This window comes from Motacilla alba, chromosome 8, assembly GCF_015832195.1.
Source record: "Motacilla alba alba isolate MOTALB_02 chromosome 8, Motacilla_alba_V1.0_pri, whole genome shotgun sequence".
NCBI lineage: Eukaryota > Metazoa > Chordata > Aves > Passeriformes > Motacillidae > Motacilla > Motacilla alba.
This window is the reverse complement of record NC_052023.1, coordinates 784580-922938: the sequence shown is the minus strand read 5'-3', so window position 1 is coordinate 922938 and position 138359 is coordinate 784580. Positions and strand designations below refer to the sequence as shown.

Sequence of the window (138359 nt, the reverse complement as noted above, 5' to 3'; positions counted from 1 at the left end):
AAATGACACTATTTCCTGATGAGTTTGTTGCTTTATGTTAATGTGTCTCCCCCATAAATGTTCCTGAATGTGAATAAAACAAGCCTTATTTATTAAATTATACCACATCTGATTCATGAAGTAGGAGCCGCTCAGTGTCCTCCCTTAGCAGATATCACATTTACACTTATGAAATGTCACAGATGCCATGCCTTGTACTGAATTGCCAAAAGCTTACTTTAATTCCAGATTTGAATTTGTCAGCACTGTTCCACGTGGAACTTAGCTATCCAACAGCATTGAAACTGAATGAGATGAAAGTGACACAGTGTTTTTACCAGGGGCCCTGAGGCACAGAGCACTCACTCTCTGAAGTCCTTAAAACCCATTTATTAAGCACCACTGTTTTTTTTAAATAATCGGTTGAAATACCCAGTATTTTCTGTGTGTTTCTGACTCTGCTGAGAAAGGAGAAATAAAAAAGGGGGGGAAGATTATAGAACACTGGTAAAAAACCAATGAGGCCAATATCTTTAGTCAAGAGCAAGTGCCTGAAGTGTTTCCCGAATCACATACTTCACTAATGTACTTAAACCTTCACTAATTAATTTTCATTCCAATGGAACTACTGGTAGAAGCACTTTTCAAAGAGGGGAGAGTTTGAAACACAGACGTGCTGTTACAGAGTGAAGAGAGCTACAATCCAGCATGGGGCCACATTCCTTCATCAGCATTTTCCTCTCACTGGGAGCTGCTGGTGGGATCTGCAGGTCAGGGGCTGGTTCCATGGGCTGGTTTAGATGGGATACTGGGGAGAAATCCTTCCCCGGGAGGTTTGGGAAGTCCTGGCACAGAGCAGCAGTGGCTGCCCCTGGATCTCTGGAAGTGTCCAAGGCCAGGCTGGGCACTGGGGCTGGGAGCAGCCTGGGACAGTGGGAGGCGTGCAATATTTTGTGTATGATTATTCAGAACATCACTGTTTGCACCTTCCAAGCAATTGTGACTTGGAATATCATCTCTTTCCACGCCAGCCATGGGATCCCTCCCAACCCAAACCATCCTGAGATTCTGCTGAGGTTGGGACAGGCCCTGAAGATCATCGAGCCCAGCCCCTCAGGAGGCCGCAGTGTAGCTGCGCACAGGGCTAAGGGGGAAACCAAAACCAATAAACAGATGTGAAAGCGCCGTTTCGTTTGCTGCTCCTCGTGTGTCCGTGTACATCACCCCGAGCAGCCTCGCCGCGTTCCGGGGCTCCATTTCGGCGCGGCGGGGCGGGAAATGGCGGCGCCGGGGCTGGGCCGGGTCCGCCCGCGGGGCCCCGCCTGCGAGGCGGGCGGGCGGCTCCGGCTGCGGGCGGCACCGGCCCCGGCTCCGGCAGCGAGCGAGCGGCTCCCTCGCGGCTCCAGCTCGGCCCCGCTCGGGCTGTGTCGGCGATGGCGGCGGCTCGGCGGGGGCGGGCGGGCGGCGGCGGCGCGGGGCCGGGGTTCGGGCGGGCGGCCGAGGCGGCGCCGGCGGTGCCGCAGGGGCTGCTGCGGCTGGCGCGGCGCAGCGGGCAGCTCAACCTGGCGGGACGCGGCCTCACCCACGGTGCGTGAGCCCAGCCGGCCCGCGGGGCCCTCCTGGCCCGCAGATCGCCGGGGCTGCTGCCGGGGAGCCCCCGGGAGCCGCGGGGCTGCGGGAGGGGCGGGAGCGGCTCCCGGGGAGCGCCATCTGCTCGCCATCGGCTCGCTGTTGTCTGTTTCTGGCATGTTTCCATCGGCTTCTGTTGATACCTCTGCAAAAATGTCTGTAGAACACAGTGGACTGGAGAGTGACTGTAGGGATGTGTGTTTTATATATATGTGCGTGTATATGTATATACACACACACACACATATATATATGTATAGATGCATGTTTTTATATGTGTACACACATATGTATATGCCCTATGCATCCATATATATTTATCTGTCTCTGTATATGTCATCCCGCAAGGCACAAGGGTTGGAAGTAGATGATCGTCAAGGTCCCTTGCAGCCCAACCCACTCAATAATTTTACACGCAAAAAGCGCTCTGGCAGTGAAATGTTGGAGCAGACACCTGCAGGGTTCCGCTGACGGCTGTGTTTGCGCTGCAGTGCCCGAGCACGTGTGGAGGATCAACCTGGACACGCCGGAGGAAGCCCAGCAGAACCTGTCCTTCGGAGCTGCCGATCGCTGGTGGGAGCAGACGGACCTGACCAAGCTGATCCTGGCCTCCAACAAGCTGCAGAGCCTCTCGGAGGATGTGCAGCTGCTGCCTGCCCTCACCATGCTGGACGTGAGTACAGGGACCCCTTGGTGCTCTTGTACTTCCCTGTGGGACATGGGGGAACTTTGTCCTGGATCTTTGTTTTCCACTTCCCTGGTGTATTCATTTCACAGAGTGCCAGGACAAGAGGGAATGGCTTCCCACTGCCAGAGTGCAGATGGGAGATTGGGGAGGAATTCTTCCTGAAAAAAACCCTCCGAGGTACAGATTAGTAACTGTCCTAAAACCTCTCTTTTCCAGGTGCATGACAATCAACTGACATCACTTCCTTCTGCTTTAGGGCAACTTGAAAATCTCCAGAAACTCGATGTCAGGTAAGGCCATTTTGCAGAACAAACATGAAAAGTGCTGCAGTGACTTTTGGGTGTGAGTGAGAAATTGCAGGATAGCAAACTTTCTTTCAAAAAATTAACTCCAGATTACTCATTGTGGAATATTATTAAATATTATGTACGTTATATTATCCATTTTGGATCAAAACTGATGGCCTTGGATTTCTAGAAATTGTTTTCACTGAAATTCAAAGTCACAATTGCTTGGAAGGTGCACACAGTGGTATTCTGAATAATGATACACAAAATATTTATTTGCATTTATTTGCTTCAGTCTGGCAGTTCTGAGGATAAAACATTTCCAGTCATGAATAATGCACATTGTAAATAACTGTGTAGATCTTGTTTGTGCTGGAAGGTTCAGAATCTTCTGTTTACTGGGGTAGTTTTGTAAATTTGTGCACAAGGAGAGGTTATGCTAGCACTGCGTGTGTGAAGTACATTAACAAACCTGGGATCCATCTGGAATGTTGTAAATTCAGAGTAGGATTAAAAGTCTTCTTGAACAAATAAATAAAGATAATCAATTGTTCCCAGGAGCCAGGTTTTCCTTAGAGGTTTTCAGTGCCCTGACCAGCAGGCTGTGCCACACAAATGTTCTGTGTGCAGTTACATTCCTAAAATCTCCTGAGTGTTTTTTCCTTTCCCTTTGTGTTCCATGTTTCCACGCCAGCCACAACAAACTGAGGAGCCTTCCCGAGGAGCTGCTGCAGCTGCCCCGACTGAGGAGCCTCCTGGTGCAGCACAACGAGCTGAGCCAGCTGCCCGAGGGGCTGGGGCAGCTCCTCACCTTGGAGGAGCTGGTAAAGCACGGCTTCAGGCCTGTTCCTGTGCTTGGGGAGGGTTTATCTGCTAGTTAAAGATCCCTGGGATTGAGCAGCAGGATTTGGTGAATATTCCAGCGGCTGCTCTAGTGTCAGTTGCTGCATGCTGGGGTTTGTTTTTAGTGTGGGCTTGGTTTGACATGTTTTGGGAAAGCTGAACTCCCTGGTGATCTGTCAGTCCTGGGGGAGTCGTTCCTTCTCTCACACTTGTGCCAGTTGTCAGCAATCTAATTTTACTGTTCTGCCACTAATTAACTTTGCACTAGCAGCACTCCTGGGATGCTTCAGACACCTCTCATCTCTCTCTGTTTCCATGTGCAGGATGTGTCCAACAACCAGCTCACAGCCATCCCCACCAGTTTTGCTCTGCTGGTGAACTTGGTGCGGCTCAACCTGGCCTGTAACCAGCTCAAGGAGCTGCCTGCAGATCTCAGTGCCATGAAAAGTAAATCACTTTCCTCGGGTTATTAAATGGCAAACAGCCAGTGCTGTGTTTATGTTCAGCAATGCAGTGCAGGGTTTTAAAATAGATCCTTTAAGAGTTACTGTTTCCTCGAGAAAATCAGAGTTATTACTTCTAGAATCTGTTTGGCAAAATGTTGTGTTTATTTTAAGTTAAACCCTAGGGCAGTTAGGCTGCTGTAGAAAGGTATTTTTATCTTCTTCTCTGTTTGTCACTGGACATTGACTTCCACAGGCTTGAGGCAACTGGATTGTACCAAAAATTACCTGGAAACGGTACCTCCTAAATTAGCAAGCATGGCATCCCTGGAGCAGCTTTACCTGAGGAAAAACAAACTGCGCTCCTTGCCAGAGCTTCCCTCCTGCAAGTTACTGAAGGTGAGCTTGGAATGGCTGCTCTGCTGGAAATGCCTGTGCTGGAAACTTTGGAAGAATGACAGCTTTTGTGAGGTGCTGTGATCAAAACCAGATGACAGCTCTGTGTTTAGAACTCTGTTTAACGTGCAACTTCTCTTCCTGCCCTCATTGTTCAACCTTTTGAAAGATGAGCTTGCAGGACTTTCCAGATTTGGAAAATAAAAAGTGTTCAGGAGAGGAATGACTGAAAGCTGATCTAATATTGCCTGCAACAGTTATTTTTTATCTGTGGGAACTTTTTCTGGATAAATTCACTTTGTTCATTATCATTTTTTCTTTGTAACTACGGAGTAAATACACTGTTATTCCTTTTAACATAATCAGGTTATATCGAGGTATTTTGTAGGCAGATGAAAGGGAATGAAGATGTCCATGTTCTCCACATCATCATACTGCTGATGTCACGACTTAGGAGATAAGTTATAAAGTAATTTTACCACAGTTGTGGTGCTATTTGTTCCTGCAGGAATTACACGCTGGGGAGAATCAGATTGAAATCCTGAATGCAGAGAATCTGAAGCAGCTGAGCTCCCTGTGTGTGCTGGAGCTCAGGGACAACAAGATCAAGGCAGTGCCCGAGGAGATCACGGTGCTGCAGAAGCTGGAGAGGCTCGACCTGGCCAACAATGACATCAGTAGGTAATAGTGGCACCTGGGCTGGGGCTGGGAGGTGGCAGCTCCTTCCTGCCGTGGGGAGGGCACTTAAGGAGTGACTCAGTCAGGAAATGAAGGAGCCCTCTGTGTGTTGTGGGATTGCTGAGATCAAACAGGGACTTCTAAAATGTTCTGTGTTCTGCCTGTGACTTAGCTGTGACTTGGGAGTGCTGTGAGGAGCAGCTGAAGGAGCTGGGGAGGGTCTGGAGCCCCAGGAGAGGCTGAGGGAGCTGGGAAGGGGCTGCAGAATCCCTGAGGGAGCTGGGAAGGGGCTCAGCCTGGAGCAGAGGAGGCTCAGGGGGCCCTTGTGGCTCTGCACAGCTCCTGACAGGAGGGGACAGCCGAGAGGGTCGGGCTGTGCTCCAGGGAACAGGGACAGGAGCAGAGGGAACGGCCCTGAGTTGTGCCAGGGGAGATCAGGTTGGACATCACCAGGAATTTCCCCATGGAAAGGGTGCTCAGGTCTTGGCAGCAGCTGCCCAGGGAGGGTTGGAGTGCCCATCCCTGCAGGTGCCCAAGGAATTCCTGGAGGTGGCACTCAGTGACAAGGTGGGGATTGGGCAGAGCTTGGACTTGATGGTCTGGGTGAGCTTTTCCAACTTTAATTAATCTGGGATCCTGGATATTTTCCTTTGAACCTGAGCTTCAGGGTGCCCTCTGACCAGCCACTGCACATTCTTTAGCAGTGGTTTTGGAGCTGCTTTGGAATCAATCAGTTGTTTCCCTCTGCAGGTTGCCTTACACCCTGGGGAACCTCCCTCAGCTGAAATTCCTGGCCCTGGAGGGAAATCCTTTGAGGACCATTCGGAGAGACCTGCTGCAGGTGAGCACTGGGGTTTGCGTGTGTGTGCACATCTGCACAGGAGGGACCTGGAGCTGCTGGAGAACGTCCAGAGGAGGCACCAGGATGATCCCAGGGATGGAGCAGCTCTGCTGGGAGGAAAGGCTGGGAGAGCTGGGAATGTTCACCTGGAGAGGAGAGGCTTTGGGGTGACCTCAGTGTGGCCTTGCAGGGTCTGAAGGAGCTGTAGATGGAGAGGGACTTCGGACACGGATGGAGGGACAGGACAAGGGGCAGGGATGGATGGGATATTGGGAATTAGGAATTGTTCCCTGGCAGGGTGGGCAGGCCCTGGCACAGGTGCCCAGAGCAGCTGGATCCCTGGATCCCTGGCAGTGCCCCAGGCCAGGCTGGACACTGGGGCTGGAGCAGCCTGGGGCAGTATCAGGTCCCTGCCGTGGAAGGGCTGGAGTGGGATGAGCTTTAAGGTCTTGTCTTAAGGAAGGATCTAGGATTCAGTGCTCTGTTCTCTTGTAGGGAGGCAGCAAGGGGTGGGTGTGAGTTGTTCCCAGGAAAAGGAGTCCTTAGGGCAGCAGGAGGCTGGAGCGTGGGCACCGCTCCTGCTGCACAGTTCCCTGTGGTGTTTTCCCTGGCAGGCCCCTCTCCTCAGTGGTGCTGTACATTCCTGCTTCTGTGCCTTTGCCAGGGTTGTAAAATCAATGTTCCCAAAGCACTGGGATGCTCCCAAAATAAGCAGAACTGACAAGTCTGTGTTGCAATGAAATCTGTAACATCTGTCAGGAGAGGGAAGCCCTGGTGTGCCTGGTGAGGGAGCAGAGTGTGCCCTGAGTTAATGAGCCCTTGTCCCAAGTGTTCCTGGAAAGGAGTCTGAGTCAGGAATGCTGGAGTTCTGCTGTTCCTGGATTACTGAGGGTTTGCTGCTTCAGCTGCAGTTGTCACTGCTGGGCTGTGTTTCCTACCTGGGGCAAAGGCCAGGCACGAGGAGCCCGTCAGGCCACGCTCTGTTTGTGCTGCCTGGATCCATCACCAGCACTGTAAATTCATGTGGCTCCAATTTTCTCTGCCTGGCTGGATTTTTTTTCCACTTGGTTTAGAGGAGCAATTGGTGGAGGAGCTTTATGGCTCCTCAGGCACTGCTTGGAGCAGGTGGATACTGAGATAAGGGACTGGGGTGAGTGTAGAGGAGCAGCAGATTCTTCTCTTCCCTTCTCCAGCCCTGCCCAGCTCACCTTCTCTTCCTCAGGCCTCTCATTCCAGTCCCAACCCCATTCCTGTTCTTGATGAATTTCCAGTTGATTTCGGGTAAATCCTGGTCTATTTTTGTTAAGTCCCATGCCATTACTTGGCTTTGGAGCTTTACTCTGCTCTCTGCTTTCCTTCCCACACATCTGTTACTGAGATTTCAGTTTGACCTTCACCTTTCCCTCACAACTTCCCAGCTTGTTCCCTGCTGGCTTCCCTTGCCATGCTCAGCACAGTCCCCCTCTCCCTGCCTGTCTCCTCCTGGCAATTCCCTCCTTTCCAACACCCACATTCCCTTCACCCCTCTGTGTTCACCCGGTCTCCTAGGCTGTGCCAGCTGGAGTGAGCAATGTTCATTCACATCCAGCACTTGAGGTCAGTCCCTGGTTCTGAAACCTGTAAAATCACACCCCAAACCTGCCTTTCCCCTGGAACAAACAGCGCAGAGGAGATTGGCCTTCGCTGCCCACAGGCTTGTGCAGGTGGCAACTGTGACCACTGGGAGTGGCTGTGAGAGGACTGAGGGAAGTCTTTGGAACTGTTAAAAAATCCCTGCAAATGATGCAAACTGCCATGATTTTCCCAGAGTTTATCATTTGGGCCATAAAAAGGTAGCGGAGCAATGAGCAGCCAGCTTCACTGGCGCTGTAAATGTGTTCTCCACAGCAAAATGAGCTGGAGCTTTTTAAAGGGAAAATTAAGCTTGTTGGAACTTTTTTTACTTGCTCTTGGAAGTGGCAGAAATCTTCACATAAGGAGCTACAGAAATGCACCCTGAGGCTGTGATTCAGGATCAGAAATTCTCAGCTGGAATAAATAAAATGATAAATAAGCAAGTTCCCAAGCTGCTGTGGGATTTTCAGTGGGATTTTTCCTCAGGAGTGCTGTGGGCTCCACCTGTGTGCTGGCATTGTCCTCTGCATTGTCCCCCCAGCTGCACAATTACTGCTGACTGACTTGGGGTTTGTTTCTTTTTTAAAGAAGGGCACCCAGGAACTGCTGAAATATCTGAGAAGCAAAATCCAAGGTATGTTGCTTTCTTCCACTTCATTTTAAAGAGAATATTCTAAGAAATTAAAGTAGAGTTTAGGGAAGATGGTTGTTTAAATCCAGGTCCCCCCAGTTATCCTGCAGTAATAATTTCCTCTACTCAACAGTTTGCTGTGATATTTCAGTTTCTTGTCCTGTTAGCTAATACTGGATAATAAACATTCTGAATTGAGGATTATCCTTTACAAACACACACTCACCCTGCTCAGCTGGATGGGAATTCCCATTTCAGGCGTGCAGGAGCTTTTTCATGTGGATTGTGGGGAGTAACCAGAAGGAACTTCATAGAGGAGGGTTTGTAAATATTAATGCTATAACTGAAATTGTGGTCAGATGTGCCGGTGTGGGTAAAGCTGCTCTAGGTCATCATTTCCAGTCAGAATTCCCTGTTTCTTGTGGTTTGCAGCTCCCTACCCCATGGAGCAGAGCCTCACTGAGTCACATCTCCAGTGCCCCCTCCCCTGCTTGGCAAAGTCCAGGTCAGCCCTTCTCTCTCCCTCACCCTAAAAGACCCCCCAAATCCGAGATGGTAAAAAACTTGATTTGGAAATGATTGAAATAATCTGAATGTGATGATCTTGAGTTGAGCCAGTGTAGAGCAGGATTAGAGGGGGGTGGTGGCAGCTGCCTGGGGCCACTCAGAGCAGCTCAGCTGTGTCCCTGCACCCCTCTGGTGTCCCCAGATGATGGACCTGGCCCCAATGAAGAGCCTCCTGTGACAGCCATGACTCTTCCCAGCCAGTCCAAGGTCAACATCCACGCCATAACCACACTGAAATTATTGGAATACAGGTATTTGGGAATATTGCCCATTCCTGAAGCTGGAAGAACACTGTCCTATTTCATGCTTGTGGGTTTTTTCCCCACCTTCATTGCACACCAAGCTGTCCACAAACCCTGCTGCACGTGGGCATTTCCCCCTTTAATTCCTGTGTTTTGGAATGGGCAGATTTGGATGGTGGGGTTTGAATTATTTTTTTTTTTTATATTACCAGATATTCTGCAGTAACTCATTGAAGAGCTGAATCCCAGCAGGTGCTTTTAGTACCTTTGAAGCTCTTTATGATTGTCACTAAGTCCCAGAACACCTTGTGGCAGGGGAGTTCCTGCTCTGTTATTCCTTAAATGGACCTGGATGGGTTGGGAAATGGAAAAAATCCTGTTTGGTGACATTGTGGGCATGGAGCAGTGCTGGGAGCTTCCTGCAGCTGCTCCCTGTGTTCTGCTCTCTGTCTTCCCTAGAAGAAGGTGGAAGTGCCGTGTTAATTAGCGAGCAGTGGTTAATTGGTGTCACTCCTGTCCCAGTGACAAGCAGGCTGCTGAGATCCCCGAGGCCGTGTTCGATGCCGTGGGCGCCAGTCCTGTGGCCACCGTGAACTTCAGCAAGAACCAGCTGAGGGAGATCCCCCCCAGGTACTGCTGGCAAGGCCGTTCCCAGCTGGGCTTTGCTCTCCTGCCTTTGTTTGCAGCATGCTGTTCTCCCCCTGAGCTGCTCGTGCACACAGATCCCGCTGTGGGGAGGCACTCGTGTGCAGGTGGGGCTGTGCAGTCGCCGGGGCCAGCCACAGCCAAGGAAAAGCTTTCCCTGGCACTGCTGGGAACCAGGAATCCCTCTGTGTCAGGAGGAAGGCTGCTGTGTCTCTGGGAGCCCCCCAAAATCATCCACAGTGGTTTTTGAGGACAGTTCATTCCCAGGTGTGCTGAACACTGAACCTCTGGCACAGACAGCTTGGGCAGTGGCAATCCCAGAGGGACAAAAAGGCTCCTAGAGACTCAGTTTTGGGAGGTGCTGCTTGTGCATCCCATGCTGTGTCACGGTGTGAGGGGCTGATGAGTTCCCTGGGGTTGGTGTGGGGGAGTGTGCAGCTGCCTCAGAATTCCGTGCCAATCCAGACAGGAGGCAGGAGAGTTTTCTCATCTAATTGCCTTTTGTTTCAGGGCAAAGCCAGAGATTCTGTTTTAGGGGTTTAACAGGGAGCTTTTTGAGCTGTGAAAACCTTTACACCAAAGTGTGTTAGTACAATAGATAACCTGCAAGCTCCAGCAGGCACTCCCAGAGTTTGGAACAGCACAGCAGGGGAGCAGAAACAAAAGAAGTGGGAAAAAATAGGATTTTTTGGTCAGGTTTTTTGGCTGCAGAAGAAGGTTTGTAAAGTCCATATTAAAACATGTCCAGGGCAGGAGGTGGCAGTGATGTCACCTGGGCCATGGTCTCTGAAGCTGCTCCTGACTGCTTTTACTGAGGAGGCTTTGGTAGCAATGTTTGTGAGAGAAAATGCAATCTGGTAACTGTTGATAAATGATCTGAGCTTTGCCTTACCCCACGTGTAAAGCTGGAGGAGCAGCAGCTCTCACAGCTGACACTGCACGATCTCAAGATCCCTTCAGAAAAAAACCACAACTTGTCCTTGATTTTTAGAATAAACCAGGTTTTTTAATAACTTACAAAGCTTCCATAGTGAGAGCATCCTTCCTTTTGTGCTTCAGGCTTGTGGAGCTGAAAGACTCAGTTTGTGATGTCAGCCTGGGCTTCAACAAAATCTCCTCCATTTCCTCGGAGCTGTGCCTGCTCCAGAAGTTGACACATTTGGATCTCAGGTTGGTGATGTGTGTTGTTGCTCTTCCTTGCCTGGGAACTTCTTTGCCTGCCTCCCTAAAGCAGCCATCTGTTCCAGTGGGGTGGCAGCACTGAAATCATCTTCACTCCCAAAAAATCTCCGTGCCAGAGCCAGAATAGCACGTGGCCTAAATTTGGGCCTTGCTTGAAGAAGACACAAAAAGAAATGGACCAGTTCTGAGACTTGCTGGAGGAGAGATCCTGCCTCACTCAGTGAAGGGTTCTGAGATGTTGCTATTTCAAAACATTCCTGCCACTCCTCAGAAGAAAACCACACCAAAAAATCCTGGGAATCAGGACAAGGAAGGTGCAGATTATGTTGCACTGCTTGAAGGAGAGGGAAGAGATGTTCCTTGTTGTCACCTTTCCTCCTCTGATTCCTGAGAAATGCTCTTGGCCTTGTTTAGCTCAGGATTAGCTCAATCCGTTGGTTTTGGGGAGCTTTGGAGTGACCTGAGTGGTTCACTTTGGCTCCAGGGTCTGGGCACTTTGATAAGCTTTCCCCTGGGAGCAAGGAGCTGAATTTCCAGGCAGCTGTGTGCAGTTGGTGGCTGCTTGGGAATCTTTAGAGGACAGGCCTTGAGTGTCCTGCTGGCAGAAATGGGAATCCCTGGCATGCTCTTGCCCCTGTTGTGAGGCAGTGAACTGGCCCCAGACTGAGCCGGGAATTCTCAGCTAAACCCTGACTAAGTTTAGTGCTTGCTGTTTGTCTTTCTTCCATAACAGAAACAATGTTCTGACAGCCTTGCCTGAGGAGATGGAGGCACTGAAAAGACTGCACACAATAAATCTTGCTTTTAATAGGTGAGCAACTCTTCAGATTTTTTTTTTTTAATACAATAATAAGAAGAACTGGGCTGAGTTTGACACAATTTTCCTGTGATGTGAGAACAAGGAGCCACTTCAGTGAGCTGGGAACTCCCGTGAAGTGCTCCTCTTTTGAATGCCCTGTTTCTGACTATCCCTCCTTTCTCTTCCTGAAGGTTTAAGGTGTTTCCCAGTGTCCTGTATCACCTCCCAGCCCTGGAGAACATCCTGCTCAGCAACAACCAGGTGGGATCCATCGACCCCGTGCAGCTGAAGGGGCTGGACAAGCTGGGAACTCTGGACCTGCAGAACAACGACCTCCTCCAGGTGCCCCCAGAGCTGGGCAACTGTGAGAGCCTCAGGTGTGTGGGGTCAGGGGCCCTGCTTATAAATAACACATTGCTGAATTCTTCAGGGAGTGTTTGCCAGAGGAAAAAGCACCCGTTGGCAGGGTGTGGGCTTTGCCCAAAAAGCATCTCTGGCCATCTGTAGAACAGGGCAACTTCTTCAATAATCTCTTCCCTAATTTCTCAATATTGCAGAGGATTGTGGGAATTGTTTCATCATTTAGAACTGATGTTGAGGGTCTGAGGGTTGTGTGGAGCTCGTGGTGGAGCCTTGGGGGGTAACATTTCCTGTGCTCCCACTCACACTGCTGGTGCAGCACCCACTGAGCAGGGAGGTTGGACCAGCTGACCCCACTGCTGCCTTCCAGCCTGAGCCACTCTGGAATTCTGTTTCTATATTCCAGAAGTTCTCTTCTCACTCCTCCTAGCAGAGGCTGAAGGAGTGGGGTGTGTGTCACACCCCCACTGATTTATCAGCATAAATTATAACTCAGCTGTCTCAAAGCTCAGCTGCTGAGAACGGGGGAAGCAGCAACCCAGACTCCTTTGCAGCACAGAAGGGGAACACCCCAGGAATTTCAGAGGCCTCAGAAATCTGCATGCAGTGGCTGAGTGTGTGGACACAAGGAGATTTATCCCAGTAACTCACCCCTGTTTGCAGGAGCCTGCTGCTGGAAGGGAACCCGTTCCGCACGCCCCGCGCCGCCGTGCTGGCCAAGGGCACGGCTGCCGTGCTGGAGTACCTGCGGAGCCGCATCCCCTCCTGAGCCTGGCCATTCCTCCTGAGCCCTGGGCATTGCCACCTGAGCCTGGGCACTCCCACCTCAGCCCTGAGCCCTGGGCATTGCCACCTGAGCCTGGCCTGGCCAAGGGCACGGCTGCCGTGCTGGAGTACCTGCGGAGCCGCATCCCCTCCTGAGCCTGGCCATTCCTCCTGAGCCTGGGCATTCCACCTCAGCCCTGAGCCCTGGGCATTGCCACCTGAGCCCTGGGCATTCCTCCTGAGCCTGGGCATTCCTCCTCAGCCCTGGGCATTCCTCCTGAGCCCTGGGCATTGCCACCTGAGCCCTGGGCATTCCTCCTGAGCCTGGGCATTCCTCCTGAGCCTGAGCACTCCCACCTCAGCGCTGAGCCCTGGGCATTGCCACCTGAGCCTGGCCATTCCTCCTGTGCCTGGGCATTCCACCTCAGCCCTGAGCCCTGGGCATTGCCACCTGAGCCCTGGGCATTCCTCCTGAGCCTGGGCATTCCTCCTGAGCCTGGGCATTCCTCCTGAGCCCTGAGCCCTGGGCATTGCCACCTGAGCCCTGGGCATTCCTCCTGAGCCTGGGCATTCCTCCTGAGCCTGGGCATTCCTCCTGAGCCCTGAGCCCTGGGCATTGCCACCTGAGCCTGGGCATTCCTCCTGAGCCTGGGCATTCCTCCTGAGCCTGGGCATTCCTCCTCAGCCCTGGGCATTCCTCCTCAGCCCTGGGCATTCCTTCTGAGCCTGGGCACTCCCACCTCAGCCCTGAGCCCTGGCCATTCCCACCTGAGCCTGGGCATTCCCTCCAGACCCTGGCCTGGTCAAGGGCATGGCTGCACTGCTGGAATACCTTTGGAGCTGCATTCCCACTGAGTCCTGGCCATTCCCACCTGAGCCTGGGCATTCCCTCCAGACCCTGGCCTGGCCAAGGGCACGGCTGCACTGCTGGAATACCTGCAGAGCCACATTCCAGCAGCACAGGAGCAGCCAGGTACCCCCTATCCCACCAGCACCCCTGGGCTCTACTGCTTCCATCCTTTTCCTGCTCCTGGCTGGGAGTCTGCTCAGACCCCAGCTGTGAAACATTCCCTGCCCTCTGCATGTTCCAGCAGGGATTTCAGGATCCCACACCACTCTGTTTACACTGTTTGTAATGAAGGACAGCAAGGAAGGCTGCCTTCAGCACAGCCACGGTGCTTCCTGCAGCTGAGCTGGGCTCTGGAGAGAGCTGTCACCCCCAGAGACTGGGGCCAGAGGCAGGAGGGAACACTCTGGGGTTTGTATTCTGTTTTCTCCTGTTTCACTGCTGTCCCCTGAACTGCCCCCGGTGTGAGTGGAGTGCTTGAGCTGTGAGGTGGTGAGAGGTGGCCCAGGTGCGTGCAGGGCTCAGCTGAGTGAAGATGGGGCTGGTGCTGTGCTGAGACAATAAATGTTCCTTTTGGATGTCTGCCTTGGGTCCTTCGAGCTGTAACTGAGCTCCGGGGATGGGGACATTGCAGGGCTCAGGCCCAGCTGTTCCTCCCCGTGTCCCCACGGAGGGGAGCAGACCCTGGGTCTGCCTGCAGGGGAGCGGGAAAGGGAATGGGCTGGGAAAGGGTTTGGAGGAGTGGGGATGGGAAGGGCAGGATCTGTCCTCTGGGAAGCAGATGACAGGGCCTGTGTGTATGACAGCAGGGGATACCTGGAGCTCCAGGGCCACTTGTGCAGCTCCTCGGATGATGGAACTGCTGCTGCCTTCCCCCCCGCCCCCTTTTGTTTCCATACATTTTGTCCTGTGTGCATTTTGTCCTTTCATCCATTTCTTCCTGCATTTGTCCTTCCATGCATTTATCCTTCCATGCATTTTGTCCTTTCATCCATTTCTTCCTGCATTTATCCTTCCATGCATTTGCCCCCAAAGCTGCCAGACCTGAGTTTTCTTCCCCGTTTCTGTTGCTCCCTTTCCATATTTGATGTCTCCCAGTGGCTGCAGCTGGACCAGGGCAGTCCCAGTTGGGAGCTGCCCAATTTTCCAGGCTCGTATTTCCCCCTTCCCACCCTCTGAAACCTCCTTTCTGCTGGGGGAAAAAAACCAAAAAACCACCCAAAAGCCTTACAATAAGGTGACGTTTTTATTATTTATACAATAAAGAGACTTTTTAATGTTATTCAAAACACTTTTTTTTTTGGAAATACTGAAAAAGGTGGGTGCAGCAAAGCCGAAAATGGCTCTGCTGCACTGCACAGCATCGGTTCAGTCCCTGGGCTCCCTCTGCACAGAGCAGCTGCAAAATGCAGCAGCCCCACAGCACGGGCCAGGCCCTCCAGGGCACGGGGAGGGGACAACCTGCGTGTGCCAAGGGACAGGAGCTGATTGCACTCAATCAATAGGTTTAAAATAGAATTTTTGAAGTACCTTTTTGCACATAAAATGAAGCAGCTTTCAAGTTCAGTAAGTCTTTATACTGCAAAAAACATGAAGTACATTCACAATCTATGTTAATAAAGTAGTAAATATTTCCTCATTCAGCTTTATTTACATGGATACTGGAATTCAACTGAAAAGTACAGTCATCTGGAATATAGCAATCTTTGAACACATACAAAAATGACCATTTCTGTATATAATTTAAGCTCAAAATCACAATTATCTCAAAATATTAATTACAATACAGCCATCTCCATCATAATTAAACATGTCTTTTATAAAATGGTAAAATCTTTACTAAAGGAAGCTGTTGGTTCTGAACTGGATACAGTACTCACAGGTAGAAAACCGAAGTGATGAGCGAGTGCCCTGCCCGGGGAGGAGGGAGGGAGGGAGGGGACACAGCCACCGCCACCCAAGGGACACAGACAGGGCCCGGTGCCACCTCTTGTGCCACAGGGCAGTGCCAGGAGCGCCCAGCCTGGTGCCAGTCAGTCACTTCCACTAAATCAGCTGGAGTCTGCCAGGGGGAGGATTGGCAAGAAGCTTTTTTTGGGCATTTCGTTGTTTTTTGGTTTGAAATTCCATGACTCAAGAATGGCGCTCTTTGGGGCTGGCCGGTGGCACCGGCCCCGGGGGCACCACGGCTGTGCCCTCCCGTGGCTCCAGGGCCAGGCCAGCTCCCCGGGGATCCCTGGATCCGTGTCCTGCCCAAAGTGCTGCCCAGAGAGCTGTGTGGGCACGGACGGGCCTGCCCTGCCCGCCAGGGACAGCCCTGGAGCCGTGCGCTTCCCCAGGGATGGCGAGGGACGGGCGTGGGCAGGGAGCTCCAGCTGGCACAGCATCCCCAGTTGCCTTTGGGAATTCTAACTGTGACATCCCACCAGTTCACAGAATCACAGCAGGGACCTCTGGACGCCATCCAGCCCAGCCTGGAGCAGGGGACACGGGGACGTGTCCGGGTGGGGCTGGGATGTCCCCAGAGAGGGAAACCCCAGACCTGCTCTGAGCAGCTGCTCAGGGCCCTGCCACCCCAGGGAAAGAAATTCTTCCTCGAGCTGAGGTGGGACCTGCTGTGTTTATTTTTGCCCAAATCCTGCCAGGGTGGATGCTGACCCCGCAGCTCTGCCACCCCCTGAGCCATTTTGGGACCTGTCCCCAACCCTGCTGCTGTGGGACAGGCTCTGCCTGGCCAGGGGGTCCCAGCAGCACATCCCTCATGCACGGGCACTTCTGGGAATAAACACCCTGATCCCCCTGGGGCCGGGGCCTCCCCGGAGCCCTGATCAGCTGGGGGGGTCATTTCCCTGGTTTTGCACTCCCTGCCCTTGCCTGCCCCCGCAGAGCTCTGTGCACACTCTGTGCAGGGCAGCTCTGATTGCATCGGTCACTCAGAGCTGAGCTACAGCAGAGAGGGGTCCCAGCATCCCAAAGGGGTCCCAGCATCCCAAAGGGGTCCCAGCATCCCAGAATGGGCTGGGAAGAAGGGCCCTCAGAGCTCCCCCAGTGCCACCCCTGCCATGGCAGGGACACCTCCCACTGCCCCAGGCTGCTCCAGCCTGGCCTCGGGCACTGCCAGGGATCCAGGGGCAGCCCCAGCTGCTCTGGGAATTCAATTCCAGGGCCTCAGCACCCTCCCAGCCAAGAATTCCTTCCCAATCTCCCATCCAGCCCTGCCCTCTGGCAGTGGGAGCCATTCCCTGTGTCCTGTCCCTCCATTCCTTATCCCGTCCCTCTCCAGCTCTCCTGGAGCCCCTTCAGGCCCTGGAAAGGGCTTTAACCAAGGGTTTTAACATCTTTACACACCAAGTGCTCACTACCAACAGCAAACCAACCTCCTGGACATTTCCTACTCAGGTTTTTCCTGGATTTCCTTGGCTCTGCTCTCAGCTGCCCCAGTCACCCTCAGCCTTGTCCTGCCTGCTCCCTGTGTGGAGCTCCTGTCCCCTCCCAGGGCTGGCACTGCCACCAAACACAGATGCAGACGTGGATGTGTTAAAAAATACCTTGGAAAACATGAAACCAGATTTGAGGATGTTAAATGGTCGCTGTTGGGAACAACTGGCTGAGAACTTTCCTGGTTTGCCATCACCTGGGTAGGAACTGTGAGCTGGCACTGGGAAAATGGGAAATTATCAGGGGTGGAGGGTCCTGGAGGCTTCCCTGGGCCTGCAGCTCCCCAGGTCCCACAGCCAGAGAGAGAAGGTTTGGGAATTCTTGGAGAAGCGGAACATCCCCGTGGGCTGTGGGATTTTGGGTGGGAATGGTGCAGGTGATCCCAGAGCCAGCTGTCCCTCAGCCCCTGGCCATTGCTCGAAGGCACTGGGATCCCCTGAAAACCCCTGCAGGGCTTTCCTTCCCTGTGTTTTCCCATTTTGCTGTCAGGGATAACCAGGCTGGACCCTGGCACCCCTGAAGCAGCAGCAGCTGGGCGCAGTCTGGGCTTTGGGATTCTCCCTTGGGAACAGCCCCAGGACTTGGACACGAGGGGTTGTCCCTGGTCCTGTGCTGGGAATGCTCCTCCCAGGCTGGCTCGGGGTCACCTGCTGCTCCCTGGGATGTGTCTGTGCCCATCCCTTCCCAGGATCCAGTCCAGGATCCCAGACAGCCTCACCCACGGGAATATCCCGAGCAGGGCCCGCCAGGGCCTGGAGCAGGGGGGAAAATACACAACAATGTCAATGGGGAGTCTGAAATGAAAAATTAACGAGTTAAATTAGCAGCAACAAAAGGAGTTTTACTGCCACCATCACAACCTTCCTCCATCCGTGAGCCAAACCTGCCTGTCCTCGGTGTTCTCCTGTAGTGTGTGCACATGGAATCGAGGGAAGAGCCAGAGCAAAGGGAGCTAACCTCTTCTGAAGGGAGTCACCCCACTCCAGAGGGAGCCATCCCATTCCAGAGGGAGTCACCCCACTCCAGAGGAGCTGGAATCATAGAACCATGGAATGGGTTGGGCTGGGAGGGACCTTGAAACCCACCTTGCTTAACCCCTGCCACGGCAGGGACACCTTCCACTGTCCCAGGCTGCTCCAAGCCCTGTCCAACCCAACCCATTCCAGGGGGAGTTATCCCATTCCAGAAGGAGCTATCCCATTCCAGAGGGAGCTCACCCATTCCAGAAGGAGCTATCCTCTTCCAGAAGGAGCTATCCCATTCCAGAATCAGTTTACCCATTCCAGAATCAGTTTACCCATTCCAGAGGGAGCTCCCCCATTCCAGAAGGAGCTATCCCATTCCAGAGGGAGCTATCCCATTCCAGAGGGAGTTCACACATTCCAGAATCAGTTTACCCATTCCAGAAGGAGCTATCCCATTCCAGAGGGAGCTCACCCATTCCAGAAGGAGCTATCCCATTCCAGAAGGAGCTATCCCATTCCAGAATCAGTTTACCCATTCCAGAATCAGTTTACCCATTCCAGAGGGAGCTCCCCCATTCCAGAAGGAGCCATCCCATTCCAGAAGGAGCTCACCCATTCCAGAGGGAGCTATCCCATTCCAGAAGGAACTATCCCATTCCAGAGGGAGCTATCCCATTCCAGAAGGAGCTCACCCATTCCAGAAGGAGCCATCCCATTCCAGAAGGAGTTCACAAATTCCAGAATCAGTTTACCCATTCCAGAGGGAGCTATCCCATTCCAGAGGGAGTTCACACATTCCAGAATCAGTTTACCCATTCCAGAGGGAGCTATCCCATTCCAGAAGGAGCTCCCCCATTCCAGAGGGAGCCATCCCATTCCAGAGAGAGCTATCCCATTCCCACGAGGGCTCCTTGTCCCGAGGTCCCAGAGTTACAGCTGGAGAAGTCTCTCACCCTGTGTAGTGAATTGTTCCTGATCCCTACGGAGCCAGCTATACACACGGCATATGTACAGGTATTTTCATAAGGCATAGAATATCTTTGCATTGAAAATAAATGAACATTATTAAATTTAATTTAATATATACTTTCTTTGAGGTGTTTATGAAAATATTTTCTTCTCTATACTTTCGTATGCGACATGATAGAAATATTTCATGGGAAGTACAGGTTAATATATTTCATCTTTATAAAGGCATATACAACTTTGAGGCAGTGTTTCTGATGGACAGCAGAATTCCTAAAGGATTTGTATGTGCTTCTGTGTTTTGAAATCATATGAAATTGACTTTTAAGAAGGAACTTGGTTAAAAAAACGCACCAATGCACAGCCAGAGGCTGACAAGTAAAACTAATACGGAGCCACATGAACAATATATTTATAGAGTTAATTCTTATATTTTCTCCCGATGATTGGTACTAACATAGAGTATTATACATTTGGCACTACTGTTTGCCATTGGTCCAGCAATTGGCAAAAAATTGGTTTCCTATGTATAAATCCTTTTGAACATTAGATCTGGCTAGACATATTTACTATTTATAAAAAAATATTTAGACAGTAAGCTCACGTTGGATAACTAAGTCTACTGTGTTCTGGAAACTCTTCAGTAGGAGCACAGCCTTCTCGTGTTCCAGGTGCACAAAGCTGTGTCCGTTGGCCTGCAGCGGGGAAAACACAAGGGAAGAGGCTTTAGTGGCTTGTTTTGGGGGAAAAAGGGGCTATTTGGCAATTAGAAGCGAGGCTGAAATAAAGAATGAACGCATGGGGGTTTCTCATGAGCACGAGCACGCGTTTCTCTTGTCCACTGCGGGATGGGGGCTCCAAGGGGGGATTTCATTCCCGCTGGAATCATGCTGTGACTCTGGGACAGCTCTGGGGTCTGACCATGCTGAAAGCCTCAGTGCAATAAAATACCTTTCCTCTGGGAAAGGGGAATCCAAATTCCAGGCAGGGAGGATCCCAAATACACCGGCAGCTGTGCCAAAACGAGGCATTAAGGGAATCCCGGAATTCTGCACTGTGGGCTGGGAGGGATCTCAGGGATTTGGAAGATCCAGAGGGAGATCATGGGGCAGAGTGTGGGGACAGTGGGCCAGGGCTGGGGGGGACATGGATCCTCCCCCCGAGCCCCAAATGGTGGCACGGGCAGGGACAGACCCCGGAGGGAGGATCTGGCTGGAGAATCTGGAATGAGGTGCTGAGGGGGACAGAGGGGGAATGGCTGGGGCTGATCAGGGTCCTGACACAGCCTCGAGCTGCACCGAGGGAAATACAGGCTGGATATCAGGAAAAAGTTTATACAGAAAGAGTGAGAAAGCTCTGTGATTCTGTGATTCTGGGGTTCTGGGATTCTGGGATTCTGGTGTTCTCTGGGAATGACTGGGAGGGCACTGTCAGACCTCAGCAGGAAAAGCAGATTTGATACCCAGCAGGAAAAGCAGAAAAAATTGATACCCAAATAAACCACAGGGTTTTTCCCTTTGAGGGAAAAATTCCTCCACCCTGAGCTGCCCTGGCCCAGCCTGGGGCCGTTCCCTCTGCTCCTGTCCCTGTTCCCTGGAGCACAGCCCGACCCCCCGGCTGTGCCCTCCTGGCAGGAGCTGTGCAGAGCCACAAGGGCCCCCTGAGCCTCCTCTGCTCCAGGCTGAGCCCCTTCCCAGCTCCCTCAGGAACTCTGCAGCCCCTTCCCAGCTCCCTCGGGGATTCTCCAGCCCTGTGGACACAGGGTGGAGGTGGGCGCAGGGTGGAGGTGCCCCAGCACAAGGGACAGTCCCTGCCCTGGGGCTCTGCCCACGAGTTCTGATTCAAACCAGATGCCCGTGGCCACCAAGGCCAACAGTGCTTTGGGCAGCAGCTGTAAATCAGCATTGAATATTGAATATTGAATATTGAATATTGAATATTGAATATTGAATATTGAATATTGAATATTGAATATTGGATATTGGATATTGAATATTGATTATTGATATTGAATACTGAATACTGAATATTGACTATTGAATATTGAGTACTGAATATTGAATACTGAATATTGACATTGAATACTGAATACTGAATATTGATATTGAATATTGAATATTGAATACTGAATATTGAATACTGAATACTGAATATTGACTATTGAATATTGATATTGAATATTGATATTGAAGTCCCCCCAGATGCCACAGGCAGCTGAGCCCTGCTGCAAACAGCACCCTCTGTGCTCCCAGGCTGGCTCTGAGCCCAGCACTCCCCAGGATCCCTACCTGGAGGATTTTGTCTCCGGGCTGGAGCAGGCTGGAGGCAGGGCCGTCAGGCTGAACCCTAGTAACAAAGATACCCTATAAGTCAGAAGTAACACAGGTTAGGATGCTTTCTCCAAGAACTACATCCCAAAAACCACAGGGCTCCCTCCCTAGCTGGGGCCTGGGGGCTCTGCGTGCCCTGGGGATGGGCTAACACCATCTGGTTTATTCTGTTTGCTGTCGAACTCCAGCCTGGGCGTGGAGCAGCTCCCTGGGACCTTCACCTTATCAGTAACTGGGGGTCATCTCACACTACAATCCCACATCACTAGGAAAGTCCAGCGTGAGCAGGGCAGGAGTGGCAGGCTCAGGAGGGCAGTTAGAACGGAGCCAGTGTTAATTACTGGAATAATGTGGACCATAATCAGTACAGCAATCTTTGATTCCTCCAGGAAGCACAGCTTCAATTTCAGTATTTGAAATATCTGTGGAAGTTCCCACTGTCCCTGCAACGTGAATCCAGGACTATCCAAGAACATCAGCTCCAGGAATGCGTTCAAGGCCTCCTTTTCCAACAAACTCCACTCAGCTCCACGGCCCCAAACACAAATCCACAGGGATAGGATCCCACTTCCCAATCCTACAGGCAGCTGGGACTCAGCCATGCTGGAGTTTTCGCGGCCTCCTTCTACTGGAAATAGATTTATCTGAAATGTGTCATTCCCAAAATGAGCCCTGAGTGTCCCTGGCCACCACCAGGTGTCAGATTTAACTCCCGGTGCAGGAGGCATCTGCTGCCATGGGGTCTGTAAGGAGCCAGGGATTCCAGGCTGGTTTATTTGACACAGCAGCTACAAACCCTGGAATTTCAGCCTCCAGGGATGATGCTGTACTTTAGTGTAGTAAATATAATATAATATAATATAATATAATATAATATAATATAATATAATATAATATAATGTAATGTAATGTAATGTAATGTAATGTAATGTAATGTAATGTAATGTAATGTAATATAATGTAATATAATGTAATATAGTGTAATATAATATAATATAATATAATATAATATAATATAATATATAACAGAATATAGACAATATAAATAATGTATAATATATAAAAATATAAAATATATAATATATTAAAGCATATACTTTATATATACATATCTATAATATATATAACATAATATGCTCTAATTTATTTATTAAAAGTTTAATTGGTGTCTAAGGCAACTCTTAAAAAGTGAGAGAGACAATTCTCCAGAAAACAGCCCAAAAAATTATCTTATCCAGGGAATATGGGCCAGACACTCATGGGATTGATGCTTGATTCCCTCCTCTTCTTTAACTGGGAAAACAAGCAAACAACACTCTGCTAAAATAAACAAACAACAAAAAAACCCAAAACCCAAGAACAAAGCTAAGAATGGGAAAAAAAAAATCTTTCAATTACACCAAAAGATGGGCACAAACATCCCCCTCCTGTTCTCTGCCCCCGCTGTGTGACCTCTGGAACCAGGAGCAGGGAGAGAGGAATTCCAAGATTACCTTATCGGAAGGTTTGAATGGATTTCCTTGTCCACTTATTCCACCGCTGATGCTAAACCCAAGGCCAGGATTCTTCTCTATCCTCACACAAAACTGGGCAGGAAAAACAGGGATGTCAGCACTGGGCCTTGCCCTCACATCCCACTTCCCTGCAGGAGCTGAGCCCCTGCACTCCACAAAAAGGGGAAAAGCCACTGGAATATTGCTAAAATATAAAAATACTACAAAATTATATCATATACAAGCTGGGAGAGCTGGCAGCATTTTCCCACACTGCAGTGATACCAAAACGTTCCCTGTGGTTCACAGATTTTTGCATGGATTTCAATGTTCTCTTCTCAAGGAGGGAAAAACCCTTTAGAGTTGTGAAAGAGAAGTTCACCCCGGCCAAGCTTTTCACTTAAACATTGGGATAAGCCCATCCGTGAGGCTTTGGTGCAATTTTATTTTCCCAGGGGGAGCCAGACGTGCAGCACCCCTGGGACAAAGCCAAGGGATAAAATCCCGGGGATCTCTGGGGCACTGCCGGGGTCTGGGAGCCTGCACAGCCACAGGAATCGGAGCTGAGCCTCCTCTTCTGGCCAGGGTGGCTCCAAAGAGCCCTGGGGAGTTGGACATGCAATAGAAATGAGCTCAGAGAGCTTCGTGGCCGTGCCTGAGCTGGTGTGGGCATGGTGTGAGCACGTCCTCCCCCAGCGGGCTCTGAACACCAGGGATGTGGGGCAGGAGCTGCTCTGGGGGCTCCACGGACCCTCCCCACAGGAGAGAGGCTTAGGGGGGGTTCTGCACCTCGTTCTGCTCTCAGGGGCCTCTCCCAGCCCTGCTGAGGGACAAATGTGAGGGACAGGAGCAGGGGATGAAGCTCCCCAGTGCCTGAGCCAGGCTGGGCTGTGCTGGGCAGGTCTGAGCAGAGCAGGGTCCCACCAAAGCCCTGCCCTGCTGGCACTGAACGGGGTCACAGGGGAAAGGGCAGAAGCTGAAAATTAAATCAGTCTGAGCCAGGAATGCCAGCTCTGCCCAGGAACCTCAGTTCCAAACGGTGTCACTGGGTCAGTCTGGGAGAAAATGGGTATTGGTGGCTGGTGCTGGGGAAGGGATGGACCCAGCCTGTCCCCAGCCCAGCCAGAGCTCTCCTCCAGCCCAACCAGAGTTCTCCCAGTCCAGCCAGAGCTCCTCCAGTCCAACCAGAGCACTCCCAGCCCAACCAGAGCTCTCCCAGCCCAGCCAGAGCTCCTCCAGCCCAGCCAGAGCTCTCCCAGTCCAACCAGAGCACTCCCAGTCCAACCAGAGCTCCTTCAGTCACACCAGAGCTCTCCCAGTCCAGCCAGAGCTCTCCCAGCCCAGCCAGAGCTCTCCCAGTCCCATCTCCCCCGGGCTGCCCAGCTCAGCTCTCCCCACTCCTGTCCAAGGTTCCCTCTCCCGAGGGCACTTCAGAGCAGCCCCTTTGGTACTGTTGGTGCCCGGGAGCTGCCCCGTTCCCCCCGGAGCTGCCCCGGGAGCTGCCCCGTGTCCCGAGCCTCACCTGCTCCTGGTAGGCGTCGGTGCTGCGCTGGCCCTTGGTCTGGATGAGGCACCGCTGGGGCTGGGGGGCCCGGGAGCCCTGCGAGGACGGGATCTGGATGGGCAGGGGGGGCTGGTACTGCTGGATGGTCACCTTGTTCATGCCGCCCTCGTACTGCTGCTCCCGGCTGCGGTGCTGCAGGCTCTGCGAGCCCATCAGCGTCTGGATGTGGCTACCTGCCTGTGGGCGAGCAGCGCGTTACAACAGCCGGGCCCGCATCCCCCGCAGCCCCGCACGCTGCCCTGGCCCGGCACGGCCCCGCAGCCCCGCACACTGCCCGGCCCGGCACGGCCCCGCAGCCCCGCACGCTGCCCTGGCCCGGCACGGCCCCGCAGCCCCGCACGCTGCCCTGGCCCGGCACGGCCCCTGGAGCGGGAAACGCAGGGATCTGACCCTGGGAATGCAGGGATGTGGCACTGGGAATGCAGGGATCTGACCCGGGGAATGCAGGGATGTGGCACTGGGAATGCAGGGATCTGACCCGGGGAATGCAGGGATCTGACCCTGGGAATGCAGGGATCTGACACGGGGAGTGCAGGGATCTGACACTGGGAATGCAGGGATCTGACCCGGGGAATGCAGGGATGTGGCACTGGGAATGCAGGGATCTGACACGGGGAGTGCAGGGATCTGACACGGGGAATGCAGGGATCTGGCACTGGGAATGCAGGGATCTGACACGGGGAATGCAGGGATCTGACACTGGGAATGCAGGGATCTGACACGGGGAATGCAGGCTCCTGACACGGGGAATGCAGGGATCTGACACTGGGAATGCAGGGATCTGGCACTGGGAATGCAGGGATCTGACACGGGGAATGCAGGGATCTGACACGGGGAATGCAGGCTCCTGACACGGGGAATGCAGGGATCTGACACTGGGAATGCAGGGATCTGACACGGGGAATGCAGGGATCTGACCCTGGGAATGCAGGCTCCTGACACTGGGAATGCAGGGATCTGACACTGGGAATGCAGGGATCTGACACGGGGAATGCAGGCTCCTGACACTGGGAATGCAGGGATCTGACACGGGGAATGCAGGGATCTGACCCTGGGAATGCAGGCTCCTGCCATTGCTCATCCCCATTTCTCGCACATCAGAGCACAAACAACTCGGCTCTCAGGGCCAACTCCATCCTACACCATCAGCTTCCCTCTGAGACTTGAGCTTTAAGGAATTCAGAGATTTTAGAGGAGCTAAGATTTCAGTTAGAGATAAGCTTTGTTGGAGCTAATTAAAATAAGTAGGTAGGCCCTGATGAAGTTAAGAGTTAGCAGTTAACTAATAATTGATTGCTTGTCAACACAATGTTTGGTCAGCTGGGTTTATGATGAAGAATATAGGAAGAATATAGGAACTGACAAAAGCTTTGAGGAACATGAGACAATCGTGGGCCTCCTCTGCTCTGAAACCAACTGAAGACAGGGAATGGGAGTTCCACCAAGGGTTCATTTGTCATATTTGCACTGAAAAGGCAGAAAGGTCAGAACGAGGAAGACTACATTTACTTCCTCATTTTGGGACCCCTCCCCATGGAAGGGACCACCGAGCCATTTCAAGGCACACACTGCACATGCTTAATGGCTTTTGAACTAATTACCATACTGGGGAATGGGATGTGCCAAAGCTATGAATATATTTGTATTTTGGGTATTCAATACCTGCACAGATAAAAGCACTCTGTAATCACCTGTACATGTATTTGTATTTTGGGTATTCAATACCTGTACAGATAAAAGCACTCTGTAATCAGCTTTAAATTGTGGTGCATTTGGGAGCTATCCTGCAATAAACACACACTTTCTAACTTTAAACTGTGAGAGAGGTTTTGTCCCTCACAGTGGGATATCAGTACTAGATCAATATCCATATTTTTAATAAATCACCTCCTCCCCCTCCTGTGCCTGGAGGCATCTCTGGGGCAATGGCTTTCGTTTCCACCCCCAGCAATCCTCCTGCACTCAGGGATCCCTGGCTGCAGCTCCCTGTTAAGCCAAGGATAAGGCTTGGAGCAGCAGGAGCTCCTTGGGGTCCTCACACACACAGCAGGAGCCAGTGTGCACATCGTGGCATCACTCACTGCTGGGACTTCAGGGGCTGGGCAGGCTGGATCTCCTGACAGTGATCCCTGTGCTTGTCCTGGCTCATCCCTGCAGCTCCTCCTCCAACACGGTCCGTGAGGATTCTCCAGCTCTACGGGCAGAGCAGCTGGGGCTGGCAGGGGCAGCCAGCTCCAAGCACTGGAATTCCATGTCCACCACCACAGAAGCACCAGAAAGAGACCCTTTTCCAGGGAGTTTATCAGCAAAAGGGCTGTGCCTGTGCAGGGCTGGGCTGCAGCCATCCCACCCCTCGTGCTGTTTATGGAGTGAGCATCATCACTGGGGTGAAACCCCGGGGTGAGACCCTGCAGGAGCAGGGCAGGAACAGGGCAGGAGCAGCCCTGCCATCCCATTCCTCGTGCTGTTTATGGAGTGAACATCATCACTGGGGTGAAACCCCGGGATGAGACCCTGCAGGAGCAGCCCTGCCATCCCATCCCTCTGTGCCCACTGCCCACAGCAGAGCCAGAGCACACAAAGGGGTGATGCCTCAGGTTTGGCTTTTCTATTCTCAGGTTCTGAGCTGCTTCAGTGTGTGGGTCTGAGCTTCACATTGGGGATGGTGAGCTCTGCACAGAGCAGGGACACAAAACAATTCCTGCTCCAGCTGGGCACCAAGGACAAATGATCCAAAGCTCAGCCCAGGAGCACAAACAGTGTGGGCTGCAGAGAGGAAAACAAGCAGGGTGGGAGTGCCTGGGCTAAAGCTGGAACTGGACAATGAACTGCAAGGTGCAAATGGAGCAGAGCTGAGCCAAGGCAGAGACCCCGGGAGCGCTCGTGCATTTTGGGACCATTTGGGTTCATCTTGGGGGCAGCCCTGGCTGGGCTCTGGTGCTGCCCAAGGTGGATCCATGGAGGAGATGCTTTGAATAAATCCCTGCTTTATTCTGTTGTCACAGACATATTTTATGAAAAATCCTTTCCTTAGGATTTTTTTCTCCCGAGAAGCTGAGAGGTCTCAGGAACAAAGTGTAAACAATGACTGTCAGCTGCTGTGGAATGCAACAGGTGGATCTGGGATTGGTCCCATGTGGTTGTTCCTAATTAATGGCCAATCACAGTCCAACTGTCCAGACTCTCTGGTCAGTCACAAGACTTTGTTATTCACTCCATTCTATTCCTGTCCAGCCTTCTGATAATTCCTTTCTCCCTGTTCTTTTAGTATAATTTTAGTCTAGCATTTTTAATATAATATATATCATAACATAATAAATCAGCCTTCTGAAACACGGAGCCAAGTTTCTCATCCCTTCCCTCGTCCTGGCTGCCTGCAAAGGCCACATTCTGTAACTCTGCCCAGCCCCTGCTCTAGGGCAGCCTGCACAAGGGATGAGGTGCACCATGAGAACACCGCCCTCAATCACGGCGATTCCTGCTTTGCAGCAGCCCCAGCGCTGCCCAGAGCTGTCCCGTGTCCCCAGGGCGGGCTGGGGCCGTGCCTGCTGGCACCCCTTACCTTCTTGGTGACGGTGTCGGGGGGCACGTCCCGCCGGCCCAGCGGGTAGGGGTTCCAGGGGCTGCCCACGGCCACCTCGTCCTGCCCGTTGTCCAGGAGGCTGCTCTGCTGCGACGGGGTCTGTTCACAAAGGCAGGGCAGCCTTTAGTCACCTGCACAAGCCCTCCACACTCAGCCACAACAACCCAGCAACGCACACAGCGCCCGGGGCTCCACCAGCACGGCGTCACCGGGGGCTCTCTGCAAGCAGGAGGGCTCGAGAGGTTCAGGACAGAAACAATGAGAATAATGAATGGTGAGAGAGAAGAGAAAATTCACTGGACGGGACTCGGTACTTTCAGAGAAACGGATTTTGGAAAAAATTCCAATATTTAAGGAGCCTGGCGTTAATTCTGGAGTTGGGACTTCCTCACTGCTCATTCCAGCAGCAGGAGCTTTGTTAGGAGGGATTTGCCACCATGGAAAAGGAGCTGTTTGTGTTTTGTGCAGCAAACATCCCCCGCTGGCAGTGCCGAGGCTGTGCTGGCTCCGTGTGCAGCTCCCAGCACCTCCTGGCTTGTGCCAGGGACGTTTTTTGTACAATATTAACCTGGAATTCAATGTTTGCCTCGTCATGAGTGGTCACAACATACAGGCAAAGTTTCCCCAATGCTCATAATTCCCTTTTTCCTCCTGTTCCATGTTTCTTCCTTGTCACTTTCCCCCCTGGTTGTTTCATTCCTGTTTTCAGGACTTTGGAGGGGGTTTGGACTTTTCCTGCCCCACCCTGAGGTTCCATTATCTGTCCCTCTATTTCTTAATCATCACTGGGAGCTTTCCTAACACCTTTTGGGTGTCAGACTTCCCAAAATTCCAGCATTGTCCTGCCACTGACAGCACCTGGCACACTTCAGTGCTTATCGATTAATGGGAATCTGCAAAGGAACAAAAAATATCTATTCTTCCCCTCTGCCATTCCAGGCATTTCTTCTCCAGCTTCAAGTAAAAAAAACCCAAAAAAACAATCAGGATACACTTCTCCAGATGGATGAAGAATTAATCAAATTTGCTTTGGAATGTGAAAGGTGGGAATTTTTCCATTAAAAACTGCTTTAAAACAGAAGCTGAAGAGTACACAGAAGGAAATGATGATTTAAATCATATCTCTGAGGCGACGTGAAAAAAGTCCAACCCTGATTATGAAAGGAAACTTCCATTATAATTCTTTTATCATTCAAGAAATTGTCCAGAAAAATAATGGCATTTGAGATTTTTCTTCTATGAAAAACCACTAGAAAAAAACATTTCCCCTGTTCAAAGGCCAGGAGCTCCTTGCAGAGCTTTCTTTACCCCCATTAAAATGGAAAAATGAGCAATTCCCTCCAGAGCTGCCCTGGGGATCTGCTCACATCCCGAGGGATCCATTTATGGGCCCCTCTGGGTGCCCTCCCCAGGCCCAGCCTCCCTGCTATTCCCAAGGAAGGTGGGAATTCCCATACTGGGAGTGGGCTGCACCAAACCACGAACTTTTAAAACTTTTCACTGGCAGCCAGAGGTGGAAAGGACTCCTTTGGAGAGAGCTGGGCCTGACCTGCAGAGGGGAGTTTGCACTCCAGAGGGAAAAGGGAAAATGCAGAGAGTGCTCTCAGCTTCCTCCAGAAACAGGGAAACCCTGGGATTTCATTTGCTGCAGCAAAAGAAATTTGTCCCCAAAATTGTGGCCATTTTCTGAGCTGGGACAGGCTGCAACCCAGCTCCACTTCCAGGAAATCTGGGGGAAAGAGGAAAAGCAGCACTTCCCACGTTTTCTGCAGGGAGCAGATTGATGTCACGAGCATTTTCAAGGCAATTCATTGTTAAAGTTGACTTCCTGACAGCCAGAGCTCACTCATTACTCTCTTGAATCCAGGCCACGGGAAGGAGGGAGCAGAAGAGGGAAGGATTGAACTGCTGTGGCCTGGATTCTTTAGGAAATGCAAATTCTGTGGAAGGTGTGAAGCAATAAAATCAAACAACACTAAATAGACACGGCATTTTTCCAACAGTCATTTCCCCCTGCAGTGATCTTTCCCAACAATAATATTCCCAAACAGTACAGCGAGAGAACAACCCCCCAGTGCAGTTCAGCATCACAGTTTCTATGGATATGGAGCAGTGGAATGCTGGTGAGATAGAAAAGCAGAATAATCCACATCAGACCACACCCCAAAACAGATCACAGAGCAGATTCCTGGGTTTCCCCAGACATCCATCACCAATATCCACATCCACCTACAGCCTGAAACCCTGGCAGTGCCACAAACCACCTCCTTCCCAGCGTGTGGAGGGAACCAGCGCCACTCTTTGGGGTTGATGCCCAATGGATTTTTCCAGGGGCTCGTGACAAGTACCTGAGCAGACAGACAAGGTCTGGGGAAGCAAAGACAACACCGGGGTGTCCCTGCCCAGCACACACATCCAGGGGGGATCCCCTGGGAGCCTCCCGCCCCACCACGCCACAGAGCAGCACAGACCCAGAGCAGCGCGGGAGCCTGGGGGCACATGGCATGGAGGTGACAGGCTTGGGGACAGTGGGGAAGGCCTGGCACTGCTCCCTGGGCGCTGCCATCCTGCCCTGGATTGCCGGGAATTCCGGCTGGAGCAGGTGTGGGGTTGGCAAGAGGAGCAGGGCCCAGCTGCTGCTGCTGCTGCTGCATCATCCTGCTCTCCTCAAACCCTTGGATGTGAGCTCTGAACCCCTGGAAGCCTCCTTTGGGAATTGCTGGCCAGGCTGCTCCACAGGGGCCAGGCTGGCCTTTCCCAGCACAGATGGAACACTGGGATCTGGCTCCTGTGCCAGGGCAGGGAGAGGCTGAGCCGTGCCCGTCCCTCAGGATGCAGGGAAAGCTCTCAGCATCCCTCCCTGGCACTGAGAATCCTGCAGGAATGGCCCTGTCTGCCTTGTCCTGTGTGCCTCTCCCTTCAGATGCTCCTCGGGAATACATGGTTTTGTATGTCTGTACTAGTCAGCAATATGTTGATAATAAATATAAGATAAACAGTAAATAAATGAGGGAAATATTCTCTTTTTTAGGTGTTTCTCAAAGTTTAAAATGGGTTTGGGTGTTCAAAACCCATCAGGAATTACAGCACACCCGATTAATGCTCAGATATTAAATTCCCTGTCTCCTGGAGCCTGTCTAACATTTCCACACCCATTTTTCTAGGGTCAAAACAGTCCCAGAGCAAACCACGTTCCCCACTGAGCAAATGACAGCGCTGGCGTGTGTGAGGAGAGCAGGAGAGCAGGAATGACAGCCAGGGAGCCCCGGAATCCAAAAAGCAAGGCCACCAAGGGGCAGAGCTGCGTCCCTGCCAGCCTTGCTTTGTGGAGCGGGCATCCTAAAAGCAGGAGGAAGAGGCAGAAGCTAAACCGGGAGGAAGCAAGGATCATTAATTAACCGGGAATGCCGGGAATGCTGGCTAGCCCATACTTACTTTCGGTAGAGGTAGCTCTTGAAGCATTTGGTTTTCAAATTTAGATTTAGGCTGCAAGTTTAAAGTCATGCTTCGGCCGGCATGCATGGCTGAAACCCCTCCAGAGTGCAGCATGCCAAGGCTAACTGTGTGGTGTTTGTAAGCAGCGCTCTGAGTAGAGGAAACAACCACGGGACACATATGAACACACATGCTCAGAATTAAGTCTCACACATACATGGTTAAGTTCACAGAGTTTTAGTTTAAGCCAACAAACAGTACCGAGTATCGATAGCTCCTCCAGGCATGCACTGGTCACACACAGCGAGTACATTGCTCCTCGTACAGAAAAAGGGCACCAGAGAGGACTTCCACGCTGACAGCACAGGGGGGGTGGTGGGATCTGCACTTCACCTGCTACAAGTCTCGCTTTTGCAAAAAAAAACCGGCCAAATTCGGGGTGGGCTGTGCAGCCAGGGGTGTGCCTGGCGTGGAGGAACAAGTCCTGCTCCCCAAAAACCTGGCTGCCCACCTGGGACGAGCTGGGCAGGGCAGGGACACGGTGCTGTGCCCGCCCCAGGGACAGGGGCTGCTCCCGGGGCTCCCACCAGCACAGCCTCCAGCAGCAGGCAGCCCGGCCCAGCTCCTTGGAGCTCTGCACCCAGCAGGAACCACCTCGCAGGGGTCAGGGAAGCCACCAGTGCCAGCTTTCCAGGGTTAAAGCACCCGTCACACACGTTGTAAACCAAGTGTGAAGATGTTCCTTTAGCCAACAACACCTGGCAAGGGTTTGTTTGCTCCAGGAAGGGCCCTGCTCGGGGTGCACTGGTTTTAGGAGGCAGTTTCCAGTGGGTTTACACAGCACAAGGAAAAGAGCTGAGGGAGGAAAACGCTTCAGCCTTGGGGCCCCTTTTTGAAGTTTCCCCATTTGATCCTCACGGATAATTTAATATCATCACATCCCAGTGACTGGAAGGTAAGGAGAATATTAACACCAAGCTCAGGAGGCTCTAGCATGAAGCATATATGGACACATTTGGCAATGACCCCTTATGCACTTCACCACAGGAATTTGTCACAACCACTTCAGATCACGGAGTAAATCGGATTCATGGATTAGGTCATTAAATAGGTAATGACTGAATCATGCACTAAAGCACCCTTTGGATAGAAGGCAAATCAGCATAACTTCCTACAGCTAAAAGGAGTAACGATCACATTCCCATCAGAACCGTGGCAGTGGATGCCCAGGGACATTTCTCAGTTATAGACATTTTTAAGCCCCCTGCACTAACAGTGACACCAGAGCTAAAATACATTTTATTACTTATTCTCTTTTTCCTCAATTCCCTTTTACTGCCAAGACGTGCCCAGCACCTCTCCAAGCTCTCAGTCGTTACTGACCTGGTGGCTCCAGCAGCGCTTCCACGGGCAGGGGAGAACCTCAGGGTTCTTCCTAATTTTGGGCAGAGCTGCAGGAGTCACCACCCCAGTGACAGAGCCTCTGGATTTACCCAGGTTTCAGAATCACCACCCCAGTGACTGCCCCAAGGAACGTCACCGGCGTGAAGCCTCTGGATTTACCCAGGACCCCAAGCCACCGCCCCGGCGACTGTCCCGAGGGGCACCATCAGTGAGGAGCCTCTGGATTTTCTGGGATCCCTCACTCCAGCTGAGCACCCCCAGGGCCCTCGGCGGGCTGGTCCCTCTGACACCACGGCAGGAATTTCATCCCTGGGAATTCTGGTAGTCACCACTGCACGTGCAAATCGTTTGACAGAGCGAAACACACAACTAAAGGCATTAATTGCAGAGAAATGCCAAACATACCCTGTCTAACCTTCTAGCTTCTATATGTCTAAGTAGCTGTTGTCTCCAGTCAGCGGGCATTTTAGCACAGCTCTCATTTCCCTTCCCAGGGGGAGGCCTCGGCTTTATATCACTGCTATCGGAAGGCTTGTCGCCATAGTTACCCAAGTTATAGTCTGACGGAATCTTTTCCAGCAGAGCTGCCATGGTGGGCCTCGCTGAGACCGGCCGCGTTTGGGCCGTGCCGTAGCTCTCTGTGCTGTAGCTTCGTGCCGACAGGGGCCTCCTTTGCGTGAGGTTTTTAACTGGGAAGCTCCCAGTCTGGGCTTTCACTTCCTGGTAGGAAGGGTGCTCGTCTTCGTAGCGCCCGTTGCGCTTGAGGAACTGGGCCTCGGGCATGGCCATGCTGCCCTGGCGCTCCGGGGCGCCGCGGAACGGGGCCCGGCCGTACCTGTCCGCCGGGGGCAGCTCCTGGGGCTCGCCCACCCTGCGGAACACCGACATCTCCCCCGAGCTGGCCAGCGAATCCGCCCTGCGCAGGAAGCCGGGGCGCGCGGCCGGGCCGGGGAACGGGGCGGCCGCCGGCTCCTCGCCGACCGAGGGCTGCGAGAAGGAGAACATGGGCTCCACGGGCGCGTAGCCGCGGTAGCCCCGCGGGCTCACCAGCTCCTGGGGCAGGCTCTTGGCCGGCTGGGGCAGGTACTCGGCGTTGAGCTGGAAGGGCGGCAGGAGCCGCTTGTCGGCCGGGAGCTCCACGGCGCCCTGGGGGTTGAAGCTTTGGTCGAACTGATAAACCTTCTTGGTGACCGACGCCTTGTGCTGTGGCTGCACCTTGACGCTGCCGTAGGTCAGCAGCTCGTCGTCCAGCATGGGCACGGACTGGCTGCGGGACATGCTCAGCACGCCGTGCTCCGGGCCCAGCAGCTTGTCCACCCTCTCGTGGGGGCCCACGGTGTCGTTCCCGGATGCATAGTTTTCCAGGGGGATGTTGTACACCTTGTACGCACCGATGTCGATCTCGTCGATGCTCTGCGACTTCTTAAACTTGTTCGTTTTTAAATCCCTCATCATCGGGGAGAGCCGCTCCGTGCTCTTGCTGATGGAGATGACGTTTTTGGAAGGGTCTGGGCGACAGTGCACGTGGGAATAGACGTTTGTGAGGCTCCTGTTAGCGTTGGCGTCGTGATATTCCCACGGAATTCCTGGAGTGAAAGTGCTCGTCATTTCGGGAGACTCCTTGACGTGATCTTTCCGCTCGGGCAAAGGGCTGGTGTTGGGGGTGCTTTCCAGTTTGGAAGGAAAAGCTGTCCTGTCTTCAAAAGGACTGGGAGTTCTGGTCCAATTTTGCCAAGGATTGGGAGGAGGCACTTCAGAGTCGTGTGTGTTTCTGAGCGCGGGCTGCTCCAGCTCCAGGGGGATCCCCACGATCCTGTCCTGCCGGATCAGCGGCCGGCGCCCGTGGGCGGAGGAGCTCCTGGATTTGGTGCTCAGCAGGGGGTTGGTGCCGGCGTTCTCTGCCGCGCTCTCCTCGGCCACGAATCCCGTGTTGTCGTAGTGGGAGCCGTCGTTCCAGCTGTCGGCGAAGGCGTCGCTCAGCGGGCGCCGCTCCGGGCGCGCCGGGACGTTCCCGGCCGGAGCCGCCTCCCGCTGGCTCAGCAATGGCTTGGTCTCCAGGGGCTGTGGGAACGACTGGGCCAGCCTGCAAAGACAAGAGAGGGGAACAAGATAAAATGTCCTCTGTCCCGGCACGCCAGCACTCATCGTCCTTGGAAAGCAACTCGGCCTTCTCCCACCTACGCTCTGGCTTCGGGATTGCACCGGGAGACTTCGGGGGTTCTTAGCACGGAATATTCCCAGCTGGAAGGGCCCCACAAGGATCACTGAGTCCGGGAATCAAACCTGCCCCCTCGGTGTCTTTAGCACCGGCTGAGCTACTCTCAAGCTGTTGGGAGCTCCGTGGATGTCGTGCCACCGGCACGGGAACGGTGGCGGCAGGTTTCTGCCCCGGAGCGCAGGCTCCGTCAGGATACACATGGAGAAGCTAAGAAGTCACTCAAAGGCCTGGCTGGCTCCATGCTGTGTTCCCAGAAATCCCGCTGAACAGACTTTCCTGCTGTAAAAATAACGGATGAGTGCAGCAGAAGGTTTCCCCCACTTTTTAACCAGAGACACCAGAGGCAGTTTTTGCCTGTTCCCATCCAGCTCTCTAACGGGGCAGAGCTGTGGAGGGAACAACATGAGGGGATTTAGGGCAGGCACAGACAGGACAGGCTGGTCCTGGAATGTTTCCAGTGCAGGTTATGGCTTTCCAAGAACCTTTTTGGAGGTCCGGAGCAGAGGGAGCTGGGACAGCAATAATGGGACACCAACAGCTGCAGCTCCACCTCCAGGAGCTGTAGTGCCTGGAGATGGCACAGAGCTGAATCCCACCAGCTGTGGGATTATGGACAATGGAGGGTGGCCATCTCTGCACAGCCAACAAGGGATAAAATTGTGGATTTTTTTAAAACCCAAACGCCCTAACAGGGTCGCTCTGAGGGCCCAGAGAGGACAAAAGGGAAGCAGAAGCTGTGTCAGGAAAGATGTCACACCTGTTCCCCCACAAAGAGTTATTCACTGCTTCTTTAGCCGTGGTCTGCAGGGAGCCCATTTTTACGTGCGCGTTGGAGGACCCTGAGGAAGCCTGGGAAGGGGAATAGTCTGAGTAAGTGCCTGAGGAAACGCTGTTATTCAGACAATGGATCTTATCTGCTTCAGACTCATCTGTCGACTCTGAAACAAAACACAGCAAACGCTTTCAGGCGGCGGCACTCGGGAACGGAACACCAGAAAAACACATTTTAAAGTTAAATCTGTTACTGCATTGCATTGGGTTGTACTGATACGTGCACGAATGCCCACGAGCTACGGTTTACAAGCAGAGGTGGAACATCCCCACCACAAGGTTTCATCTCAAAGGCTGCAAATCCATCAGTACCTTTCTTGTCTTTACCCAGCAGGACGAGTTTGGGGGGGTAGAGCGGCGTCTCGGGCATGGAAGGACGGAGCTCCCCTATCCTCATCTCGCTGCCAGGATGTCCAAAGGCATCCTGAGGGACACAACGAGGCACAGTGAGCACAGGGAACAGCAACGCTTCAAACAGCAGCACACAAACAGTTCACAGCCTTCTCCTCGTGAGCGTTCAAACACCCCAAACCCACCACACGGGCAGTGCAGGAAGTTCTAATTCGTCAGCAGAAAGTTCTAATTAATCCTACACAAATCCTCCTCAAAATTAGGGTGATGTGCTCGTTATGGAAATGTGGACGAACCAGATGGAACTTGCAAGATACATCAAGGCCCTGTAAACATTTTGAGGAAGTCAAGGTCACCAAAAATGCTGCCAGCAGGAAGAAACAAACACTAATTGAGTGTAAACAATTGGTATTTCAGAGGGAGGATTCCTCGCTCAGTTATTTCTGGTGAGTCCTTCCAGAGATTCAGCTGTCCCCGGAGCTGTACTTAATTAAAATGGCTTTGTCTCTGAGGAGTTCGTGGCTAAATTAAAACTATTTGGATTTAATAAACTTCTGCCTGAGGGCTCAGCACACCTGACCTTCACACAGGCCCTGCAACAGGACGTGTGCTGAAAATAACCCCAGTTAAACCGGGGGAGGAAAGTGGGACTCATTCTTGGAAAGAGAAATTTCAAATTAGGACAGTTAGGCCCCTAGGGTGGCTAGGAGGAAGTGAAGGCGCCAGTGGGAATTTTGGGGCTTTTCTCATCCCTGCAGAAAGCTCAGAGATGAGGAGGGTGGGTGTCCTGGGGAGACAAGGGATGGGTGACACAGGAGGGTCTCTGTACCCCTGATGGGCTGTAAAGGTTCTCCAGTGAGTTTGGAGGGGGAAGGCCAAAGGGAGAGATGTAATAATTAGAGAAACAATTTAAACTGGAGTGCCCAAACCAAATCTGCATAGCTAGAATGTTTAATGCTACAAGGTTAAAAAAATTTCCTTGTTTTCACTTACAAGGAGGAAACTTTCAGGGGTTTACTGCCATTAGATACCTTTTGCAGTGACAGAGATTTGTAGAAGCATTTGCCACGTGATTTATCCTTGGAGAATTTAATTCTGGTTGCACCAGAGCTATTTCAAACCCTCTGTATCTGATGTTCTACTGGAGGCAGGACCTTGCCAGAAAGAGCCATCCTCAGTTTAATCAACGCCCTCAGGGCTAATATTTAAGGCAGTTCCATGGTGATTCCCACATGGAGTGACCCAGCCCTCCCTTCCCCATGCAGAGGATTCCCCTGGTGCTCCCCAGGTGCCCAGTGGTGGGACTGAGGGATCCCTTGCCACAGCCATCAATCCATTTGCTGTCTTTGTCTGCAGGATCCTGCTCGGTTCCCTGTGGACTCAAACACAAGGAATCCCACATGATTTCTGCATAAAAGAATTTCCTGCATTCACCAAAAAAACTTTGAAACTCTCATGTAAAATTTTAAGATTATTTTTAGCTTTATTTTACGTTTAGCTGTAGCATTTTCTCAATTAAAATAGACTGCAGAAGATTTACTGACCCATAGGGCACAGAATTACAGCGACAAGCCGCACCAAACAACACCTGCTTCCTCTCTGCTACGCTGGAATTTTTGTTGATAGAAGTTCAGGGTGAGAGCTGGCTCCATGAGCCCAGTGCCCTTTGCCAGTGCAGTGGGACCGAGTGCTGGGGCAGTGTGGGTGCAGAGCAGTGCAGAGGGTGAAGGTCTCCCCCTGAGCAGCCCAGGTGTGCCTGTACCTCTGAGCCTTGGGCTCTGTCCTCCCTGCCCGGGGCCTCCGGAGGTGATTTCGGGCCGAGCTCAGGGTCAGGCTGGGGGCTCTTGGGGGGTTCTTTGGTTTCTTTAGCTTGGACCTGGAATCCCAATATTGTGCCATGAAACTTCCAGGAGTTTTAAGCTTAAATTGCCCCCCCCTGCTGGAAGGGAGGAAGACCCAGCAGTTCTATTTTTGACAAGATGGTGAACTTCAGCTGCATGAAGTTCCTTATTTTATAGGATTTTCCTTTTCTTTTCATCCCCCAGCCCAGCTATCCAACAAAAAACAACGCACTTTTGAAAGAACCACTCTGGCATTTGTGAATCTGCCATGAATATGTGAAATATGCTGTAAAAACTCCAAATCGTATTCCATTTAATTCCTCACTCTTTCAGAGGACCTTTTTCTTACAAGCTGAAGAACTAAAAGGTCACTAATAGGAAGAAGATTGCAAGGAGAAAGGGAAGAGATAAATGCAATTCTGTTGAGTAGGTGCCTGGAGATTATTTCTCAGGATTTACTCCTCAGGATTAACTGAGAAAGGATGCAGGAAGAAGGCAAAGAACTGTGGTGAGGAGAAAACACCTGGTACAAACCATTAAAACAACTGGCAAGAGAAATACCACCAAATATTCAGGCTGAGGACACAAGAACATTAAATTATATTATAAACATTAAATTAAATTATAATCCAGAGGGACAGAATGTTTGGAATGACCAGACTCCTGGAACCTGCCTGGAGCAGCCCAGGGCTCTGGGAAGGGATGAGGCAGAGGAAGTGTGGGATATTCTCAATGCAAACCCATCAAGAACAGGAACTACAAAGACTCGGCTTGCTGATGTTGATATTCCTCATTGTTTCTCATGGAAAGGCAGCACAGCTTCCTGAATAATCCCAGACTCCTTTTTGGCCGAAACTCACATCTTCCAGAAAGAATTAGAATGATGAAGAGGTTTGTTTTAATTGATGATTAATCAAGACATTGTTTGCTTATTGTGAATGGAGGTGAAGGATGTACAGTGGGTTTGACATGCAGCTCCTCACTCCAGATGCTCCCTTTCATTACTTAGAAACAGTTTCTGAAGAGACACATGCAAATTAATTGCAGGAAAAGGCAAAAGAGATCAGAAACCAGCTTATCTGAGCATGAAAAGTGAGCAGAGCACCTGAAATTCAATTACCTGGGATCAGAAACTGCCTTCAGCCTTTAGCTACATCACAACACACCTGCAATTTCAAAGTGCACTTTAACTGGAGGCTTGAGTTTGTCTGCTAATTATCTGCAAAGCAAATTGAGCTTAATTATGTTTTATTTAATGGGTTACAACTGAAATCAGGCCAGTATTGTTCACAAATCCATTCACACTCTGCCCACACTTCCCGTGTGTTTTATCCTGGTGCAGGAAGCCAAGGCGAGGGAAAAGTATCTGCACCACCCTGATTAGAGCTAAAAAACCCTAATAGTGTCTGGGAAGGACAAGATCATCCCTTTCCTTTCCTTCAGCTGCTGGAATAGTTGTGGCACCACTCTTGACTTCATCCCAGGGAAATTAAAATCTGGAAAAGCTCCCAATTACAACTCAGGAGCTGGGATCTCATCTCTGCTGGCACGTGGGGACAGGGGGAGCTCCCAGCTCTGCAGGGAGGGAGCTGCACTCTGATTATTTAGTGGCACTTCAGGAGTCACCCCGGGCTCTGGCTGCAGCAGCTGAGCTCTTTCTGCAGAGTTCTGTGAGACCCCACACCCCCCCAGGGATGTCTCCCCAGCAGCACCCCGTGTTTGTGGTGTCACTGCCATTTCCTCCTCCCTGGGGATGCATTCCCTGGCTCTGCCTGCTCCCAGGACCCCGCTGGGGCTCAGCTCACTGGGATGTCTGTGTTCTCACTCAACAATTTGACATTATTTTTACAAATATTAACAAAGCACTGATTTCTGGAGGCCACGTCACCAGCCACAGCCACGAGACCAAACACCTAAAACCTCTGCCAGGCCACATGGATCAAATTCCAGGTGGAAGCACGTAGGGATAGTGAAAACCCACAGAAAGCTGTTGAGAATACTCAAGTTCAAATGATAGATAATACAAAATAAATTCTAAATATTCAGCAACAAGAGCAGAATGTCAAGACTCGTGGTCTGAGTCACCAGCTGGTTCAAGGACCAGATTTACACAGCGAGAATTTAATGAGTAAAAAGGAATAATGGTGGAATTGAAGATTTCAGATTTAGATGGAAACATGAGTGATTCAACTTAGCTATTTTAGTTGAAATTAAATATTTATCTTCAATATTTTAGTCCTAATTGAAATCGTGCCCAGAGTTGAAGTCTTCCGAGGCCAACTTGAAGAGAAAACTTTGAGGGGTTATTTTTTTAAGGAATGAAAACGTTTGACTGCAAATAAAACACAGCACTGAGAGTGCAGCTACAGCTGAATGTGTAATATTTGTGCCAACAACATGGAAATCTGAGGGAGAACAATTCCTGCCCCCAGGGCTGGCCACAGACAGGGATAGTTCAAGGACAAGGAGTTTATCACAAGGTCCAGATAACAAAGGAGTGAAAAAGAAGGAAAATGTTTTTCCTCATTTATTTCTTTTCAGCGCTAAAGCTTTGCAAAGACTTTCAGGAATGCTGGCATTCCTGCAGGCCTCTCCAAGCTTTTCAGCTCCCGTGGGAAGGGATTCCCCTCCTTTGGTGGGGTAAGAGAACCAAGCTCCAGCAGGACTGCAGGATTTAGGAATTCACCTTTTGGGGGTTAATCCCGGGGTAGAATTTGTCCCTGTGCTTGGCAAACACTCCAGGAAGACCTGGATTCTGCAGCTCACAGCATCCAGGGCTGCTCCCTGCACTGGAAGGAGCTCTCCTGCTGCCTTCATTAACTCTGGGCAGGGTTAATTGGCAGAATTAACTTCTTCATTAACTCTGGGCAGAATTCCCAAGGGCAGAACCTCCTGGCACACAGGGCCAGACAGGCCCAAGGGGTCTCTAACAGATCGAATGGGATGGGATGGAAATGGTGCACATCGCGTCCCATGCCCACCTCACATCCTTGAAACCGAACAGCGTGCTGGGAGAAATCCACAGCAAAATTCTCATCCGGGGAGATTTCAACCCAAAAATTCAGCAGCATTGGGAAAAAACAGCGACTCAGTCTAAAACTGGACGAAACTCAGCAGCTCAGTCTAAACCTGAATGCAACCCAGCAGCTCAACACGAAACTTTACAGGAGGAGCAAGGAACTCTCGGGTCTGGGGCTCCCAGCAGATCAAAACATCCTTTGGGGCTCCAAAACCCTAAAAAAAGAGTCCGGAATTCTGGAGAGGAGCAAGGGCCCTGGACATTACCTCCACAGAGATCTCCTTGGGGGTCAGGGGCCACTTGTGCTCGTACTTGTCCTTGCCCGTGGGGTCGGTGCTGGCGGCCGGGGCCGTGTTCTCGGGCCGCACTCCCAGGCTGGGTTTGCTCACCAGGTTCTGCACAGACTTCACCATGTTCTTCAGGTCCTCGGGGTAGGGCGTGGGGTAACGCTTGAGGTTGATCTCAACCTGAGCAGCAGGGAGGTGAGGAGGTAGAGTTAGCAGTGGCAGCAGGGGTACAGGGTGGAAACAGAGCGCAGAGGAAGGCCTGGTTGCAGTTCTGGGCCGAGGGCGCTTTCCTCGAGGTTTGGTTGATCTCTTTGGGGAGTTTGAGGAGCTCAGGACTGAAATTTGCTCCTTCCCTCTTTGTCAGCATCAAAAGCAATCCCAGTGCCATAAAATAAGGGGTAGGAGTGGTTCCCTGCAAGCCCATCTCCCCCCCTGGGAGGGTGTTGGTAGCTGTGCACTTGCTGACACATCCCATCACGCCTTCCCAAACAACCCTGCTGGAAATGCAGAATTAATTCAGCCACGCTCCGTGTACTCAATTAATGTGAATTATGGATGGCAGCTGAGAGCAGACCTGATCCCCTGGGAGCCACTGGCTCCTGGAGATGGATGATGCTCACACACAGCCGGGTGTCTGTGGCTCCTTTCTGGCACAGGAGCACAGACCCAGAGCTGTTAGAGCTCTAACTGACAGACAGACAGATTTCCTGGAAAACCCCACCAGTCTGAACTTCCCAACTTTCACAGAGTGTCTCAGGATGACGAGGCTGGGAAACTTCAAATTCCTGCTGGTGATAAAGGATCTGGGATTGAGCACACAGCAGCTTTTTCCTGGTGGTGTAGGCGAGCTGGTTTGAACAGCTCCCTGCCAGAGCTGCTGGATTTAAATTCCCAACAAGCAGGAAAAGCACAGTTTTGGGTCTAGCTGGAAATGGTCTGTTCATAGGAATATTTCAGAGGCAAAAACATGATTGATTTGGTAAATAAATCTGTGTCAAGCGCTGGCATCCAGATCCGAACCAGGAGAGAACAAATGTCACGGGGTGGAACAGAAAATGTTAAAATCTGTGAGTGGGATGTCACTTTTAATAAAGAATTCCAACAGAAAAAGGACAGATCAAGTCTGGAAAGCAGCACTAAAAGCTCTGCTTCAATTCTGGCTGAATGAAATCGTGTTCAGGGGGGGCCTAATGAGGCCCTTGGTGTCTCCCAGAGCTCAGACCATGGCCCGAGGGCAAGGCACAGAGCAAATCCCCAGGAACTCCAGCAGGGAGAAGGGACTGGAGGCTGGGACGACACAGACAACCCCAAAGTGGGATTTCAGCAGGAGTTTCACCTCCCTGGGAGTGTCAATATCAAACAGCCGGACTCCTGCAGCTGTGGTGGGGGACAGCAGTGGGATGCAGACCTTTCCCTCACGGATCCACATTCCCCATCCCAGAGGAAATCTGTATTCCCTGCCAATCCCTTTCCAGGGCTACATCAAAAGCAGCCTGACCCCGAGGAGAGAATTTTCAGAGTTCAAAATCCTTGATTGAAAAAAGGTACTGAACAACCACAATTATTAAATCTATTTTAACTATTTTATCTATTTTAATCTATTTAATCTGTCTGGCGGAAAGTTCATTTTGATGAGAGATGAGAAGTGAAAAACTTCTTCTGCTGTTATGAAATGCTGCAGTGTTGGTGGTTACTGCCTGTTGAGAATTTATCTTTATTTAAATTTATCCCTTAAAGCTCTGGTGGAACTGCAAAAAAATGTTCATGTTGAAACCTCCAGCCATGTCACCCCCAGGGGAAACTCTGATAAAAGTTGTGGAACAACAGAAAACTTTCCCAGATGCTGTTTTCCATGCGTGACCCATAAACCTGCAATTCATCCAGGGTAAAATTCCACTTTAATCTATTTATTGTGAGGTGAAGGCTGCTTTTGGCTTCATTTTCTGTTTCACTAAAGCAGAAGAGTCCATTAGCTCTGGGCACAGGAGCTGGAGAGAAATTCCCAACTGGGAAAAACATTGGAAAGAAAAATTAAGATTTCCCACCAAGTTTTCAATGGGGTGTTAAAATGCTATTGACGAGAGAGCTGTTAATTTGAGAAGTAAAATCTGATTTAAATCTCCTCAGATGATTTTATCTCTGACCCTACATTTTACCCTGGGTGTTCTAGCACAGTTAGAAACCTGCAGGGTTGAAGTGTGGGATAATTCCCTGATATTATTCAAGAAAGAGAGATTTCCATTCCATGTAAAGACTGACAGGTGTGAAAATATCCTCCTGACAATGCAGCTGATTGAGGGATTGATGGAGAACTCTGCAGTGACATTAATTTCTCAAAACTGGGGGAGGAAATTCATGCTTTGAACTTCATTTTTCAGAGGTGATGCCCTCTCCACTGCACGTTCCACGAGGCTGCAAAGCCCTCGTTGACTTCTGCTTTGAGAGGAACATGGGATTTTGTTATTTGTGGGATGCAAATATTCCTGGAAAAGCAGTGGTTGACAGTAATTCTGTAAATATATACATATAGTATAAAACATATATATATAATATATATATTTTATAAAAATAAATAATCTGTAAATCAAGCTGGACAGCAATTCTGTCTCAATTCCCTTTGGGACAGAGCAGGAATCTGACATTCAACCACACACCCAGCTCGATTCAGGACCTGCATATTGAACCCTGGCCACAACAAGTGAATCCCAGAATAAATCCAGCAGGACTCACCTTGACTTTCCCCGGATTCTCCTCCTCTTCCTTCTTGTCCTCGAACTCAAAGGCCACAGTCATCCTCTGCTGCCTCTGCTCCTCCCAGAGAGTGGGGTTAAAACTGTCGCTGTCTGACTGGAAATCTGCAGGGAATTGCAAGGGGAGGTGGGAATGAGCCAAAGGGATTTTCCTGCTTGGTCACCCGGGTGGTTGCTTGGACACTCGAGGGGGAGCTGAGAAACCACTCCAGGGTTGTGAATAAAAGTGGGATGAGAGTGGTGGGAAGCAGCACCAGGGCTCGGGGCAGCCCTGGAGCAGAGGGGCAGTGTGAAAATGGGAATTTAGTGGAGCAAAGCCTCGATCCAAGTGGCTTGGAAGATCAAGACAAGTTTGGGAGCCCCGAGCCCCCACCCCATGGAGCTGGACATTCCCAGCTCCTGCCTGGAGCCAGCAATTCCTGGGGTGTGCACGCCCAGGGCTGGGCTCAGACTGCTCCTGCAAACCTCTCTGAAAATAAAAGGGGTTCGGGAAATGTCAGCCTGAAATTGTAAGTCAGGAAATATCAGTCTGAAAGTGTAAATCTGAAAGTGTAAATCAGAGAATTTCAGTGTGAAAATGTCAGTCTGAAATTGTGGATCAGAAAATATCAGTCTGAAAATGTGAACCGGAAAATGTCAGTCTGAAATTGTAAGTCAGAAAATATCAGTCTGAAAGTGTAAATCTGAAATTGTGAACCAGAAAATGTCAGTCTGAAAGTGTAAATCAGAAAATATCAGTCTGAAAGTGTAAATCTGAAATTGTGAACCAGAAAATGTCAGTCTCTAAGTGTAAATCAGAAAATATCAGTCTGAAAGTGTGAATCTGAAATTGCAAATCACAAAATGTCAGTCTGAAAGTGTAAATCTGAAATTGTGAACCAGAAAATGTCAGTCTGAAAGTGTGAATCAGAAAATATCAGTCTGAAAGTGTGAATCTGAAATTGTGAACCAGAAATGTCAGTCTGAAAGTGTAAATCTGAAATTGTGAACCAGAAAATGTCAATCTCTAAGTGTGAATCAGAAAATATCAGTCTGAAAGTGTGAATGTGAAACTGCAAGTCAGAAATGTCAGCCTGGCAGCCGGGGAATCCCGGGGTTCATCCCCGCGGGCCAGCCCGGGGATGTGCCGGTGGCCCTGGGGTGCCAGCGGCGCAGGGCTGAGCCCTGCTGTCCCCCTGGGGCGGGAGCTGCTGGCTGTACCTTCGTCGCTGCGCGGCTGCTGGGGGAACATGTAGTTGGTGAGCACGCGCTGCTTGGTCTCGGGGTGCGCCTCGGTCTGCAGCGGGATCAGAGCCTTGGACTGCGGGCAGCGGGAGCGCACGGCGTGAGAAAAACAATAAAAATGAATTTAAAATATAATATAATATAATAATAATAACAATAATAATAACTATAACAATAACAACTGCCACCGTGGTATTTTATGAAAAATCCCTCCGCCAAGATTTTTCTCCTGCGAAGCGGAGAAGCCTCAGATAAGAAATGTAAACAAGAACTATCTGCTGCTTTGGAATGTGGCAGGTGCATCTTTGATTGGTCCCATGTGAATTGTTTTTACTTAATGGCCAATCCCAGTCCAGCTGTGTCAGACTCTCTGGTCTGTCACGGGTTTTTATTATTCATTATTATTATTATTATTATTATTATTATTATTATTATTATTATTATTATTATTATTATTCACTCTTCTTATTCTTCTTATTCTTTATTATTCGTTCTTCTATTTTGTTTAGTATAATTTTAGTATAGCATTTTTAATATAATATAATATAATATAATATAATATAATATAATATAATATAATATAATGTAATATAATGTAATATAATGTAATGTAATGTAATATAATGTAATATAATATAATATAATATAATATAATATAATATAATATAATGTAATATAATGTAATATAATGTAATATAATGTAATATAATAATGATATTATAATATAATATAATAATAAATCAGCCTTCTGAAACACTTTTCTTGGCCTGGGACCCCAAACACCACCACAAACAACAACAACAACAACAACAACAACAACAACAACAACAACAACAACAACAACAACAACAACAATAATAATAATAATAATAATAATAATAATAATAATAATAATAATAACCACCACCACCACCCCAACAGGATGGGAACACATCCATGAACTCCTGGAGCTGGGCAGCTCCAGCTCCCCTGCCCAAGGAGCACCAGGCTGGCTGCAGCTCTGCAGGAGCACAAACTCCCCGTGGGCTGGAGGAGAGCAGAGCCTCCCGTGCCTTCCCCGCAGCTCCTGGCATTCCCAGCAGAACGGGGCCTGGGGAACCCTGCCTGCTGCCCCAAGGGAAGAGGATCAGGGAGCAGAGCTGGCACTGCACACTCCAACACCCCTTGGGATGCGTTTTAAGCCAGGCCTAACGAGGAGTTAATTAATGGTGAGGAGTAAGTTCCTGGTGGCAGGCAGTTCACCTGGGAGTAAACCTGGTGCAGGGCACAGCAGAACTCCCAAGGAGCATTCCCTGGGAATTCCTGCTGGGTTTCACTGCAGCTGGGGTTGTTCGATCATGGCTTTGCTCTACCCAAAGTCACTCTGGTCCAGGAGTGACTGTCACAGCCCAGGGAGTGGAAATCAATCCTTGCTGTGCCATGGGAAAGTCAAAATGCTGGAAAATGTTGTATATTTCAAGGGGTGGGGGTGTTCTGTGCCTGGGCTGCACAGCCAGGCAATGTCATTTTTTAAAATGCAAATTTTTAAATGCAAAAGCCCCAAGAATCCTCACTTAACACATTAAAATTTCATCATAATTTTCTATTACCCCTTTCAGCTTTCACATTTTTGGCTCAGCTCTAAAACTAAACGTACATTTCAGACTTATTTTAGGGCTCAGCTGCTGCTGGAACCGTTGCATTTCTCAGGGTTCCTGTTGCATAATTCGGTTTAAAATAGAATCCCAAAGAATATCCGCTATAAACCGGGGTCCTGGAACAAAGAAGGGCCCCCTCGGATTTCAAAGGCACAGAAATGAGTGTTCTCCAAAGCAAGACCCAGACTCCCCGTGCAGCTTTGACTTGTTTGAACTCTCCCTGGCTGCAGTGGAGTTTAAAATGTGCAGGGATGGGAGAATGGGTGGGAAAAGGCAAGAGGAAGCCAAGGGTGGAGGAGCAGATGGAGCAAAGGGTGGGAACAGGATAATAACGAGTTTGGGAGGGAACATCTTGAATTTCTACTTCAAAAATACTCCCGTGCTACTTTTGCCCTTTATTTACTACTTTGGTAAGGAGGCAGAAGCTGATGCTGGTGAAATAAATCCTGCAAAAGTGATTTTTCCATGGTAAAAAATGACACCCAGCAGGATTTATGGCTGGATATGGAAATCTACAGCTGGGCTGGGAGCAAACCTTTCCAAAATTCTTCTAAATGTTGTATTGAATGACAGGGTTCATTGACAGCCCCTTTCCTAAGGAAAATGGGAATATTGAAAGGCATTACCTGGTTGTCAGAAAGCCACAAGGCTGCCAGTTCTTTCAGTTTGGTGAAAGTGAAGGGCAAATTCTTCAGCCTGTAAAGGAGAATATTGGGACAAGGTGAATCCTTCGTTTCCAAAATCATTTATTTAAAGATTTGTATGCAGCCTGTTTATCACACTGAAATAGCTAAAATTTCACTGCTTTCAAAATCAATGTTACTAAAATGCAATATTTCATCAATATTGCTGTTACTGTTATTCCTATTATTCTTTATTATTATTATTAATCTGATTAATAGTCCACATTGAGAGTTCTATTTGGAAAGTAGAACTGCTGGCACCACATCCTTTGGTACCGAGGAGAGACTGATATCTTCCTTTGGTTACAGTGTAATAAAATTACACATACAAGACAGAAAAAAGAAAAAATCTTGGTCCCAGGGAGCTTTAGAGGAGCCCCAGAGTCACTCACAGAGCTCCCTTTATTGGACACCGGAGGTTTGGAACAGAAATATTCCAAGATGATGGAAAATTCATTTTTGTCGGAACGTCAGACCAAAGATTAAGAGAATGTAAATATTCATGGTGAACCTAAATGAGAAAATTAAATGGAGCAGGGAAAAAAAAAAATCAGCATTTTAACGAGACATTTAAACACAATTTCCTAACAGGGATCTGGGAGTGGGAATGGGATATTTGTGGAATCTTCATTGAAGTTTTTGCCATAACTCCTACTGAACAGGCTGTTTTTATAGAATCATGGAATCCAGGGGGGTTTCGGTTGGGAGAGACCTCAAATCCCATCCCATCCCACCCCACTGTTCCATGGGCAGGGACACCTTCCACCATCCCAGGCTGCTCCAGCCTGGCCTTGGACACTCCCAGGGACGGAGCAGCCACGGCAAATCCGGGAATTCCATTCCAGGGCCTCCCCACCCCCACATCCAAGAATTCCTTCCCCGTTTCCCACCTAACCCTGCTCTTTCCCAGCACATGGCCTGGCCCAGCCGTGGACTGAGGCTCTCCCAGCTTTTGGGAGTTGAAGAAGTGTTGGAAAACCCAAATCCTAAATGAGATTTGGGAACAATCAGGAGGGAAAGCCCTTTTGTACTCTGACCCTGCATCCCAAAGAAGTGATTCCCGTGTTTCTGGGCACCTCAGAATGGAACACAAAAGCCAGGACTGGACTGAAAGGTGTCTCTGGGATGCTCCAGGGAACTCGGGTGGAGAGTTGGGAATCAGAGGGAGAAGAACTGGCCACAGCCCTTGGAACCACGTGGGACGAGACCTTTCCATGCTGATTTTCCAGTTCCGTTCCCAACCAACCAACGGAACTCTGCATTTTTCATTTGCTTTGCCAAGACCCCTGGGTACAACTTTTAAACGTCAAACAAGGCCTGATTTTAAGGTTTTTGAAAGAAAAAAACCTCAAATTCGAGCTCAAAGACGGGGAGCACCCAAAATCATTGCTGGGCTTTGAACATTTCCAGCCAAGCCGAGCCCCAGCCTCTTTTTCTAACACTTTTTTTTTTTAATTTTGCTTTTAAATTGTGCAGTGCAGGAAGAATTCTTCATGTGTAGCAACACACACGCAAACACCCTGACTAAATCCTAATTCCTGCCCAGGAGGAGGGAAGGACACAGGGAATGGGATCTGTGGGGATGGATGGTGAGGTCTGAGGAGCTCTTCTGACTTCGGTGGGAGCGACCCCAGAAGCACTGACTGAAAGGGGGGATTCTCTCAGCTCTTTTAGGACAGAAAAGGGGAATCCACTCAGCTCTTTAAGAATGGGAATGGGGAATCCACTCAGCTGTTTCAGAATGGGAACAGGGAATTCACTCAGCTGTTTTAGGAACGGCAAGGGGGCGTTCTCTCAGCCCTTTTAGGAACAGAAAGGGGGATTCTCTTGGCTCTTTTAGGAACAGGAAGGGGGAATTCTCTCAGCCCTTTAAGAACAGGAAGGGGGAATTCTCTAGGTCTTTTAGGAATAGGAAGGGGGGATTCTCTCAGCCCTTTTAAAGAATAGAAAGGGGAGATTATCTCAGCTCTTTTAGGACAGAAAGAGGGGGTTCTCTCAGCCCCTCTAGGAACAGAAATGGGGGATTCTCTCAGCCCCTTTAGGAACAGAAATGGGGGATTCTCTCAGTTCTTTAAGAATAGAAAGGGGGGTTTCTCTCAGCCTCCTTAGGACCAGAAAGAGGAGTTTCTCTCAGCCCCTTTAGGAACAGAAATGGGGGATCCTCTCAGCCCCTCTAGGAACAGAAAGGGAGGATTTTCTCAGTTCTTTAAGAATAGAAAGGGGAGTTTCTCTCAGCCTCTCTAGGAACAGAAATGGGGGATCCTCTCAGCCCCTTAAGAATAGAAATGGGGGTTTCTCTCAGCCCCTTTAGGAACAGAATGGGAGGATTTTCTCAGTTCTTTAAGAATAGAAAGGGGGGGTTTCTCTCAGCCCTTTAAGAATAGAAAGGGGGGTTTCTCTCAGCCTCTTTAGGACCAGAAAGGGGAGTTTCTCTCAGCCCCTTTAGGAACAGAATGGGAGGATTTTCTCAGTTCTTTAAGAATAGAAAGGGGAGTTTCTCTCAGCCCCTCTAGGAACAGAAATGGGGGTTCTCTCAGCCCCTCTAGGAACAGAAAGAGGGGTTTCTCTCCCTCCTTTCAAGAGTAGGAAGTGGGGGCTCTCTCAGCTCTTTAAGAACAATCTGGAACTAAAAGAAAGGCCACTTACCAGTAACCGAGGCTCTGTGGGAAGTGTAGCCCAAAGGGACTTTTCTAACAATTCTACCTCTCAATCACAGGGCTCAGACCTGGAAGGACTCTGAGGAGAGAGGAGAAGCAGATGGGAGACAAGGTGTTTGTGGCTACCCATGGGCAGGGACACCGGTTACTGGTAAGGAATTTGGGATTTCTGGACTCCCACAAGAGCCTGAGGCTGAGCAGCCACCCCTGGGAGAAATTCAGGATGAGCTGGAGCTCCCAGAGCTTCCACAGAGCTGCTCCTGCACAAACACCTCACCACGGGCACCTCCTGGATCCAGATCCAGCCCCTGCTGGCTCTGCTGGGCAGAGCCAAGAGAATCCTGCCTTCCCTTTGGAAAGGTTTGGAGCTGGGAAGAGAGAGAGGACTCCCAGGTGTGGAGATGAGAAGTCTGGACACAGCTTAGAGGGTGTGGCACGGGGAAGGAAAGCTGGAGGCATCGCCTCGGGTTGAGCGGAATTCCAACGTGGGAGCTTGAAGGAAATCCTGAAATTCAAAGATCAGCAAGTCCCAGCATCCAGGGATGAGGAGAAGACACGGAACAGAGTGAAGGTCTGTAGTGGCAAAGAGCAGAGATCCAAAACGCACCAGAGAGGGACTCAGACACTGATTCCCCTGAGCAGAACGGAGTCTGGGATTCCCATCAGCCCTGATCCAAAATTCACCACTGAGGGATTCAGACACTGATTCCCTGGAGCAGAATGGAGTCTGGGATTCCCATCAGCCTCTGATCCAAAAAGCTCCAGAGAGAGGCTCAAACACGGATTCCCCCTGAGCAGAATGTGTCCCTTCTTCCAAGGGCTCCAGGGAAAGAGCTCCTGGGATCTCCCTCCTCTGCCAGATCCAGGGAAGGGCAGAGGGCCAGAACTGCTGTGGGAACACAGGAATGTTCCAGCAGGAAGGGGAGCCCCAGCTCTCTTTGGTGTGAACGCGTGGGCCCGTCCAAAGGAACAACAGGGATTGCTGGAATGGTGATGAAAGTGAAGCTGGGACTACAGAAAGTAAAAAAATCACTAAAATTTCAACATTAAGAAGGTGTCTGGACTTAATCCAAACTCTTAGGTGCAGAATGTCATAACTTTTTAGTTTTCATTAGGGTAATTCAAAGAATTATCCCAACATCTCAGCAGGGCAATGTTCAAACTCAGCTGGAGCTGGGAGCAGTGGAGGAGGAAAGGTTTGGAAAGATTCACTTCCCAAACCACTCCAGAAAAGCAGAGATGATTCCAGCAGGTTTAAACACAATTCAGTCAGGTTCAAGGGTTGAAGGCTGGGGTCTGGGTCACCAGACACCTCTGAGGAAGGGCACAGCTGCCACATCCCACCCAGTGGAACAAACACCACATCCCACCCCATGGGATATCACATCCCACCCCAAAGAACACCACATCCCACCCCATGGAACAAACACCACATCCCACCCCATGGAATATCACATCCCACCCCATGGAACAAACACCATGTCCCACCCCATGGAACAAACACCACGTCCCACCCCAAGGAACACCACATCCCACCGCACACCACTGGGATGCTGGTCCCATAATCCCCTTCCTCCCCAGTGGAAATCCCAATCCTCTCCCAGAAGGGCAGGGAGCTGGAATTCTACTGCAGCCCAGCAAGGTGGGGAGCCCTGCCTGGCCCTGCCCCTGAGCTGCCTCCCCCTGTCCCACCTCAGCATCCCATCCCTGCACCCCAGTGGTGGCCCTGGAACCAGCAGGAAAATCACTGGGGGAAAAAATGGGAAAAAACCCCAAATACATCCCAACAGCTTCCCGTTTCCCCAGCTCAAACTCCCAGCAGGATTCTGGGTTGGAAAAGGGGGCAGTGACCCTGCTCAGGGTGGTTTAACGTGCCAGGGAAAGCCCCCTGCAGTCCTGACTCCCAAGAAATCTGGGATCAGCACTGCCCACTGCCCCGTGTCCCTTCCTTTGTGTCCCCACAGGGCAGAGGAGGGACCAGCCCTGGGGACATCCCCCTGGATTTGGGACAGGATGGAATTTGTGCCCCGGAATTGCAATGCAGGACAGAATGGAACTGAAGGAAGAACTTCAAACAGTACTCCAGGGGGTTCTCCATGGCTTTATGCAAGTTGTATTTTTATTTTCAACCTGAATCTCAGCAATGAAACCGGGCTGGGAAATCCTTCCCTAATTTCTGCTGAGTGTGGATGGCAAGTCCTGGAGAGGAAATGGAATTCACCCCCCACATCTTGCACTACCTGTGCTGCCACTGCACAGCACCACACTCCTGGCACATCCACACGGATAAATCCCAAGGAAATTCAGGTTCTCCATGTGCCTGTGGCAGCACAGGACAGGGATCAAGAGCAGCTCATCTGAAGCTTTTTGCTCCTCATCTAAGCACAGTTCTGTGCATAAGGACAAATGAATCTGGGGTTTGACAAAAAAACCCAAAACCAACCAATTCTGTTGGAGGAAATGAAAAATGTTCCTTGGATTTCAGTGGATGCATGATAACTAATTTTTGTTTCCTGGTTCCCTGAGTATCTGCTTTTTATCATTAAATATTACAAACCTATAGATAATATCTTTCTCTCTTTTTTTTCCTCTTTTTTTTCTTTTTTTTTCCCATGGAAACAGCAGGAGATAAAAGACAGAAATGGGTTTGAAGCTATTAAAACACACCAAGATCCAGATTTTGGCCTTATTCAGTTTTCTTGAAGTTTTCCTTTGGATGTCAAAGGAGCTGAGACCAAACCACAAAGATTAAGAAAAAACAACCAAGATTTTTTCCCTTATAGCTTAAATAAATTAAATGATAACGATACTAATTTTAAATTAGAATTCTAAAGATATTTTTAAATTTTAAAATATATTTTAGAGAAATGTATCTTTATAAAAGCCTCAAAGGGAAAGTTTAAATTTAAAAAAAAATTCTTAAATTGGCTAAAAAAAAGTGCTGTGAACTGTACCTGTTATCACTCAGATTTAACACCCTCAGCTTCTGCATCTGGCCGATCTCATCAGGCAGAAACTCCAGTTTGTTGGAGCGCAGGGACATCACAGTCACGTTCTTACAGCTCCCAATCTGTGGGAATGGAAAAGCCCAGATGGTGGGATCCCAAACTGGGGAATGTTTATTATCACCTTTCAGGTCGGGAGGTGGCTAAACTGGGTTTTGCTGAAAGCCACAAAAGGCAGGAAACATAAAATTCAACCAGAAAGCGACGTTGTCCTGCTGGCAGGAACCTCAGGGAGTGCCTGGGGTTCCTCACAGGGACATTCCCAACTTTCCATGGATTCACTGCTCAGTGTGAGCCCTGAGCACTGCGGCAATGTTCAATCCTGCACAGCCAGACAATTCCAGCAGCAGCTGCAACCTGCCTGGGGACAGGGGAGGGAGGCTGGATCCCAGGGGGCATCCCAGGAGTGGGGTGGGATGGGATGGGATGGGATGGGATGGGATGGGATGGGATGGGATGGGATGGGAGGCTGGATCCCAGGGGACATCCCAGGAGTGGGGTGGGATGGGATGGGATGGGATGGGATGGGATGGGATGGGATGGGATGGGATGGGATGGGATGGGATGGGATGGGATGGGAGGCTGGATCCCAGGGGGCATCCCAGGAGTGGGGTGGGACGGGATGGGATGGGATGCTGGATCCCAGGGGACATCCCAGGAGTGGGGTGGGACGAGATGGAATGCTGGATCCCAGGGGATGTCCCAGACATGGGATGAGATGCTAGATCCCAGGGGACATCCCAGGAGTGGGGTGGGATGGGATGGGATGGGAGGCTGGATCCCAGGGGACATCCCAGGAGTGGGGTGGGATGGGATGGGATGGGATGGGATGGGATGGGATGGGATGGGATGGGATGGGATGGGATGGGATGGGATGGGAGGCTGGATCCCAGGGGGCATCCCAGGAGTGGGGTGGGACGGGATGGGATGCTGGATCCCAGGGGATGTCCCAGGCATGGGATGGGATGGGATGGGACGGGAGGCTGGATCCCAGGGGGCATCCCAGGAGTGGGATGGGATGGGTTGCTGGATCCCAGGGGACATCCCAGGCATGGGATGCGATGCTGGATCCCAAGAACATCCCAGAGAGAGGATGCTGGATCCCAGCGGATGTCCCAGGCATGGGATGGGATGGGATGGTGGCTCCCATGGGACATCCCAGGAATGGGATGGGATGCTGGATTCCGTGGGACATCTCAGGGATGGGATGGGATAATGGGATGGGATAATGGGATGCTGGGTCCCACGGGACATCCCAGGGACAGGATGCTGGTTCCTGTGGGACATCCCAGGGATGGGATGGCATGGGATCCTGGCTCCCACAGGACATCCCAGGGATGGGATACTGGTTCCCATGAGACATCCTAGGGGTGGGATGCTGCCTCCCACGGGACATCCCAGGGATGGGATGCTGGCTCCCACGGGACATCCCAGCCTGGAAGGGGGCACGGAGCAGCTCTCACTTCTCTGGGCAGCTCCGGGAGGAAGTTCTCGTCCACGGCCAGGGTGCGCAGGTTGTGCAGGTACCCGATGGTGGAGGGCAGCGACTCCAGCTCGTTGCAGCTGCAGTCAAATTCCTCCAGCAGGGACAAGCTGGAATGGGAAAGCCCTCGTTAGTGGCCCTGCAGGGACTGCGTCACCAAATCCACAGCCCCAAACCTCTGGGAGCTTCACCAGCTCCAGGCTCCACCAGCCCTGAGAGGGAACAGCCAGGGGAGATCTGCTGGATCCCTGGAAGTGCCCCAGGCCAGGCTGGAGCAGCCTGTGACAGTGGAAGGTGTCCCTGGTGGCACTGGATGGCTTTGAGGTCCATCCCAACCCAAATCATTCCATGATTTCCCTGGCAGGAGTCCATGACAACGGGATTTTTGGAACCCACTTTAAGGCCGCTTGGTTTGCCCATGCCACTATTCAGATTTTCTGGGATGTTGAGGGTAGTGAAGAACAGGATTCCAAGGATTTCAGACAGAGATCAGGGCAACCAAGGTCACGGAACCAAGAATTGAATGTTTGTTAACCCAAGTGACAGGGTTAAGGGTGAAGGTCTGGGATCTGGGTCACCAGACACCCCTGAGGGGGACTGGGAATGTATTCCACTGGGAACACATGGATGTACTACACTACAGAGAGAGATATACAAATATACATATTAAACATACAGGTTATAGACATACTTTAAAATATTCTGAAGAAATATTTCCTAATTTTCCCCTAAAACAAGACTGTAAATTAAAATCCTTCAAGTGAAAGTTGTGAGCACCGCCCAGCTCCTCTGCCCCCTTTGCTCCTCACGTTCCACCTCTTACTCTCCAGGATTTTGATCAGAGCAAGGTTAAATAGCAGCCAATTATTTCTTCCTAAAGTTTCCCATCTCCCTGTCCACTGCCTTAGGGACTTGTCAGAGGATTCTCTGTTTTACTTCCCGAATATTTTGGAGGATCTGCTAAGAAGTTTAGCTCTGACCACACCTTCCTCAGACCTCGTTCTGTAGGATTCACAGGAGTCTCAGCTGCAGGATTGGGTCTTCACTCTGTATCTAATCACCTTTATTTCAGTTTCTTAATTGAAAAGACCTTTCAGCCTTCAAGCAGAGATTGCTGTTCCTCCCAGGGAATCCTCAGAACTTCCCTGTAATTGCTTCCCTGGGAAGCCTTGGACACTTCCAGGGATGGGGCAGCCGCAGCTTCAGCTGTGCCCTCCCTGTCCTCCTCCTAATCACTGATCTCAGCTCTCCAGCCCCATTCCCCCTGGCTCTTCCACTCCAGACCCTGCAAAAACCTGGGAATACAAATCTGCTCTGGCACAGACTGGACCCGTGCCCCAAACACTGCCCCAGGCCCAGCTGGGGGTCCCGAATTCCCCCTGGCCCCTTCCAACCCCCCCAGATCCCACAGGGAACATCTCCAGCCTTTGGCTGCATCAGGGAATCGAGGGCAATCCCTGGTTCAGTGTGGAATGTTCGGTTAAGCTGGGCCTAGTCTGTGCTCTGAGAGCCACCACGGGCCGGTGCTTTGAGGAGAAATCCCAGGAATGAGGGTGGAAGCGCCCAGCAGAGCACGGAGCCAGCACGGGGTGCTCTCGTGGAGCAATCCCAGAGGGAATGCTCCCTCCTCCCCACTGCCCGTCCCCGGGTGACAGGGACAGCCTCTGGCTGGGGTTCCACCCCTGGAATTTCAGGGAAAGAGACCTGGCAGGAATCCATCCGAAGGGATGAGTCGGAGAGCCGAGTTCCTGTGAGGGGGGACACTCTGCCCCCGTTGGAGGAGAGGGAATTCTTCCCTGGCCAAGCACAGCCAGGGGCTCCAGCACAAGGCAGAGACCCCAGGTGATCCCAGCTGCCCTGCAATTCCACCTCGGAGCAGTGGCTGTGCCTTTGGAAATGTAAACAAAGCTCTGTGGCAAACACTGAAGAGATACTGGGTTAAAAAAGGGCGTTTCCCTTCAACAATCAACAAAAAAAAGGTTGAAAAGGTTTTAGAACCTGACTCCCGAAATTGCTGAGGCTGGATTTAAATCCATCTTTTTGCAGCATCCAGGAGATCTTGGAGCCCTCTGAGCTTTCACTTGGATGAGAATTTGCTGCTGCACAGAGATTTGGGGAGCAAAGATTTGTCCTTCAGTGATTCCCATCACCAGCTTTTAATGCTCTCCATGAAAATCCCATAGACCCAAAACCCTCCAAGGATGAGCCAACCTGGGCTTTCAGTGGCTGCAGCTGGAATGGGTCACAAATAAGGATTATTTTTCCCAAAGGGAATCACAACAAGCTAAATTCTTCTTGAAACAGGCCAGGGCCAGGGCTTGGAGCAGCCAGGTGTCCCTGCCCTGGCAGGGGGTGGGGTGGGGTCATTCTGGAGGATTTTGGAAGCCACCAAGCTGCAGCCCCCCAGCAGAAGGAGGCAGAGCCATGAGAGACCCCACAGCAGAGAGCTTCCCATGATCCCAGCCCCTGGAATCCTCCTGGCTTTCCCACAGAGGTTTCTGTCATATTTTAGGAGCTCTCCATCCCTGTGAGGCCACGGCCAGATCCCTGTGAGCTCCAAGCCCTGGCTGCTGCCATGGCAACAGATGGATTTCCCCCAAATTCTTCTGCTTTCACTTCTCCGCTCATCCAGATCGATTCACACCCAAAACCTTTGGTTTTCCTCTTGGAAAATTGGATATATTTTACCTCCCTCCCCCTTGCACCGAAAAACCCCCAGGACTAAAAGTGGTGCTCCAAATTTAAATGTCACAACCTGGGGGTCGGAAATGATTTCACCATTCAAAGCATATTTGTCTTCTTTTCCGTTTGAAAGCCCACGCTCCTCGAGCAGAAGGGAAAAGGTATTTCAATTAAAAAGGATGAAGCCTGGACTCACTTTCCGATGGCATTGGGCAGGATGGTGAGCTGGTTGTCATCCACTTTCAGGGTTGTCAGTCTCTTCAACAATCCTGCAGGAAGAAATGATGGATAAACAGCTCCCACGGGGATCTCCTGGGATCCCATAAGCCATGGTTTGTAACCCTGAACGGCTCTGCTCTGGATTTTAGGGAGTCTCATTCCAAATGGATTTATTCCTGCTAAATGCCCCCTGAAAACCAATCTGGGCAGAAAACCACGGAACAAAAATCCTGGGGTTGATGGGGAGATGTAGAAGAACAAGATGGAAAACAGGAGGAGCAGACACCGAGTAAAAGTGTCAATAATTAGCAGCATTAATTAGCAACCCATGTTGGAATCGGAGTAAATTGATTTAAAATTGAGGAATTTTGCAGTTCCGTGTTCAAAGGGAAAGGGAAAAGGGAATTTTGCAGTTCCGTGTTCAAAGGGAAAGGGAAAAGGGCTCAGGATTGAAAGGAAACATCCCAATGGACAGAGGGAGGTGATCCTAAATAATCCAGGAATTCCATGCATGTAAAACAGTCAAAATAAAAAGAAAATTCATCGTTCGAATGACTTCCTTTTTATTTCCTTTTCCCACTGTGAGTGAGCAGCAATCCCATCCTCGCTCTCAGACTGATTTTTACATTTAAATGAAATTAATTCTGTCCTTCTTGGCTTCTTTTCCTTAAAACAGCAAACCAGGTGGACCAATTCTTTCCAGCCAGGGAATTCTGCTCCTGACTTTACAAAATGGGACTGCCCAGACACCATTTTCTGCCTCCTTTGGGATTTCATGGCAGGCCTTGCTCCATGATGGGAAAATCCCGTAATTCCAAAAATAAAAATAAAATTTAAAAAAACCCCAAAAATTATTAAAAAACCTATCAAACGGAGAGGAATCCCAGATCTTTCCTCACCTATGGAATCTGGCAGCTGCTGCAGCATGTTGGAGGAGAGGAGGAGATCCTCCAGCCCCTCACAGCCCGAGATGTCCAGGTCGACCGTCTCGATCCTGTTTTTGGACACATCCAGGTACACGAGCTGTTTTAACTTCCCTATAGACTTAATAGCACGTGAGACAGAGTTACTTGAGCAGACAGAGCTGTTAATTAGAGCGTTAATTAGAGACAAACACACAAATCCAGCTGATCTGGAGTTTTCTCAGCACCCTTCGGATCGCTGCTCTCCCCGCGGCAGGGCCGGGGTGGGCTCAGCCTCAAAGGAACAAAATTAACCCCCCCAGGTTAATTAATGTGCTCCAACTTCATTAAATCTGCTGGGATTTGGCATTCCTGGGCATGCAGCCGAGGTGCTTCTCCATCTGGACACGGATCCAAGGGATATTCCCAATTCCCACCTTCCACCAGGCAGGTGGAGCTTTTCTGTGTTGAACCACCCCAAAACTTTGATATTAATTAATTAATTAATTACTGGCTCTGCACCCACCCAAGGACATGCACAGGCAGCTGTTCCCTGCCAGGCAAACAGGGGAATCCCCAAATCAGTAATTCCCTAAAATAAATGTCCATACCCCAGGTAGCACTTGCAAGGAATTATTGTCCATCCACAACTCCTTCAGATTCTGGATTTGTTCAAGAACCTCAGGCTGAGGAAAAGGATAAACAATTATGGGCAGCTAAGTAAAGCAATGTGTCTTCAGTTAAATAAAAATAAACATTTTCTTAAAAAAAGGAAATCTTCCCTCTTCCCTTTGGTTTTTCACACCCCACCTCAGCCTTCCAGGCGTTCAAGGACAAGAAGAGAACATTCCCTTCGTGTGATTTAACCACTGCTGCTCTTTACCAAAACTTGTAAAATTTAAGAACATTGTGCAAAAGAAATGAGCCCAAAGGACACATCCTGGGGAGATTTAATATTTGCAGCTGGCACAGCCAGGGGTCAGAACGCACAGGAGGAACTGGGCACTGATAAAACCGGGAACTGCAGACTCAAACTTTCATCTGTTCCATTCTGTTCAGGGGATCAGCGAGAGGAGCCAAAAAAGGCAATTCCCCAAATCACTCCTCGCTCCTCACAGCTGTGAGATCCCAGAATTACAAATCCAGGCCACAGACATTCCCAGGTTTCCTCAGCAGTGCTTTCCTTTCCCACTAAACACTTTCCTCAGCAAACCAACACCTGGAATTTGCCTTTGCCCTCCCAGGTTGTAGAGATTTTTTTCTCCAAAGCCTGTTAGAACCTGGCATTAAATGTTCCATGAAATATTCCATGAAATATTCCATTCCAAATCTGCCTTTGGAAGCAGAACAATTGCCCTGGAATGATTCCAACACAGGCAGAAGCAAACGGAGCTCCAGACCCCAAGAGAGGCCTGGAGTTACCCAGCGTGGTCCGGTTTGGAATGCTGCCATTCCCAGAAGAAATCTGATTTTCCACTTGCCCAGGGAATGGTGGGAGAAGCTCCTGATGCCTCAGCAGATAAGAACAAAGCTGATGCACAGGAGAACTCACCCCTTGTTTTGCACATCCCCACCTAATGAGCTCCTATTAAAAACTAGTGGTGAGCGTTTTAAAGATGATTTATTTTGCCTCTGTTAATCCCATTGAAATTCTGCTGTCCTTCGATGATTAAAACCACTTCTCATTTCCAGGCTGAATTGATTAATGGGCATTTGATACTATTTGCTCCTGGGCTGATTAATGTTTCTTTATCCCTCTGGAGTGTTCACGGGCTGAGGTCATTATGGATAATCATAATTTCCCCTCTCAACTTTAATTTGCTTTCCAATCCCTCTCATTAACACAGACCTTTCTTCAAGGCCTGTTCCTGGGCTGTGCAGAGCACCCTTTGATGGGGAATTCCTTGGATTGTAATTTCCCAGGATGATGGAATTTCCCATTATTGTGGAGCACCACGGAACGTTCCACATTATGGCACACCTTGATCCAGCCAGGATCTCGTGGATGGGTTGGTATTAAAGTGCCATTAAAAACTTATTTGTCTCTGTTAGAAATGCTTTGGTTTGGGGCTGTTTGGGGAATATCCTCATTTTCCACACAGGTTGCTACAACTGGAATAGAGTAGAATGGGAATAGGAACAGTAATAGGACAGAAAAGGAATAGGAAGAGAACAGAAAAGGAATAGGAATAGGAATAAAATATAATTGAACAGAATGGAATAGCAACAGGAATAGAATAGGGATAGGAGCAGGAATAGGAACAGGACAGAAGGGCAGCAGCTGGAAGGGTTTTACATTGACCACCCAGTTCAGCTCCCTGACCAACTCAGTCTGACCAAACCTTAAAGGAATTATTCAGGGAATTGCCCAAATGTCCCTTCCCAGGTGCCTGTCCCAGGGTCTGGCCACCCTCTCCACACAGAAAAGCTTCCCGGGATCGAGTCTGAATGGCAGACTCACAGGAATTTTTGGGAAAGTCACATCTTATTCTCTCCTCTTTCCTTTTCCTTTCCTCCCTATTCCCCTCCTGAATTTCTCCCAAAGCCTTGCAGCTCCTGCAGCCTCCTGGACCTCCGGAGCCAAACCTGGCAGAGCTGCTGCCTGCTCCAGGCACAGCTGCTGCTCCTCCTCCTCCTCCTCCCCCAGGTTTGACTCCCCAGAACGAACCAGGGAGGTGCCAAACTTTGGGATTTGCTGCTGCTGGAGCGACAGGAGCTGCCTCTTCCCTGATGACAGCTTGGGTGCAGCTGCTCTCCAGGGAGCCAGGCTGGCATCCCAGGAGTGCACAGGCCTCCCTGGCTCTGGGAACCCCGATCCCAGCAGGGAAGGTGAGCGGAACAGAACAGGGAATGAACAGAAGCTCACTTTGGCCGCGGCAGCCCCGTGCCCGTGGCTCAGGAAGGGCACAGAGCTCTCCAGCCCCAAGGGGAAGGTCACAACAGTCCCAGGACACCAGAGAAATGAGGCTCTCCCACACCACCCACTCACCTTCCTCCACTAAACAGGAAATTTCTGTGGAAACCCAAGTCAGGGTTTCAGAATCCATGAAAACAGGACTTCTTAATCCTTTTTTTTCCAGGTGTGAGTTAAACTAGCACCACTTTTGCTGTGACATTCCTGTACATTCCCACTGTTCCTTGGCCTCTTGGCCCATTTGGCTCCTGGCCTTTGATTCCAGTTCCTACATTTTGGCTGAAAAATGAGTAAACTTGGGAATTCTGGCCCCAACAGGAGGATGGGACCACCTTTCTCCTGCTCTAACACTCATGGGATCACTGGGCTGCCATGGGAATATATGGAACATTGTCCAATTCCTTTCCAACCCCAGAAACCCAAGGCACCCCCAGGAGAGAGGCTCTGAACTCGGGCAGGACTTAATTCCTACAATTAAAATTCCGAGCAGCTCTTCCGAAAATTTCTCTCTGTTTATCCACGCTGAAGATTTTAATTAAAAATCGGAGTTAAATCCTCTCTTTCCTCCTGCATGGAATAAATGAGCAGCCCGGAACAGGGGGGGAGCTGCTCCATAAAACAGATGCAGAGACTTTGCTACAGCTTTGTGGCACCAGGTGACGTTTCAGGGCTTGTTTGAAGTGGAATTGTCTCAGTTTTTACTGAAGCTACAGGAACTATTCCCTCGCAGGACTGCAATCCCTGATCCCGTTCTTCCATGGCTCCCAAGGAACAGCACCTCTCACTTCCTGCGCCGACAACAGGGAAAATCCCCAAAAGGTTCCAATCTCAGGGAAATTAATTAGAAATTAATTCCAGAAATTCCCTATGAGGTTGGAATTGACCTCTGCTGGAATCGCAGAATGCCAGGCTGGTTTGGGTCAGAGGGAAATGATCCCACAAAGCCTCTGCAGTAGAAATTTAATGCCCCGTGGACAGAGCAGCCAACCCCCCCCAGGTTTCCCCTTAAAAACTGGAGCATTTCTTACCAGCTCAGAGAACTCATTATTGCCCAGATCGAGCCTCTCCAGCTGAGTCAGTTTGTGCATTGACCTGGAACAGGTGGGGAGAGACTCAAAATGAGATTTTAACTGGCAAAACGTCAGTCAGGTCTTGGGAGGATGAAAATGAAGCCGCGTTGATGCTGTGATGGCAAAAAAGAATTGGATGCTGATGCACATTTCTACAATATATTCCATCCTTGAGACGCTGACTGAGGCCACGGAACCCAAAAGCCAGCAACAGTTATTTTAACATAAAAATAAACAAAATCTCGGTAGGTTTTTGTGTGTTTGCCCAGGGAAAATGCCCCGTGTTATGTCAATAAGTGATTGAAATGAAATATAACAGAAATTGTGGCTTTTTGAGAGAGATTTATGCATTCGCTGTGGTTTTTTATAAACCACTAGAAAGTGTTTGGACTCTTGAGCCAGGTCCCCTGCTCTGAGGGTCAGATTTAGGCAAACTCAAAGTTAATAAATCAATTTTTGCCTTTGTTTCCATGAACAAAACTGGAGCAGGGCTTTATCCCAAGGGCAGAATTTCTCCTGAAGCCCAGATAGACCAAAGTGAACCAAACACCCCGCTGGGTTTGGGGGGTGCAGTGAAGAAAGAGGATAAAAATAATTAAATCATTTAACGTGAGCAGTTCAGAGGCCTCCCGAGGTAATCAGATCCTAATCAAAAAATTAGCAGAGCCTTAATTGCCGTGATCTAAAATATCAACCATTTTATCTCCGCAATTTGTACCAGAGGTAAAAGTGATTATTGTGGAAAGGCTGTGGCTGAAAAACACAGCCCTGGTCCAGCATTTCAACCTGGCTGTGCTGGGGGCACTGCTGCTGTGCTATTGCCAGAAAATGTCACTTTTCCTTTGTTAAAACAGGGAAATAAACTCCAAAAAAACAGGAATTAAAGTCCACAGGAACAGGAAAATAAACTCCACAGGAACAGGGAATAAAATCCACGGAAATAGGGAAATAAACTCCTCAGAAATAGGAAATAAACCCCACAAAAGCAGGAAAAATAAACTCCACGGGAACATGAAAATAAACCCCACAGAAATAGTAAATAAAATACACAGGAACAGAAAAATAAACTCCACAGGAACAGGAAAATAAAACCCAGAGGAACAGGAAAATAAACCCCAGAGAAATAGGGAATAAAGTCCATAAAAACAGAGAAATGAATGCCACAGAAATAGGAAATAAACTCCATAAAACCAGGAAATAAACCCCATGGGAACAGGGAAATAAACCCCACAAAACCAGGGAAACAAACTCCACTGAAATGTATCACCATCTATTATTATAACTAATATTTTAATTATTACACACATTATACATTATCTATAGGACACATATTGGAATATTTTATAGATCTCTCTTATGCCTTTTCACTCATTAAATCCTGGAACTCCTCAGAGATTAAATACTCTCAAATTGGTAAAACCTTTGTCTTTCACCCCAAATTCTTTTGAACCCAACTTCACCAGCTGTGGGCTTTCTACCGTAAATTCAGCTTCAAATGCAACTTTTCACCATTATTTGTGCCATTCCTACAGTCACATAAACAATTCCAGAAGCTGAAATTGGTGTGGGGGCAGATTAATTTCGGGGACTTGGGGCCCCATCAGAAAACGAAGCTCTGCTGATGCTCCCAGTGGAAAATCAGATTTTCCCATTAGCTGCTGCTGCTATTTTTATCCCTCTCCTACAATTCCTTATATTTTTCTCACGGAAAGCTCCGTTCCAGTTTTCACGTGGGGTCACGTTCCAGAGGGGGATGAGGGAAGGAGCAGTGAGGAGCAATGCTCAGGTAAACATTCAGGGCTCAAAGGATGTCGTGGGGGGAATGAACGGGCCAAAGGTTTCCCCCAAACCTTTCTGGGGATCCCGTTGGGAGCTTCCCTTCCACGGCTGACTCCATTCAGGAGATTTTGGGGGAAACGAGGGTGGAATTCCCACGAGGTTCAGAGCAAAATTATTTTACTTTAAAGTTATTTTTAAGCATGGAACGTGCTTTTTAAAGGCTACAGAGAAATCAAAACCAGGAGGGGGAGGCTGGGGGTCTCCAGGGTGATCCATCTCCTCGCCTCCCTCCACTTGGGGCCAGCAAGTTTTCCCCTGGAATCCAGCATTCCTAATGAGATGGAAAAGAATCTTTTCCCTGGAAAAGAACCCCAGAATCCCGTGGAAAAGACCTTAAAGCTCATCTGGCCCATGGAAGGTGACCCTGCCCGTGGAATTGGGTGGGATTTCAGCTCCCTCCCAGCCCAAACCAGCCTGGGATTCTGGGACTATTTATTATTATTATTATTATTATTATTATTATTATTATTATTATTATTATTATTATTATTATTATTATTATTATTATTATTATTATTATATTATCTGAAGAATAATTAATAATAATTAATAAAATAAGAATTATTTGAAAAATAAAATAAATAAAACAGAATCAATTCATAAAATAAAATCAACTCATAAAATAAAATAATTTAAAAATAAAAATAAATAATCAATTTTCCAGATAAATTTACCCCCTTTAAAAATAGGAAAAGTTTTTTTCCCTAAAGCAAAACAATGGGAAAAGCCTTTTTTCCCCAAAGGAAAACAATGGGATGCAATTCCCAGCCTCTTCCCTGAGCAGCAAACAGATCCAGCTTGGGAAATCCTCGAGGGAAACCTCGCAGTGGCAGCTGCTGATTAAAATATTGCCAATATTTTAATAAGGCAGTGAAGCTGGGGGGTGTGAGCTGTTTGAGGAAAACAGGGCACCAGGAACGCTGCAAGTGTTTGTGAACCCAAAGTGTGGCAAACACTTCCCATCCTCATCAGGAGCCCGGCAGAAAGCGGAGCAGCATCTCAAAAAATACCAGGAGGAAGTGAAGCTTCCCCCTAAATTTATCCCCCCAACCCTGGACAGATTCTCAGCTGATTTAAATTGTCTCTTCCACTGACTTAAAAAACCAAAAAAACAAGTTGTGGTTTTTGGCAGGCAGCTTCCCCAAGTGGGGTTTGGCCAGGGCTGGGGAGGGGAGGAATGTGAATTTACGGCAGGGATGCTCGTGAGGCACAGGGAAGCTCTGGGCCACTCTGTTACCAGGTCCCTGGAAGTGAAAAATCACTTTTATCCAGCAAATTCCTGCCAGAAGGGAGGCAAAGGACCGGGAGAGCTGTAAACTCGGAATGTCATTCTGGAATTGCTGGATTATTCATTAATTTCTCCCCTTGGCTGCAGAAAGCACAAAAATTGCAGCTCCACGGGGTTAGAAACCTCAGATCTGCAAATTTAACCTCTGCAAAACAGCCACTGTTAATGGTAGTGGGAGGAACCTTGTTTAATTCGCTGGATTTTGCTTTAAAAACAAAACAAAAATCTGCTTTTTGCACAGTTCTTATGATGCTGCTTAAAAACCTTGATGTGTTTAACCTCCCTATACACAGTCCCAGCCACTGGAGAAATAACCACAAATAAGAGTTACAAATAATCCCAATAAATCTGAATTTTAGCAAGAACAGGAAAACCTCCCCCCTCTGCCTTGCTCCCAAATGAAATTTTCCTGCATTGCATCCATGGCTCCCGGGCATTTCACACCCCTCAAACTCTCCCATCCCTCATTCCCAGCCCCATTCCCGCCTGCAGAGCTCCTGATTTATCCCCAAATCCCCACTGCTCCCTTAGGACGTGACTTTGCACATTAAATCCCAAATTTTGACTGTGCTGCCCTCAGAGTCCTGCCCGTTTTTTGGGGACTGCAACTTCTCCTGCTCAAGAAGCAGATTAATCCTGAAGTCCAGGAGAAATCCTATTTTTTTTTTTTTTTAATTTTTCCCTACATCAGGACTTGCTCCTTTGGAAAGGATCCACTGGATGTCATTTTCCCAGCAGGTCCTGCAGGAAAACAACTCCTGCTGCCAAAAAGGCCCGAAGATCTGCTGAGAGGCAGGGCTTTCAGGGAGGCAGTGAGTCAGAGCATGGGAGCAGCAAATCCCGGGAATTTCTCATCCCTGCAGCCCCCGCTGAGTCACCAGGCCCCAAGGAGCTCCCTGCAGCCCCGCAATGTTCCTGCTGAATTCGGGGACAAACCCCCCGGAACCTCGGGAAGGCTTTTCCTCTGCCCAGGTGTGGGAATTGGAAGAACAAAAAAACTTCCACAGACACCAAAAGATTTGATTTACAGCCTTGGAAAAAACTCGGATTAATGCAAAAATGCAACACACGGACGTTAAACATAAACCAGACACAGACATAAAACATAAACATAAAAAAAAATCAATGTTTCTATAGTTGTGAGTAAGGACATGCCTTAAGTAAGTGAGAAACTGTATTAATAAAATAGTGGAGAGTTTGTAATGTAAAAGTGCAGTTTTATAAAGCTGAGAGTTTAAAGGTCATATTAGAAATATGTGTGTGCACCTCGGTTAAAAAGCCATTAGACAAAAGTGTACACAGTACAACAGAAGTAAAAGTGATAAGTTAGAAAAGTAGAATAAACCCTGTAACAACTGCCTATTAGTTAAAAAAATTCTATATTATATTTTTATAAATTACATTTCATTAATTATTTTATTATTATGTATTTTATTATATATTATTATAATATAGTCTATTAATTATTCTATTACTATATATTAATATCATATATTTAAATTTTTATATCATATAAATTATATTTATATATAATATAAACTATATATTATATATAATATATACACATGTAAAATATTATATTATACAATATTTTTATATTTAATAGATAATTAAAATTATATTATATATATAAAATATTAAATATTATAATGAAGAAACTTGTAACTACTCCTAAGCTGTAGCCAACAACACAGAATCATTAATTGGGGTTTTTTTAACTAAAAACCCACAGTAGAATTTGTTTTATAAATGAAAAACAACAACCAGAAACCAGCTCATCACAGGAACATCACTGCTGCATTGCTGCCAATCCAGATATTGGGCACTTTTGGAAATTCCAGGTGAATAAATGTAAATACCCCAGCACTTACTTTGGTAGAGTTTTCAAGTGGTTTTCTCTTAACTCCAAAATTCGCAATTTGACAAGTCTGGAAGTAGGAGAGAAAGTAATTAATGCATTCAAAGAATCTGTCAGAAGGGTTTGAAATGATTTCTTTTAATTTCAAGAAGTCTGTTTAATGCACAATAATCCAAAGTCCAGTTCTTGTGGGACAAAAATCAGAGCCAAATAATTGCATGTAATGTCTGCCCTGATCTGAATTCTCCTGAACAGCTCTGACATTTATCAGGTTTTCCCAGCGATTTTAAATTAATTTTATTCATGCCTCCAGCAAGGCAAACACAGGAAAAGTTGGGAAGTTTGGAAGAAACGACAAAAAACTAACAAAAACAAGAGCAAGGTTTGTAAGGGCAAGGTCCCAGAGGTGAGCCAGGAGGGAAATGACAAGAATAACAAAGGAATCAGAGTCACTGCGTTCATAGAAAATCAGCTCTGGTGGAGTAAAATGTTCGCTGCTGAAAGATCTGCGCTCCTGAAGCTGTCCTTAATCCCCAAATTATCATCCCAAACCCCAGGAGGCCCTGCCAGGGCAGGATGGCTACAAACACCACACTCCATCCATCCATCCATCCATCCATCCATCCATCCATCCATCCATCCATCCATCCATCCATCATCCATCCATCATCATCCATCCATCCTCCATCCATCCATCATCCATCCATCATCATCCATCCTCCATCCATCCATCATCCATCCATCCATCATCCATCCATCATCCATCCATCATCCATCCATCCATCATCCATCCATCATCCATCCATCCATCATCCATCCATCATCCATCCATCATCCATCCATCATCCATCCATCATCCATCCATCCATCCATCATCCATCCATCCTCCATCCATCATCCATCATCCATCCATCATCCATCATCCATCCATCATCCATCCATCATCCATCATCCATCCATCATCCATCCATCCATCCATCATCCATCATCCATCCATCATGCATCATCCATCCATCCATCCATCATCCATCCATCCATCCATCATCCATCCATCATCCATCCAATATCCATCCATCATCCATCATCCATCCATCATCCATCCAATATCCATCCATCCCTCCATCCATCATCCATCCATCATCCATCCATCCCTCCATCCATCCATCATCCAACCATCCATCCATCCATCCATCATCCATCCATCCATCCATCCATCCATCATCCATCCATCATCCATCCATCCATCCATCCATCATCCATCCATCATCCATCCAATATCCATCCATCATCCATCATCCATCCATCATCCATCCAATATCCATCCATCCCTCCATCCATCATCCATCCATCATCCATCCATCCCTCCATCCATCCATCATCCATCCATCATCCATCCATCATCCATCCCTCCATCCATCATCCATCATCCATCCATCCATCCCTCCATCCATCCATCATCCATCCATCATCCATCCATCCATCCATCCATCCATCCATCCATCCATCTATCCATCCATCATCCATCCATCATCCATCATCCATCCATCCATCATCCATCCATCATCCATCCATCCATCCATCCATCCATCCATCCATCCATCCATCCATCATCCATCCATCATCCATCCATCATCCATCCATCATCCATCCATCCATCTATCCATCCATCCTTTTCCTGGATATTTCCATTCAGCTCTGACTCCAGGGGCAGGAATCAGGGCTCATCCTGGCATTCCACACTCTCCTGACTGGCAAACAATGCCCTTTCTCCTGCTGGATTCTGTGTTTCTCAAAGGGGCTCAGGCCTGGCCCAGGGGATGTGATGATTATAATTATTATTATAGTAATTGTAATTATAATAATATAGAGTTAATAACACTAACACCACCACCAAAAATAATATATAATATATAATATATAATATATAATATATAATATATAATATATAATATATAATATATAATATATAATATATAATATATAATATATAATATGTAATATATAATATAATCCCAGCATTTTTGTCTCCTTAGGCCTGAGCAGCCCAGTGTCACTCCCAGCAGGATTTTGTCACATTTTGTCATTTGGTTTGGAGAGCTGAGCTGATGTCCACAGAGTTAATAAATAATTGAATAAATAAATAAATAAATAAATAAACCCTCAAAAAACCCCCAAAAATGAATAAATAAAATAAAATATTAAATAAAATATTAAATAAAATAGATAATAATAAATAATAATAAATAATAATAATAAATAAAACAAATAATGATAAATACAATTAATTAAATCAATTAAATAAATAATAGAACTTTCCCCCGGGTGGCTGCAGGGAGCAGCCTGAAGCTGGGCTTGGGTGAGCTCTGTGACAAACCCAGAGCCTTGCTGTGCTGATCCTTTGTCTCCTGAGCTCCTTGCCCAGGGGCCGGTCCAGGGGCAGCAATGCCAGCAGCTCCCAGGGATAAACTCCCGTTCCTGCCAGGGCTGTGCAGGGTGGGGACCCCCAGCTCCTGTGGGAATTGGGTTCACTGCATCCCCTGGGAACAGAGGAGCTTGTGGGGGGAGGAGAAGGTTCTGAAGGGTTTGCTTTGATTCTCACTGCTTTTTTTCCTTTTATTACTGTTAATAAAATGCTCTTGAGGCCCGTTTGAGGTCTGGAGCCTGCTCTCCTTCCTCCCAGTCCTGCTCCCTGCAGGAGCTGGGTGCACGGGTGTCGGGCAGCACTAACCCACCACACCCGCTGGTTCATTGCTGGGAGATGTAAAAACTGGTGAAATGTCTGACTGCTGAGCCAAACCCCCCTCAGCCTGAGCGCCACCACCTCTGCTCTGCCCTCCTCTAACACGTCTGGCTCTGCCCTTGCCGGGTTTGTTTCTGCCCTCGCTCCCCACCCCTCCTGCCCTGCTGTCTCTGGACTCCTCTCCCTCCTTCTGAAACATAACTTAAAAAAATTCAGAGATTTTAGAGGAGCTGAGATTTCAGTTAGAGATAAGCTTTATTGGAGTTAATTAAAATAAATAGGTAGGCCCTGATGAAGTTAAGAGTTAGCAGCTAACTAATAATTGATTGCTTGTCAACACAATGTTTGGTCAGCTGGGTTTATAATGAAGAATATAGAAATAAGAATAATGAAGAATATAGGAACTGACAAAAGCTTTTAGGAACATGAGACAATCGTGGGCCTCCTCTGCTCTGAAACCAACTGAAGACAGGGAATGGGAGTTCCACCAAGGGTTCATTTGTCACATTTGCATTGAAAAGGCAGAAAGGTCAAAACGAGGAAGACTACATTTACTTCATCATTTTGGGACCCCTCCCCATGGAAGGGACCACCGAGCCATTTCAAGGCACACACGGCACATGCTTAATGGCTTTTGAACTAATTACCATACCGGGGAATGGGATGTGCCAAAGCTATGAATATATTTGTATTTTGGGTATTCAATACCTGCACAGATAAAAGCACTCTGTAATCACCTGTACATGTATTTGTATTTTGGGTATTCAATACCTGCACAGATAAAAGCACTCTGTAATCAGCTGTAAATTGTGGTGCATTTGGGAGCTATCCTGCAATAAACACACACTTTCTAACTTTAAACTGTGAGAGAGTTTTTGTCCCTCACAGTTGGATGTCGGTACTAGGTCACCATCCATGTTTTTAATAAATCAGTTCTGCTCCCACATTTCACCTTGGCTCGTTCCACCACCCTCAGCCACTTCTCCCTGCCCTTCTGACCCGCAGCTCTTCACCCTCCTGTCCCTCTGTCACCAGGAGGGGACCTGAGAAGAATTCTGCTGCCTCTGCCCTGCCCCAGCTGAGTCACTGCCACTGAGGGATGAGCCCTGCTGCTCCTCACCTCTCCCCAAACTCCATCACCTCCTGCTGACACAACCCTCACCCACAAGAACAGGGCTGAAAAGCCAAAATCTCTGGGGTTTGTGCTCAGCTTTTCAAGGGGAGCCAGCTTGGAGCCTGTCCCTGGGAGCCTGGGCCGGGTTCAAGCGACAGGAATGTGCTGTGGTGACTCATCCTTACCTTCCAAAGTTAGCTGGAAGAAACTCCAAAAAGGCATCGTTTAGATAGAGCTGGGTCAAATTTAGAAGTTGTGTGAAGCCATCTGGCAGCCTAAAAAAACAGAGCAAACCTTAATGCTCACCCCGAGTTGCCATGGAGATAATAACAATGTATATTTAGAAGCAGAAAGGTGACTTTCTCTCTCACCTACTTCTTCTACCCAAAATCTCCTGAAGAACTCACTTCTAACAGACATTTTTGCCCATTCCCATCTTCTCTGCATTGCTGCAAACAGGAAACGCAAAGGCCTGGCACATTCAGGGGAGAGCAGCCTTTGCTCCCTTCCTGCTTGAGGGATTTAAATCAAAGGTCTTGTTTCTTTTTCTTTTCTTTTCTTTTCTTTTCTTTTCTTTTCTTTTCTTTTCTTTTCTTTTCTTTTCTTTTCTTTTCTTTTCTTTTCTTTTCTTTTCTTTTCTTCTTTTCTTTTCCCCCTTCTATTTTCTTCTCTTTTCTTTTCCCCTTCCTCCCTTCTCTTTTCTTCTCTTTTCTTCTCTTTTCTTTTCCCCTTCCTCCCTTCTCTTTCTCTCTTTTCATCTTTTCCTTTTTTTCCCTTCTCCTTCTTCCTCTTTTCCTCTCATTCTTCCTCCCTCTCCCTCTTCTCTTTCTCTCTATTTGTTTTAAACTGAGACATCAACATTTCACCCTTTCTCCCCTTCACTCCACTTTGTCAATCTTGGATTTACGACTCATTTTTTTGTTGCTATTTTTGCAAGATTTTGGAAGGAATAAGGAATAAGGGCTGGCCAAGTGTCCAGGTGAAGCCTCACCCCTGTGTCCAGGGACTGCCCAGCCTGACTGGCACTACCAGAGCACTCAGAAAAAAAACCATTATTAAATGGGTTTAAATTTAAATTGTTTAAATTTAAACAATCTTAAATTGTTTAAATTTAAACAATCAGAAAGACATTCAGATTAACCCTGCAAAAAAGACTGGATAAAAAGCTCTGAGCTCATGTTGAGCACATTTTGTGCCCTTGGAATGAGCAAAACCAGCTCCTGGTACTCACTTGGACACGGGGTTGACGCTGGCTTCGATTATCGTTAAACACTTACAACACTTAATGTTTTCTGGGAAATCTTGGATTCCTAAAAAAAAAACATGGAAAGAGTATTAGATACACAAAAATATTTACTAGACACAGACAAATATTATCTGCACAAAAACTGCTCAGCCTGGTCTGTTCATAAATGCTCAGTTGGGATTTCCAGCTCAGACTTCAGCTCGAGCAGGAAGGAAACGCAGTTTGGAATTATCATCCAAAAGGTGATGCTCAAGCCCTAAATAAATACATAAAATACAAAATTATAACTCTTCTTCTAATGCTTGATTTATGTAATGTTCTAGAATTAACAGTGACATAATTTCTGCTGAGATTTGTGCCTTCATCCCTTCCCAAACTGCTTTTCTCCCACAGTCTCCAGACCTCAACTGACAAGAAATTTCCCAATGTTTCCAGGAGTTCCTAAGCCTCATTTTTTAAAAACAAACACCCTCGAGCTCAGACAGCACAGGTTTTTAGGCCCATAGATATGAAAATGGAATGAAAATTCCCAGATTTGGGAATGCACAGCAGCAAACCAGTCCAGATAAATCCTGGGAATCGCTTCAATCACCCACACAAGAGCCCAGCGAGCTCCGAACCCCTTTGGAAGTGGAATGTCCCCAAGTGCGTGGAAAACTGGCCTCACATTCCCACTCCCAGCTGGGCAGAAGCCCCCAGAGCACAGGATGCTGAAGAAAACTCGACTTTTTTGAAGGGAAAAGCAGAGCTGGGTCTGCACAGACCCTCCCCCAAGGCGCCGGGCGCTGAGACGGAGCGCGGATTTCTGCGCCGCGAGGAGCCAAAATCCATCTCAGCTCCCAGGGTTTTTTTTTGGGGGATGCTGGGGAAGGGGAGCCCTCACCATTCTTGCTGATGTCGAGCTCGCGGAGGTTGACCAGGCTGGCGATGGACGTGGGGAGGCTGGACAGGTCGTTGTCGGGGATGCTCAGCTTCCGCAGGGCTTGGCAGTTGAACAGTTGCTGTTCCGGGGGTTCCGCGGGGGAGAAGAAACAAATCCATTTGGGATCCTTACTGACACACAGCCAGCACAAACCCCCGCCGGCCACAGCAGAATCCCGCCCTCCCAGGGGGATTTTTGGGAAGGCATTCCCATGGGGGATTTTTGGGAAGGCATTCCCACGGTTGACGGGGATGGTGGTATTTGCCGGGTCCCCAGGATGGAAGGAGGAAATGGTGAATCTGAGTCCATGTTCTTAGAAGGCTAATTTATTATTTATTATTTTTATTATTATAAAATATTTATATTTTTAATCTATATTATATAAAAGAATGCCATACTGAAACTAGAGTAAAGAATGGAGAAAGGATACAGACAGAAGGCTTAACAAGACACTAATGAAAAACTCGTGACTCTCCTCAGAGTCTGACACAGCCTGACCATGATTGGTCTTTAAGTTAAAACAATTCCCCTGCTGGATAAACACTCTCCAACCACACTCCAAAGCAGCAAAACACAGGAGAAGCAAATGAGATAATATCGTTTTCCTTTTTCTCTGGGGCTTCTCAGCTTCCCAGGAGAAGAAATCCTGGAAAAGGGATTTTTCAGAAAATGCGATGGTGACAGGGGATAAGACAAACAGGTCATGGGTAGCAGGGATGTCCAAAACCACTCAAAACCTGTGAATTCCCTCCACTAAATATCTTGAGATTTTGATATCATTGCATGTAATTCATATTTATTGGTGTGTTTCACGTTTTTCATAGAAATCCCCAAATTTTTGTGCCTCCTGGTGAATGGAGGTATTTTATTTCATAATTAAATTTCACGGCAGATTTTAAAATACTGTGACTGCATTCAGATTAAACAATTATCCTCAAGATCCGAAAATGCTTGGGCATTATCCAAAGGATACTTCCTTGAAATCCCTGCCCAAAATTCAGGATGCAATTATAATTTTTCCATCAAACTCTAATTTTATAGAAGCAGGTTCCCAGTTTTCACCAGGAATTCCTTTGGGAGCTGAGGAAGGCTGGGAACTCACAGTTCTGACCCCACCTGGACAAATCCAAGGCTTTGGAAGTGATGGAGGGAGAAGCCCAATTAAAAATCTTCCCTCTGGAATGATTTCATGAAGTGCTGTTGCATCAGAAGGAAGATGAGACATGGAATGAGGGAACGAGGTCCCAAAATTGCTTTTTTTTCACCCACTGGATGCTTAACAGATATTTTTCCCAGTTTCCAGAGCTCCCTGGCCACCAGGATTTTGTTGGAATCATCATTCCCTCTGCCCATGAACAACTTTAATTCCTCTCAGAGCAAACCCAAGTGATGCTGCCGAGCTCCGAGTTATGAAATCAGGGTTTTATTCTGCACCTCTGGGGAGAATTCCAGCCCACTCATGTTTTTCTGGTTGCTGATTCCAATGACTCCGCTCTCATCCAGATCAATTTTCCCTTTATTAGTCATCAATTCACTTGACTCATACAAATAAAGGATTTTTTGCAGCAGGAGAATGAAGTCAAAGGCAAAGAGAATAAAAAGACTTGGCTGGATTTAGCCAAAAAAGAGAGTTAGAAGTATAAAAACATCTGGTAAATCCTTAAAAAAACCCAGAGAAATACAAGAAATGAAGAACTAAAAATCAGCAGGGAAAGAATAATCATTACAATGCGTAAAATGGAAAGTAAAAATAAAAATAAACATAAAATCAGGCAACCAAGTTTAAGGCATCAATGTAAAGTAATTTACTGGGTTCTAGAGCATCACATGAAACTAAAGCAGAGCTGGACTTAACTGAGTTGTTTCCTCATTAAATAATAAAACATGATTAAGAGTTATGGTTCAAAAGAATTTTGTAATATCAGGGGCACAGAATATTTGGCAAAGAACAGAAAATGCCAAAAAATTTCCTCTGGAAAAAATTCTTTGAAGACACATTTGCAGAGGGAGGAGAGAATGGTAGAATTGAATGTAAAACACAAAAGATCATGTTAAGTATTACAGTGCCAGTTTCATGGGGGAAAAAAAGGCATTTTCTCTCCTGGAATATTAATTCAGTGATAAAAAAAAATCCTTGAGCTCTGCAGCAAAAACACCTCGAGCAGAAAATTTGATAAAGGAATTATTTCAGCTGTTGAATTCCTGGTAACAATTAATAAAGGCTTAAGACAAAAACCGATGAGTGCTATTAACACTGCCATTAATCTTCTCTTCCACATGGCCAAGATTATGTTAAACTCGATTTACTCTAAATTAGAATTATCACCTTCATCCCAGCTCCAGCATTTTGGACCTCTTCCCTTTGGTCCTCCTTTTTTCCATACAGGATTCTGGCATCTTGCTCTGATATATTTGTTTTCTGAAACACTTCGATCATTCCAAGAGGCCCGACCCAAATATCCCAAAAATCCCTCCCTAAATGAGACACTTCCAGTATTCCTCAGCAGCAGAAGGAAAAGAAGGGAATTTATTATTATTATTATTATTATTAGAGGAAGGAGAAGAGGAAGGAGAAGAGGAAGGAGAAGAGGAAGGAGAAGAGGGGGACCACAGGCTTCCTGAGCAGGTTTTCCCCAGGATCCATTGGGATTTCTGGAAATAGAACCCAGCTGTTTCTGTGCTGTGTCTCCAGGAGAGCTCAGGCAGCTCTCCACAGCATTTTCCCATGAAAATAAAGGGATTTTGGCTTCCCTGCCCCACCACCTGTGCAGAATTCCTCCACAGAGTGAGACCTCTCAAGCAATGAACCGTCACATCCCAGCAAAGCAGCCCCATGGCATGGAAAAAGCCCATTTTGTACTTCTGTAAATGGAATTTTTTACAAAGTCTCTGTGCAGCAAAAACGGGAAATTTGCTGTAGGATGATGGAGAATGAAGCAATATTTAATTAAAGATTTGTAAGCATCTTTCATTATTGTGGAGAAAAATTCCATTAAGGGCTGGATCCCATCCCTTCACGCTTCATTATGGAGCCAGCACCTGCCACTAATTGGTTTTTCCACCTTTCCCTCCTTTGTTCCCAGAAGATTTTGGTTACAGTAACTTTTAATTCTTATAGCAAACATTGATCAGCAGGAGAACGGACTGGAAGGTTCCAGAAGGGGAGTTTTACACGGGAAGGATGGCTTGGATGATCTCAGGGCAGTTATGAAACTCCTGCTTGGACAGCTGGCATTTCCCAGCAATATCCCACGGGGATAAGGAGCTGATCCTGACACAGGGGACAGCCCTGACATTCCCAGGAATGTCCCTCAGGGATAAGGGGCTGATCCTGACACAGAGAGCAGCCCTGGCATTCCCAGGAATGTCCCTCAGGGATAAGGGGCTGGTCCTTACAGGGAGGACAGCTTTGGCATTCCCAGGAATGTCCCACAGGGATGAGGGGCTGATCCTGACATAGAGAGCAGCCCTGGCATTCCCAGGAATGTCCCTCAGGGATAAGGGGCTGATCCTGGCACAGGGGACAGCCCTGACATTCCCAGGAATGTCCCTCAGGGATAAGGGGCTGATCCTGACACAGAGAGCAGCCCTGGCATTCCCAGGAATGTTCCTCAGGGATAAGGGGCTGGTCCTGACACAGGGGACAGCCCTGGCATTCCCAACAATGTCCCTCAGGGATAAGGGGCTGATCCTGAAGGAAAAGCAGGGATGGAGAGGATCCAAAGGCAGCGGTGACTCCTGATCCAGGCACTGGGTACCACAGGAATTCCCAGGGCCAGAACTGTTTCTTTTGCAGAACCGTTTTTCCCAGTTCCAGGCCCCAAGCTGCCCCATTCCTGTGCTGTGAAGAAGGAGCAGGAGTCCCTCCTCCTCCCAGTCCAGCCCCAATTCCAAGGAATATCCCTGGAGCTCCCATCTCCACCTCTCCCCAGGAGCTCCAGCGGCCCCAGAGCCGGGCACACACTCCAGGCTTTTCCCGGGCACCCCAGCAGGACATGGATTACCTTGGGAAGCTCCTCGATCTGGTTGGCATCAAGGTAAAGCTCCTCCAGGGTCCTCTCGAAGTTGAAGACCTCCTTTGGCACCTGCTGCAGGCCACAGTGGGAATAATCCAGCACGGAGACGATCTCCTCCTCGCCGCGGAAACACCGGCACGGCACCAGGCGCCCGATCAGCTTCCTTTTGCTTGTCATCTCCAAGCAGCATACTGAGGGCGAAAGGGAGGAAAAGGGGATTTCAGCAGGTTTCGGGGGCTCGTTCGTGGGAATTGTGCTCTGGCTCGCAGCTCACCAGAAGCAGTTTTCCCCAGGGATACCCGGCGCGCGCGTCGCGCGGTGTCCGCGGCACCTGGCTGGGAGGGAAAGGTGGGATTCGGAGTGCAAGGAGAAAACCTGGACCCTGCAGCTGTTCCCTGCTCTGGGGTGGAAGGGAGCACAGCAAGCCCAGCCAAAGCCCAGCTTTAATGGGAAAACGGGAAGGCACAGAACCCAACCCCACCCGTGGAAGCCCAGAGCTGGCAGGGACGCAGGTGGAGGCACCTGGGTGGGATTCCCGTGGGAAATGGGAATTATCCCCGGATCCCCCACACCAGCAGAGCTCCCACTGCTGCTTCCTTCCTTCCTGCAGCAGCTGAGGACAGCAGGGATGGAGCCCTTGGCTACGGAGTGATCCCAAACCATTCCTGCTCCTCCCGCGCCCCCAGGCTCTGCTGGAGACTCCAAGAGGGGATTTAGCAAAACCCATTTCTTTTCCTGCGCTAAAATACACATCCAGGAAGTTTTCCCAAGCTTCTCCCACCCTCAATGCAGACCCTCCCTCACCCCCAGCGTGTGTGGGCACCCCCAACTCAGTGAGTAACTTTACACAGTGCCCTACTCCTTGTGGAACAAAACCACTTCAGGATGGGAGGAACGCTCCAAAAGCAGGTTTGGAACACGCCAAGCAGTCCCTAAATCCATCCTGGACACCTTTAGGAGTTACTTAAACATTCTGGAGAAACCAGGCTGTCCTGAAACCTGTTCACCACAAAGGCAAGGAGCACTCAGCCTTCAACTCCCACTTCCCAAACCACTCCCAAGGTTTGAGCTAGATTTTGGAAAACAATGCACCAAATTAGTCCAAATAAAGCAAAATAAGGGTTTTGTAGCAAGCACCAGTTTGGAATGGAAGGACCTGGGCTACGATTGAAAGGAGCAGAATTTCACACCCTGTGGACTCGTGGTAATTAAACTTTTTATTAATTTCAGCATTATTAATTCCCACCCTGGACTAATTCCAGCTTTGGTAATTACACTTTCCTTGCCTGCATTTTGCTCTCTCCTGATGTTCAGAGATCCTTTCCTTGGTGCTGGTGGCTGCTGATGGAAAAGGCTCAGTGCAGGAGCCACCCCCTGACTGGGCTGAGTCAGGGACACAGCAGCTTGATCCATTCCTTAATCCCTGCAAGGGATTCCTCATCCCTCTTCCACTCCCCCTGGAAGCACCAGCGCTCGGTGCTTTTCCCCATTCAAGAGTTGAAATCCCCCACAGCCCAGTCCTGAGTTGATTGCCCCACGTCACACATTACACAGGAAGATCAGAGCCTCCAAAAGAGCTCCAAAAATCAGATTATTTCTTGAATAAAGACAGATAAATGAGGGAAGCAGCATAAAATAACCTGCTCCTTTTCAGCTCCAGCAAGCAGCTCATTATCAGCTCCTGCAGTTTATTGTCTTATAAAGAAACTCCTTCATCTGAGGAAAACAGGAGCTTTATGGAAATCAATTACAATAGCTTACAATCCCTCCTCAATTCATGGACCTTTTGTGCAGGAAAACACTAATCCCTGGTTATCAGGAGTCGCAGGAGAAGACACTTCCCTCACCTGCTGGAAAGACAGGGAAAACTGCTGCAGGTTCACCCAGCTGGTTTAAAGATGGGATGAAACAGCTCAACAAATTCCAACACTCCAAATGCCTTGGGAAGGAATTCCTGGCTGGGATGGCATTCCCAGAGCAGCTGTGGCTGCCCCTGGATCCCTAAAAGTGTCCCAGGAGCAGCCTGGACAGGGGGTGCAGAACAGGGGTGGTGAAAATGCTGCTGCCAAAAGCTCCAGAAGTGGCCTCTGTGCGACTGGCAGGATAAATCAATTTCCAATTTGCTGTTTTGCAGGATCCATTAATGGTGGATTCAACTTTTCTCCCAAACAAGTTTTCCACAGAACACTTCACAGAGGTGCCGGTGTCTCAGGGAGTTGGTGCAGTGCCACAGCCAGAGCCAAAATCCAACAAATACCCAGAAGAACCAGAGCCAAATTTCAAGCAGGGCCAAAGGCAGCAGGTTCTGGGCTCTCAGGGACCAGCCTGAGCTGCCTGACCGGGCAGCAAACATCAAACCCCTCCTGCCCTGCCAATCTCATTCAGAAAACTCCAAGAAATCCCAGTTGCAGGGATCTGGCAGAGCTAGAAAGTTACTGAGAAATGCTGAAAACTGAGAACTTGGAACTGTGGAGGGGAGCGTGGCAGGGCTGGAACGAGCAGTGAAACATCTGCCAGAGGGTTCAGAAGATAGGGATTATTTCCAGAGCAGCAGGGAATGCTCCTCAGTGCCTCCTTTGTCACACATCTCACACAAGGGGTGTTTTTTCTGCTCTTTTCTTTCTCTTTTAGCAGCACAATCAACACCATTAATATGGAATTCCTTCCCAGTGTCCCATCTAAATCTCCAACAAAGAGTCCAATCTGAACCTCCCCTTCTTTAAAGCACATCCCTGTTCTCTCCAAATCCCACAAAAGACTTGTCTGGAAAGCAGGAGCCCTTTCTGGAGCATTCACCAGGACTCCTGGGGGGGTCCCAGGGCAGCTGCTCCCTCCTCTGACCCAAGGAAGGCACTGGGAATTTCCCAGTTTGTCCCAATACCCCAGATTTTACCTTTTCTCTGCCAAAAGAGGTTTGATACCAGGGACTGCACATGAGAAATGGTACAAAGCTGAGCTTAAAGTTGGAATTAAATAAGAAAGCAACCCTCAAATTTCCTTCAGCCCAAAGCCTTTCCCCAGTGGATATTCTCCTGGCACTGGCCAGACATCCACTTGTGTTTCCTTCCTTCCCTTTAATTAATCCTGTGGGCTGCCTGGCTGATTTCCACAGCGTCCAGTTGCAGTCTGGGTCACTGCAATAATTAGGGAACTTCAAAGCTCTCGGAGCCATCTTCATTTCCAGCAGCACATTTCAATCAGAAGCACAGCCCTGCTCATAACCCAGAGCCTTGGAGGAACGGGGGAAGGATCTCTCTGCATTTACAGCCACGTGGAGCCTCTCCGCAGCTCTGCCACCTCCTCATCCAGATTTTGGCTTTTAAATTTGCTGCTCACCTTTCCGTGAGCTGCAGCTTTGTGGGCACCAGCTTTGCAGGATCGCTGGGAGTTGGCAGCACTTTGTTTCTCTGCTCTGGGGGTTGTGTAACTCTCACTACCCCTACCTTGTGCTCCTCATCCCAAACTTTTGTCTGCAGCTGTAATCCCGTACTTGTGACACGGGAATTGTGCTTATGTAAGCTCCGACATCAGTCCTTGCTGCTGTTTTGCATTTCCCCATTCACAAAAGGCCTCTGATGAGGTGGAAGCCGCTCATTCTCTGCCTGAAAAGCAGCGTTGCTCTTGCTGAAAAACCTGCTTGATCTCCCCAGGAGCCACGCCGAGGGGAAGGAGCATTCCCAGCCTGGCTGCTGCCCCTCTGCCCAGCCGAGACCCCCCTGCAGAGCTGCCCCAGCCCTGTCCCTGCACGGGAGGAGCCGCTGGAGAGAGCCCAGGATGAGCAGAGGCATGGAGAAGGGGGACAGGACCCAGGGAAAGGCTGCCCATCGGCAGAGGGCAGGGATGGATGGGGTTTGGGAAGGAATTCCTGGCTGGGAGAGCGGTTCCCGGAGCAGCTGGGGCTGCCCCTGGATCCCTGGCAGTGCCCCAGGCCAGGCTGGATAAGGCTCAGAGCAGCCTGGGATGGTGGGAGGTGTCCCTGCCGTGGCAGAGGGCTGGAATCTTTGATGTCCCAAAAAAGCATCGGAGGGGATCGGTCACAGGTTGGACTCAGTGACCTTGGAAAGCTTTCCCAGCCTCAGGAATCCTGGGATTCTCCACGGGGAGTGTCTCTGTTTTATCCAAGTTCCACTTTTCCACACCCTGTTTAGAAGCAAAGAAGCATTTTGTCCCAAACTTCCCCCCGGAGCCAGGTGAGGGAGGCAGGAATGTCCCTGCTCTGCTCCTAACTGGAAAGGCAAAATTAGGGATTTATTCTGGTTGTAGAAGCCATTGGTAATAATCTTCATTAACCTTCCTGAAAGATTAAGGAACTCTGGCTCTAAAGTCACAATAACAGAGTTATTAGGGAGCTTCCAAAGGGGAATTGGTCTTATCAAAGAGAGGGGTGTGCACTATTATCTGAATTGTTTTCCTGCACAGAAATTCCCAGATAAGCAGCCTATCTCCCCCAGAAATGCCATTTAATGCTGGTAATTGAATTCTCTTCATTATGCCCCCATTACAATGGTCTGCATTCAGGTTCACATTCAGATTTGGCTAATCCTAAAATAAAATAACTGAGCATGAAAAATCAGATTTCAGCTTTTGTCTCCTGGGAATATTAATGAGGGGAAGTTTCCCTGGCTTTGCTGCAAATCCTGGGAGGTCCCTGGAGACCTGAACACCTTGAGATCTGGGAAAGGTGCAGAAAAAGGGCGAAGTAAATTTCAAGAATTATTTGGACCGAGTATCAGTTTTGAATGCCCAGACCTCACACCTTTGGTATATAAAGGCAAATCTTTATCTTTTCTGATAAGATATTAATTGATTCCAAAAGTTACTATTGGCCTGGCCTTGAAATTCCCATTTTCCTTCCTTGAAATTCCTTCCTAAAGGAGCTTTTCTGAGTAAATGGTTTTGGATAATCCCAGATGATGATGATGACTCCAATTGCAAAGGCATTTTAGTGACAGCAAAAGCAGGGGTTGGGGTTGGTTTGATTATCAATAATCTGTGTCCTGCTCTCCCTACAGACAGCTCTTGCACAACCTCAAGGAAAACCCCGGATTCTTTTCATAGAAGTGACAGAATTCCAGTAATTTGTTGCACATTAGTGGCACGTGTTGAAAATTAATCATTATGCCGTTAATTGCTAGAAATTCCAATCACTCTGACAGCTCACCCTGCAGACATTTCAGCAGGAGAGAATCCCAACAAACAAGAGACATTTCTTGGGGAAGTGTGCTGTCTGGAAATCAGGGAATTTACATGTCTGCTTGCATCTTTGATGTGTCACGGCTTTTATGTGAAGTAATCCTTCCGTTTAGGAGATGATGTGCTGTGAAATTTGGGATGAAATGGGCTTTATTTGATGCTTTATGGAGCAATGGCTGGAAGTGCTCTCCAAAGGAACAGCAGAGAAAACATCATTTACCTGCTGCAGGCACCAGGGAACAAACTGGGATTTAAGTAGGAACCACAAAACTTCTGGGCTTCTTCCTCACAGGCTCCTACAGAATCCCCAGTTGCTTCCCAGTGGTTTCCATCACAATCCAGCTGCTGTTCCTGGCACACGAATCAGCTCAGCAGGACTGCAGGGAAGAGGGGGCATTCTGCTGAGCTGGCAGTGCCAGGGAGGGGAGTGGGAGCCACAGACTGCAGCCAGGACAGGCAGCTTCAACTAAAAGCGACAGCTCTGGCTCCCAGTGAGAGCCAGGCCCTCTGACCCTCTGGCATAGATGTGGAGTCACAGAACCCTGCAGTTGTTAAGGTTGGAAAAGATCTCTGAGATCTGCTAGTTCTGCTGTCACCCAGCAGCCCTGGCTGTGTCCCCAAGTGCCACATCCACACATTCCTGGAGCACCTCCAGGGATGGGCACTGCAACCCTCCCTGGGCAGTTCCAGTGCCTGAGCCCCCTTTCCATGGGGAAATTCCTGCTGTGCCCACCCTGAGCTGCCCTGGCCCAGCCTGGGGCCGTTCCCTCTGCTCCTGTCCCTGTTCCCTGGAGCACAGCCCGACCCCCCCGGCTGTCCCCTCCTGTCAGGAGCTGTGCAGAGCCACAAGGGCCCCCTGAGCCTCCTTTGCTCCAGGCTGAGCCCCTTCCCAGCTCCCTCGGGGATTCTCCAACCCCTTCCCAGCTCTGTTCCCTGCAGTTATGATATTTTATGAAAATCCCTTTGCCAGGATTTTCTTCTCCTGAGAAGCTGAAGGGCCTCAGCTCCAAGTGTGAACAATTTGTGATCTGCTGCTGTGGGATGCAGCAGGTGCTTCCTCCATTGCTCAGTGTGGGATGTTTCTGCTTGGTGGCCAATCCAGGGGGCAGCAGCTCTCGGACTCTCTGGGAGTCACAGAACTTTGTTATCCATTCCTTTCTGTTCCTGTCTCGCCTTCTGATGAATCTTTCTCTCTGTTCTTTGTAGTACAGTTATAGTGTGGTCTTTTTAATGTAATATATATCCTAATATAATAAACCAGCCTCTGAAATGGAGTCAAGATCTCTCCTTCCCTTCACCAAGTCCTGGCTGCCCTGAAGACCACATCAGTTCCCTGCCCTGGACACACTCCAGCCCCTCATGGTCCCTCTTGTCCTGAGGGATGAGGGACCTTTCCCTGCCTCTCTCCCATGGGATGGGACATTCCCAGTGCAGCAGGCATTACTGAAGTTCCAAACTGGAGATTAAGCTCATTTCTGTATTTCCCAAACCTCTGGAATGCACACAGCAAGCTGGCTGCAAAATGTGAGGCTCCCTCAGGGTGGGAAACGTTCCCATCCAGTCACAGAACCTTTTCCTTTCCCAACAAAACAGGGATCTTTGAACCATTAAAAATTCCCGTTCTGATCCCACACCCGGTTTTCTGCCAACCCCACCCCAACTGTACCTTGAGAGTTTCTACCCCACAAGGTGCCCATTCTCATGGATACTCCCACCATTTCCCAGCTTTCATTTACCTTCTTTCACCTCTCTGTTCTTCCTTATCCCCCAGCCATAACTTCTCTCCTGGGCCATGCTCTCCTTCCTTCCCCATCCCAATGCTCCTGGATTCCCTCCCTCCACACATCCCCTTCCCATTCCAAGCACCAGCCCCACCCCCAGACCCCTCCCCTGGCTCACACCCTCTTCCCCCAGCTCCCCAAACTCTCTGCAGCTGGGTTTAAAGCTCTGCACCTCCACAATCATCTCCTGCCTTCCTGTCCTATGGAATTATCCTTTCTTTACTGAGGGATTACCCTCTCTTCCAGGAGTTCCTACAGAAACATTCCACTGACCTGTAGAAACACAGATTTAGTTCTTCCCCTTGTTCATTCCCAGCTAAAAACTTTTCCCTGCTCACTCCACTCTTTGTATTTTGGCAAAAAGCACAAAACCTTTTGCTGTCCAGTGCTTCCTCTTTGTCCTTTATCCATCCCTTTCCTGGCTGTGGATGCAGCACTGGAAGATGCTTCCATGGCTGCTCATAAATGGGATTCTGGGAACGCCAAAGCCTGTACAGGGAATGTCAGCACCAGGGACATCTCAAAGGCACAATTCCCACAAGCAGTCATGAAAATTGGTTGCTCAAATGTGAGGAAATGGTTTTACATTAAACCTGACATTTATCTCCATAAACACCTCATTATCCAGGAACTCCTGAGCCTGTCTCCTCTGCATTTCAGGGCACAGCATGGAATCCTGGAATGGCAGGGACCCTAAAGCCACCCAGTGCCACCCCTGCCATGGCAGGGACATTGCCACTGTCCCAGGCTGCTCCAGCCTGGCCTGGGCACTGCCAGGGATCCAGGGATCCAGAGAATGTTCCCTCATAAAATGCTGCACTGGCAAGTGCTTCCTGGGAACTGGATTTCCCTTCCCTGAGGAAACCTGTGCCTGGCACATCCTCCCTTCCTTCCCATACCCTGCTTTTAACTGATGCCTCCTGCTCTTCTGGAGCTTAAGCAAGTTTTGTCAGGGCCAGGTTCCCCACCAAAGGGAGATGAATTTGGAATTCAGAACTCAGAATTCAGAACTCAGAACTCAGCCCAGCCTCTCTGGCTGAAGTTAAATCCCCTCCTTGCCTGGCTCTGGAAACAGGAGGCTCCCAACCCTTACCATGGAGTTGTCAGAGTCACCCCCAGAGCTGGCCTTGTACAGGAAAATGGGAGATTCCAGGGCAGCTCCTCCCTTTTCCAAGGAAATGATTGTGCCAGAAAGCCTTGGCTTCACAGAGCTGAGGAAACAAAGCCCTACCAGGGCTCTCTCTGCTTCAAATACCCTCAGGAACAATAAACGAGACCCGTGCAGGGCCAGGAGCTGGACTGGGATGATCCTTGTGGGTCCCTTCCCGCTCAGGAGGTTGATTCCATGATTTTATCGTGTGACACAAACCCAGCTTCCACCTCTAACAACAAAGTAAAAATAAAGAATAAAATAATGAGCAGTTTGTGGCTGCAAACTCCTTGTCCAAATCCAGTTACCAGCTGGGGCCGGTCGCTCTCCAGATGCTGCCCACAGATTTGTGTGGTGTGTGAAATATTTCCATTATTTCAGCTGGAACACCTCCAGAGTCAGGGGTTTAAGGAGCAGGATGACAGCAGGAATGCTCAAGGACATCAAGGAAAAGAAGGATGTCTGCTTGGGTGGTTGAGAATCCCAGGAGACTCTGAGTGAGGCTGGAAAAGCCCTCCAGGATGGAGTCCAAGCTGTGCCCAATCCCCAGCTTGTCACCGAGTGCCACCTCCAGAGACGGCCACTGCAGCCCCTTCCAAAGCCTGGCCACCCTTTCCATGAGGAAATCCATCAGCAGAGGGCTCTAGAACTACATTCTCCCAAGTATCCTGCTCCATGATTAATCTGTCCCAGTTTTTTTTTTTTTTTTTTAGGCAATTAACATGCTGTTCTTCTGGTACAAATGTTCTGTAAAAAACTCTCACAGCTGAGCTGTCAAACACTGAAATTCAGTGCTTTGGAATGTCAGGTTTTTAACAAAGTCCCAGAGTTTGGAAAGTATAATCAGAACTTTAATGCCCAATTATGCAATCTTAGCAATGACTTTCTCAGGAGAATTTCATCGCTCGCGCTGTAAACCGGGCTCAGCCACCAGAACTGCACCAAATTGTTCCACTCTGGGAACGGGAGGGCTGGATTCCCAAGGGAAGGGAACAGCAGAGCTGTGGGAATTGCAGCTGTGGACAGAACAGCTCTGGAAGACTTTGGCACATCCTTTTCATTCAGCTGCAATGATATGCTTTGGGATTTTTTTCACTATTTCCCCTGTTTATCCTAAGCACTCCGACAAAACAGAAGGATTTTCCTTGTCTCAGCTCGTTTAGCTTAGGCTGAGGTTCCTCCCCAGAGCAATCCCGACCAGTGCTGGATGTCCAGAGCCACAGCCTGGAGCCAGATTAAAAAAACATGGACAAAACCCTTGGATAAATTTACCATCCACCCACCTGCTGGATTCAGCCTTAGCTGGGTACAGGCACTGAGAGCCTCTGGGCTTTTGCTTTTTGGCAGCAGCTTATAAATAGCCACCAAATTTCCATTTACAACCTGCTCTGGTGACTCCAGAAAAGGAGTTCAAGCCTGGCCCAAAGGCATGGAGCTGTAATCCAGAGGGAAGGGAAACAGGGAATTTCCCATCCTGGACTTAATGAGGATTTTATGGACATTTTCTGCAGCAGGTATCAAATACTGAATTGTCTGGACGACTACAAACCAAAGCAAAGCCACCAATCACCCAAATAAATCCGGAGGGTTCTGCCCAGGTCTGCCTGGAATTACAGCCACAGCACTCCCAGCAACACTTGGAATGTTGTTACAATATCCTCCAAACCCCAGTTTACAAAACTCAAGTCAATTCTGACAGGAACTGCCAATGTTATAATTTCTCCTGCTCCAGAACAAAGCCCTCAAACAGGCGCATTTCACTGAGATTTAACTCGGTTTTTTGAACTGCACCAATCGAATATTTCCCAGATCTCTCCCCAGAACCAAAGCGAGCAACCCCTGCTTGTCATTCCCACAGTGCAAGCAGAGGAACTGAGGCTTTTCCAGAAGCTTTTCTAAATTCATTGGACAGACGAAGATTCCATCAGTTTATTTCCATTTAAATTATCCCAGCCACCTTTCTACTGATAATGATGAGAAACAAAAACGTGGATCAATGTCCCCACAGCAGCACAAGGCCCCCAGCTCCTCCTCCAGTACTCCCTGGCATCTGACAATTTTCTCTGGCTATTGCCAAAACACTTTATTTGTTCTTAGATTATATTATCAATATTTTTATTCTATTCTATGATCATTTCTATTGAAAGATCAGCAATTCCCCAGTTTTGAGCCACTCTGTCACTTCTCAGTCCGCCTGGATTCTCTTTGGCAGACCTGGAGGAGGCAGTGGAAAGAGCTCCTGTGGGGATGAGGATGTCACCTCCAAAAACCAATAAAACCAACCCAAAATACACTGAATGAAGTCCATTAAAGTCCTCAGAGCTGGGTGACTCCAAGACAACCCTGAATTCACTGATTTACTACAGGTACTGAGCTCTTACAGCTCAGAGAGTATTCTGTTAATATTTAATTAAACACATCCTTTCTCTGAGTTCTCCAGGGGCAAAATAAAAATTCAATCCCTCCACAGCCTTAAAAAGACAAACTCATCCTGTCAGGACTTAATTTATGAGAAAGAAAAGGATTTCCCTAAAAATAGAATTGTTTTACAGCCATCCATTAGTGGGGAGTCAGGATCCAGGAGAGGAACGTGGCTGCTCCATCCCTGGCAGTGCCCAGGCCAGGCTGGACAGGGCTTGGAGCAGCCTGGGACAGTGGGAGGTGTCCCTGCCATGGAATGGGGTGGGATTGAAGGTCCCAAAGCATTGCATGATTTTGGGATTGAGCTGTAAATGCTGCAGGGATTTCAATCCCCACAGTTCCCACCTCCCAGCCTTTGACAGTTTTCCAGTGTTGTCACTCAAGGGAGGCACTTGCAGAAAACTCTCCTGCAGCAGCCACTGCAAAAAAAAAACCAGGAGAAAGTATCCAGAAGCTCCTCTCGGTTTCCCAGGCTCAGCTCTGTGGTGAGATTCACTGATTTAAAGGCAGAAAACTGCAAACTGGGAAAGAAAATCAAAAAAGAATCTCACTGTGCTCAGTGTCAGCCGCACATGGAAAAAAACCACAGGGGTCAGAAAATGAGGGCAGGGATCAGGAAAAGAGGGAGAATAAGATCAGGGCTCTGGCCACCGTTTGAGTGGAGGGAAAGGAAAGAAAATTTGGGATGGGACGTCAGAGAATCTAAAAAGGAATGAAAAATCAGCAGCAGTCAAGACAACCATGCGGGAACACAGAGAGGTGGGGTAGGGCTGGGAAAAAAGCTGAGGAGGGAGCATTCAGTCCATACAGACAGAACGCACTGGGAATGCAGCACAGGAACTCAGGGACAGCTCCACTGCCTCTGGGTGCAGCAGTGACCCCAGAGCTTTCCAAACCCACCCAGAGGTGACCCCATCTCCCTTGGATCCACTTGGATCAGGACTGCCCCCAGCCCAGCCCTGCCAGCGCCGTCAGGAGCTGCACATGAACATCTGAACCTCAGCCTCAACCAGGGAAAAACATTTGGAACAGCTTGGAGTGGATCCCAATCCTCCCTCCCACCCAGGAAAACAGATGGCATCAGGAAGATGAACAACAGCCCAACGCTCCCAAGCGAGGGAACGAGCCAGGGAGCAGCAGGGCATGGCCAGGGACTTCTCTGGGGGCACAGCACGGCTCCCACCCCCCTCACCCCTCACCTGAGCCCTCCCAGCACCAGCTCCAGGGCTCCTGGCTGCTCCTGGAATGTTCTTGGAGGCCTCCACCTCTTTGGAGCCCCATGCTATCAATAACCGGCCTGGATTCATCCGGAGGATTTTTATTTCTTCCTCCTTTTCCTCTGCCAGCGGGCTCAGCTATAGGGATGGGCTGCGTGGAATGGAGACAGGTCCAGCAAAATGTGGGAGCTCAGAGGGAGCACTAAAAGCTCTCACAAAGTCACCACAGCCAGAACCTTGTAGGATCTTTCCTCAATTTCGTAGGATCTCTCCTCTCGGGCTGTGTGAGGTATGGGCAAAGCAAATGTTCTAAAATCCCGTTATTTCAATGATAATTATGGGGGTTTAACCCTAAGGAAAAGGGGAAAACAGCAATAAAGAGAGGCAGGAAATGGCTTCTCTGTCAGCAAAGTTGAGCTCTCCTTTCCATCCTTTCATCACAGCAAGTTTCCCTGGAGTAAAAACATTCCCCTTTCCCAAAAGGTGCAAAAAATATCCCCATTCTTCTGCTCAGCACAAATGGAACAGAAAGACAGCAGCAACCATAGTTACAGAGTCTTTTAGAATGCTGAATCTATAAAAAGAGATAAAAACTGTATTTTAACCAGCTTGTTCCCTGCTCAGAAACCTGACAACTTCCAGCCTCGAATGCTTGCTTGGTTTAAACCCCATTTTTAATATTTATTTACAGCACATTCTGGAGCTCTCGCTCTCCAAATTCAAGTTTGAAACAAAGAAAGGAAAAATAAATTACAGCTCTGTGCACATTTTACATTTGTTGCCTTCCTGGCTGTGAAATTCAGTGCTGTGGTTATGAAATTTAATCCCATTAGTCACTAAATTGGTGGTTCAGAGGCTCACAGGTTTCATCCTGCTCAACCAGCAGGTGAATTATTTTAAGGAAATACTTTGGGATTCTAACTGTTGGTTATTGACAGCTGCCAAAACTGGGCTGGAAGTGCTTTTGCTTGAAAACTTTTTAAACTGGAGAAATCTTCTGAAAAGGGGGAATGTGTTTGGTGGAACGCTGATCTCACACAGTCAGAAAAAAATCAATTCAATAAAATTCAAATAAAATTCAAAATAAGACAGAATGTTTCACTTAAATTATTTTTGATCCAAGTCATTTCCAGCACATTTCTCTTGGTTTACTCCTCTCCAGTTGTGGATTAGCCCCATATCCAGGCAGACACCAACAATAAAATCCCACAGGTCCTTTCCCTGGATCATCTCCTGGCACAGCACAGCCCCAGGGGCTGGTCGGGATGAGATATCCCAGGCACACCCTGCTGGTTTATTCCCAGGGGGAAGAAGGTGCAGCAGCTCCCTCCTGACCCCTCAGCTCTTTGGAAGGTGTGAGTCCTGAATTATTTACACCGGGCGAGCCGGCAGCTTGCTGGGAGCACAGAGGAGTGGAAAGGCTTTGGGAAGAGGCACCAGGAGAGCCATGTCACAGCCACGAGCAGGAGTGGCCCTGTGCGGGCTGTGTGTCTGTGAGGATGGAGGGAAGTGTTCCAGTGGCAGCGGGGAGCAGAGCCTGGGGAATGGAATCCCAGCCCAGCTCCTCGCCCACAGCGATTCAAGCCAGGATTGTCCCCGTGGAAGGGAACCTTGTGCCTGCCAGAGGAACCCGACAGCTCCCCTGGAATCGGGGAATGCTTTGGGATGGAAGGGATCCTCAGCTCATCCAGGCCCATCCCCTGCCAGGGGCAGGGACACCTTCCACCATCCCAGGGTGCTCCAAACTCCGTCCAGCCCGCCCTTCGGCACCCCTCAGCTCCACAGAGCAGAGCTGGCATGGAATTCAATCCATGGAAGCCCTCGGTGTTGGAATTAGAGCTGCCAATGCTGACCCAGGACTATTAAATTTTAATTTCTGGGGAGTAGCACTGAGTCAAAAGTGCAAATAAACACTCACTGAGAGAGAGGAGCTGAAGTCTGGCAATGCCTGAGACAAGATGGGAGCTGCTGAAGCAGGGCTGCGAGGTGTGTGAGCATCCACTTGGAACAGACGGAATTCTGAGGGGAGGATTTCACTTTGTCACTTCCCATGAGAGCAAAAAAGCGATTATTTAGATGACAAAGAACCTGTCTTCTGGATTTAGAAGATGATTATAGGAGATGTCAGTCTGCCAGAGAAAGAAGTTCCTCCTGGTTTAGAACAAGTTTTTTTCCGTGACATTTTTCTGAGTTAATTCTTTGCTTTTAGGGAATTTTTCTTAAGAAGAGCCATCAGTTTAGAGACAAAGCCGAAACCTGGGAGTTCTGCAAGGGCTGCAGTGAGGCACAAAAATGTCCTTAGGGCCAGCTTGGGCAGGGTTTGGAGTGGAAGGCGTCCCTGCCCACGGCAGGATGGGAGCTGGATGAGCTCTAAGGAGCTGAACGGGCTCTGAGGTCCCTTCCATCCCAAGCCATCCCACGACTCCACAATTCCCCCTGTGTTTTCACAAAGGGCACCATGTCTCCTGGTTTATGCCCACGGGCAGCAGCCCAGCTGTATCCCACAGATTCCTTGCCTTGGCACACCAAGTTGCTCCAACGCTTTTTAAGGGATGTTGGTGCACCTATAAAAAAAGTCTGGCCTGGCTTTTAATCCTAGAAAAACCATGGCAGCCTGGCACAGCCCAGGACTTCATGAGACCGGGATTTTATCAGAGATCAGGGGGAGGCAAACTGAACATTCCCTCCTTCTCCTCCAGTGCTGCAATATTCCAGTACAAAATCCAAACCAGCCCAACTCCCCCTCGGAGTGCAGATTTTGCCCTTTCCAAATGGGAATGTCAGGCTCTGCTGTGACTAAAGATGAGTCACACCCCAAATCCCAGCTCTGAGCACTCCAGTGAAATCAGGGCTGGAGTTTGGCATGGAAACGTCTCCTTGCAGCAGTACACAAACACATCCCCCTGAAAGTCCACTTCCATATTAACGTGGAGCAGCCAAGCACCAGCATTCCAAACCATCTCCCCCCTCGGATTTAGCCGGGTTTAATTGGTTTGCTGTCCTAATCTGCATAATTGGTAGCTCCCAGCTTTTCCACGTGCCACGGGAGCTGAGGCCTTGGGGAGCTGGGCCCAGTTCCAGGCCCCCAGCACGACACAGGCCTGGGACGAGCCCAGGGAGCACAGCTCGGGCGGAATTCCACCTGGATCCGGGAAAACACTCCTTGGGTGTGGCTCTAACAGAGCCCTGGCACAGGTTATCCAGTGGGGACTCCAGCCTTGGAGGAACCCACACCCCGCTGGACACGGGCCTGGCCAGCCTGCTCCAGGTGATTCCCGGTGAGCACAGGAACCAATCTCAACTGCTTGGCAATTCCTCCAGGACCTTTGTTGCCTTTAAAACATGTTGTAGCTGAATTCCCTACATGTTCTGTGTGAATTTTCTGCATGTTCCACGTGAATTTCCGGCACATGTTCCGTGTGGATAATTTCCCACGTGTTCCGTGTGAATTTCCCATTTTTATGTGAATTTCCAATTTTTATGTGAATTTCCAGTGTTCCATGGGAATAATTTCGCACATGTTCCATGTGAATTTCCAATTTTTATGTGAATTTCCAATTTTTATGTCAATTTCCAATTTTTATGTCAATTTCCCACATGTTCCATGTGAATAATTTCCCACATGTTCCATGTGAATAATTTCCTACATGTTCCATGTGAATTTCCAATGTTTTATGTCAATTTCCCACATGTTCCATGTGAATAATTTCCTACATGCTCCATGTGCATTTCCAATGTTTTATGTCAATTTCCCACACGTTCCATGTGAATAATTTCCCACATGTTCCATGTGAATTTCCCACGTGTTCCATGTGAATAATTTCCTACGTGTTCCATGTGAAATTCCAATGTTTTAAGTGAATTTCCAATGCTTTATGCCAATTTCCCACACGTTCCGTGTGAGTTTCCAGCCTCAAGGCACGCTGACTCCCTGCCATCCCTAGGGGCACAGAAGTCACACAAAGCCAGAGGGAAAGGAGAGAAGGATGAACCCAAAGCCCCCCATCCCAGCAGGCTCCAGTTTGGGTCACAGGCAATTGGGCATTCCCCAGGAAGGAAATAAGGGAAGTAAAACGTCCCATAATCGACTCTGAACCAATATCCCACCAGTGAAACCTGCTGTACTTTACATTAAACAGTGATATGGATATATCCACGTTCCCCAAACGCTGCGCACAAAAACAAGCCCAAATTAAGCACTAATTAGTCCCTCAGATGCCATTAAGTGTTGTGAAAGTCACCACACAGAACACCGGAGCCATCCCTGCTCAAACCCTTTTTGCTTTAACGCTTTCGAGGCTTTGGTTGAGGCCGTGAACCCCAGAACTGCTGTTTCCAAGCAGAATTTCAGTGTTTTGAGAGCAGTGTCGGAACAGAGCCTTTGTCTAGGCCTGGGTTGAGTTGATTTTCTGTTGTTGCAGTTGTAAGGGAGCCCAGCACGACGTGTCTGAGCCTTCCAAGCCATGTAGAAAAATGAAATACTCAGTGAACTAATTAGAGGAGCAGATGTTTTTAACACCCATGTGTGAGACTGCGATAACATTTTTACACTAATGAAAACAGCTCTTCCTCCCTTTTACTCCCAAGGTATCCCATATTTTCTGATTCAAACTGTCAAGATGTTTCATTAGAACAAAACAGGAGGAATTCTGACCAGAAAAAGATGTAGCAATTTGTGCTGCTTAGAAAGGAAATGAAATAAAGACAATATTTTGATTTTGAGATCAATGCTATCCATATGTCATGTCAAATAATCTCAGATGTTATTGGGACCTCCTAGTGACAAGTAATGGGCTAATTAGAGCAAAAATCAATCTATTTCACAGAAAAAGAAATGAAACTCAATTCTGACATTTCCCAAGGAGAGATCTTCGTTTAGGAATTTGCTTTCCAACCTCAAATTTTGACAAGTTCAGGAATTTTCGAAGTACTGTTTGTGCAGTTCTACTCCCTTTCAAACGGACTGGGAGGTGCTGCTCAGGGAGTCCCAAGCCCTGAAAATTCTGAGACAGTAAAGATGGGGTTCATTAGGTCACTTCCCTGTGCTGGAAATGCTTTTATTCCTGGATTTTGTGCCTGTTGATCCAAAGGCAAGGAGCTGAAATCGTGGAGCACTCTCCAGAAACAGGGATGAGCACTTCTGAGCAGCCCTGGCTGCTTTGATAATCTGCATCACCTGCACATTAATTTCTGGGGTGACAAATCCTCCTTGTTCCAGGAGGATTTTCTTTTGTCTCTACACAATATTAAGAATAAAGGAGTTGGAAGCCAAGGCAGGATCTTCCCTGAGAGGTGGAATGGAGCAGAGCAGGGGGCGAGGCCCTCTGCTTCCCCCGCTGCCAGAGGGCAGGGATAGGTGGGATTTTGGGAAGGAATTCCTCCTTGAGAGGGTTTGAGGCCCTGGAATAGAATTCCCAGGGCAGCTGTGGCTGCCCCTGGATCCCTGGCAGTGCCCAAGGCCAGGCTGAATGGGTTTGGAGCAGCCTGGGGCAGTGGGAGGTGTAGGGGAGAGGAACTGGATGGGCTTTAAGGCCCCTCCCAACCCAACCCATTCAGTGGTTAAGAAAACAGAAAAACTTGCAAAAAAAAGTTCCAAAAAGCTCTAAAACCCCCTCGGGTTTTGATTGATACAACCCCCCCTCAGCTTACGGATTTTATTTCCAAGGAAAAGGTTCCTTCCCAGCACCAGAGGCTCTGGAAAGGTTGTTCCCACACTGGTACCTGCTGCTGACTGATCATTTTGTCCCTTCCTAATTGGCTTTGGAACAAACAAACTCATCTGCTCCCTTCCCAAATGCCACAATAACAGCCCCAAAACAAACCCCGTGACAGATGCAGATCCTGCTCATTGTTTGCTTGCATTTTTATTAACTGCAATCCAACCTTTTCCAGCAGATTTATAGCCCAATAAACAAGAGAAGAGCTTCCTTTTGGAGATGGGAACCCTTCAATGAACGGCGAGGTTTCATTAACAATTCCACGCTGATCCAGGCCACGTGTGACCTTGGAGACCCCGGGATTCCCCTCTCATGCCAGAGCTGCCTCGGGATAAATGAGCTATTAAACGAGAATTGTTGGGTGGTCAGACCCCGCTGTCAAGAGCAAGTCTGCAGTAATTTGCCGCAGCAGATCTGCTCTGACACAACCCAGAGTGACATTTGTTCCCGAGTGAATGGGGAAGCCCTGATAGCGCTGGGAATTCTGCACCCTCCAGGCACCGCTTCCAGCTCCGAGGGCTGCGCTGTCAGGGAATCCATCCCCACCATTCCCGACGCTTATCTCCCTTTTGTTAGGAGTGAAAACCCAGGGAGTGCTGCTGAGCACCCTCCAGGACCACAAAGGCTTCCATGTGCACCGACTGAACAGCTCTGAATGCCAGCATGGGACAATTGATTAGGGGAAAAGTGGAGTGGCTCCCGGGACACCATTCCCGGAGCTCCCATTTCTAGGTAGTGACCCTTGGGATGCACAAAGGGCTTTCATGGAGCCCGTTAAAAAAAGGAATAAATTTTAATTAAGTACAGTTAAAAAGGGCCCAGTTTAAAGCAAGTAGGTCAGCACCTGCTTTGAAAAGGCTGCTCTGAATGAAGTCACTGCAGCAGTGCTGGAGCTGGGAGCTTTTCATTTGCACTTTCTACCCTGAGCACAGGCCCAGCCTGATCAGTTCCCTTGAAAATGCAGGAAGCAAAGGAAAAGAACCTAAAATTGACAAAAAAGGGCTGCGCTGTGTCTTTGAAAATGGGAGCTTTGTGCTGTCCCTGAGCCGACCCAGTCACGCCCTTTAGGAAAGGTTGATAATGATAAATAAGAATTTACTTGCCAACAGGTGAATTCTGCTGTCTCAACACCATGAACACAACAGGGAACTCCTACAGCAAAGATTTCACAGAATCCCATCCCAGAATCCCAGAGTGGTTTGGGTTGGAAGGGACCTTAAAGCCCATCCAGCGCCACCCCTGCCGTGGGATCCAGGGGCAGCCCCAGCTTCTCTGGGAATTCTGTTCCAGCCCCTGCCCACCCTCACAGCCAGGAATTCCCTCCCAACATCCCACCTCTGGCAGTGGGAAGCCACTGCCCCTTGTTCATCTGAGACCAAAGATAAATTCCATTGATTTCCTTTTGGTGCTGATACAGAAACACAGCAATAAAACCCTGCCACCCCTAAATTTGTCAATGCCACGAATTAGGGTGGAACAAAATGCCAGAGGGAGAGGGGGAAGGAGTCAGTGTGCATCTCAGGAGAAGTCCTCCAGTAATTTATTTTTAGGAACTCTCTCTCTGCTCTTCACCACAAATTAATACTAGCTCCAGCACAATGCCAGAGAAACGCCAAGCACCAGCCTCCATCCCTTCCCTCCGACTGGGAGCAGGTAGGAGGAGCAGCTCAGGGGGCTCAGGACAGAAGAGCAGATTTCCTCTGCCTCGGGTCCATGCTGTGGGAGCAGAGCTGATTCCTGGTGCCCTGACCCAGTTCCCATCCCTGCCCTGTTCCCGGAGCCAGCCGGGAAATCTGCGCTGTGCCACAGCAGATCACAGTGTCCCCGGGAGGTGACAGCCCTGGCAGCTCCTGCCACAGCCCTGCACCTCGAGTGTCCCCAGATCCCCTCCGAGATCCCCCAGCACCCACGGGAAGGGAGGGAGAGGAGGAGCCCTCCTGGCCACTGCTGCTCCAACACTTTTCCTCCTGTTCTCTGCGGCAGCTGACAGGGAATGTCCCACATTTTACACCTGAAAACCGAGGGGAGAAACAGGCAGTGCCCCTCAGCTGGAAATAAAACAGGCCAGGATTAAAAACAAATCACTGGACTGGCTTCAGGGTGAACAGAAAACCCAAAGCTGGGCTTGGAGAAACAACCTGAATCCCCTAAATTTTCCCAGCCATGGAGTTCTGAAGTGAGGACGATATTTTGCCAAAAATACAACTTGCCATACAAATATTTTCCTCTGAGAGTTTTGGTTCCCAAGTGGGAGGTGTCAAAGTTTTTCAATCAGCTCCAGAAAATCCATTTTAACCTTTCTAGGACGGAATACCAAAACCCTGCCTCATGCAAATGTTCTGTATCCTCCACCAGCCCCTACATCCAGCATCTGCATCAGATGGCACTGAAATGCCTCCACTGAGCACTTCTAGGCCAGTTTGGAAGGAATTCTGCAGCCTTTGTTCCAACCTAAAAGAAGGAAAATAAGAAAGAACCCCCAGAATTTCCTTTGGAACTGAAATTCCAGTTGGCTCAGCTGTAGTTTCCAGGCAACCAAATCTCTCCTCCAAGGAGGATGTTCAGGCTGTGGCTTCTGCACCTTCCCCGGAGAAAGGCAGAGGATTCTGCCAGGAGTAGCCACAAGCACAAGAGGAGAAGCAGGGATGTGGGAACCAGACAGTGCCACCCTGAAAATGCAGATGGGTCTGAGAGAAAAGGCAGAAACCTCCCCAGGCTGAGCTCGCCCAACAACGGCTCCTGTTCATTTGTTGTCTTGCGGGATTGAGCCTCGGCTCTTGGCAGCTGCCCGAGGCAGGCAGCACCAGCCACCCGGAGCCACGGTCACACAGGGCCCAGGACAAGGCCACGTCTCAGAGGAGGCGCACAAAAAGCACACGGCAGCAATGGTTTCATTCAGGACGGGAGAAGAAAGCCAGCGGGGAAAGCAGCGCTATCTAAAAGCCCTGTCTGCATTATCCCCCAGAACACTGGAGCTTTGTGCAGCAGCCCCGGGGCAAAAGCGCTCTCAGAAAGGCTTTTAAATAATATTTATAAGGCCGGGGACAATAATATTTGAAAGCATTTGAAAATCAGCCCGGGAGCTCAGGGCCGGGCCGCTCGGCCCCGCTCGCATTGTGAGCGGTGAGCGCACACATTGTGCTCCTCAGTGCCCCAAAAACGGCTTCCAGAGGAGCTGGGAAATCGCTGGGAAATCAGCACTTCACAGGTAAGAAGTGCCCAAAATAAGCTGCCCTCCCAACCCCGGTTTTACCCATTTTTATGAGCACAATGTGACCCAGGCTTTGATGATCAGTTTGACGTGAGCCCGGAGCGCTCTGAAAATCGAATTGAGCAAGGAATAAAGTCCACCAAGGATACAAAAGATCTGTGCATGACACAGGCCAGAATTCTCCCTCATAAACGCGGAAAGAGGAGCAACTTAACTTCAGAATTATTCACTGCCACATCTCCCTGTTCTGCACCAGGTCCCAGAATGCTCAAAACTCCTCTGACAACACCTAAAGACAAAAAGGGATTTTTCATTTGGCCTTCAGCTGCAAAAACTCCAAACTTCAAAAAACCCCAACAACAAAACAAATTATCCAGAACCAAGCCTAGGGGGTAAAAAAAAAAAAAAAAAAATCAATCAAACGTTTAATGCAGTCAATTTATAAACAATTAAAAGTGGGTTGATATCCTGGAAATGACTCAGACTGCTCAGGTCTGGGTGTTGCTGCTGCTGTGCCTGTAAAGCAGAGGCAGCAGATGCAGCAGCAGGAGCTCAGCCTCACACGAGTGACCCCCAGTTCTGGGGGAACAGCAGAGCAGTTCCAGCTCCTCCTGAAGTTTTTATGAGGGGAGGGATAAACCGAGCAAACAGCACGATAAATTTGTCCACTAAAGGTGGGATGAATGATTGAGGAGCTCTTGCTGCAGCTAGCAGCTGTATTTAAACACAGAATCATGAGTTCTGGCCATTCTTGGCTATAAATACCCCTGAACATGGCCTAAGGAATATTTATTCCCTTTTTTTAATCGCTCTTACACTGCACCTTCAGTCAGCACCTCGTTAACCCGTGAGGACTTCACCCATTTCCACTCAAAAACTTCTTAAGGCCACAGTTACTGAGGTGAAACCCATCCTCTGGGTATCCCAAATGCCTGTTTGGAGAGCACCATTCCCACGGCATCCCGAGGACAGCTTTCCTCCTGCTCAGAACACCAAACACCTGCAGGCACATCCAGCCCGTAGCGTGGGATGTCACCCTCCAGGCCTTACACGGAACATGGATTTCGTTGGAAAAGACATTCCAAAGGGCCAAAGGCAGAACATTTCCTTCCCAGAATGGACTTTGTAATTCCTAACCCTGAGTGGCAGCTCTCTGGGATAAGCGCAGGCTCCGAGCAGGCAGAGATCACTTCCAGGCTGCACATTCCTGGTGATTCCCCCAGCACTCAGGGAGTGCCTTCTGCTGCAGAGGCATGGATGGGGCGAGCAGCACAGATGGGATTTGCTGGAGAGCACCAGGAGTTGCAGCACATCTCTCAATGTGGCAGGGTCCCGTTCTTTCGTAACCAAGCGCTCCTTACATAACTCATCACTAATAATAGGGAATCTCTCTTTCCCCCCACTCTTTGGATGTCTTACTCACACTCTGCAAATCCTTTCTCTGCCAGAGCTGGAGAGCAGGGAGAAATCCAAGGACAGCCTGGTGCCCGTGGATGGATCCAGCACGGAACAGCCTGACCCAGAAAGCTCGGGATAAAATCACCTTCCGGGAGCAAATGGCATCAAGGAAAGGGATATTCCTGACTAAATTCCCATCCTGAGCCCTAAGGATCTGCCAGGAGCTCACACCTACACAGCAAATGGCCACTCCACGTTATCCTAATTATCCATAATTATCCATAAAACTGCCCAAACTTTCCTGGATTTGCATATATGCCCCAGGAACTGCAGCTCCCCAGTCCCAGGTGAGGACCTGAGCGCCACACATCCCCTTTGGAATATTCCCATTCCTTCTTCCTGCACCGTTTTGCTCCCAGCAGTGCCCTTTTTTCCTTTTCCTTTTCCTTTTCCTTTTTTTTTCCTTTTCCTTTTCCTTTTCCCCACCCTGCCTCCCATTCTGGCAAACCAACTTTGGGACAGCTGGAGTAACGGGCGCCAAACTCTCTGTAATATTGTGGATTTCCTACTGAATCAAACACAACCTGCTGGAAAAGCAAAATCCCACTTCATTTCCCACAGGAACCTGGGGGGAACGTGCAGAATTTAGGGCAGCTGGGGCCATGGGCAGTGCTGGAGGAATGGTGAACTCATGATCTTAGAGGGCTTTTCCAACCTGAACCATTCCATGCTCTTAACCCCCGCAAGGCACTGGAATCCCAGTGCTGCCTCCAACAGTCAAAATAATTCTGATTCTGAAGGTTTAAAACCAGCGCTGGGTGAGCTGGGCCCTCTGTCAGACAGAGGTTTGTGTTTTGGGGTGAAACCATGTCATTCCTGCATTTCCTGCCTTCCCTCCTGGATACCTGAATGACTTCCAATGCATTTCCCATCCACTCATTTCTAAGGCAAACAAGTAATTTCAGGCTATCAATCTTGCAAATTGCTCTCTGGAATAAAACCTTTAAACTTTGCTTTTTTTTTTTTCCTTGCAAAAAACATTCTCCTCACTGGAGGCAGGGTGATTAAATCCCTAATTACCCAACTTGCAGGTAAAAAATGTCTTTCAGGAGAGCTGAATGTGCCTTTTATGGATGGAGGTTAAGGCCCAGTTTGGAAATCAGTCCCTGGGTGTCCATTCAGGAGCTACCAAGCTGCTAAGACCTGGGGAAAGTGCACAGGCACCCTTGAATAGCACCAGGGCCTCCCTCTGGATGCCCACTGAGGTGCACCAGGCCTCTGCTCGCAGAAAGGAAGGCAGAATTCCCCTGCCTGCAGCCAGGGAAAACCAGGATCTCTGCTCCTGGGAGAGGCCCTGGCTAGATCCCAATTAAAACCTCTTTAATGCCACGTTTTAAATGTGTAAATGCAATTACACTCTGACTGGTTCAATTACATTGTGGTGTCTCTCCTAAAAGGAATTTTAAGAAAGGATTTTCCTGTTAGTGTGGGGTTTTCTGTCAGAGGGTGCTGGAATCAGGGAATGGTTGGGTTGGGAGGGACCCCAAACCCACCCAGTGCCACCCCTGCCATGGCAGGGACACCTCCCACTGTTCCCAGGCTGCTCCAGCCTGGCCTTGGGCACTGCCAGGGATGGGTCAGGAATTCTGCCTGCTGCTGGACTGGCTGCAGCAAAGAGGCACAGAGGAATCCTCAGGGAGTTCTGCAGCTGTGACAAGGCTTTGGCCGTGGTTTCACCTTTTGTGCTCCTTAGAAAGCCAAGAATGAACTCAGCTGTGCTCGGCGCTTTGGGAAGGAATCCCAAATCCCTGCACGTCCACATCCCAGCTGTTTCACTGGATATTTAACACCAGTGGATCAGCACACGAGGCTTCTCTCTGTTTTCACCCCAGATCCTCTCAGGGGTTACTCTCTGTTCAGTGACCTCATTAAAAGCCTGGAAGTTCACTTGTCTGTGGGAAACTCCATCTCCCTGAAGGAGAGGGGGAACACAGACCTGGAGTCATTCCTGGAAATTCCTTTGGTCTTTTTTCTCCTCTCTTATTAATTATTTTTAAATTTCTTCTTAGAAAGCAATAAAGACCCCCCCCTGCTCCAGCTCCATTCATTTTCCCAGGGCTGCTCCCATCCTGCAGTCCAGTAGGAATGAGGGATCCCTGCTCCCCCACCTCCTTCCTGGGCACTTCTCCCTGCAGACATGGATGTGGCTCCCCCTGGAACTGCTCCTGCCCACCCTGCTCATCCCATTCCATCCCATTCCATCCCATTCCATTCCATTCCATTCCATTCCATTCCATTCCATTCCATTCCATTCCACCCCATTCCACTCCATCCCATTCCATCCCATTCCATCCCATTCCATCCCATTCCACCCCATTCCACCCCATTCCACTCCATTCCATTCCATTCCATTCCATTCCATTCCACTCCATTCCACCCCATTCCATTCCATTCCATTCCATTCCATTCCATTCCATTCCACCCCATTCCATCCCATTCCATCCCATTCCACCCCATTCCATCCCATTCCATTCCATTCCATTCCATTCCATTCCATTCCATTCCATCCCATTCCATCCCATTCCATTCCATTCCATTCCACCCCATTCCATCCCATTCCACCCCATTCCACCCCATTCCATTCCATTCCATTCCATTCCATTCCATTCCATTCCATTCCACCCCATTCCATCCCATCCCATCAGTTCCCCTGTCCAGAGCCCAGATGCTCCCACTGACACAGGTGATCCATCATGGGATCACCACTCCCAGTCCAGCAATTCCTGCCCCCAAACCCTTCCCTGGGCTAGTGAAGCCATCCAGGAGAGCACCTGGAGATGGGAATTGGGCTCTGGAGCTGCACCCGGGCCTCCCGGGATGCTGAGCCCCATTCCTGGCATGCACAGATCATAGACTCATGGAATATCCTGGGCTGGGAGGGACCCACAAGGATCATGGAGTCCAGATCCTGGTCCTGCACAGGACAATCCCAAAATCCCACCCTGGGCATCCCTGGCAGCGCTGTCCAAACCCTCCTGGAGCTGCTCTGGCAGTGCCCGTTCCCTGGGGATCTGGGCAGTGCCCAGCACCCTCTGGGGGAAGAACCTGTCCCAAAATCCACCCTAAACCCCCCTGGCCCGGCTGCAGCTGTAACACCACGGGAAGCACTTCACCCGGCATCCGGGACAGCCACAGTGCCCAGCTGCCCTCCTGCTGCGGGAACGGGATCCCGATGAACGGAGCCACGCGTACCACTGCCTGCTTTGCCTGTGGATGTGGCCTTGGGAGCCAGGCTGCTCTCCCGCCCCGTTCCCGTGGTTTCCACAGGAAAGGACTCGCGCACTGCCCACGGAGGGCTGGAGCCATTCCAGCAGCCACAGCACAGGACACAGGGAGCTGGGAATGTGGGACCCTGGGGACCCTCAGGGCCAGTCCCCTGGGACTCTCCGGGAATGCCAGACTCCCCTCACGCGGGGTGAGCGGATCCACCCTCACACCCACCTGGATTCCAAGAAAATGCCAGACAACAGAGAGTTTAATCTGCCCCACTGACAGGACACAGGGAACAGCTTCCCACTGCCAGAGGGCAGGGGTGGATGGGATATTGGGGAGGAATAGCACCTCGCCTCACCTCACATCACCTGGGAGGGTGATGAGGGACTGGGATGGGAATTCCAGAGCAGCTGGGGCTGCCCCTGGATCCCTGGCAGTGCCCAAGGCCAGGCTGGACACTGGGGCTGGAGCACCTGGGACAGTGGGAGGTGTCGCTGCCACTGGGTGGGATTTGAGTTCCCTCCCAACCCAACCCATTCCAGGATTCTGTGATGATTCCACTCTCTTTCTGTTCAGGTTGAACATTTTCCTCGTGGATCCTCCCTTCAAGCTGTCCCCCTCAGCAGCAGGGGCTGCAGAGTCTCACGCCTCCAACATCCCTCATTCCCTTCCCAGCGCTTCCCTCCCATCTCTGAATTCCCCCAAAACAGGGATCCCAGGATCCCAGACTGGTTTGGATTGGGAAGGACCTCAAATACCCCCCAGTTCCACTCCTTCCACCTTCCTCACACCAAGTGCCCCCGAGGCAATCCCCAGGACAAACCCCTTCTGGAATGCCATGGATGTCCCAGACCCTGGGACCCAGGATGCCCAGAAATTGGGAAGTGCTTAAAAAGAAAGCAAAGTACAAAATCTAAGCCAAACACCTGCATTTGTAAGAGTTTGTTTCCATATTGAAATATCTCTGTTCACATGATCTATGTTTGTTTATTCTTGCGGGTTTGCATATGGAAATAGCCCTGGATTTGGTATATTAAGCTATATTTGCTTGTTTACATATTTAAATTTCTGTGTGGTTTGGGTATTTATGTATTTTTACGTCCATATTTGTATTAATAAATGTACGTATTTATCTACTTGTACATGAGGCATTTATAAATGTCTGTTTATATTTATATAAATGCACATTACATAATTATTGTTATTTACTTGTAAATATTTTTTAAAATTCGCCTTTTAACTAAAGAAACATTGGGAAAATATTTTATGTAACTGAGTCCCTTCAGAATTAAAAGGGAGATATATTTTAAATAAATATATTTAAAAATATAAATTTGATAATTTTATGTTCATTTTCATAGTAAAAATGTTATTTTAAAAGTCTGAAATTTCTTTCCTGTGCATCCTCCGTACTTAACTCAGAGTGACAGTAATGGGAATGATAGGAGCTCTTTTCTGGGAGCAGAATGAACCTTTAAACTGCTTTATTTGGTGGGTTTTAGCCCCCGGTGATAACAGCTCTCTTGTCACAAAGGAGATTTACATCCTACAAAACGCAGGGAAAGAAATTTGTCCCAAAAACCTGCTGGATTTTTTTTCCCCCCATCTCCTTCCACGTTACTGATTTGCATCACCAGAAATGCTGGGAGTTTTCTGGGATATGAATTCACCAGCCTGCGGTTGTTACAGCACCCAGGGATATTTTCATGGGAGGAACACGAGGCCAGTTCCAGATGCACTTTCCCTGGATTTTAGGGATACTGGGAGAGGGTGGATATTAGGGATATCAGAAGAGATTTGATTTTAGGGATACAGGAGGGATTTGATTTTAGGGATACTAAGAGGGATTTGATTTTAGGGATACCAGGTTTAGGAAAACAGGAGGGATTTGATTTTAGGGATACCAGGAGGGATTTGATTTTAGGGATACCAGGACGGATTTGATTTTAGGGATACTAAGAGGGATTTGATTTTAGGGATACCAGGAGAGATTTGATTTTAGGGATACTAAGAGGGATTTGATTTTAGGGATACCAGGAGAGATTTGATTTTAGGGATACTAAGAGGGATTTGATTTTAGGGATACCAGGTTTAGGACTACAGGAGGGATTTGATTTTAGGGATACCAGGACGGATTTGATTTTAGGGATACTAAGAGGGATTTGATTTTAGGGATACCAGGACGGATTTGATTTTAGGGATACCAGGACAGATTTGATTTTTGGGATGTGGCAGCCCCAGCTCCCTGTGAGGCCCCGGCTGCCTCTCATCCAGGCTGGATCCTCCCAGGGAGCTTTTCCAGGAGTGGGATTCCAGAGGGGTCAATTCCACGTGGGAACAAGTCAGAGGAGCACAGGGTGGTGGGAAGGGACCCGCAAGGATCAGGGAATCCAGCTCCTGCCCTGCCAGAGCCCAGCAATCCCACCCTGCCCCTGAGGGCCGTGCCCATCCCCAGCACTTCCAGCAGAGAATTCCAGGGGGACTCCAGATTTCGGAGGGGATGACTGGAATTACATCAACCCTGCCAAGCCCATTTTCACTCAGTGGTGCAAAACATCTCTCAGTGCCCAGGGCTACTCCTGCCTGCTGCTCCACTCAGCTCCTCCACACACAACAATGGAATTCCTTCCCTGGAATAACGGAGCTCCTTCCCGGCCTTCTCCCTTCTCCCTCACAGATCCCGATTTCTTTGTCACCGGCCGCTTTGCTCCGACAAAGAGAACCCAACACAACTTTCACTCTTCCAGCCAGGAAAGAAAGGATGGAGCTCCTGGTTAAATGGTAAAATCCTGGTTTGTTTCCATCGCAGGACTGGTTCAGGGCCCCTGGAACTGGGAACACTCCGAGGCTGGGATGTGCTCCTGTCACAAGGGATTTCACTCCCACTTCCCAACGTTCTCCTTATGCACAGCACAGGGCACTGACTGGAATTTTTGGGATCCAAGAGGGGAATTGCTTTGCTCTCCCAGCAGAGCTTGGGGTGTCCTTTACCTCCACAGCAGCACAGAGCACTCAGGGGGGGTCTGAGGGGTGATCCTGGCTTGGAAAGGGGGACAGGGAAAGAAATGGAGAAGGAGGAAGGGATGGGTGAGCAGGCTGGGGCTGGCTGGCCTCAGTCACTCCAAGAACCAGGGTTCCACGGGAAGAGTTCATCCCAGCTTCCCACTGAGGCCATGGAGAGAGCTCTGCCTGCATCCCAGCCAGCACAGCTCCCACTGGGGGTTTTGGGAATGCCAGCTCCCCCTGGAGATTTTGGGCATGCCAGTTTTCACTGGGGGTTTTGGGAAGGCCAGCTCCCACTGGGGATTTGGGGAATGCCAGCTCCCACTGGGGGTTTTGGGAATGCCAGCTCCCACTGGGGGTTTTGGGAATGCCAGCTCCCACTGGGGGTTTTGGGAAGACCAGCTCCCCCCGGAGATTTTGGGAATGCCAGTTTTCACTGGGGGTTTAGGGAATGCCAGCTCCCACTGGGGATTTTGGGAATGCCAGTTTTCACTGGGGGTTTTGGGAATGCCAGCTCCCACTGGGGGTTTTGGGAATGCCAGTTTTCACTGGGGGTTTTGGGAATGCCAGCTCCCACAGGAGCCATCCTGCTGCCCAGGCAGCTCCATCAGCCCTTCCTGCTGCTGCTCCCCAGGCGCTCAGAGAGAGGATTCACCCCACGCCACATCCTTACACACGGATTTGTCACTCTGGGCCCACCTGGGGAGATCCTGCTGGTCCCTTCCCAAGGGAAGAGGGATGGGACAGAAGGGAAAGGCCTCAAGCTGTGCCAGGGGAGGGTCAGGCAGGACAGCAGCAGGAATTCCTTCATGGAAAGGGCTCTCAGGCCTTGGCACAGCTGCCCAGGGCAGGGGTGGAGTCCCCATTCCTGCAGGGATTTGAAGCCCCAGGGTTGTGGCTCTTGGGTGGCCTTGGCAGTGCTGGGGGACTCGATGGGCACTGAGGGCTTTTCCATCTCAGTGATTCTGTGATTCCATGCTTTTGGGGAGCACTCCCAGGCAGGAGTTCCAGGAGTGAGGATCACCTGTCCCCCCGCCAGGAGCAGGTGGGCACAGAGCAGCAGGAAAGGGAGGCGTGGGACTCCCAGCTGAGCTCCTCGAGGAGACACAGCTGCTGACCTTCAGTGCCTCCCTGTTTCCCTGCTGCCCCTCAGTCCTGTGCAATTCCCTTTCCTCCTGCTGGCACCACGGGTCCATCACTCTCAAATCCCCGTCCAACAAACAACCCCCAGGGCTTCACTGAGAAAATCCAAAGGATTGTGACTCCCTGTTGAATACTTCAAAATCGGTAGCACGACAGCAGAAATGGCAGCAAATAAAGGAGAGTTTCAGAAGCACTGGGAAGCCTGGAGCTCGATGGTTTAAAACAGACATGTCCAAAGGTTTGCCTTTTGCAGCCCTCCCCAGCTGGGCCTCCTGCCAGAGGCCATGCAGGAGGGATTTCCCAGCGCTCAGCTCCTGTCACACCTCAGTGCCCAGCACAAATCCAGCACCTGAGGATCCCGCAGGATCCCACCTCAAGCTCAGGATGCACGGTCAGCCGGAATGATGTTCATTAAAGCACAGCTGAACAGCAAAACTTGAACCCGAGCCTAGAAAGATTAAAGTAAACCAGACGAATTTGCACTGAATTCAACCACGATATTTATCTTTAGTTATCCAATTATCTCCACCGAGGATTTGGAAATAACGGGTCCAGCCCTCCAGGACTGGCTCCTCTTCAGGCAAAGGAATAAATGAATAATCCTTTCTTTTCCCTCTTGCTTTGCTTCCTGGAGGAATCTCCCCTCTCCTTTCCCCCAAGAAATCCCAGCAATCAGCCTGATTTCAGCGCAAGGGACTCGCTGCTCTCCTGCGCAGCCTGAGCTGGAGCCTCTCCCCGCTCCTTCCCCTTGCTCCCAGCTGTGCAGTTACAAATGCAGGGCTAAAATGAACACATTTCCCTTCCCCTGGAGCTTCCCCCAGGTTCCATTCCGAGCACAGCCCTTAATTAGCAAACTGCTCCGTGCTTTGAGCCGTGTCCTGCTGCCCTCAGCACCACGAGGCTCTCAGAGAACCAAAACGCCCCCAGAGCCACCCCTGGCCCCAGGATCAGGAAAGCACAGCTTGGAATTCCCAGGGCTTTCTGCCCTGCCCCTCCAACCGCCTGAGAGGTGTTCCTGCCCGGGAGTGACTGGTGTAAGGGAGAAATCAAATTAAATTAACCCAGAGCAGCAGCTTCACATCATTTTCCTTCAGATTTTCTCCAGACATCTGAGGAAAGGCAGCAAATCCTGTCCTGGTGTCTCAGGAGCACCTCAGCACAGTCCACATCCACAGGGAGACTTTTCCAGAGTCCCTGAGCAGCACTGGGGATTTCTCTGCTTTTCTTAAAATAGATTTCCTTATTCAGGAGATAAGGAAGAGCCACTGTGCGTTCCCCCAGTGCAAGGTGCACCCTCAGCCCCAAAATCCCTTTATTCCACAGGTACTGGGAGTCAGGAAAATTGTATTTCCCAGCAGCGTTTTCCTGACAACTAAATTGCCAAAAATTCCCAGCCTGGGATGGCAGCTCCCCTCCCCTCACTGCCGAGTTTGGGTGAATTATTTCTCCCCTAAATAAGCAATCAGGGTGACACCGACTGTCTAAGTTTGTAACTAATGTCACTTTTCTCGGTGGTACCTTGAGATATTGTCCCTTTTTACTGCTCGGGTGTGCGTCCTGATTTATGGAGTGTTAAATCATCCCTGGGAAAGCAGGGGGTGGCCTGGAGTGGATTCCAGCACACAAAAGCCACTCTGGCTGGGTTTGCCACATTTTGCAGGAATTTCCCTGCTTCCCAAACAGGAGCCAGGAGAGCTCAGGCCCTGTTGATCACGGCCAGGATTTTGGGAAGAAATCGAGAAATAAAATTAACTGATCGCTTATTGGAGCAGTGAATATATTGATGCCTCTGTGGTGGTTCTAACACTGAATTAATGAGAATTTACGGGAATTTCTGGGGGTTTATTTCAGCAAGAACTAGTCCAGGCCAATGTTCCCTGCAGAACCCTGCTTTCCATGGTGCTTCTTCTCCAAAAATCTTTGGGATTCTGTCTGTAACTCTCTGGAGCCCTTGTGCTCTGAGACAAGGACTAAACTATAACTAAAATAACACTTTTTTTTTTTTTTTTTGTGACAAACTGCACTTCCTTGGCAAAGGGAATTAGGAGGGAGCAGGCAGCTGCTGCAGGGAATTACTGGAGAAAATGGGATAAGGGGAATAGTGACAGGCCTGGCAGCCTGACACTGATCCTGCGCAGCGCAATGGAATCAGCAGCACACAACATTATTTAGGGAGAATTACAGCAGCTTAATAAAATTAATGCCAGTCCACGTGTGCCTCTCGCCCTGCAGCGCCAGGGCGGCCTCAGCATCCCTGCTGCTGGGACCGGGGGGATCAGGGACCCCAGAAATGCAATTCCAGCTGCACAGGGAGCTGCATCGGGGCACTGCTCTGCAGAGCTCGGCATTCACACAGGAAAGGTTCAGGGGAGAAGCCAGACTGTGAGTGGGGATCTCCACAGCCAGAGCGGGATCGTCCAGGGAACAGCTCTGAGCCTTTGGACACTTCAGCTTTTCCCCAAAGTGGCTGAAAAGCGATTTAAAGTGATTTTAAAATCAGAGACAGGACACAGGGAGCGGCCTCCAATGGGAGATTGGGAAGGAATTCCTCCCTGGGAGGGTGATGTGGGGCTGGGATGGAATTCCCAGAGCAGCAGGGGCTGCCCCTGGATCCCTGGCAGTGCCCAGGCCAGGCTGGACACTGGGGCTGGAGCAGCCTGGGACAGAGGGAGGTGTCCCTGCCATGGCAGGGGTGGCACTGGGTGGGATTTGAGCTCCCTCCCAACCCAAACAAAGTTTAAATTTCAGTTCAAGCCCGCAGAGGGGGAGCCCAGCTGCCCTTGGGAATGCTGTGCTGCAGAGGGATTTGGGACAGCGGGAAGCAATACCTGCTTGGGGTGTCACAACACTTGGAATAAAAACAGAATAAAAAGCAGAGAGCACCCCCAGAGCTGGCCCTGTCCTGTCCCAGCAGTGCCACATGCCCTGAGGAGGGGACAGGGGATTTACCAGAGGGAAATTTACTCGGAAGCACCAGCCCCACAGCAACGCTCTCCTGCCCTGGCATAAAACCCATAAAAGCCCCGTTTTGCACAGCTCAGGTCTTGTAAAGTGAACTTGCTCCCCGTGAAGCTGCAGGAGAGCCTCAGATGTGAGATGTTGGCAGAGGATGAAACACACCCAGAGGGTGGAAAGGGAAGGAGAGCACTCCAAGCTGTCCCCCCAGGCTGTGATTGGGTCTGTTCCCTCCTCTTCCTCCAGCAGGATGAAGGACACAGGCACTGCTCCCCTGCCTTCCATCCACTCCTTTTTCATCCCATATATTTTCCTCCCAGAGAGCCACAGGAGCTGCTGACGCATCTCCAACCTTTTTCTTCGAGATTCATCAGCTAAAATAGATCCCACATATAAGAATAGGAAGTTTAATGAATTCGCACTCCTGTGATGTAACAAGTTAAATTAAAAACACTGAGCTCGTAAGGTTTAATAACAAGCCTTTTATGGCGATTTCGCTTTTCCTGCGGGAAAACTTCCTCCTACCAAAACTGGGAAGGATATTTTTAAAACCTGTGAAACTGGAAGCAATGTTGGGAACCATCACAAGGAACAAAGCCTTTCAGGGACAGTCAGAGTGCCGGAGAGCTTCTTGTGCAATTGCTGGAATTCTTACATCACCAAATGCTGGAGTTCACCCCAAATCCAGTGTGGAGAATGGACAGGGAGCTTTATTCCATTGGTGCTGTGAAATCCCCCCAGGAATGGGGACTCCACCACTTCCCCAGGCAGCTCCAAGGCCTGACCACCTTTTCCATGGAGAAATTCCTGCTTTTCCCCAGGCTAAAAGTGGGATTTTACCTCCATTTTAGGGTGAAAAGTCTCAGGATATGTAAAATAACCAGCCTTGCGTTTAATCCTCCCTCCGCAGTGTCATTCCCTTCACAGGGTAACAAATCCCTCACCCAGCCATCAAGCACAGAGACCTGTTCAGCTCCCAACAAACAAAGCTTATTCTGACCAAACTGGAAAGGGAAAAACCCAAAAAAAAATTGAAAGGAAAGCGCCTGGCCATGCCAAAAAAAAAATATCCCCAAACCAAACCCCAGCTGCCAAAGCACACAGCCTCCTATTCCTAAAATCTCTAAATATTCTGTGCTGGCACTCCCAGATTTAATCCCTGATTTATGGATGGGCTTTGGGTGAGCTTTGGAATGCTGGTGAGTGCTGCTGTGAGGCTGGGGCCAGCAGGAATGGTGTGGAGTTGAGCTGGGATCAAGGCTGGGGTGGGCAGGAATGGTGTGGAGTTGAGCTGGGATCAAGGCTGGGGTGGGCAGGAATGGTGTGGAGTTGAGCTGGGATCAAGGCTGGGGTGGGCAGGAATGGTGTGGAATTGAGCTGGGATCAAGGATGGGATGGGCAGGAATGGCAGCCCAGGCTGTGTGGAATTGAGCTGGGATCAAGGATGGGATGGGCAGGAATGGCAGCCCAGGCTGGTGTGGAATTGAGCCGGGATCAAGGCTGGAGAGCTGCTGAGCTGCTGCTCCAAGCCAGCCTTCAAACCCCTGAAGCAGTGCCTGGCAAAGCCTCCAGGGCTTCCCACGAATCCCAGGCTCCTGGTGCTGCAGGAGGAGCTCAGGGAGGGGACAGGAGCTGCACAGCGTGGGCAAGGTGGCAGCTGTCACCTCCTGCCACCGCCACCCACAGTGGCAGGGGACAGTGACGCTGCCTCAGCTCTGCTCAGGGTCCTTCCATGCAGCTCAAATCAGGCTGGGACATTCACCTTCCTGTGCTTTCACCCACCAGGAAACCCTGCTTAATTAACCCTCCTAATTACCATCAGCATCTAAAGGCATGGGATTTTTAAAGAGCTCAGTGTTTCTAAAGAATGACAAATTTTTTGTCCTCCCAGGAAACCACCAAGCTGAGGGCAAATGGTCAGAGGAGTCTTTGGAGAACTTTGCTGATGGTGCTAAATTTAAAACCTGGATTTTAAGATCTCCCACTGGCACGGGGTGCCCAGAGCAGCTGCGCCTGCCCCGGGCCAGGCTGGGGCACCCTGGGATAGGGGAGGTGTCCCTGCCATGGCATGGGATGGGTTTTCAAGGTCCCTTCCAACCCAAACCGCTCTGGAATTCCATGAGAAGCTGCTCTACCGAAAGGTCAAAGGAAGCAATGCAAATGTCAGGCCACAGCTTCACGGGAGACAGGGAATACACGGCAGAGAAATCCCAACATTTGTCCTCTGCCGTAGCTTCTCCCCCCATTCATTTCACAGAACGCTGCATCAATTAAACTGAGGAAACAGGAGGAAAAAGCACAAAAACCACCCCGTGAATGTAAAAACTGCAATATTTGTGCTGGATGCACAGCCCGGCACCTGCCCCAGGGAATGCTGACCTTCAGCAGGCCCTGGGATTCCTGGATTTAATGCTCTGCCTGCTGCTCCCAGCATGGAAAGTCTCCTGAAAACACTCCAATAATCCATCAAAACCTGGCAAAACCACCCCAGGACGCCGACTGGAGATGCCACCTCTATTTAATCACTTTCAGGAGCTGCTGATTATCTCATCCATAAAGCTCTGCTGCTCCAGGATCCCACGGGGCTGCTCCAGGCACTGTCCCAGGTGAAATGAGGCTGCAAATGCGAGCAGCGGGAGCCTGGCTCGGAGCACAGGGAACAATCTGCTTCCCAAGCAGTGGGGAAAGGGACACACCTGCAGGGGACAGGTCCCCCCCTGCCCCGAGGCCACCAAGCATCTCCCACCTCGCCCCAGGGACCGACAGGGTCACTCTGAGGGGAGCGTGGGGTGGGCTCCTGCCAGGGGCTGCTCCAAACCAGGGCGGGTCCAGCTCATTCCCGGTTCTTATGGACTCTGCCCAGTCCAAGGGCTCCTGTGGAAAAGGATGCCTTTCCTTTTCAGCTTCTCCACACGCCCTGGAATTGTCTGAACCTGTTTAAAATTGAGGTTTTTTTTAACTTTTGTGGGTGTTGCGGGACTTTTGTTCCGAGGCACAGGGTTGTGGGATGGTCTGGGTTGGGCTCCACAGATTTTTGGGGTGTTTTCCCCCTTTTTTGGGATTCCCACTTAGGTTTTGTGGGAAACATGATCTGGGCTCAGTAATGCTGAGGGTCCCTCCCAGCTCAGCGTGTTCTGGGGTTCTGTGAAAGATCCTTTAATCCCAACCCCCAAAGCTCCTCTCGTTCCATCCAAGTTCCCAATTCACCTGTGCAGAATAAACCACAGCTCAAGCTCCTTTCCATCCACTGCCCTTCACCCACTAAACCTTGGCCCAGGGCTCCCAGAGCTGCTCCAAACAAACCTGGCTTTTGCTCCTCTTGTTGACAAATAAATCACAAACGCACAAGCAGCTGAAAATCCCATAAAATTAAGAATCCTGCTCCAGGAAATCAATTACAAAATCATTACAGGTCTTCCAGGAAACCTGGATTTCTTTCCTGGCCTGCTTCCTCAAAGCAACTTTAATCACAAAGCCCTCATCTCCACAACAATGCCGTGATGCAGTTTGCTAATTAGCTTTTTCCACTCCTTAATTAAGAAGAAGTGTTCGTGTTGTATCTGCAGCTAAATGGTGGCAGCAGCCACCACTCTGTGGTTTATTTCTATTTCAATATTTATTTGCTTTATTTTCTCTTAATTTGATTCTCACTTCCATTATAAACTCCCGTTTTGATCCCTGTTGTAATTAGCTGGGTTGTAGCTGCTCCAGAGGAAATCTGGGAAGCTTTTTCAGGATAAACATGGACGAGTCTCTCACCAGAGCAGCTGATTCACTCAAAAGCTCCCACAGGTCCAGCACCCTCCTGCCCTGCCCTGGCACCCAAGGGATGCACTCCGTGGAGCCCTCCTGACTCCAGGTAAGTTGTGAGGACACAGAGGATGGGATTTGACCTTCTGGGTATTCCAGAGAGCAAGAAAAACCTGCGGGACAGCTCAGAGCCAGATCTGCTGCACCCGCTCAGAAATCCTGGGCAGAGAGGAACTAAATGAGGCTGAGTGAAAAGCAGATGGGTTTGGATGTGGGGACGAGCTGCCCAGGATTCCCTGGGAAGCAAATAATCCCTGGAAATCACAGTTCACCGCTGAAAACAAGTGGCCTAGCACTAAGAGCTGTTCCCACCCCACAGTTTCAGGCTCTCTTGGTGCTCCTGGCCGGAGCCAGCAGGAGAGGTTGGTCCCTCTGTGGGACGGTGAGTTCAGGTGGCCAGGCAGGATCACACCCAGCCCACGGAATTCACATTTACCCAACGCCAGCTTCATCCCAGGCCTCACACCAATGAGCTTCTCCTGCCTTCACCAGCCCTGTGGATGAGACTGCAGCAAATCCTGAGAAACAGAATCCCAGAATTCTTGAGGAAAAGCCCTGCAAGGTCACCAAGTCCCAGCTGCGCCAAATCCCCACCTTGTCCCCAGCCCAGAGCACTGAGTGTCACCTCCAGGGAAAAGGACTCCAAAATTCCCTGGAATGCCACTCTCCTGCCTCCTTGCTCCTGCCCTGGTTTGTACTTCCCCCAAAATCAGCTGGACTAAAGGAAATCTGAAGAAGGAAACCAATCAGACGGCTGCTTTGTGGGTGGATCTTCCCAGCCCTCCCCGTGGATACAGAGTGACCTTGGGAATGAGATTTATCCAAAGTCACCGCTCCAAAGCCAAGATGTCTTGGGCAAGGATTAAATCCAGGCTGACACTTTGCCTCACACCTACTGATGCTGAATCTGTCCCCCCAAAATAGCAGCTCTGATGAAAGGGCTGTGCCTGGCAGCTCCTGGAGCTCCCTTTTCCACTTGTCCAAGTTCCCACATGGTTGTCATCACAACTGGAAATGTTCATCCAGCAGAGTGAGAATGACATCCCGTGGAAAGAGTGCCTTTTCCTGGCAGGTGGAGACGAGGACAGCCCTGGAAGATGCACAGAATTCCTTGTTTCCAGGATTTTCTGTGCCCAGGCTGGGAAGCTGGTGGTGCTCCCAGTTGTCAGTGTGGCCTCGTTCCCAGGTATTTCTGCAGGAATCCTGAGAAGTGGCTTTGCTGGGGAAAAAAAAAAAAAAATCCCGAGAAAAACACTGCAGCATCTGCAGCCGTGGATCAACAAACACAGAAATCCCTCTTCTGTGATCCCAAGAAAAATTCCTACAAATACAGGTCCAATCACTGAGCTGGAGCTCATGCAGAACCTCATTCCCAAAATGGCACATCCTGCAGGAGTCCCTGGAGAAGGAGCTGGGGACACTGAGCTGTGCCCGGCCAGCAGTGCCCAGTGGGATCCTGAGGGACACTGAGCTGTCCCTGGCCAGCAGTGCCCAGTGGGATCCTGAAGGACACTGAGCTGTCCCCAGCCAGCAGTGCCCAGTGGGATCCTGAGGGACACTGAGCTGTGCCTGGCCAGCAGTGCCCAGTGGGATCCTGAGGGACACTGAGCTGTCCCCGGCCAGCAGTGCCCAGTGGGATCCCGAGGGACACCGAGCTGTCCCCGGCCAGCAGTGCCCAGTGGGATCCTGAGGGACACTGAGCTGTCCCCGGCCAGCAGTGCCCAGTGGGATCCTGAGGGACACTGAGCTGTCCCCGGCCAGCAGTGCCCAGGGGGATCCTGAGGGACACTGAGCTGTCCCTGGCCAGCAGTGCCCAGTGGGATCCTGAAGGACACTGAGCTGTCCCCAGCCAGCAGTGCCCAGTGGGATCCTGAGGGACACTGAGCTGTGCCTGGCCAGCAGTGCCCAGTGGGATCCTGAGGGACACTGAGCTGTCCCCGGCCAGCAGTGCCCAGTGGGATCCCGAGGGACACCGAGCTGTCCCCGGCCAGCAGTGCCCAGTGGGATCCTGAGGGACACTGAGCTGTCCCCGGCCAGCAGTGCCCAGTGGGATCCTGAGGGACACTGAGCTGTCCCTGGCCAGCAGTGCCCAGGGGGATCCTGAGGGACACTGAGCTGTCCCCGGCCAGCAGTGCCCAGTGGGATCCTGAGGGACACTGAGCTGTCCCCGGCCAGCAGTGCCCAGTGGGATCCTGAGGGACACTGAGCTGTGCCTGGCCAGCAGTGCCCAGTGGGATCCTGGGGTGCTTTGGGAAGAGCATTCCCAGCAGCTCAGGGGTGATCCTGCCCCTGTGCCCAGCCCTGGAGCACGGCCCCAGCCACACCCTGAGTGACCTCGGCCACCCCAGCCTGGCCATCCTCCCCTTGCCCTCAGCTTTCCCGGGAACCAGCACGGTTCCCACTCCACTCCTGCTCCCCCATGAGCATCACAAGGCCCCCGAGGATTTGGGAGTGCTGCCACTGGGCAGGAACACCTCATGCAGCCGTGGATATTCCTGGACAAAATCCACTGGAAGGCAATTCCACCCGTCCATCAGCCTAAGGAGCTCCTCCCACGGTTCCAGGAGTCTGTCCCAGCCTCTCCCCAGCATTCCCTCAGGCCACCACCAAGTGCTCCCAGACCTCCTGTGCTCCCTGTGTGACATGGCACCATCCCCCCGGCACAGCAGAGGGGAGCAGGGCCCCGTTACTGTGCTGTGACACATCCCAGCCTTTCCCACAATCCCCAGCTTTTTCCCTCAATTCCCGGCTTTTCCCTCAATTCCCGGCTTTTCCCTCAATTCCCAGCTGCAGCAGGGCCCCCAGCACAGTGGGAGCTCCCAGCCAGGGGCAGGAGGGAGGCACAGCTGCAGGACAAACAGCACCTGCTGCTCCCAGGCCCCTTCACCTGGCAGCCCTGCAGGTGGGGAGGGCACCCCCCACTTCCAGACCCAATTCCTGGCTGGAATGAGGGCAGAGCAGGCCGCCCCGCGCTCCTGCCAGGAAAAGAAGAAAGCCCACTGCGTATTTCTGGCTCCTAATCCAGCCTGGAGAGCACCAGGAAGATCAAACTGCATTAGTACTGCAGGAGAAGGCACTGATGGATTTAGAGGGGGAAAAAAAAATTCCCTCTCCATATAAGGGCTGTGAACATTTTCCCACTTAAGACAACGTGTGGGATCATATTCACAGACACAGAAATATGTTCTGTTCCCCGACACCCACGGGCCTGGAACACCAGGCTGAAGTGCTGGCAGGAATCAGAACCATTTGTTAAGTACAAAAAATGTCTCACATAATTAGGGAACTGCTGAAAGCCACCAATTTAGTGCTCAGGCTGGAAAATGTAGGAATATTTCTTGGAACAACAGGCAGAGCTGCCTCCACGCCGCACACACAGCAAATACCTGGGGAGAAATCAAAGTGCCACGAGATTCCAGCCCCTTCAGAGGATGGAAGCAGGATATCCCCAGCTGGGAGCACCATCAAAGCCCAGGTCCTGATTTTGATGCTGGTTCTGAAGGGAGTGGCCCCTTCCCAGCCTCATCCCTCCATTCCCAGCATGGCTCCACCACCATCCCCACCTGTCCCTCTGGTCCAGGCTGCCCCAGTGCCCTTCTGGCAGGAGCAGAGGGCCAAAACCATCTCCCAGACACGTCCCAGGGCTGAGGAACCTCTGCCCCAAAGACTCCTCAAAGGTCGGCACCGGGAAGGGCAGCAGCAGAGGGAAGAGGGAAGCTGGGGCTGGAAACAGAACTTGTGGAGGTGTCTGCATGGAGCTGATTTTTATGTACTTGGGGAAAAAGCAAGAGAAGCAGAGATTGCTGGGTTTGACCAGGGAAGGGCTGGAGACAGAGCTCCTGGCAGCCACAGCTCAGCTCCTTGGCCCCCAAAGCCACCAAAATGTGTCCCCACAGAGCTCTATCCCCTGCTGCCACCAGCTCCTCAACCCCCAGTGGGGTTTGTCCCCCCAAAGCCACCAAAATGTGTCCCCACAGAGGTTTATCCCCTCCTGCCAGCAGCTCCTCAACATCCAGCAGGGTTTGTCCCCCCCAAAGCCACCAAGGTGTGTCCCCACAGAGCTCTGTCCCCTGCTGCCAGCAGCTCCTCAACCCCCAGCAGGGTTTGTCCCCCGCCAAAGCCATCACTGTCCCCCCTAAAGCCACCAAGGTCTGTCCCCCCCCGAGCCGTGTCCCCTCGTGGCAGCAGCTCTGAGCTCCACAGCATCTGTCCCCCTAAAGCCACCGGGGTCTGTCCCCATAAAGCCACCACGATCTGTCCCCCCCGGAGCCGTGTCCCCTCGTGGCAGCAGCTCTGAGCCCCGCAGGTCTGTCCCCCTAAAGCCACCAGGGTCTGTCCCCCCAAGCCCCGCAGGTGTCCCCCCCAAGCCCCCAGGTGTCCCTCCCAAGCCCCGCAGGTGTCCCCCCCAAGCCCCCAGGTGTCCCTCCCAAGCCCCGCAGGTGTCCCCCCAAGCCCCCAGGTGTCCCCCCCGTGTCCCCAGCACCTCTGCAGAGCAGGGACGGGTTCTGCAGCAGGGACACCCAGCGCCGGCGCCGGCCCCGCTCCCGGCCGCTGCCGTGGCTCATGGCGGGGGTGCATCCGCTGCCTCGGCGCGCTGCCCGCGGGGGGAACTCGGCCACGCCGCCGTGCCCGTGCCACGCCATCCCTGCCGGGGCGCGCTGCCGCCGCAGCAGCGGGGTCCGAGCGGCAGGAGCGGCGCCGAGGAACAATCCAGGGCCGGGCCGACGGCCGGGAGCCGAGGGTTAAATCCCGCCGGATCCAGCCGCGGGCCGCGCCGGGTGCCGGAGCCGCCGGCAGCGGCAGAGGGACGGATGCTCTCCCTGCCCCGCCGTCCCCTCGTCCCGCGGGGACGATTCCCGAGCTCCCGCGGCTGTCCGAAGGCTCCTCGATCCCGGATTCTATTCCCGGCGGATCCCTCGGCCGATCGCTTTGTTTCAATCCGAGCCGCCGAGCACCCGAGACCTCCCAAGGACGTCTTCACATCTCCGGCACGCCGGGAGCAGGAGCGGAGCCCGGCGATGCACGTGATGCGGAGCCCAGCGCTGGATTCCCGGCCATGGGAATGTGCTCGGCGCTGCCAGTCCCACCGCCGCTCCCTACATCCCGCCTGCCGGGGCTGGATGCGCTCCGTGCTCCCCTTCCCCCGGCTCAGGCAAATTCGGGTTATTTCTGACCACCGCTTCCTAGCCTAGGAAAGGTTTCATTTGCTCTCCACGGATTCTCTTGGCTCCAGCTCTCGTTTCCTAGATCTTTTCCCCAGCAAAATATTCGGGAAGGAAAGAAAAAAAAATTTAAAAAAAAAAATTAAAAGCACCGTTTTCCTCCGATGAGCTTAAACTCCTGTAGCTCTAAAGTCATTCACTCCGGATCCAAGGGAACTAAAGGATGAGGAACGTTCTCCTCCTTATAATAAAAAAGAGCCTTCCTGAGCTTACAGCTTCTTTTCTTCTTTATTCGCCAGAACCTGATCCATTAACACGGTATTTGCTCCCCCTTCGCAGAGCGCGGGGATTTAAGGCTCCTTTCTTCCCCGAATTTCGCACTTGGCTCCAGCCCTGGCAGCAGCAGCCTCTCCCCGGGGCCGTCGGGGCTCTCCAGCCTCATTCCCAGCTGCTTCCAGCCATCCCTCCTCATCCCTCCACCTTCCTCCCTCGCCCAACTTCTCCGCAGCTCGCACCAGGAGGGGCGGCTCTGCCCAGTCAAACACGGAGGATTTCTCTGCTCTCGACAAATTGCTGCATTCCCAGGAAAAAAAAAAAAAAAAAAGACCAACCAAAAAAAAAAACCCAGCCCCGAGTTCTGCAAGCCTTGTCCTAGGATTTGATGCAATCTGCAAATGAGAGCCTACGGAAACCACGCTAAAATTAGAGGGAGCTGAGATGAAAACCAAGGACACATCGTGGCTCTTAGAAATCTTTAAATAGGGCTCGGTACCACCTCGAGGAGCTCGGGCTGCGCCGGGCTCGCATCGCCGAAATCCTTAATTGGGATTCTCAAGTGGCCCTGGATGTTCCTGGGACACCTCTGGGGCTGCTGGGGGGTGGCTTCCCGCCCCCAGCTGTGTCCCAGCGGATCTTCCCAGTGCTGACCATCAGCCCGATGGATTCACACCCTGCAGGGGAGCAGTTCCTCCCCCACCTGCTCACAGCCCCTTCCCAGGTGGGGACAGCCGGGATGGGCAGCCCTGGAGCACGGCCGGGCTCCTGAGCAGCCCCGGGGATGGAGCTGCTGCTCCCCACTGGGCAGGGGAGGGGGTGTCAGCTGGATTCCAGGAGGAAAAAAATCCCTGAGTGCCCAGGAGGATAAAATGCACCATTTCTGAAGCCCTGCTGTCCGTCAGCCTCCCATCCCTGATCCCAGGCCTCTCCCAGGTTTGCCCGGGCCCCGGCAGCCCCAGGGGATGGTGCTGGCCCAGGGGACAGCGCAGAGCTGGGGGTGGCTCAGTGGTGACTCCGGGGCCACCACCACACAGCCCCAGCCTGTCCTGGCAGGGATTGCCATGTCCTGCTGCGTTTGGGATCCCTGGGGTCTCTGCTTTAGGATCAACGCTCCCAGCAAAGCCTCGTCCAGATGCAAACACCTCAGAGGTGGTTAATCTGAATTTTTGGTGCTGCTGCCTTGAAATATTCCAGGGGCAGCGGCCAAGCTTCCTTTAAAAATCCTTTGTGTGGGATTTAAAACTTTAACCAATTTTTAATGCATTGTGGGAAGCACTGAGGAATTCCTGCAGGTGCAGGGAATGGGGAATTTGCTGCTGGGCAGGCAGCACCTTCCCAGGGATTCCAGCCCAGCTCTCTGCAGCGTTTGCTCCCAAGCTGCAGCTCCTCAGATCCACCCGGCACCCAGGAATGGTTTTGTTACTCCAGCAACTGCAAAAATCAGTGTGATCCAACCCCCCCTTTTTAGGGATTTCACATCAGCTTTGTAACAGAAGCACAGAGCAAAGCTCCTCCTCTGTGAGGTAATTAAAAAAATAAAACCGCTGCTTTATCCAAGGAAAAGTTTTACAGATGGAACACAGGCCAAGGTTAAAGTTCACGGGGACACCAAGGTAACGCGGCACGGCAAGGCATCGGATGATAAAATCGCTGAATTTCGGGACAATCACAGTAACTGGCGGTGTTCGGAGGATGAAGAGCCCTCCTCTCACTGCGGCTGCACGCAGAGGAAGCTCCGTGACCTCCCCGAAGGCCCCTTCCCTCTCCACACCCACACCCACACCTCCGAACCGAGGCGCCGGGAACGCTCCCGAAACCGGGCCGCGCTCTCCGAGAGGCCCCGCTCAGCCCCGGCCACGCCGCTCCCGAGCTCAGCTGCTCCCGTTCCTTTCCCAAGTCCTGCTACTTCCCCGGAGTGGCTGCAATCTGCGCCGCGAGGTTGCCATGGCGAGCATCCCTCCCTTCCTCCCTCCTCCTCCTCCTCCGCCAGGAGCTGAGCGAGCAGATGCGGAACAGCAAAAGCCACCGGATTAAGTCACTTCTCTGCCGGTGGAGCGCTGAGGGAAACGCTTGGGATTTCAGCTGCTCCTCAGGATTATTCCCACTCGAACACCTGAGGTTAGAGGCACCTCAGCCCACGGCACGTGGCCGGAGCTTTTAGCTGGAAATCACCGGTGGGCAGGAGCGGAAGGAAGGGATTTAGATGGAATGAGGGGCACGGCAAAAATATCCATCGGACCGTTTCCATTTCCCAGACCCCAAGGAACTTTCAACAGGGCTCCCCCGTCCGTGACCCTCCCCGGCCCAGCCTCCCTGAGAAAACGAGCAAAGCCAGCTCGCTGCTCGAGGCACACGCTGTCCCTCGGCAGCGACACGGACACGGGGCCGGGGGACGCAGCTCCGAGCGCTGCCCAGCGCGGGGGTGAGCCGGTGCGCATCGCCCCGCTGCCCCCAGAGCCCGGGCACCCGGCTGGAGCACCCGGCGGGGCAGCAGGGCGGCCGGGCCGGACACAGAACCGGGGCCGGACACAGAACCGGGGCCGGACACAGAACCGGGGCCGGCCGAGGGACGCAGCGGCAGCGCCACGCGGGACCGCGGGAGGCGGCGATGTCCCTGCGCGGAGGGAGGGAGGGAGGGAGGGAAGGAAGGAGGGAAGGAGGGAAGGAGGGAGGGAGGGAGCCTCCTCCGCACCTCCCCGCGCCTCCACCGGCGCTGCCAAGGGCGCAGAATTTTCCAGGAGCCGCGCCGAGCGCGACCCCCGCGGCAGGCAGGTGCGGCGGCATCGCGCCCGAGCCGTCACGGCGCCGCGGGGGCTGCGCGCACCGAGCGCTCCCCGCGCTCCTTTGTCCTCGGCGGAGCCGCCCCGCGCTCCCTCCCCGCGCCCGGCGGCGGGGGCGGCCCGGGCATCCCCGGGGGCTGCGGCCCCTCCCGGCCCCGTTCCCGCGTACTCACGGTGCAGGCGGGAGCGCGCGTCCATGCGCGGCCGAGCCGCGGTGCGGGGGCTGCGCGGGCGCCGCCGGGGGCTGCCCGCGGCTGTCCCGCCGCCCGCCCCGCCGCGCCGCGGAGCCCAGGGCCGGGCCCGCTCCGCCTCCGCGGGCGGCGCCCAGACACAAAGCGGCGGCGGCGGCGGCGGGGCGGGTCCGGTCCCGCTGCGCGCCCGCGCTGCGCTCCGCGGCGGCGCAGGGGCGGTGCGGGGGGGCGGGACGCGGCCGCGCCCCCCCCGGGGCGGTGCGGGAGGATGCGGGGCGGGGGATGCCGTGTGGGATGTGCGGGGGATGCGCCGCGGGCAGGTGCGGTGCGGAGCGGTGCGCGCAGGCGGTGCCGCCCGTCCCCGCCCGTCCCGGTGCCGACGGGGCGCCCCGCCGGCGGAGCGGCCCCGGAGCATCCCCCGGCCCCCAGCCACGGCCCCGGGGCCGCGCTCGGACCGCCCCCGGCCGCCGCATCGCCCCCGTGCCGCGGCAGGAGCAGTTTTCTCGCCCCGGCCAAGGTGCGGGAAGGGGCTCGCAGCCTCCCGGGAGCTGCGCGGGCGGCGGTGGGGACGGCTCAGTGTCCCCTGCGGGCTGCGGTGTCGCGGGCCACGGGCTAAAACCTGCCGGGGGACACGGGGAATCGTGCCCGGGGTGTCCTGGCTGCCCTCCATCCCCGGGAGCATCACCCGCCGCGGCGCAGAGCAGGACACAGCCGTGTCCCTGTCCCGCCGTGCCCGGTGTCTGTGCGCGACCTGGAGCGACCCTGGGAGCCCTCCGGGGCTCCTGGAAACACAGAACGCCTTGGGCTGGGAGGGAGCTTAAAGCTCACCTGGTCCCACCCCTGCCGTGTCAGGGACACCTCCCAGCACATCCCTGCCCGCGGGCTGCGCTCCTGCAGCCTCGCCGGCTGCTCCTGGGAGCAGCTGCGGCAGCAGCAAGTCCTGGAGCTGCTCAGCTCCACTCTTCGTTCCCAAAGGCAGCAAAGGCAGCCCTGCTCCTGCCGTGTGCCATTCTGGGGCTCTGGGGCAGCCAGTGCCACCCAGGGGTGCTGGCAGGCCTGGCAGGGACACGGCATGGCCCGGGTGACACGGTGGCTTCCCAGCTCTGTGCTGGGTGAGGTCAGCACCCCGCTCTTGCCCTCTGTGGAAGCTGCCTGGCAGCAGGGAGCTGGAGGAGGATCACAGGAGGGTTTGTCCAGCAGCGAGCTCCCCAGCCCTGTTCCACGGGGATCATCCCTGCCGCTGATGGCCTCTCCTCTCTGCTTGCAGCTCTGGGGATGCTCCCAGCCTCCCCCACGCTCTCCATCTCCGAGTGGGAAGTCAAATCAGGCCTGGAAATGTTTCCACCAACATTTTTTGCTGTGCTCAAAGCACACATCCCCTGGTTTGATGTTGCCCAGAGCAGCTGGGGCTGCCCCTGGACCCCTGGCAGTGCCCCAGGCCAGGCTGGACACGGGCTGGAGCACCTGGGACAGGGGAAGGTGTCCCTGCCACGGCAGGGGTGGCTCTGGATGGGATTCAAGGTCCCTTTCCACCCAATGCAGTGATTCTGGGGTGACGTGGGGGGTGTCCAGTGTCAGCTGGGACAGGGACAGCTTCTGGGAGGCAGGAGATGGAAATTTGTCTCCAGGAGATCCACAGCAGCGCGAGATAGGAAGTTTTTCTTACAGCTGAGAGTTCTTGCCTTTCCTGATGCTCCTGGAAAGCACCAAGATTCTGAAGGGCACGAAGGAACTGGAAACCCCCTGGAAGAGCTGAGTCCTTAATGAAAAAACAGAGATTTTCTTCCCTGAAAAGGCAAGCGTGCAGAGGGAGGAACACGGGGATGTGCCGGGGGAGCTGCAGGAGGACAGAGGGAGGTGGGAACCAAACCCCCCCAAGCCAGGAGCTGGGAAGGGCAAGGCTGGAGCTGTGGAACTGAACTCCTCAATTCCCATCATCTCACAGCAATTCCACCGGCTCCAGCAGAGACAGGAAAAGCGAGGCCAGCAAAGAGCAGGCCAGAACAGTGAGAAATGTGGATGCCAGCACATCCCTGAGCTCTGCTGAGGCAGAGCTCCAGCTGGTCAGTGGAACACGTTCCTAAGCTGGGCTTTGCCGCTGCTCTTCCGTGCATTTCCCCCGCTCAGCTCCTATAAAAAGCCCCTTTCCTGCTGGGGGCCTGGCCAAGGCAAGGTTTAGAAGAATGAGATTCTTTCAGCAAATTTCCCAGGAAAGCTGGATGTGTTCCCTAGCAGCGTTCTGCTGGTTTGGGCTCAGAAGGGTCTGGTCAATCCAGCTGGGAAGACGGGGGGTAAATCAAAGCAGCACATAGATAACCCTGAAATAAAGATATTTCTATTCCCCATTTTTTTAAAGTCTGGACCATGGAGAGAAGGAAGAGTTTCAAGGACTCAGCTCCTTCTGTTCAATAAATGGTGGAGCTGCACAGCTTTGAACATTTTCCCTTTAGAACTCCCAATTTTTGTTTTTTTTCCCTCTGGTTTCACCAAGTCCTGTCAAGCACTACTTGAAGTATTCCCAGCCACAGCTGATCTCCATTTCTGGAGCCTTTCGCTGTGGGGTTGAGAGGAGGGGACGAGGCACGGCCCCAGTGCCACAGACACGGGGGGCTCAGGTCACCCTCTGTGGATGGTGACAAAGGGTCCAGCTGGGAGCTGGCAGAGGGTGGCAGCGCTGGGGCAGGAGGCACCTGGCAGATGTTGTGGTCTTCAGGGCAGCCAGGACTTGGTGAAGGGAAGGAGAGATCTTGACTCCATGTTTCAGAAGGCTGGTTTATTATATTAGGATATTTATTATATTAAAAACCACACTAAAGCTGTAAAAGAACAGAGAGAAAAGATGCATCAGAAGGCGAGACAGGAACAGAAAGGAATGAGTAACAAAGTTCTGTGGCTCCCAGAGAGTCCGAGAGCTGCTGCCCCCTGGATTGGCCACCAAGCAGAAACATTTCCCACTGACCAACCGAGGAAGCACCGGCTGCATCCCACAGCAGCAGACAGCAATTTGTTCTCATCTGTTCCTGAGGCCCCTCAGCTTTTTAGGAGAAGAAAATCCTGACAAAAGGATTTTCATAAAATATCATGGCTACGGGCAGGCTCTGCCCAAAATGGTCCACGAGTTCGGGAATTTTGACTGAGGCAGAATTTAGGAGATGAAAAACGAGGGTGGAAAAGGAAGGGAAGTCTTCACGGAAACCCTAAAAGCAGCTGGGTGCTGCCCTCCCCCCTCATCCCCAGTGTGCAGCTGATGGATAAGTGTCACTGTCCATGAGGAGTTCCTGGAGCTGTTCATCAGCATGACACTGGAATAACTTGGGATGTTTGCATCCCTGCAGTAAAGGTAATTTGGGAAAAGGTTCATTTTTTGTGGAGCGATGACATCATCAGGCTGGACCTTCGAAAATGGTAACTCTTAAAACTGGAACAACTAATTTCTTCTTTTGACACTGAAATTATTCCATTTCTATGATCTGGAAGCACTTTAAAAACCTGTTATAAAATGTAACAGCCAGGGAGATCAGACTGCTCCCTGTTCCTTCTCTCATCAAAAGGACAAAGGAATTCAGGAGACAAGCTGGGAGCATCCCGATCTCCTGCTCTGGGACGTGCCCTGGGACAGCAGGAGCTGTCCCTGCTGGAATGAGAAGGGCTTTAAGGTCCTTCTGACCAAACCAGTCTGGGATTCCCTGATTCCATGAGTATCCTGGGGGCCACTGGGCTGCCCAGTGCTGGCCAAAGGGCTCAGGAATGTTGTCAGAAGAATCCCCGATCCAATTCCCATCTTCCAGTTATCAGGTGGCGCACAGAGCCCTCCCCTCCTATTTCAGCTCCTCCCTGGTGCAGCTGAGCTCTCCAGGCCTACAAAAAGTATTTAAACCTCTGTTTCCAGCCACAGCACCCCCTCCCAGCCGCCCCCAGCCCGGGCAGGGCCGTCTGAAGAGCAGCTGAAGGTCGCTGCCGGCCGCTCGGCCAGCGGGGGCAGTCAGCGCTGCTCGGCCGCAGAGGCTGCTGCTGCCGGGGCTGCCAGAGCCGGGGCTGCTCCGCGTGTGCCCAGCCTCTGCTCGGAGGAAGGCAGTTCCTGCCGCGCTGCAGCGGCTGCACTCTGCAGCAGCGAGAGGCACAAGCACACTGCAGGCGCTGCAGCGGGAGCACAGCCGCGCTGGACCCGCGCTGGAACGGGCTCTCCATCCCCTCTGCCGCATCGTGTCGGAACCCAGGACACCCCTCTGGCTGCCCTGGATGGCCCGAGCCCCGGGCAGGGCGCTCTGAGACCCTGGCAGCAGCCAAAGACACGTCGGGTTTTGATCCTAGCCCATGGAGCAAATCACCAACTCTGTATGAAGAATTAGAAGTCACACAAGTTTAGATGGCACAGCAGTGGTGATCACAGGGTGAAGGGAAAAGTTTTAGGATTCTGTACATGGGGGTTTGGGACTTTGTACAGGGGGGCTGAGGCTCCAGGATGCAGGAATCAGGGCGTGCCCTGCCCTTCTTCCTCCTGGCCTCCATGGTTTGGGTGATGATGGCACTTTCAGATTGGTTCAGAGTAGAAGCTGACTGTCTGACACAGGTGATGGGTGTGGGAACAGAGCTGTAAATATGGCACACGTAGTTTTTAGTATAAAGGACAGCACCAGCCCCGTGGGAGGGCAGCGTGCCCCTGGCTGAGCTGCTGAACAGATCTCGGCAGGCCACACAGAAAATGTTCTAGATAACAATTAATAAACAACCTTGAGAATGACAGCCAAAGAGTCCTGACTCCTTCTTCAACAGCTGGGTTGGGAAAAAGGACTCTCTAACACATCTGTAGAGTTGTCCTGATAGCAGAAAATCCCAGAACATCCTTCCGACCTGTGAGAGAAGGGAGCTTTCTCTGCCTCTCAAACGAAAGCGCGGGCCGTGGGGGTGGGCTGGGAGGGGGAGCAGCCCCGGGCAGCTCCCAGCCCCGCAGCACTGCCCATCCCGGCGGGAAAGGGCAGACAGGGATGGGCAATCCGCTGGGCCGGATGTGGGCTGCTGTGGCCACGGCAGGGGACGGTGCCTGGCTCTGCTGGGGTCGGTGCCTGGCCGTGGATCAGCTCCATGGGTTTTTGAGGGTCTGGGACATCTGCAAGGTCCCCTGCCACCCCCTGTTGCAGGGCTCCGTGCTGGTGGAGCCCGTGCGTGCGGGGAGGAGCTGCTGGCACAGCAGCGGCACCAAGGACAGCTCCAGGGCAGCTCCAGAAACATCCCAGAGCAAACTTCCCCTCGCGGCCACAACACGAGCACCGAGCCGGGCTTCTCCTCCACCGGGGCTCACTGCCAGCGTCACTCTGGTTTAAACACCCCGGGGATCTCCATTCCCACCCTCAGCACCCCGTCCGGAGCACACCTTCCATCGTGTATTTCCATGGAAATAAAATTCCATGGAAAAGCCCAGGGAACTGAATTAAATTCCATGGAAATAAAATTCTATGGAAAAGCCCAGGGAAGTGAATGAAATTCCATGGAAGTAAAATTCCATGGAAAAGCCCAGGGAAGTGAATAAAATTCCATGGAAATAAAATTCTATGGAAAAGCCCAGGGAAGTGAATAAAATTCCATGGGAATAAAATTCCATGGAAAAGCCCAGGGAAGTGAATAAAATTCCATGACCTTCAGTGGATGGGCACAGGATAAGTGATGCCATTTATCCTGATGTTTTCCATGAGGGAGATGCCAGGGGCAGGAGGTGGCCTCAGCCATCCTGGTGCAGCCCTGTGGGATCCAGGCAGTGGGAGAAGAGGTGGTGATCCCCACACAAGCTGCTTTCCAAATCAGAGTTCAGCAAGTTTGGATACTCCTGGAAATGTATTTGGGCAGAAACTGTTGGAGGCTTGCTTTGGGCTGAAGGAGGGCAGGGATGGATGGGAGATTGGGAATTAGGAATTCCTCCCTGGGAGGGTGGGCAGGCCCTGGAGTAGAATTGCCAGAGCAGCTGGGGCTGCCCCTGGATCCCTGGCAGTGCCCAAGGCCAGGCTGGACACTGGGGCTGGAGCACCTGGGACAGAGGGAGGTGTCCCTGCCATGGCAGGGGTGGCACTGGGTGGGATTTGAGGTCCTTCCCACCCAAACCAGTCTGGGGTTCTGGGATTTCTTTCCCAAGTGGTGCTGGGACAGATCCCCTGAGGAAGGAGGTTCCCCTGTTCCTGCTGCCAGGCTCAGCCGCCTGCATCCACACCCCCCTGCCCCAGGAACATCCCGCCCCTCACCAGGACAGCATGCCCTCTCCAGGAGATCCCCACGAGCTGAGCACTGCACAGATTTCCCACTCTGGCGTTTCCTCACCCAGCTGGAAGTGCTGAAGGCTGGTGTGGGCAGCTGCTGGCCCTGATCCCACAGCTCCCAGCCCAGCTCCTGCATCCCCACGGCCCCATCCCGCTGGGTTTAGTGCCTGCAGGATCAGAAATGGAGTAAACTCCCATTTTTTGGTCTATTACCCTCTTAGCATTTAAAAATAGAGCTGTTACTAAGCAATGGCAGCGAGGAGAAAGCCAAGCCTACTGAGGAGCATTCCTGGGAACAGGTATTTTTCCCAGCCCAAGTGCTGTAAACACTGTGGGATGAGGAACTGTGAATCAGAGCCTCCCCTCCCTCCCTCCCTCCCTCCCTCCCATCCCCACTGCTGCTCTCCCATCACCCCCAAAACCAGCAACATCAGGAGATGTTTGTTTTCACTCTGCCTTGGTTTGCAGGTCAGGTTTTCCAGATTTTCCACACATCTTTCCAAAAAAAAAAAAAAAAAGAAAAGAAAATGAAAAGAAGTGTCCCCAAGTGCCACATGCACAGGGCTCTGGAATCCCTCCAGGATGAGGGCTCCACTCATCCTCTGCTTCTCCAGCTGCCTTCCCTTCCTGGGGCTCAATATCCCTGGGCAAGGCCAAGAGCAGCACTGGCAGACAAGGAAAATTTATGGAATTAATAAAAAGATGGGCAGAAATTGGAAAAACAGCTGTAATTTTCCCACATGGGGTTCAAATCCTTGTTAGCCCCGGTAGCTGTCCCAAATCCCTTATGGATTTATGGCAGCAGAAATTTTTGCAGTGGGTTTTTAGGACTGGATTTGGGATAAAGTCTCTTCTGACAGGGTTAGAACAGGGCAGAAATTCTCATTAAACACAAGAAGTGACATTTTCAATTAAGCAAGAGGAAGGAAGCAGCACAGAATTGATAGGCCTGCTCCAGAAAATGGGGAAAACGTCATAAAAAATGGGCAGATGCAGCTGGAGAGGCCTGGCTATGAAAAATCCCACTCGCACATTGAAACGATCCAGAGGAATGATGGATTTGTCCCTACCCCAGGCTCTTTTGTGTCAAAATAATCGGGAATGCAGCAGTGGAGAGGCAGAGCTCGGCTTTGCCCACGTGCAGCCGTGTGGGATGGGGAGGCTCAGCCCATCCCAGCAGCTCTTTGGGAATGCAGGGCTCCTCTCACTTGGAGCAGCAGGATTTCAGGATCTCTGGCCCTCCGTTGGATGGAGGATTTGGGATTTGAGGCTGGAATTAGGGAACTTCAGGAGCCGCTGGAAGCCGGCGAGGTGTGATGGCTTTGTGTGCTCCAGGAGCAGCTCCCCTTGGACTGGCTCCTGGAATTACTAAATGGAGAAAGGTGAGGGAAACCGGGATGAGCAAATAATTCCCCAGCCCAATTCCTCCACCTCCTTTTTGCCAGCCACACAGGGCTGGGACTTTTTTCCTGGGAAGTCCCAGAGTTCAACTTAAGAATGTTCTTAACCCTTCTGTTGGCTCCAAAGGGCTCCAAAACTTGGGAACAGGGAATGGCAGGAGGACGTGGAAGGGGCGAGCTCGTTGTCAGCCAGAGCCCGAGGGTGGAACAGGAGCCAGGGAGCTTTGTGGCTGGAAAAGCAGGGACGGGGCTGCTCCTCACAGGGGAAGTGGCAAAACAGCAAGGAAAGGATTCCAGATCCCATGGAAGTTTGCTGCTGGATCCGCCAGCTCACGCTGGGTTTCACATTTACACAGCACAGCTTCCTCCTGGCCAGCCCAGGGTGCGTTTGTCCCCGTGCTGGATCCCGCTCTGTCCCAGAGCACGGATGTGTCCCCACATTCCCCTTCAATCCCAGGAGCTCCCTCTCCTCCGGGATTCAGGGGCTGCTCTGAGCTATGGATTCTGCCCAGCCCTGCTCTTTCCCTGTTTGGCCAAAGCAAAACCTGTTCAGCTCCCCCGCAGGCGACTGAAACGCATTTTCCTCCATTCATGCTCCCGACTTCTCCCATGTCCCGAATCCAGCCGCGGAGCTGGGGAAGGAGCTGGGAGGAGGACCCTGCCTCCTCCTCCCCGAGCAGAGCCCAGTTAAAGTTTCTGTGCTCAGCTGCTGCTTCAAGGCTTCAGCTCGGTGATGCTGGAGGTCTTTCCCACCCTGAAGAACTCCCCGATCCTGCCTTTCTCTCCAACTGCCTTTGCTGAATTTTTCATTGCCCTGGCAAGGCTCCGGAGCCTCTGGCAGGCTCGGGGTTGGATTGTGGAATGTGGCTGCTCCCTGCCCGGCCAGAGAGCCCCAGGAGCTCTTCCCACAGCCAGGAGAATGCTTTGGTGGGATCCCCATCTCCCTTGGCTCGTCCCCATCCATCCAGGCTGCTGCTGTGCTCCCCTTCCTGCGGCTCCCTGGATTTTCCTTCCCCTTCCACAGAGGACTCAGCCCTCCATAATTTATAGCCAACCTTTCTTGTCCATGCTGTAGGACAGACACTGCAGAAAAAAAAACCTAAAAAATTTATTTTCTGCAGGAAAAAATAGCAGTGGCTGTGGAAGGAGCTGGTGCCTGCATTATCAGCTCCCTGTTCCCAAGCTGGCACGAGGCCGGGGAGCACGACGAGTGGGAGCCTCCACTTCCACCTCCTTCTCTGCTCATCCAGCCCTGCCACAGAATTCCCTCCTGGGCTCTGCAACCTCTCTTAGGGAGGGAATCCCTCAGTTAGGGGGTGAATCCCGTGGGGCTCCAGCGAGGCTCCCCCATCCTGCTGGGAATGAGGGGGATCCAGTGCGGGCATGGCAACCCCTTCCCACAGGGAATTCCCAAAATTCCATCTGCACGTGACAGACTCATGGAATCCTGGATGGATTTCTGGTGGGACATCCCAGTGCCACCCCCAGCATGGCAGGGACACCTCCCACTGCCCCAGGCTGCTCCAGTGTCCAGCCTGGCCTTGGGCACTGCCAGGGATCCAGGGGCAGCCCCAGCTGCTCTGGGAATTCCATCCCAGCCCCTGCCCACCCTCCCAGGGAACAATTCCCAATTCCCAATCTCCCATCCAGCCCTGCCCTGGGGCACTGGGAGCCACTCCCTGTGTCCTCCTTGTCCCCAGTCCCTCTGCAGCTCTCCTGGAGCCCCTTCAGGGGCTGAATCTCAGGAACTCCAAAGCAAAGGGATCCAGGACACATTTATAGGAGGAGGATTTGTTCCCAAACACATGCAAGTGCATAAAATGCCTTTCACATCCCTTTTCTGTTGCATGGAGAGAGCAGGAGCTGCCCAGGGCAGAGGATCTCCATGGGCTGAAGAGCAGGAGGTTCCCAGCAGGATCTGCACAGGACGCAGCTCCCGCAGTGGGATGTGATCCGTGCCCAGGATGTCTCCAAGCCTCTGCTCGTTTCTCGCTGCTGGTGCTGGAGGAGCTGCAGGGAAGTGGGTTTGTTAAAATTCAGCTCAGCCCATCCTCCCTGACAACCGAGGGAGACAGGGGAGGCTGGGAGAGCTCCACGCCGCTGAATCATCCGGCTCTCCTGCAGGAGAGACTCCTTCCCCTGGAACAGCGGGCGAGGGGCAGGGAAAATCACAGCAGCTCCTCTGAGGAATGTCACAGCGGGGGGAAGGTGTGAATCGCTGCCTTTTCCCTCCCAGTCCCAGGGGGCTGGATGGAATTCCTGCCATCCCGGCCTGGAGAGGCCAAGGGCAGGGGTTTGGCTCCCAACCCCATGGAGCAGCAATTCCCTCCAGGAGGCCATGGATGGCATGGATGGGATGGTCCGTGGTGGGAAGGATGGAATGCGCAGGGATAAAGGTGTGGGTCTGCTCCGACTCCGCATCCCTGGAGTGCCCAAGGCCAGCTTGGGTGGATCTTGGAGCAGCCTGGGACAGTGGAAGGTGTCCCTGCCATGGCAGGGGCGGGTGAAGATCAGCTTCAAGGTCCTTCCCAGTTCCAGCCCATTCTGGGATCCCAGCAGTGCAAACGTTGCTTCCCAAGGCCATCACTGGGAAGGCTGGGATGTTTCACATTGTCCAGATGAATATTTGAACAATTCTTTAATCTCAGCGCGTTGGTTGCGTGAGAACATCCAAGGAAAATCCATGGCTTAGCAAACAAACATATGGAAAGAAGGGTTTGGAGAAGGTTTTCCTGATTAATTACATTTACTAATTTCTTTCCAGCTTCTCTTGGTTTCCTTACGGATCCAAGAGGTGCTGATGAGGCAGAAAGCTCCAGGAAAGGGGCAGTGGAAATTGCACAAGGTCCTGTTTGCTCCTGAGGGAAGGGGGATGGAGGGAGACCCAGGGGTGGTGTGCCCAGGGATACTCTGGACCCCAAAGCCACAAAGTCTGGGAATGGGATGAAGCACCCGGCCCTTGGCTCGGTGTAAATCCATTATCTCATCCTGGACCAAAAATAACCACTCCAAATTATTCCGAGCTCTGCACAGGCTTCTGCTTCCTCCTCACACTTAGTCATAAACCCTTTAATCAATATTAATGTTGTCAGCCCAGGCACGTTCCTGCCTGGTGCAGAGCAGCCCAGCACGGAGCTGTTCTCCAGGGACAGCGTGGATCCTGCGTGGATGGAGGCTGTGGGGCTGCTCCTCGCCCCACTGCCGTGGGAAAAGCTCCTTTCCCCCTTCCCTTGGCTCTGCCCCACAGGAATTGTGTCACTCCCCACACGGCACTGGGACACCTCTCCCCCCTCCCTCACGGCAGAGAATCCAGAGTGTCCAACTCCCACCTCAGACCCAGTTGGGAAGGGTTTGTTCAGGTCCCTGGAAAAGTCTGGGAATGCTCCAAGCCCCAAAGGTGGCACCTGAGTGGCCACGTAGGTGTGAAGTCACATTTGTGATGCACCCACCCACAGGGTGTGCAGGACCCAGCTCAAACAGGGATTCATTCCCTCCCAAATTCCTCACTGTTTCCTGGCTGTAAATCACAAATTGCTACCTGCTCCACTCTCCTGATCCACCAGTAATAGTTTAATACCACTATTAATCATTATTAATTATTCATGGAGTGCTCGTGCACTTAAGGAAATGAATGGCCTGGGACTGGCTGAGTGGCAGTGTTGGATTTCCAGTGGTTATCTCCCAATTAATTGGGAGATGCTTTCCATGCACAAAAGCAAAGAGTGCATCACATTAATTTTTGATGGGGAAAAAAATTCCAGAGATCAATTTACCATTAATATTAAACCGTCTGTGAATAAACATTGCATTAAAATGAAACCGGATTGTTCATGTGAGCACGCCTGCTCTGTTCACTTTCCTGCCAGCCCACTGGAATAAAAGCATGGGAATCCACTCAGCAGAGGGAGCTGGGCTCCCTCATCCTGGAATCCCCTGCTCCAGTGGGGCTGCAGGAGCACAGCCTGTTTTACCAGGGAGTCCTGGCATGGCTTGGCTTGGAAGACACCTTGAATCCCTTGCAGTGATTCCAGCTCCATGCCATGGGCAGGGACACCTTCCCCTGGACTGGCTGAGTTCACAGGGAGCAATTCCCAGTTCCCAATCTCCCATCCATCCCTGCCCTCTGGCACTGGAGGCCATTCCCTGGGTCCTGTCCTTGTCCCCAGTCCCTCTGCAGCTCTCCTGGAGCCCCTTCAGGCCCTGCCAGGGGCTCTGAGCTCTGCCTGGAAGCTTTTCCCACCAGCAGGACCTGAAGAGCTGCAGTGCCAGAGATCCGAGGCATGGAGGGAGCAGCAGGAGAAACCCAGGCAGTTTCAGGACTCTAGGAGCCATGCTGGGATGGCAGGGAGGCAAAAAGCTGTGGACAACATTCCACGGGCTGATGAGGGAGACTTTGATGCCTTGATGACTTCACCTTTCCCCAGAGATCCAACCAAACCTCCCCGAGGCTTTTCCCTCCTGTCCCACCACTCATCCCCTGGGAGCAGAGCCCATCCCCAGCCAGGGAGCTGTGGGAGCAGCCCTGCTCTGGGATTTCTGGGGATGGGTACTGGCAGTGGCTCCCTGGGAGCCAGAGCCAGCAGGAGCACAGAGGGGCAATCCGAGCCCTTGGCATTTCTGGGATGAGCTGGCTCGGGGGTTCTGCACAACAATGGGGAAATCAGAGACAGGAGCTGCCACCAGCAGGGATCTCCAAAATAATTCAGGGCGAGGAGCAGCGCGGGAGTGGGCAGGAGCTGCTGATCCACCGCGGGGAATTGCTGCAGGTGAGGCGCCACCAGAAATGACAAACTGGGGAATGCGAGGAGGAGGAGGAGGGGGAGGAGGAGGAGGGGGAAAAACCATTGGAAGGATGAAATAATCGGGCAAGGAAGGTGCTGCTTGCCCTCCCCTGCCCCGGGGGATTGGGAGCTGTGGGATGGATGTCAGGAGTGCAGCCATGGGCCAGGAGAGGCTGGAATGTGTCTGAGTCACCGAGGAGTGAGACACCCAAGCGCTGGGATGGAGACACCCCGCGAGGGGGCACAGGGTGCATGAGGATTGATGTAACTCAGGAAATGGGAATCGCCCGGAATTCTGGCTGTTTCAGAAGGACTGGGTCCTGGAACAACCTCCTCATCCCAACAACAATCCACAGGGAGCTCCAGAGCCAGGGCAGCTACAGTCAGGGGCCGGTGGCCAGAGCTGTCACAGCTGGGGAGTCCCATCCCCAGCGCCAGGGAGCCCTGGAATGCTTGGGTTGGAAGGGCCCTTCCAGCTCCTCTCTGCCCCAGGGGCAGGGGCACCTTCCTGGGTGTGCAGCTTCCCTGGCATCCTGCTCCAGCGCCTGCATCCCTCCCCCTGAGCCCTCTGGGAAAGCACCCCCCGCCCTTCCCCTTGGGCTCCGTCAAATTTTGGAACCCGAAAGGGACTTAAAGCCAAGCATCCCAACAAATCTGCATTTCTGCCCCGTGGGCACGAGGAGCTGGGGAATTAAATCCTTCCCCGGGAAGAGCAGCAGTGGTGGCAGAGGTCAGGAAAAAAGTTATTAAAAAAATCTGTGAATGGCGTGAAATGGGAGCAGGGGCCTGGATCAAAACGTGAGGTTAAGGACAGAGACAGGGAAAGACTTTAGAGGGGGAAAAAAATAACTTTATAGAGCATGGGGAGTATAAAAACTGGGAGCGATAAAGGAGAGCAAAAGGAGAGTAAAAGAGAGCAAAGGCCACCGTGTCACCAACCCCCCTGGGGACGAGTCCAGGGTGTTCCAAGAGCAAAGGGATGGAGGGAAGGAGGGATCATGGAAGTTTCAGTGCTTTGGCAGAACTTTAGATGAGTGGGAGTTCTGGAAAGTAGGGCAAGACATCAAATAAAGCCATGCCCAGGTGAGCGGGAGTGAGCCATGGCCCGGCCCCAGCCCAGGCTGCTGGAAAAGGAGCAAAAGTCAGAACTTCCCTCCAGCAGTGAAAAATCAGCTAAAGGGGACAAAGCCCGGGCTGTCCAGGGCTTGTCAGCACGAGGAAGGCGTGCCTCTGGAGCTGCACAGCTGGGCAGCCTCTGCCTTGCCCCAAAACTGAGTGCAGGAGCCAGATCCCAGCGTTTCCAGGGGAAGCTGAGCTGGGAGCGATGGAGCTGCCCCAGAAGTCGTTCCAGAGGATCATCCCAAAAATCAGCTGGGCAGGGCCGAGTCTGGGAGCTCAGGAGAGCAGGGCAGCCCTGGGAGGGGATGCCAAAGGGAAGGGCCCTGCTCCAGCTGCCCATCCTCTGCCACGCTGCTCCTGCTGTTTCCTGGAGCAAGGAGCCAACCAGGCTTCCCCAGCACCTTGGGAGCAGCCTCTGCAAAAATACATCCCACCCTCGAGTGCCTCCTCTTGGAGATCACTTCCATTGACAGATTCCGGCTTTTCCCTCCTTTATTTTTACACTAAATGATTCGCCAGGCTTTATTTTTAAACCTGTGGAACAACCCACATAACCTGAATTTAAAAATAATTTATGTCTTTATATATATCTATATATCTATATATCTATATCTATACCTATATCTATATATATATTTACATATATATATCTTTATATATATATCTTTTTATATATTTATATATATAAAGATATACAATAAATATAATTATATATTTAAATATAATTATATATTTAATATAATTATAGAAATGCATATTTATAGACACATATTTTTATTTATACATATATTTACAGATTTTTTCCCCCTTTCCATCTGGAAAGCCCCCCTTGAACTCATTCCATGAACCACATTCCCCAAGACAGGGAATGGACCTGGTTCCTTACTCGATCCAAGGAAACTTAAATTAAGCTGGAAAGAAATTTGGAGGAGAGCAGCTTCTATATTTATACAGCCACGAGTGGTGCAAACACGAGGCTGAGGCTTTGCTGGTGTAAAACTGAGCAGATATTTCACATTTTATGCATGATCCAGGGAGTTTCTGCAGGAGTATTTCCTGCACGGGCTGCATGTGATCCATGCAGGGATCAGGAATTTCGCGAGTTTGTCTGGGAATTTGCTCCACACACACTCTGTGTCCTGGTTTGGATCCAGCTCCAAGCTGCTCTCCTCTCAGTAATTGGTATTTTGGGTTCTTTTTGCCTCCCTGAGCTGGAGCTGGCTGGTGCTGAGCCTGTATTCCCAAGCGGGCGTCTTTCCTTGGATCCTGAGTCCTGTTAACAATTCCCAGCACTGGAGGGGAGGGAGGCAGCTGGAGGGAGCACTTCTGTCCCCGTGCCCCCTCAGGTGAGACCCCACCTGCAGAGCTGCCCCAGCGCCGGGATCCCAGCCCGGCTGCACAGAGCCAGAGGAATCCACGGAGCTGCTGCAGGGCTGGAGCCCCTCTGGAGCCAGGCTGGGAGAGCTGGGGGTGCTCCCCTGGAGAGGAGAAGGCTCCAGGCAGAGCTCAGAGCCCCTGGCAGGGCCTGGAGGGGCTCCAGGAGAGCTGCAGAGGGACTGGGGACAAGGATGGAGGGACAGGACACAGGGAATGGCTCCCACTGCCAGAGGGCAGGGATGGATGGGAGATTGGGAATTGGGAATTGTTCCTGGGAGGGTGGGGAGGGGCTGGGATGGAATTCCCAGAGCAGCTGGGGCTGCCCTTGGATCCCTGGCAGTGCCCCAGGCCAGGCTGGACACTGGGGCTGGAGCACCTGAGGCAGTGGCAGTGTCCCTGCCATGGCAGGGGTGGCACTGGGTGGTTTCCAAGGTCCCTCCCAGCTCTGGGAGTCCAGGCTGACTCCCTGGCTGCTCCATCCCGCATCCCTGCCCGGGAAGGACGCTCCTGCCAGCCCCCGGGATGCCCCCGGGTCCCGCAGCCCCTCGGCTCCCGAACCCCCGCGGGACATCCCCGGTCCGGGACAGCCCGGCCCCGCAGGGCGAGCTGGCAGGCTGCGAGAGCAGCCCTGGGGACAGCCAGCGCGTCTGCTTATCGGCGAGATAAGGCGGCTCTTTGCCGCCGGAATTCCTCATCGGAGCATGTGTTGTTCTGCGGGAGCGCAGTGCCTCCCGCCAGGGATAAATCCGGTGGTAAACGCGATGCTCTGACCTACATTTTATGTATATGATGTCTCCTCTGCTGATAATGAGCGCGGAAACCTTGATCTATTAGCACTTCCCAGGCAACGTTTTTGCCTGCTTCCGTCCTTAGGATGCTACGGAGCATTCCGGGAACAAGATGGATTTTCTTTAATTTCTGTGAAATATTGAACCCTCTGCAAATATTTCCATTTTAAAAACTACCAGGAATCTTTAGGAATCTTTCCCCCCCCTTTTTAATCTTTTTTTTTTCCTTTTTTTTTTTTTTTCTTTTATTTTTTTTTTTTTTTTCAGTTGGAAAGTGCTCCTGAATTTACAGACAAAAACACAGATTGGAAAAAAAAAAATAACAACGGGGAGCCACTTTGTCCTTGGAGTTATTCCTGTTCCATCCCGGGTGTGTCCCGAGCCTCATTCCCAACTGGAATGTGGCACTCCTGAATCTGGGAGGAATTTGGGGTGGATCAGCTGCCCCAAGCATCAGCTCCTCATTCCCTCCTGGACGGGCCAAAACGGCATAACAATGGGAATGTCCCAAAGGAACCCTCCCTTTTCCAGGAATCCCTTCTCAGGGACCCACAGGTG

At 50.8% G+C, this 138359-nt stretch overlaps 2 protein-coding genes across 5 annotated transcripts; one reads left to right on the top strand and one right to left on the bottom strand.

The window, feature by feature from the left end:
- Positions 1–774: 774 nt before the first annotated feature.
- LRRC40 (leucine rich repeat containing 40) lies at positions 775–12621 on the top strand. The gene is made up of 15 exons (XM_038144330.1): positions 775–1566; positions 2100–2281; positions 2513–2586; positions 3278–3407; positions 3750–3873; positions 4126–4268; positions 4774–4946; positions 5694–5784; positions 7987–8032; positions 8739–8847; positions 9361–9468; positions 10543–10653; positions 11399–11476; positions 11656–11841; positions 12488–12621. Exons 1-15 carry the CDS (start codon positions 1413–1415, stop codon positions 12591–12593), a joined length of 1815 nt encoding a protein of 604 aa, XP_038000258.1. The 5' UTR covers positions 775–1412; the 3' UTR covers positions 12594–12621.
- A 5662-nt stretch (positions 12622–18283) lies between these two features.
- LRRC7 (leucine rich repeat containing 7) lies at positions 18284–122131 on the bottom strand. 4 transcript variants are annotated; one of them, XM_038144327.1, is made up of 25 exons: positions 122074–122131; positions 77399–77601; positions 73356–73473; positions 72458–72536; positions 71412–71501; positions 67386–67442; positions 62346–62409; positions 59015–59089; positions 58401–58545; positions 57479–57551; positions 54581–54710; positions 53067–53182; positions 47399–47468; positions 45112–45211; positions 43892–44016; positions 41141–41341; positions 35976–36087; positions 35590–35770; positions 33020–34697; positions 31211–31360; positions 27755–27874; positions 24151–24369; positions 22629–22721; positions 21094–21168; positions 18284–19500 (listed from the first exon to the last, which is right to left on the bottom strand). In XM_038144327.1, the coding sequence occupies exons 1-25, from the start codon at positions 122096–122098 to the stop codon at positions 19393–19395; spliced, it is 4407 nt and encodes a 1468-aa protein (XP_038000255.1). In that variant the 5' UTR covers positions 122099–122131; the 3' UTR covers positions 18284–19392. The 4 variants fall into 4 exon arrangements, with proteins under 4 accessions (XP_038000255.1, XP_038000254.1, XP_038000256.1 ...); XM_038144326.1 differs by lacking the exon at positions 122074–122131 and adding an exon at positions 118166–119417; XM_038144328.1 differs by lacking the exons at positions 31211–31360; positions 122074–122131 and adding an exon at positions 118166–119416.
- Between the last annotated feature and the right edge of the window lie 16228 nt (positions 122132–138359).

Bases quoted from the DNA above. Each gene is read 5' to 3' on its own strand.
- LRRC7 (XM_038144326.1), bottom strand. From the start codon at position 118,325: ATGGCGTGGCACGGGCACGGCGGCGTGGCCGAGTTCCCCCCGCGGGCA. The intron at 77,602-118,165 runs GTGCTGGGGACA...TTTCGCCCTCAG, and splicing joins CCCGTCCCTGCTCTGCAGAG to TATGCTGCTTGGAGATGACA. The intron at 41,342-43,891 runs GTGAGTCCTGCT...CCTGCTGCTCAG, and splicing joins AGAATCCGGGGAAAGTCAAG to GTTGAGATCAACCTCAAGCG.
- LRRC40 (XM_038144330.1), top strand. From the start codon at position 1,413: ATGGCGGCGGCTCGGCGGGGGCGGGCGGGCGGCGGCGGCGCGGGGCCG. The intron at 3,408-3,749 runs GTAAAGCACGGC...TTCCATGTGCAG, and splicing joins TCCTCACCTTGGAGGAGCTG to GATGTGTCCAACAACCAGCT. The intron at 8,033-8,738 runs GTATGTTGCTTT...TGGTGTCCCCAG, and splicing joins TCTGAGAAGCAAAATCCAAG to ATGATGGACCTGGCCCCAAT.